The 144,179-nt window shown below is 36.0% G+C and overlaps 2 protein-coding genes across 3 annotated transcripts in view; both read right to left on the reverse strand.

Moving 5' to 3' along the window:
• Positions 1 to 30,273: 30,273 nt before the first annotated feature.
• On the reverse strand, positions 30,274 to 118,643 carry SLC9A4 (solute carrier family 9 member A4). Of its 2 annotated transcripts, none has more exons than XM_074192209.1 (12): positions 117,762 to 118,643; positions 100,534 to 100,997; positions 77,239 to 77,498; positions 74,319 to 74,536; positions 64,065 to 64,267; positions 62,059 to 62,145; positions 58,558 to 58,628; positions 53,365 to 53,526; positions 45,864 to 45,960; positions 41,807 to 41,938; positions 40,083 to 40,170; positions 30,274 to 37,644 (listed from the first exon to the last, which is right to left on the reverse strand). In XM_074192209.1, exons 1-12 carry the CDS (start codon positions 118,054 to 118,056, stop codon positions 37,292 to 37,294), a joined length of 2,430 nt encoding a protein of 809 aa, XP_074048310.1. In that variant the 5' UTR covers positions 118,057 to 118,643; the 3' UTR covers positions 30,274 to 37,291. The 2 variants fall into 2 exon arrangements, with proteins under 2 accessions (XP_074048310.1, XP_074048311.1); XM_074192210.1 differs by lacking the exon at positions 117,762 to 118,643 and adding an exon at positions 107,268 to 107,434.
• A 15,842-nt stretch (positions 118,644 to 134,485) lies between these two features.
• Positions 134,486 to 144,179, reverse strand: part of IL18RAP (interleukin 18 receptor accessory protein) — a 19,140-nt gene continuing 9,446 nt past the window's right edge. The window contains exons 6-7 of the mRNA XM_074192211.1: positions 135,998 to 136,171; positions 134,486 to 135,842 (exon numbers count right to left, since the gene is read on the reverse strand). Coding sequence (XP_074048312.1) covers positions 135,484 to 135,842; positions 135,998 to 136,171 — 533 coding nt within the window. The 3' untranslated portion in view covers positions 134,486 to 135,483. The remainder of the gene's footprint in view (positions 135,843 to 135,997; positions 136,172 to 144,179) is intronic.

Raw genomic sequence — 144,179 nt, forward strand, 5'->3', positions numbered from 1 at the left:
TTAGCTGCAAAATTCTGGAGGATGGGACCTTGAAGAGCAGGATTTTTTTTTAAAGGAAGATTTAAGAAATAATTCTCCAAGGAAGTAATAAAAGAATTGAATAGAAGTTTTGTGGGAAGAAAAGTGCACAGATTATGTGGGCACACACAAATTACATATGCGCCCACAAGTTTTTAACACCTACACTGTGTGCTCACTGCTGTGCTATGTGGGCCCTGAAAGGAAGACAGGAACTATTAAGATTCAGTCCCTATTCTAAAGAAGCTTATATCAAGTAATGCTTGAAATAGTTCAAAGACTGCATAATATGAAAGGTACGTGATTGAGTGCCCACACTAGTATTAGAGAAGTTCAGAAAAATGAGAAAATCAGTAGAGGCTGGAGTGGTCTAGGAAGGCTTCATGGAGGAGAGAGGTGGGGTTTACTATCTGGATCTCAAAATGAAATGCAGCCTGGCACAGTAAAAGAAAATAGCTGACTTCAGACTAAAGAAGAGTTGTCTCACTTTAGACTTGTCTCACCTCAGACTCAAACAGGGTGTGTAATGATGCTGGTCAAATCATTTAACCTCTCAGTCCTACAAACAACTCTAAGCCATAGGTGTCATTCTGCATTAAAAGGGAATTTCTTCATATGAAAGTGTCTCTCTCTCTCAATCTCTCTCTCTCTCTCTCTCTCTCTCTCTCTCTCTCTCTCTCTCTCTCTCTCTCTCCCTCCCTCCCTCCCTCCCTCCCTCCTAGATTGCCTCTTCCCTTTGGGACCTCTCTGTTGCTTTAGCTGAGAGTTCATCTCACTTTCAATTGAACAACTTATTTGCACTGGATTTATCATGTAACCCCTAAATTCAAATTCTACTTCAGATATTTAGTGCAGGACTGTCCAACTTTACTTTTAAAAGTTTTTATTGAAACAATCGACAATATATTTTGAGTTTCCATTCTAGTGAGAGCTCTGTGGCAGCTCAGTTTCATTTACTAAAACATTTAGTAAATCCACAGGGGGTCATCATAAAATCAGCATTTTGTACTGCCCTGATTTAATGTATTGTCCTAGGAAAGTCACTTCGCCTTCTAGAGCTTCAGTTTCCAAATCTATAGCATAATAGCATCTATCATACAAAATTGTGAGGATGAAATAAGATAATTTATATAAAGTATTTTGCAAATCTTAAATTATGATGTAAATTTAAATCATTCTCACCTGGATCATATACTCATATGGATTCTCATCTGGATCATATATTATTTACTTATTCAAGGGACATTCTAATAAGGTGTCTCAAGCAATATAACAAGGTGACCTGTGTTGGATTTAACTGCAGTGCCAGCACTCTCTTATTTCAGATTTGATATTGGGATAAAAAAGAATACTTATGTCATGGAATACTATTGTTCTATTAGAAACCAGGAGGGATGGGAATTCAGGGAAGCCTGAAGGGATTTACATGAACTGATGCTGAGTGAGATGAGCAAAACCAATAAAACCAGTACACCCTAACAGCAACGTGGGGGCAATGATTAACCTTGATGGACTCACTCATTCCAACAGTGCAACAATCAGGGACGATTTAGGGCTCTCTGCAATTGAAAATACAATCTGTATCTAGAGAAAGAATTATGGAGTTTGAATAAAGACCAAGGACTATTACCTTTAATTTAGAAAAAAACTGATATCTTATTGTCTGGCCTTACTATTTCTTATACTTTATGTTTCTTCCTTAAGGATATGCTTTCTCTCTCATCACATTCAATTTGGATCAATGTATACCATGTAAACAATGTAAAGACTGGCAAATTGCCTTCTGTGGGGTGGGGGTGAGGGAAGGGAAGTAAGATTAGGGGGGAAATTGTAAAACTCAAATAAATAAAATCTTTAAGAAATAATAAAAAAAAGGAATACTCATGTCATTGAACAGTTAACAAAAGGTGGTTTCCTTTGTCCTAACTCGATTAAGGATACAATAGGGCTTAGCTTCTGTAGACAAAGTACCTTTCTACATTGAAATGTGTTTGCTCATGTCTGGTCACCAGGACCAGGATTTGGTAACTCTTGACTCACAAATCCACCACATCAGAAAAATTCTGACTCCACATGGCTGGGATTTTTATATCCTTCAGTGTTGAGACCAATCAGGTCCCAAAGACAGTTTTGTATCCTTATCCTTCCACTAAAAGCTAAACTTAAACTCAGAAAGGAAGAGGTAGACCTAATCTATGTTGTAGGAAATAGTAGATATTACTCCTATCACAACTTGGTATGACAATATCAAATGTGCTTTGGGAGAAATAAAATCTTCTAAAGTGATAATTTTATCATCTGGGCATATTCAATAATGCCAAATGTCCTCAGAAGAAAATACAGAAGGGAACATTTTAGGAAATAGATGAAACTAATCTGGCTGATATGGCTCTCCTATTTTATCCCTGGAATATTGCCCTTAGGAAATTCCAGGCGAGACCTATTCCAGTCCAAGCCTGTCAAAATCAACCCTCCACTTATATATAAGCAAAGTATGTAAATATTTTTTAAGTCTTCTAGATTACGTATTTTCTAATAGTATTCTCACCTAGTACTCTCATTCTCATTGATCTCTCCTTTAACCAAACCTTCCCAGACAGGCAATCAGTTAAAACTGCTTTAGTTTAGGACTGCATTCTATGATAAGATTTATTACTGTCTTTTCTGAATAAATGCTCAGGTTTCTTTATCCCTACTGCCAAGTTTCAAAAATTCTTCTGATCCCTGTCCAACTTTTTTGCCAAATAAAAGTCTTCTCCCTTGGTACATTCTGGTTTAGGGCCCAATTTGATGGCATGACAATTCTCTATACCATTTCCTAATCACACATTAGAGCTAAGGCACAAGTTGGAGCTATAAATAATGTAGTCCAATACCAGTTAAGCCTTCAGCTGTTTGTGGAACCTCTTGCACTATGGTTTCAAAATATCAGTATAGTTTAGTGGAAAGAGTTAGAGGCTGAGTCAGATCTATTTCTAATCCAGGCTGTATGACTAGCTATGTGCCCTTACTTAGGTAAAGCAAAAACTACTTTGTGCCTCAGTTTCCTCAACTATACAATAGGTATAAAATGCCCTATCTTTTTCACAGGTAGATTTAGGAATAATATGAAGAAATAAGTGTGAAAAAGTTAAATGTGCTATGATTGTTTTCAACATTATTATGATAATATCGATATTAAGTGATAATTCACATAAATAATCACTAGTATTTATATAGTGCTTTAAGATTTGCAAAGAGCTTTTCACTTATCATCTCACTGTATTGTCAGAACAACCCTAGGAAGTAGGTGTTAGTATTATCCAGCTTTATTGAAGAGCAAACTGAGGCAGATAGAGATTAAATGACTTGTCTAGGGTTCACAGTTGTTTTCTTAAGGTCAGATTTGAACTTAGGTTATCCTAATTCCAGGGTCAACATTCTATCAATCTTCATAGGCAAAAATCTTTGTTAGTCATCTAAAGAGAAGTAATAGGGTATAGGTAGATACAGTATCGGTCCTGGAGTCAAGAATACCCAAATTCAAATCCCACTAACTATGTAATCCTGGTTAAATTGCTGGGCCTCAGTTCACCAAAAAAATGAAGGGCTTGGACTCAATGGTTTTTAAGGTGACTCCTAGTTCTGCTATATTCTATAATAATTCGATAATTCGATAATAAGACATCATTAATAATGTGATTTAGGGTTTTTGACTCACAAATCCACCACATCAGAAAAATTTCAACTCCACATCGCTGGGATTTTTATGTCCTTCGGTGTTGGAACCAATGAGGTCCCAAAGACAAATTTGTATCCTTATCCTTCTATTGAAAGCTAAACTTAAACTCAGAAGGGAAGAGGTGGACCTAATCTATGTTGTAGGAAATGATAGCAGATATTACTCCTATCACAACTTGGCATGACAATATCAAATAACCAGTGTTTTTAATGAATCTCACTTGAGCCTCATTACAACACTAGGAAGAAGATGCTTTAGGCATCATTCATCATCACCATTCTATAAATGAGTAAATTTAATACCTGAGGAGGTGAAATTACTTTTTTTCAAGGTGGCAAGACAAGTTCAAAAACTTTTTGTGATGATAGGAGGGATTGTCTTGTCTGTGATTTTCAATATAGATGCAGGTCAATAGCTGGAATTAACTTATAGAGCCTCAGTGAGTTGATTGGGGATATTGAGAGGTATAAAGTGATTTACCTATGCTCCCTCAGATAGTATCTGACTGAGACAAGATTTGAGTCTTGTTCTTCTTAAAACTAAGACTGGCTTCCATTCCCTACTCAGTGCTGCTGTTCTTAATAGGGGTGCAGTGTATAGAATGTCACACCTGGAGTCAAGAAAATTTGGGTTCAAATCTGACCTTAAAGAGTTAATGGCTATCCGACCCTTGGAAAAGTCACTTAGCCTCTGTCTCTCTCAGTTTCCTAAAATATAGAATGAAGAAAATAATAGCACCTCCCTCTCAGGGTTGTTGTGAAGTGCTTAGTGCAGTGCTTTATACTAGTGAGTACTATATAAATGTCATTTTCCATTATGAAGTCATGAGAACTGCAATGGTTTAAAGAAATCTCAGTATCATAGGATACCTTGAGAACTCAGGTCCTTCAATACTCCAACTCAGATATCATCCTCCACTTCTTATTCTCACCCTCAGGTCCTGTGGATTTTATGTCTTTTGAATAAGCCCCTTTCTCTCCTCTGATACTTCCACAGCAGTGGCACAGGTTCTTATCCTCTAATATCTGGACTATTGTGATAACCTGTTTGTTGATCTACTTCCATTAAGTCTCTCCCCACACCAATTCATTTAATTGCCAAAGTGATATTATAGAGGTGCAGTTCTAACTGTGTTAACCTCATCCCTCCACTTAATGAACTCCTTTTCTCTCTATTGCCTCCAGGATCAAAGATAAAGTTCTGTTGGCTTTTAAACCCCCCATAACCTATTCCAGGTCAGCTTGGTGACACAGTGTTTAGAGCACTGGACTTAGAATCAGGAAAATTCATCTTCATTATTTCAAATCCAGCTTCAGACACTTCCTAGATGTGTGAGCCTCATTTAACTCTGTCTCGATTTTCTCATCTGAAAAAGAACTGGAAAAGAAAATGGAAAACCACTCCAGTATCTCTGCTAAGAAAATCCAAAAAATGAGACCATGAAGAGTTGAGCATGACTGAAACAACCTAACAACATAACTTGCTCCCTCTACTTTTTCAGTTCTCTTACATCTTATTCTTCACCTAAGTCTTTCCATCTCTAATCACATGGCATTTCACTGCCAATCCCCATTCAAAGAATGCTATCTTCCTTCTACCCCTGTCTTCCTTCATGTCTAAGCTAAAACTCCACTTTCTATAGCAGTGGCAGGGAACCTCTAGCCCACAGTATTAGTCTGACATTACCTCCACAACTGCAGGCAGACTCAAAATTTAATGAATTTAGGAGCTTTTTAGGAGTGAATTAATTAGATGTTCCACCCAAAATAGCCCTTGAATGATGTTAGCAATATTTAAATGTCCTTTGACAGGAAAAAAAAGGTTCCCCAGCCCTTTTATATAGGAAATCTTTCTCTGTCCCCTTCAATGCTAATGTTTTCCCTTTGATGGCTTATATCAAATTTGACCTGAAGCTATCTTGTTTGAACATTGTTGCTTATATGTCTTCTCTATCATTAGAATGTGAACTCCTTGAGAGGAAGCACTGGGCATTATCTTCTTTTAAATCTTCACTGCTTAGCACAGTGTCCAGGACATAGTAGGTTCCTGATAAATATTCGTTGAGTGACTGACTTTCAAGGTCGCACATGGGATAGGTAACAGAAACTTTATTCAAAACCAAGACCTCAAATTCCTCATATATATCCTTTTTTTCTCCCTGCATTTCACAGTGAGTTTACCTAAAGTTAAGATTTTGAATAACAAATAAAATATAGTCTACAGCCTTGATATGACACTTCCTTAGGCTCTAACCACTCACCACTGTCAAATGTGTCACCCTGGGAAGTGGTAAATAAAATTCCAGAGGTAGAAATACTTTTGCCTTCTGTTTTAAGTCATTATCTTGATTTTAACCTCTGTACTTTGTGTGAAAAAAAAGAGAAATAGGGAGACAGAGACACAGAGACAGAGATAGAGACAGTGACAGAGGAAGAGAAAGACAGAAACAGAGAAAGAGAGTGAGGAGAGAGGCAGAGCAAGCCAGAAAAGAGCTTTTTTCCTCTCCAACACAAGAAGAGTAATTAATTGGTGCTACATGTGAATATTTTTAGAAACCAAAAAAAACATAGAAACTGAGTATTAAGTGAGCAGAAATTTTTTTGTCCAATTAGCTAGATATTTTGGGTGATCATGGGTCATTTTTTCAGTTGTTTGGAATTATAATTTTAGTCTTTAAATTTGCAAAATCTAAAAATTATCATTTGTAACCTGCTGTGGGATCCAAAACCCTAGGGCACTGGTACTATTCCCTTTCCACCAACACAAATCTCTGCTCTGGACCCAAGCATGCAATGTATAGGTTTAGTCATGAGAAAACTTGGCTCCCAAGGAGAAATATTGGACCCCTTTTCTTAAACTTAATACATACCAACAAAGTACTCCAAGGGGCTGTTTATTTAAAATTTAAGTTTTACTCATTCTATCTTTTTCCCAAAGTGGGTGGATGTGTGAGTGTATGGGAAGAGAAAGCAGATAGAAGGGTACTTGATTTATAATATAAATCAATTATAGGACAGATATTTATTTCCTCCACACAAAAGGAAAGGTAAATCCAAAAAGTTCACAGAAGCATGTTATTGTAGGCCAAGTCTAAAGGAGGCTTAGTCCATCACTCAGGTTTGAAGTAACACTTGTGAGTCATAATTTGCAATTAAAATTAGAAGTTAAAAGAATACACTTTTAAAAGATTCTGCTAAGAATACTGTTCAGTTCTTCCTGAAGAATCAGCCTGGAAAGCAATTCTCCTTAGTTAGGAAGGGAGCAAAATGACCTTACTGCCCCCTCAAAGGACCAACCTATTCTACATATAATGGACATTGTTTTTATCACAGTCCATTCTTTCAAGGGGAAGTTTCTAAAATTTTCCAGGCTATTTTCTATAATTAAAATTATCTTAAAAACAATCCCAAAACAAGCAACACTGAAGGAGTTTAATAGAAACATAAAAAAATATATAGCAATAAAACAAGAAATAGCCTTTTTAAAATAATAGGAAAATGATGTCAGGGGTGTTTTATAAAAGTCCTTGGGGATGAAACTGCTTTGACACTTCACCATTAGATAACTATTGCTGACACCATCACTGGTTCCTTTTACATCTGGATCATTTTATTTAAAATAGCTAAGTGATTATACTTTTCTTCATTCTTTTGGTTTTGTTTTATTGTTTCTTAATTTCTCACAAAGTCATCAGCATCCCTTAACTTCATTCTACATTTGAAGGAATTATTTTCTTCAGAGAGCTTTTTTATTATCTCCTTTTCCATCTGTCAAAATCCCAGCTTTTAAAATATTCTTCTCCTCATTGACCTTTTGTACTACTTTTTCCATTTAATCTAAACTAATTTTTAAGAAGTTATTCTTTTCAGTATTTTTTTTTTTGGATCTCCTTCATCAAGTTGCTGATTTGTTTTTTCATGATTTTCCTGCATTACTTGCATTTCTCTTCCCAATTTTTCCTCTACCTTCCTTACTTGATTTTTCAAAATCCTTTTTGAATTCTTCCAAAGCCTGAGACCAATTCATATTTTTCTTGGAGGCTTTGGATACAGAACTTTTGACTTTGTCATCTTCTGAATGTGCATTTTCACCCTCCATGGGACAAAAGTAATTATCTATGGTCAGATTCTTTTTCTCCTTGCTTGCTCATTTCCCCTGCCCATGAATAGATTTTAACTCTTTGTAAAGGTGGAGTTCTGTTTCCAGGGTGGAGAACACACTTTCCCAAGCTTTTGAGGGTTTGGGGGGCATCCCTCCTCCCCAAGGACCTCAATTCCTTCAAGGTCTTTTTTTGTTTTGTTTTTTTGCAAGGCAGTGGGGTTGAGTGACTTGCCAAGGTCACACAGCTAGGTAATTATTAAGTATCTGAGTCAGGATTTGAACTCAGGTCCTCTTGACTCTATGGCCAATGCTCTATCCACTGCACCACCTAGCTGCCCCCCCCCTTCAAGGTCTTATGAGAGACTCTGACTGCTCTCCAGACCTGTGATCTGGCTTGTGAATGACCACAAGCACTCCCCTCTGCCCTGGAACTGTGAGCAGGTTCCCTATTCTGCTAAAGCAGTATAGCTCCTTTTCCTGAGTCTGGAGCCCAGACTGTGACCTAGATCTGAGCATGGACAAAGTCACAGAATCCTACCTCAGACATAGCAAAGAGATCTCTGCAGTCTTTTCTGAACTCCTTCTGTCCATGGGCTAAGCACAAGTGACTCCCTGCTAGATGGCTCTCCAGACCTTCTCCTGGTTCCTGGAGCCAGATTTTCACTGAGGTTTACACCAGACTGGGTTCTGTGCTCACTCTGGTATGACAAAGTTTTCCTGCTGACCCTCCAAGTTGTCCTTGACAATCCCTGGGTTGAGAGGTCTGGAAACTGCCCCCACTGCCATGGACCAAGGCACCCTAGGGACCCAGGCACCCTGTGGGCTGTACCTGGGTGGCTGAAACTAGCTTTCGTTGGAGTTACCTGCATGGCCTAGGCTGCATTGTGGCTCTTTCTAACTTGGTATAACAGACCCTTCCTGCAGATCTTTCAAGTTGTCTTGGGTTGGCAAATTGCTTCACTCAGTCTTTCTGTGGGTTCCACCACTCTAGAATTTGGTTAGAGTCATTATTTAAAAGGTATTTTGAGAGGTTTATGGGAGAGCCTCTTGGGAATGCAAATTAAAAAACTCTGAGGTATTGCCTCATATCCATCAGATTAGTGAAGTTGTCAAAAAGGGAAAATGAAAATGTTGGAGGAGCTGAAGAAAAACAGGTATATTAGTGCAATAATGATGGAAGTATGAATTGGTCCAGCCATTCTTGTGAGCAATCTGGAACTAGGCTCAAAAAACAATTAAATTACATAAACTTTTTGATTCAGTAATAAACTACTAGGTGTATGCCAAAAAATAAATAGGAAAGCATTTATAGCAGCTCTTTTCATAGTAACAAAGAATTAGAAGCAGAAGGGGTATACATCAATTAGAGAAGGACCCTACACATTATGATCAGAGTATATGATGGAATGATATTGTTGCTGTAAGAAATTACGAAGGGGGGTTATTTTAGCTCTAAGTCCATCTCCCTGCTTCAAATGTGTTGTAGACAAGATTCTAGTTTTTCTTCTACTCTACTATCTACCTCTATTTTCTGGTCTCATTTATATTTACAGTTACAGTTACTAACTGAATTATCCTTCATCCTATCTTCCCTCTGTTTGTTCTTTTCTCTCTCCTTTCACTCTATCCTCCTAACTAGTGTTTTGCTTCTAGCCACCACCTCCCTCAATCTACCCTCCTTTCTACAGTTCCCTCCCTTTTCTTTCCCCCTTTTCTCCTTCTACTTTTACCCTCTCTTCTGCCTTCTCTCCCTTCTATCATTTCCTCTTTACTTGCCCTCCTCCCTTCTTTTCCTAATTCCCTGTAGGGTAAGATAAATTTTAAAAATTTATTTATTAAGGGTGGCTAGGTGGCACAGTGGATAGAGCACCGGCCCTGGAGTCAGGAGTACCTGAGTTCAAATCTGGCCTCAGACACATAATAATTACCTAGCTGTGTGGCCTTGGGCAAGCCACTTAACCCCATTGCCTTGCAAAAACCAAAAAGAAAAAAAATATTTATTTATTTTCATATATATGCACATGTATGTTTTTAAGTTACAAAATTTCCTTCCACCTTCCCTTCCCACCCCCCTCCCCTCAGTGGCAAACAGTCAGGTTAGCATTGTACATACATATTTTGGATGAACATGTTTACATATTAGTCATTTTTGGTATGAGGAATTAGGATTAAGGGAAAGAGATAAGTTTTATAAAATGTTCACCACATCCTGAAGGGTTGGTTTTTCTTTTTTGTTTTGTTTTGTTTGCTTCCTCTGGATAGAGACAGAGTGTCCATAGCCAGTCAAATATGGTTGTCCTGGTAATAAGATAAATTTCTAAACTCAACTGAGCTTTTATGTTATTCCCTCTTTGAATCATTTGTGTTAAGATTTGTGTTAATCATTTGTTGTTAATTTGTGTTAAGATCCAAGCATTTCTTACCCTCCTCCCTTCTTTCCCTCTACTATAATAAGTCTGTTGTTCCCCTACCTCCTCCTTCCTCCTGGTGGCTAATAAGTTCCTTTTTTAATGTCTTAAGTTTTTTGTATCATCCCATCAAAATCAACTTATACTGATACTGTTTTTCATTTAAAATTTTTTATTTTAATTAGGTTTTAACAATCATTTTCTTTATCTTCTTTTTTAACTTTATTTATTTATTTATTTGGTTGGTTGGTTGTTTGTTTCTTTATTTCTTTATTTTGAATTTTACAATCCCCCCCTCCAATCTCGCTTTCCTCCCCACCACACACACACAGAAGGCAGTCTGTTAGTCTTTACATTGCTTCCATGGTATACATTGATCTAAATTGGATGGGATGAGAGAGAAATCATATCCTTAATGAAGAAAAATAAAGTAAAGAGATAGCAAAATTATATAAGATAGCTTTTTTTTTAAATAAAAGGTCTTTGGTCTTTTTTCAAACTCCACAATTCTTTCTCTGGATACAGATCGTATTCTCCATCGCAGATACCCCAAAATTGTGTCTGATTGATGCAATGATGGAATGAGCAAGTACATTAAGGTTGATTATTACCCCCATGTTGCTGTTAGGGTTATACTGATACCTTTTTAAAAAAAATTATTTATTAGGGACAGCTAGGTCGCACAGTAGATAGAGCACCAGCCCTGGAGTCAGGAGTACCTGAGTTCAAATCAGGCCTCAGAAACTTAATAATTACCTAACTGTGTGGCCTTGGACAAACCACTTAACCCCATTTGCCTTGCAAAAACTTAAAAAAAATTATTTATTTAAGGCAATGGGGTTTGAGTGACTTACCCAAGGTCACACAGCTAGACAATTATTAAGTGTCTGAGGCCAGGTGCTCTATCCACTGCACCACTTAGCTTCCCTTTATACAGATACTTTAAGTCTAAGTATACTCCCTCTAATAGAGATACAATTCTCAGGAATTAGAAGTATCATCCTCACATGTAGGGATATAACTGGTTTAATCTTATTAAATAACATTCTTTTGCTTTTCCATGTTTATCTTTTTATGTATCTCTTGAGTCTTATGTTTGAAGATTGAATTTTATGTTCATCTCTGGTCTTTTTATCAGGAAAATTTGAAAGTCACTAATTTCATTAAATATTTACCTTTTCCCCCCTGAAAGAACCTGCTCAATTGAGCTAGGTAATTGATTCTTGGTTGTAATCCCAAGCTCCTTTGCTCTCCAGAATATCATATTCCAGATCCTTCAATCCTTTAATGTTGATGCTGCCAAGTCCTGCATATTCCTCATTTATTTGAATTGTAGCTTTCTGGCTACCTGCAGTATTTTCTCCTTGATCTGATAATTCTGGAATTTGGTTCCAATATTCTTTGGCATTTTCATTTTGGAATCCCTTTCAAGGAGGTGATAAGTGGATTTTTTCAATGACTACTTTACTCTCTAGTTCTAGGATATAGAGCAGTTTTTCTTTGAAAATTTCTTGAAAGATGTTATCTAGGCACTTATTTTGGCTTTCAGATAGTCCAATAATTCTTAAATTATTTCTCCTGGATCAATTTTCTAGATCAATTGTTTTTCCAATGAGGTATTTCATGTTGTCTTGTATTTTTTCCTTTTCTTTTTTTAATGTGTTTGACTGATTCTTGATGTCTCATAGAGTCAATAACTTCCAATTGCTCAGTTCTATTTTTCAAGGAATTATTGTCTTCAATTAGCTTTTGCATATCCATTTACATTTGGCTGCCCCGACCCGCGGGGCAGAAAAGTGGGGTGTCGAGGAGGACCCAGCCTGAAATGGAATGGGTGAGAATAAGGAGAGTGAGACCCAAGGATGGTGGATAAGGTCTGAGTTTATTTGAGAAAAATACCTGCTTATATTTTGTAGAGAAGGAACAAGGGGATTAGCTTAGGGGTGGAGTTGGTATGCCTTGGCCTGAGAGAAGGGATAGTCTGTGGTCAGTTTGTTCTTGATAATGGAGGGTGACCTTCCTTTATCTTGGCCCTTAGTATGCCTGGAATTTTGTTTGCTCCTTTTATCTTATCTGACAGGGGGCTTCTTGGCTCCTGGTATGTCTGGAATTTATTTGCTCTTTTTATGGGGGCTTCTTGGCCCCTGGCATGTCCCCCTTTTTTATTTTAAATTTATGGGCAGGATCCCTGTCTTAGGCTGTGCAACTTGGTTTTCATGCTTGGTATCCGTGACCAGGAGGGGACCTTAGCAAGGTCCTTGTTATCTCCTGTAGGATCTGATGTTCCCAAGTCATGGAGTTGCACTAAATCCCGTCATTGGGTATCACTGCAGCCCTTAGGGGGTGCCTTTCCTTGAGCAGATGCGTGCATACCAAGGTGGGCGAGGTGTAAGAGCAGCGAACCTCAAGGGTTCCATTTGGGGGTCCTCACAGGACCCTTGGCTTTTCAATTGGTGATATAAGACCGAAACTGGTTTTCCAAGGGCTGAGTCAATTTGGGATTTGATAAAGTTGGTCAGTCTCCTGAAGGCCCATGGTCCAAAAGAAATTAGAATTAGGAAGCCAATTAATGGGCCTAGAAGGCTTGGGAGCAGAGTAGAGAGCCAGGGGGATGTGGAAAACCAATTTTTATACCATCCCTCACCTTTCTCTCTCTCCCTTTTTCTTTTTTCCAGGCTATCCTTAACCCTTTGCAGACTGTCTTCTACCAGGCCAAGTTTATCCTTAAAAAAACAGCATTCTTCCTTTAGTGCCGCGCAGAGTCCCCCCCTGTTGTAAAAATAACAAATCAAGACCGCGTCTATTTTGTAATGCTACTTCAGCTAGAGAGGCAACAGAATCTTTTAGGTGTTCTAACCCTGCTTTCAGTTCTGAGAGATCCTTATCAATAGCAGAGCTAAGCTGGGTGTACTGTGCATTGGAGGAAACTAAGGAGGCAATACCTGTACCAGAGCCAACAAACCCAAGTCCAATCAGGACTGCGAGTGTAACTGCTGTCAGGGGTTCTCTTTTGTCTCTGATAAGGGTACCCCTTCCATGTTCCCAAAATTGGAGGAATTCCTCCGGGTAGTGGACAGTTAGGTGAGGAAAAAGGGAGACAAGGACACAATAGTCCTTTTTATCAAGGAATTGTTTGGTGTCCACAAAGGTGGTTAGTCCTGATGATCAGGCAAGATAGGTATTAGGAGGGGCTACAGCATATCTATAGGAAGTATTAATAAGGGTACTTTGGTTACATACCGTGTCTAGCTGAAGAGGGGGGAGCATTTGCGGGCCAAGGAGACAATTTCCCTGAGATTTTTGCAAGAGTGAGGCCTTGGGATTCCCCAGTGCCCCATCTGAGGTCATCTGTTCTGTTGGAGTCTGTGATGTTCCAGAATTGAGCAATACCTTCATAGAAGGGAGGGGAAGAGGAATAGCAGATCCAGCATTCTTCCAATGAAGAATTCTGTATCTGGGTCAAAGCTTGTACAGAGGCATTAATGAGGTGATCCAGTACCCAGTTCCTGTCGTCTCACAATCCCATCTTTACAATAGAAGTCCCCCATTCTACCACATTGTGGGGCTGATGAGCGATGGTATCCCGGGCAAACATAAAAGGAGAGGGTCCCAAGCCTCTCTTTTCTATCTTGAGAGCCACAGCCTGTCATGCGATCATCGGACCCCCATACTGCGTCCCATCCACTGTTCCATTCGGATAATCGACAAAGATCTGGGTACAGGGGAAGCCAGGGTGTCATGGAGTCAACTTTCGAGGTACTCCAGATGCAGAATCCTTGAGAGTCTTTGACTGACCAAGTGTAGTTAAGTAGTTGGTATGAGCAGGACAGCGGAAGGAGCAGGCACAGGAGGAGTGCCTTCATGCTGGATCTTTTATCTACAAGAGAGCACAGAGGGGGATTCCTCAGGGGGTTCCCTGGGTGGATTATGTGATTTTACTAGACGCTCAGGTAGCCATCTAGCATTTTGAGCTGATGAATCATAAATACAGGCATGTCCTTTACCCCAGGAAAGGACTGGGTCAGGTCCTTGCCATTTGTTGGAGATGGGATCTCTCCACATAGCCTGTGCATAGTTGTGTTCAGTAGTGGAATGCCAAAGTGTTCAGTAGTGGAATGCCAAAGGCGATCTGCTGCAGATTTGGCATTAGCATCAAGGGAGAGGAAATTGAGGACAAAGAGGGCATGGTTAAGAATAGTTTTAGCATTGTTAATCTTGGGGTAGAGTGTCTCTGACCCTTTCTGTAATTTAGTAATCATGTTTTTGAGCATTTGGTGGGCTCTTTCTACAATGCCCTGTCCTTGAGGGTTTTTCATAAGCTCCCTTAGAAGTTTTATAGGTAGTTGAAGCAATGGTTTGACAACGATCAAAAAAATCAGCCTTCCAGGTGAGGAACTGTCCTCGTGTAAGTACTGCCTGGACGACCCTGAGCCATTCGGAGGGGAGAAGATATCCTCCACGGGAGATGGCTTCTAGTGAGAGAGTAAAGGGGGCATTAGGCCCCAGGGGCAGGAAGGCAGGGGCGGTTAGGTATGGAGGGGGAGCGGAGGCTAGGGGCCAGTCTGGGTTATTATATCTAGCAGCTTCTTCCTCAAGTTCTGCCTCATCGCCTGGGTCTGGAGGCTCTGAATCTGGGTCCATTTCTGGACTGGACCGGAGATTCTTATTTCTTGTAAACACTGGGCAGGTTATGGGCTCCTCTGCTGGTGTTATCTCAGAAGGGAGAGGAGGATAGAGGGATTTGCTTGGGGGGATTTCAATAGCTGCTGAGGGAGATCTAGCTGGAGTTTTAGGGGGTTTCGCTTCCTCTTCTTTCAAAGACTTTATAGAGGCTGTATGCGAAAGAGGGCAAAGGCAGGACTCTGCAACTGAAAGAAGCTGTTTTTTTGTGGGGTCCCTGGTTGCGCTTTCCACTATGTCTCTTATAAGACCCCAGTAAGAAAGGGCTGAAACAGGGACGGCATCGGGTCCTTCTATTTTCAATTTCTGATTAAGATCTCTTCCTACTTTCTGCCATTTGCCTGGGTGGATCTCAGGTCCTGTTACCAGAAACCACGGGCACAATTCATCTATAAAAAGGAAGAATCTAACAAGATCCTTTTTCTTTACTTTAACTCTCCTGTCTTTAAGTGCCAGTTTAAGGTCCCGTATAAAGACCTGTTATTTAGACAGCTTGGAACCCATGAGAAAAGAATGAGGCAGACGTCACTTACCTGTTCGTGGGGCTCTCCGGAGCGATCAGAGGGGGTCGCGACGATTCTTCTTTACGGGGTCTGCCTGGCAAGAGTCCGTGCCTCGAGCCACACGATGGGCGCCACGTGCCCCGACCCGCGGGGCAGAAAAGTGGGGTGTCGAGGAGGACCCAGCCTGAAATGGAATGGGTGAGAATAAGGAGAGTGAGACCCAAGGATGGTGGATAAGGTCTGAGTTTATTTGAGAAAAATACCTGCTTATATTTTGTAGAGAAGGAACAAGGGGATTAGCTTAGGGGTGGAGTTGGTATGCCTTGGCCTGAGAGAAGGGACAGTCTGTGGTCAGTTTGTTCTTGATAATGGAGGGTGACCTTCCTTTATCTTGGCCCTTAGTATGCCTGGAATTTTGTTTGCTCCTTTTATCTTATCTGACAGGGGGCTTCTTGGCTCCTGGTATGTCTGGAATTTATTTGCTCTTTTTATGGGGGCTTCTTGGCCCCTGGCATTTGGCCAATTCTATTTTTAATGGCACTGTTTTATTTTTCCATTTTTCCAATTGTATATTTAATTAAATAGTTTTCTTTTTCCATTTACTCAATTCTATTTTTTAAAGAGTTGCTTTCTTTTTCTAATTGCCCAGTTGCATTTTTGAAGTAGTTGTTTTCTTTTTCCATTTGACCAATTGTATTTTTAAACAGATAGTTTTCTTAAGTAAATTTTTTGTTGAATTTTTGTTGAATTTCTCTTGCATTTCTTTTCCCAATTTTTCTACTTGATTTTAAAAATTCTTTTTGAGCTCTTCCAAGAGGTCTTTTTAGGCTAGAAAGCAATTTATAGTCTCCTAACATGTAGTACTTTTTCTGCTGATCTTTTCTGACATGATATTGTGATCTTCCTTATCTCTAAAGCAACTTTCCTTCACCAAGCCTTTACCCTGACTTTTCTTATGGAGCTGAGACCATCCAGCCCAGACATACTGTTTGCCCAGATGTTGTCGGGAACTTATGTTGGAGTCCTCCTAGCTGCTTTACTGTGTTATTAGCCTGGTTAGCTAGCACCCAGCAACCTCAGCTGCAGATCTCTGCTATGGTTGAGAGCTTCTGACTGTTCTTTTCTGTACCCTGTCCACACTGGTCTCTGCTCCCTTCCCCTCTACTCTAGTGGTAGACCTAGTGAGACAGATCTTTTCAGAAATCCTTCTGAGATACCTTAAACTGAAAAATGCTCCACTCTCTTGTTTTTGGGTTCTGTCATTCTAGAATCTGTTTAGAGGCTTGATTAAGGTTGTTTCTGAGGAAAGTCTATAAAGAGCTTAGGAAATTCCTGGCTTCTCTCCACCATCTTGATTCTGTGAGTCCTCCCCCCTCCCCCACACATATATTATTTCAATTGATGCTCATAACAATCTTTTATGTTAGGTGTTACTATTTCCCCCATTTAAATGTACCAAAGACCATCTAAGTATTTTTTTAAAAAGCTAACAGAAAAAAATAGGCAACAAAATTACAACAGAACTCACTTATATTCCAATAAATTAAGAGTTGTGATTTCTAAGAGATTAGGGACTAAAAAAGGATAAACTAGTAATTTTATACTAGATTGGTTCTTGTCCTTTGTTATTAAAAAAGACCAAAATGATATCACTATATTTGAACAAATTACAGTGTGGCCAACTATGGCTGATCAGATCATATGAACTCAGAATGTTCTACTACAGGTTGGGCACAAATAGTTCATGTGAACACCTGAGATGGGTACTCTAAACATATTTCACATTTCCTTTGAACTGCTTCAATTCTACCTTCCTCATAGAATGTAGCACCCTCACTGATGAGGGCATACCATACTGGAAGGTCCTGTGCCAATGTCTCCCATGCTGTACAATCAATTCTAAAGTTCTTCAATGAGACCTTCAGGGTCTCTCAGTATGGCTTCTTCTCACTCCCTTATGAATACTTGCCCTATGAGAGTTCTCCATAAAATAGGGTTTTTGGCAAGCATACATCTGGCATTCTTTTTTTTTTTAGGTTTTTGTAAGGCAAATGGGGTTAAGTGGCTTGCCCAAGGCCACACAGCTAGGTGTCTGAGACTGGATTTGAACCCAGGTACTCCTGACTCCAGGGCCGGTGCTTTATCAACTGTGCCACCTAGCCACCCCAACATCTGGCATTCTAACAACATGTCCAGCATATCATAGTTGCACTCTCTATAGTAATGTTGCAATACTAGGCAGTTTAATTTGAGAAAGCACCTCAGCATCTTGATATCTTCACCTATCAGGTGATTTTCAGAATCTTTCTAAGACAATTTAAATGGAAGAGATTCAGTTTCTTGACATGGTGCTGATAGATCGTCCAGCTTTCACAGGCATATAGCAAATGTGGTCAGCACAATGGCTCTGTTGACCTTCAGTTTGGAAGTTGGTCTAATACCTCTTCTCTACCACACTTTCTTTCAGAGCTTCCCAAATTCTGAGCTAGCTCTGGCAATGCATGTGTCAAGCTTAGTGTCAATGTGTGTCTCCTTGGAAAGGACACTGCCAAGGTAAGTGAACTTGTACACAGTATTCAAAACTTCTCCATTTGCTGTAATTGATGGTTCCACATATAGGACTGGCTGATGGAGTACTTGTATTTTCTTGTTGTTGTTAGACCAAAATTAGTACAAGCAGCAGAGAATTGATCCATAATTTGTTGCATCTCAGCTTCAGATTCTGCATTGAGTACAATCATCTGCAAACAGAAGATTATGCACCAAAATTCTCTCCATTATGGTCTAAGCTTGTAGCCTTTTCAAGTTGAAGAATTTGTTATCAGTGCAGTAGCTGACCTTGATGCCGTGTTCATCATCAGTGAAGGCGTTTGATAACGTGACTGAGAACATCATCTAAAAAGTATGGGAACAAGGACACATCCTTGTTTCACTCCATTGGTGATTGGGAAATCTTGAGGGTGTCATCCACTATCCAAAACCCAGGCAAGCACATTGTCATAAAATTGGCATCCAATACTAATAAGCTTCTCCACGCCACTGAATTTTGACACAATTTTCCATAAGCCCTTTTGACTGAAGGTATCAAAGACCTTGGTAAGACTACAGATATTGTATACAGACCTCTGTTCTGTTCCTGGCATTTTTTCTGGAGTTGTTGGGCAGTAAACAGCATATTAACTGTTCTCCAACCCTTTTTGAAGCCACATTGCCTCTCAGACAGGTGAAAATTTAAAAAGTAGTAAATAGCAATGTTTAGTTATTATTTTAAATCAGGATATCAAGTTTTTACTGGGGGATCCAGTCTTTGGAGTATTTTCATATTCCCTTAATGAAAATGCATATAATTTCTTTTTAATTTTAATTTTAAAATTTTTCAAATTTAATTTTTTAAATTTTTATTCTTTTTTTGTGATTTCTTTCTCCCTATCTTTACCAGGGGAAATCCTTTGTCAAAATCTAAAAAAATGGAAAAATTCAATCCCTATTCTGTTATACATTCTATTAGATGATTTGGGGGGGGGGGATATTGGTCAATTGTAAGTATTCTTATCATATTAGGTTTTGACTAATTTCAGACCTAGAGAAATTTATCAATAAGGTAAACCAGAATGAAATTAAGGATCTACATAGAGTTTTAGAAAAGATAAATATATTGGATCTCCAAAAAGCCACAGTGGGGAAATGAAAATACATATACCTTAGCTTTTCTTGGTTCTTTTACAAAAAATGATCATGTACTTGGGCTTTTAAAAAATCAACATAAATTCAATAAAGCAAATCCCTTATTAATCATAATGCAATATAATCAATGCAAGGAATCTGAAGATAGAATTCAAATTTAAATGGAGTCTAAACAGTCTAACTTTAAGAATGTGTAACTTAAAGAACAAATCTTAGAAACAAAAAAATGATTTTATCAGTTAAAATGACAATAAGACAGTATATCAAAACTTTTGATACATAGTCAGATCAGTCATTTGGTAAAAAATTAAATCTCTAGAAACTTTCAGCAACAAAAGAAAGAAGAAATTAATGAATTGAACATACTACTTTTTAAAACCCTAGAAATACAAGTCAGATATGATAAAAAATATTTTCAATTCCATTGACCAATATCCCCCTAAAAAGGTTTTTTTTTAGGTTTTTTTGAAAGGCAAATGGGGTTAAGTGGCTTGCCCAAGTCCACACAGCTAGGTAATTATTAAATGTCTGAGACCGGATTTGAACCCAAGTACTCCTGATTCCAGGGCCGGTGCTTTATCCACTGCACCACCTAGCTGCCCCCCTAAAAAGGTATTTAATAGAATGCATATCAGAATAGAGATTGAATTCCTCCATCTTTTAGAATTTGACATAGGATTGTCCCCTGGTAGCTTTGCTATTATGGGGAGAATGAGATCACATGCACTTTTATTAAGGGAGGGTAAAAGCACTCCAAAGACTGACTGGATCCCCTAGTCAAAATCTGATGGACTGACTTAAAATAATAACTAGTCATTGCTATTTACCACTTTATAAGTTTTAAGTATAAAGTTAGTAGATTTCACTTTTAGTCCCTACTCCCTTAGAAATCATAACTCTTGAGGGCAGCTAGGTGGCACAGTGAATAGAATATTGGCCCTGAAGTCAGGAGGACCTGAGTTCAAATTCGACTTCAGACCTAGCTGTGTGACCTTGGGCAAGTCATTTAACCCCATTGCCTTGTCAAAAAAACAAAACAAAACAAAAAACGAGATCATAACTCTTGACTTATTTGGCAGAGTTTACAAATTTTTTTTTTCTCACAATTCTGTGACTATAGCTCTTTCAAAGATTGTTACTTGAGAAAAATATAAGCTTCTTTAGAGCAGGAAAAAATTTATCATTTTTGTCTTTGAATTTTTAGCAAATAGAACTATGCCTGGCAATAGTACCTGCTTAAATGTTTGAATGAACTAACGAATGAATCACCATTTTCATGTGAAGAAAATGAGATTCACAGGGGTGACTTGCCCATGGTTACTCAAGTAGTGAATACATTCATCTGGTGATCAAATTCAGGTCTTCTGATTCCAAATCCTGTGTTATTCCTATTGTATTGCCCTCCCCTCTTCAAAATATTCAATTATGCTACAGCCATTGATTTTAATGAATTTTGAGGATGAAAGCACTTTATGGGATTTAGAGTTATGTCTACCTAATGATCTTTTGAAAGTTGAATGAACCCTAAATGACAAGCAAACCTTAAAACTCTCCCTAGCTCAAGTAAGAAGCATGGTGCTGTTCCAAAAAAAAGCAAGCAAGGTCTGAAATTAGAAGAAATCTGAGTTTAAATCTCTGACTCTAGGCAAGTCGCTTAATCTCACTGAACCTCAGTTTCTTCAGATGTTATATGGAGATAATAGTTCCCTCATGGAGCTACTGCAAGGTAAATATAATAAAGGTAAACAAATAAAATAAAGTTGAAAGTTTAATAAAGCTGTTATTTCTTCTCCTACATGAATTCATTACAAAGACAATCCCTAGAAGAACAGGGACAACACCCAGACACAGAATCAGACATAGATGCAGACCAACACACAAACACACACACACACACACACACACACACACACACACACACACACACACACACACACACACACACACACACACACACACACACACAAACCCCTCTATTCTGAATTCTGCTAGACTGCCCATCCATGTCACTACCAAAAGCTTTTCTTTCAGTCCTGTATTTGATCATCCTCAAATCTCCACCTTTTGATGAACGCGTTCTTGCAATGCCTCCTTAAAGACATGAAGTCTGAAGTCTGTGTTGCTATTTTCATCACTGGGTCACAAGAAACTCCTTGTGGTTGTAGAGTGAAACTTCAGAAATTCCATCTGTATTGTCTGATTTCAAAAGTTGAAAGTCATCTCTAGGGAAGTAAGCTGGAATAGCATACCATTGCTAAATGCCTGGCACATTGAAACAGCTAGGCTTTGTACTGCCTCACTTTGCATGTTGCACCCTGTGGGAGTATCCTGGATCCTAGATCTCTCTTTTCATTCCTTCCTTTTGTGACTAACCTCCTTTTCACAGTACTATATATCGCCCCCCCTCCCCCTTTCCTGTAAAAACTTAGCCTGAGAGGTAGTCTCTTTGACTTTAGATTTTTTAAAGGACTTTTTCAGTTCCCTTTTTGAAGATAGTGCTGTTAGATAACACAGGAGCAACCTGAAACATTTCCAGTAGAAGAAATAAACTAAACACAAGGGCAAGTATGACTCTGGAAACAGTATACCAGTGAAACCACAAGTCAGAGTTTCACTTGCTATTAATTACTCAGGAAAGATTCTTATAAAGAAACAAAATAAATGAAGCACTGTGGTGCTTCCTTCCTTTTAACTAGTCCTGGAACATGCTGTTGAGGGACACCTGCCATTTTTCTGCACTTATAAAGCAATGCCAAGCATTTTTTATATCTCCATTAGTTTAAGCAAAAAACTCAAAGCAAAAATGAGATTCATTATACAGACAAAATGACCAGAACCATACATGATTTTATCCATTTTAACAGATAAAAGTTTACTATGAGACTGACTTGGTACCAGACATGACAATCATTTAGATATTAGAAGCTTCCCTACTACTGCACCCATCATTTTTATTATCTTTTAATTCCTAGTTGGCATCCCAGGTATTTAAGGGAAGTGGGAGAGAAGCTGCAATGGAGTCAATCCAATGAACTTGTTAGGAACATTTATTGTGTGTATGTCACTCAGCTAGGCACTATGGATACAAAAATAATAGTGGGTGTAATGGAAAGAGTCTGCGTCTTGAAGGCAGCATAATCTGAGTTTGAATTTTGAGACACTTACTAGCTTTATGATCTCAAGTGAGTCACTAAATTTTTGAACCTACATTTCTTCATTTATGAAATTTGAAAAAGAATATTTGTTTTTGTGAGGATTAACTATACATACATGTTTGTGGGTATCTATAGATATATACACATATTGATGAGTATCTTGGTGGCACAGTGGATAATGTACCAGACCTGGAGTCAGGAAGACCTGAATTCAAATCCAGACTCAAAAAATTTACTAGTTTTGTGATGCTGGGAAAGTCACTAGTTAATCTCTGTTTTCTCATCTGTAAAATGAATTGGAGAAGAAAATGGCAAACTATTCCAATAGCTTTGCCAAGAAAGCTCCAAATAGAATCACAGATTTGGACACAACTGAAATGATTGAACAAAAAAAAATTGTATATAATATATGTGTGTATGTTTAATATTTAGATGAACACACATGTATATATATATACATAAATGTGTTGACTATATATAGAAACATATTTACATCGGTAATAAGCATATATAATATACACATTTATACATATATATCAATCTTTATATCCATGCTTGTAGTTTATTTCTATCTATCTACATATATAGACAATATTCTCATTAGGTCATGACAAAGACATTGTGATTTGATGCTACAAGTATTATTTCCCCAATTTATTATTTACAGTGTGTCAGTGACTATACAAAGGAGTGGAGATACAAGTGTAAGAGGGAAAAAAAAAAGATATTGCCAGCCTATAAAAAGCTTCTATTCTAAAAAGGAAAGACAACATATAAAGGGGAACTAAAGGGAGTGGGGAGGTGGAGAATGGATGAAAGGCATTGTGTTGAAATCTAGAAAATCAGAATCATACCTAGGAGAATGAAGGGTGGTTGTCTTGGTTCTCTCTCTACAAACTGACCCTAAGAAAAACTCACCAACTGGAAAATGGAACTGGCATGGTAGATGAATGTTTCAGGAGCCCTAAGTGCAGAGGGAGATTCCAGGTGTCAGATAAGACTATAATGGAAGTACATATGTAGTATGTGAACATATGCTTATGCATATATAATATGTATGAATGTATATATAAAATATGTATACACATGTATATACATATAAATATGTTTGCACATAAGATAAATATATACAGCTATATATGTAGATATAAAATATGTACACATGATCTAATTATATATATGTTCATACAAATACATGAGGGTGTATAAAGGCATACATGTATATGTGTAATTGCAAATGCATGCACATACATACAGATATACTTTGGAAACCTTCTAGCCAAAAATAAATGTCAGATTTTTAAAAAAGAGTTGCAACAATCCTTGCTCTCAAAGAACATGCACTATACCTCTGAGAAATAGCCTGATCCAGAGCAAAAGGTCAAATAAAAGGAGAATAGTGTGATTTGGATGTCTTTCCACATGGTGAAGAGTGAGCTTTCTCTAATCTCAGCTAATCCTAGTCTTTGAGGAATAGTAATAGTCTTCTGAACTAGAATGTTAATGTGCATATTGGCATGAAATACAGAGAAGTGTGTTCTAACCCTGTGCTCCTCCCCAACCCCCACCCTCATACATACCAACAAGTTTTAAGCAGGAGCTGAAAAACAAGTACAGGTGTACAGATCTTAAAGGAGTGGAAAAATACCTTTGGCTTTGTGTTTGTGACCTTGGACACAGTATGGCTTTTGAAAAATAAGAAAGATTAAAGGCTAAAGCCAGATACACCTTTTGCTTTTTCCATTTTTCTTCACTTCTCTGGTCTGAGATGAAGGCCCTTTTCAGCTGAAGGTGGGCAGAGCCCTATTAGATTGATTTCAGAGAGTCTATAATCTGAACATTAGGACTGGGGGGAGAGATAACTATAATTTGCTTCCATCCTGCCTGTGTATGTGAATATGTAGAAAATGGATTTTTCACATTAAGAGGAGAAAAATCTACCCCCTTTTTAAAGAGTAAACAGGTATTTTATTAATGTGGTTAATCAGATAACCCCACTTTTTAAAGCTAGCTCTATATTTATGTATGTGATTTATATTGGGGAAGGGAGGGGAGGAGGGAAAGGACAGAAAGTGACAGTCAATGAAAATTCTCTATTATCATAGCCCAGATTCCAGGATTTAGAAGGTTAGTTCTATAGGAATATTTAAGAAGAAAATCAGAGCCACTACTTAAAGTCAGTTCAGTCTTCAGAGAGCAACAATGAGAGGAAAAACTTACCTGAGGTGACTGTTACTTTTTCACCTAGACTCCTCCCAATCAGCGTGCTGATTTATTAATTTTATCCTTAAGATAAGAGGGGGAACAATCTCCCAGATCTAGTTTTTCTCTATTTTGCAGATTTTATCAAATTTTAGTAAATCAAATTATTTATATCATTTAGTTCAACCCCCCAGCCAGAATAAAGTATGGACAGAGCTTCAAACCTCAGTGCTCTCTTTGACTTCTATACAGTACAAGATATTCACTAATTCTCTTTTGAAGCCTTCATTTGCAAACAAGGAAACACGGATTAAAAGAACTTATGATTTTATAGCTATAGTGAGTAGGCTTTAAAGAAATAAGATAATCAGAAGTTATAAATAAAGAAGAGAGAAACTCTGAAATAAATTTCTGCAACCTTGGCAGAAGAGGAAATAGGAAGAGAAAACACATCACTATCTTTTTTAGATCTCCTGAAGAAAAACACTTGAGGAAACTTTTTCTTCAGGGTTCTCAAAGGTCAGAGTATGATTAGTAGATCTAACTTGCCTTCAACACTCAGACTCTTTTCTCTTGATTCAATTTCCATCTCCCTTCCTTAACCCTGACTCATTTGATTCCATTTTTAAATCAGGTAACCCAGCTTTTTTTTTTCTCTCTTCCCTAAACTTCATTAGTCCTAACTCCTGTTTCTTTTTCTACTACAGGCTTGCCTGATTCAGAGGTCAAAATAGTCTCCGTTTCAAATTTGATGAGAATAAAGAACACTGTTCATCTGGTTTATATTTTCCAATAGCCTACACAGCTATTCTCTGAAAATCTCTCTATCTATAGAGATTTGTCATCAAAAAACTTGCTACCATAAATAACAAGAAAGAATATTCTAAAACAAGTAAGAGAATTTGACCTTATAGCTACTACTGAAACAGTGAATTAAAAAACAATAATTTGTTTGTGATATGATTCTGCAAAGGTATACATTAATTAAAAGAAATAGGAAAATTGAAAGGGAAGGGAGAATAGTAGCATTGTATATTAAGAAGATATATATTCATGCAATGCCCCACTGGGATTCACTCCCTCAACCCATATTACTTGGGTCTTCAGAGGAGGAGCTGTTATTAAAAGTTTCTAGGAGTAATCCTATGGATAGCTATCCTCATAAATGTAAGCTCATGAACCATTACTTTGTCAGCCTATAGATTTAATCAAGGTATACCTCTAGCAAAGATGATTACTAGGTGGTACAGTGAATAGAATGTTGGGTCCAGTCAGGAAGGTTTGACACTTACCAGCTATGTGACCCTGAGCAGGTCACTTAACCTTGTTTGTTTTGATTTTTTCATCTTTAAAATGACCTAGAGAAGGAAATGGCAAACCACTCTAGTATCTTTGCCAAGAAAACCCTAAAAGGGATTACAAAGAGTCAGACATGACTGAAAAATGAATAAACAACAACAAAGTCTTTAATCAAATGGCATTGTAAGAACAGTAGTTACAGAACAATTTCCTTACACAACACAAGCAAGAGGGGGAACAAGTGGGCAGGAACATGAAGTAGAATGGTAGTGGGTCATATAAGTAGGAATTTTTATGTGACTAAGACAATTTACAAATCTAGAAAAACAGATCCAAGAAAACCTTTTCTTTCTCCAGAAGGTGCTTGCAAAATTCACTATAAATCATCGGACTGACATTTTGTAAGATTTGTAAGATTCGCAGGGTCATTGCCTCTATTGAACCACTTGGTAAGCTTCTGGCAAGCTTGGGGATTCCTTCCAGAGTATCTCAAGTGAAATATCCAAAAAACTGTGGGAGTAATTTGGTACTTGCTTCTCACAAGGTTCAGAGATGCTGATGGGTAGGGTTGGGCAGATAGAATGTTACTATACTTTTTTTCTGTAGGAGTGCTACAAAGTTATATTTTTTCCACAATGCCAGTGGCCCTTAGATTAGGATCAGCTCAAGCTTTTTCCCTTTGAGGGCCTAGACATTAATAAACATTAATTCCAAGGAGGACCTGAGATTTGTTTCTCCTTTGACGTGATGAAATTCTTCATCTTTCCTTTTCCTCTTGCCTTAGGATGGTTAGTGCAAGTTCAGTCATTCTCATCTCCCATATTCCTTTGGGAATCTTATGTAATTGAGTAGCTAAGAACAAAGTGTGAATGTAGTCTATGCCCTGTGGCATGTTCATTTTCTTACTGTCTTCTTCATATGCAAATCCCAGAAAGGTTATCTATTTTCATTCTGACTGCATTTCCCTTTACCTTTCAAGCTTAAGTGCTTGACAAAACATCCTAAATTCTTGGAGAGACAATTTCAAAGGTTTCAAAGAGAGGACAAAATGGAGAAAGTAGGCACAAGAGGATAGGGGACTCTGAAGAAATTAAATTCTGAAGATCTAAAACAATTTTTGTGAGCAGAGAAAATGAATATTCTCTAAAAAAATGGATATGGATGGACACAAAACTGATATATGTTATACATATATGCATACACATTATTTATTTATTTATTTGTTTGTTTATTTAATTATTTTTAGGTTTTTGCAAGGCAAATGGAGTTAAGTGGTTTGCCCAAGGCCACATGGCTAGATAATTATTGTCTGAGAGGGGATTTGAACCCAGGTACTCCTGACTCCAGGGCCTGCGCTCAGTCCACTGTGCTAACCTAGCCACCCCACCCACATAATTTATTAAAATAAATATATACTATACTAAATGTGTGTGTAAATTTTATTAAATATCTAATATTTTCATATAATGTTTAATAAATAATGGGTGATATTTCTGTATAGACACCCATGTAAACGTAGATATAAATATACACAGGAAAATGAAAGCAAGGACAAACAATGGAAAATGGATAGAAAGTGAAGCATAATACCATAACTATAGTTTCAGAAATGATGAAACTCAGGATAGGCTGAGGCTGGTCTTGGAATGCTAAAGATTCAAAAAATAGTTTTTAAAGCTATATTGAGAGAGAAAGAGAAAGGTAGATCAATAAAGGTATATGACTGTTTGATGGGAGAATAGGACAATGATAATAAGTAATAGAAAGAATGAATGTTGAGCTACTACTGCACCCTTCACTTTTTTTCTGCCAAGAATGATCTTTGAATAGAAAAAGGACAAAACAAAACAAAATGACTAATAGTGACTATTAAAATGAGTAAAGAGAAAGAGAACACCTAACTGCCATTGTTGAGTCTAAGACACTTGCCCCATGTAAACAACATCCTACAGTGCTAAAAGAGATAGCAGATTTGATCCCTAAATCACTGTCAGGGATCTTTGAAGGGAGACTGACAATGAGATGGATAATGAAGGAATGGAAAAAGACAAAATATATCAAAAATGATGTCAAAGCAATATGATAAATATAAGCCATTAAGTTTTACTTCAATTCCTGGCAAAATTCTAAAACATGTTATCAAAAGATAGTAAACATCTAGACAAGGAAGTGGTGAACACCAAGAGCCAGCATTATTTCATCAAGAACAAGTCATGCTAGACTAACCTCATTTTCTTTTTTGGCAAGTTTTAAAGGCTGGTAAACAGAGGAATGTTACAAATGTAATTTACTTAGATTTTAATGACATCTGTTAAAGTATTTCATGCTTTCCTTTTGGAAAAGATGGTAAAATGTAGGCTAAATAATAGTTGATTGCTGTGTTGATTTAGAACTGGTAGAGTGACCAAATCCAACAAGTAAGTGTTAATATTTTGCTGTCACCTTGGAAGAAGGCCTTCAAGAGAATTATTCAGGGATGTATGCTTGTCCCTATATTATATGGATTTTTTATTAATGATTTGGGTGAAAGAATGGACAGTCTATTGGCCCTAAGTAGTATGGAATAATGAATTGAGAATTGCAATCAGAGCCAGGAAGATGGAATTTCCAATCCTATCTCAGATCCTTATGAGCTGTGTGACCTGATAAAGATATTTTACTTCTATGGACCTCAAATTCCTTCTATAAAGTGAGGGGATTTGACTCAGGCCTTCACAATCCTTTCAAATGAGATATTTGTAAAGTGCTTAACACAGTGAGTGCCTGTAATATAGTAGGTGTTTAATAAATGTTTATTTCCTTTATTTCCTTTTCAGTTTTCAAGTATTCTTCTTTGAACTTTGTCAAAGACATTTAATCAGGATCAATTTAAAATCTTACATATCAGTTGAATGACTCCATGACACAATAAGATAGTAGTTTGTCTGGAAAATATTTGGGTTTTTATTATACAACAAACATTACTTTGTTATTCATTAATGCATTTAAAGTATGCATTTAAAAGAAATAATCAAATCTCCTCTAAAGTGGAGAGGCACAACTTCCACATCAGGAGTGTTATTTCCAGTTCTAGATGGATAAGTTTAGGAAAAGCATTGATAAGTTGAATAATGTCCAGACATGGGTAACTAGAATGGTAAAGAGCTTTGAGTCCAATCCATATGAGGACTAGTAAAAAGAGCTCTAGCCTGATAGAAAGAAAACTCATGGTGAAAAGGATAATTGTATTGAAATATTTGAAAGGTTTCTTTTTTACAAGAGGAAAGCCCACCAGTCACATTAGGAGTAAAGGGTGATAACTGAAAAAGGAAAAGATAGATTTGATGTTTGTTAAACTCTTTCTAACAATTATTATCAAAAAATGGAAAAAGTTCCCTTATGGAGTAATATGTATTGGAGTTGTCAAAGAGTCTGGGATGCCACTTGCAGTAAACTGTGGGGGTGAATATTGGTGGGACATGGTTGAATTAAGTGACATTTGGGGCTTTTTCCCCCTTTCTGAGGTTCCATGCCTCTTCCATAAGATGATGCGCTAATAATTTGAAATGCTGCTCTCAGTGAACAAGTTTACTCATTTCCGAGCAACCATATAATTTTCATTCAATTTATTTTCCTAATACTTTAATTTAAAGGTAGGGTCATACCCCCTGCCTCTTCTTCATCTGTTCACTGAAGATTAGCTAATTAAAAAGAACAAGACCCACAGAGCAATTACCATTCAAAGAAAATCCAATTTAAAAAAAACATACAGTGCCTTCCTTGCCTAAATGAGTCATTAGAGAAATAATTTTAGTAATTCCTATGAATGGACTAGTGCTCTCATCCACTTTCTGTATCCCACATATTTTGTGAAAACAGAAATTCCAAATCTCCACTGCTCCCAAGGGAAATCATTTAGTCATTTTTAAAAAGGGGTTCTATACGGAAGTATGAGTATATTGTGATAGGATAGAGTCTCTCTGTTGTCTGCTATTAGGTCTTCCACATTAGAGAAAGGGACTTTGATGTAAAGCACTTGGATCTTAAGTTCTTTATTCTTTAAGACTGATTTCTGAGAATGTGGATTAGATGTCAATATTTCATAGTTTAATTTGTATTTGCATTATCTTGTACTAGAATTGGAGATCATAGTCCTCTTATTTTGCAATTAATTCACATTTACATTGTGTTTTAAACTTTGCAAGGTATGTTCTTCCCAATCCTTCTGCATGGTAGGCAATGCCAGTATTATTAAGCATATTACAAAATAACAAAACCAAGGCTATGAGCGTTTGTGATTTGCCCATGATTGTACAGGTAGTGTTTGAAGTTCCTAAGTGCAGTCCTTTATCCACTTTGTCACATCATCTCCCATTCCACCTGCCTAGCAGAGCTTTGATGACTTTGCTAACTGCCTGTCATTGTGAATATAAGCCTTCGCAATGGAAAATTTGATTTCTCCTCCATCATACCTTCTGAGGTACCCACAGAACCAGAGCTCATTAAGGTCTCAGTGTGAAAGATGTAAATTTATTAAATCAATTGCAAGGTACAGATAAAAAAACAATATACTTTATAATTGCAAGATTGGCTGGCATTGAAACAAGTATCTTTGAGTTTCTCTTGTATTTTTATCCAATTAGCTATTAACAGTGACTGATGGTCCTAGAGAAAACTTTCTATTCACACTGTTGTCTTTTCTCAGAGGAAATTAGAAATGACAATTGACAGAGTAGAGTTGGGGGAAAAACCTTCAACTCTTTTATTTGAGTATGAAATACAATTGCAAAATCCTTGAAGAATGTGTATCTTATCATCTTTTAAAAAGAAAGAATTATTTTACCATTTCTAATTTTCAGTAGGTAGGAAGGCAATATTTTTAGAAAGCAAGATTTTTCCCCATATTCAAAATCTTATACTTTCTCATAGGTTTCTTCTCTAATATTAAAGGAATATTAAATTGAATTAAAGGAATTCCCTTCAAGGCCTTTCTGAATGGTCCCAAATCAATCTAGATCTAGGTCACTTGCCTCTGATCTCTTTGTTCCTGAGCTCTCTGCAGTTCTCCACAGGTTGGTCTCAAACTACTCAGACATCGTCCCCAACTATTTTCTCCATCACTTTTGACTCACATGAAGAATTAAACCTTCTTGAGAGATGAATATATAGATGTTTTCTAACACATTGCTCTCACTATCCTTATTCTCTTTTATCTTTAATTTCTCTCTATTCATTAACTCCTTTCCTTCTTTTGGCTTTTCTTCTCTTCCTGACTAAACTTCCTCAGAAAATGACCTATACTCATTGCCTCTCTTTGCTTTCCTCTATATTGTAAATCTCCTGCAACCTGGCTTCAAGAAACATCATTCAACTGAAACTACTTTCCAAAGTTATTGGTGACATCATAATTGCTAAATTGAATGAGTTTTTCTGTCCTCATCCTTTTTGACCTCTCATAATTGAACACCTATGGATTATACTCTTCTGGATACTCTCTCCTCTCTAGGTTTTTATGATAGTTTTTTTCCCTTGTTCTTCTCATACTCTCATTTATTGGTTTTTCATCCATGTCATACTCACTAATCATGGCTTTACCCCACGAATCTGCCCAGGGTCCTCTTTTGCTCTACATTCTCTTGCTTGGTAATTTCATCAACCCTCATGGGTTCACTTTATGTAAATGATACTCAGCAATCTAGCCCTAACCTCTCTCCCAAATTCTGTCTTGTATCACCAACCTCCTTTTGTATATTTTGAGCTACATTTCCTATAACGTTTAAAATTCAACATGTCCAAAACAGATATGATTTTCTCTCCTGCCAGCACTCCAAGGTTCCCATCTTCTGAACTCTTTTATTATCATTTAGGTACCACCATTCTGAATCATCTAGACTCACAATCTTACTGTCCTCTCTTGAACTCACTTCATATAGGCCAATTTGTGTTTGTCTTGTCATTTCTACTTTAACAACATTTTTTTGGTTTGTTTTTTTTGCAAGGCAATGTAGTTAAGTGACTTGCCCCTCAACATTTCTTATTTACATGCCCTTCTCTCCACTCAGTCTGCAGCTAACCTGGTCCGAGTTCTCATCCCACTTCAGGCCTGGACTAGTGCAATATTTTTTCATTGGCCTCACTGATGCAGGTCTCTCTTCACTTCAATCTGTTCAGTTGTCTTGGGTTTTCTTTTCACTTGTATGTCAAAGAATCACTTCCCTAATGTAACAGGAGCAGCCTCACTCAAATTAGGCTACACAGTATCTTCTTCCTCCTTCCTTCCTTCCTCCCTTCCTTCCTTCCTCCTTCCTTCCCCTTTCTGTACTTTTGGGTGCTTTGCCCAAAAGCTTGGTAAGATTTTTTGGAGTTTACAAGCCCTAAATCTCTTCTTGCTTGATCAACAGTGGGTCCCATGCTAAGCCCATTTGGTCATTGTTTGGGCCCAGATTGACTCAGAGTGAATGCAAATTTTTTTCTATTTTAGCCAGAAACCCTGAGGGTCTTCCCTTCCCAAAATAAAATTTTTTTCACTCTGCAAAAGAGACTCCTTTTGCTTCTTTTCTTTATTACCTGCCTTAATCACTGAGAAACCCTAAGGTTCTTGTCCTCCTAGGTTAATTTTTTTTGGAAGTGGTCATTCTTGGCCTCTCTGCCTTATCACTCTCTTCCCTAATCCTTAGTCACTGAATGACCATTGCCTTAATCAAATTGTGACATGAGAAAGCTTTAAAAGCTTTCTAGCTTTAAAAGACCAAAGTCTCCCACTACATTTGGAGTCATGTCACTTTGTATTGATTCATATCTGATCAAATGAGGCTGGTAATTTTGCACAGCACCCCCTCACTTAAATCCAATTCACTTGAAGGTCATTGTATCATCTCCCTGATGTCATGGTCTTCTTTGAAAAAGGACAAATAGCAACAACAACAGAGGATGTTAACCCTGGTTGATAAACTACAGTGGCTCCCTTCAGAATCAAATACAAAATTCTCTGTTCTACTTTTAAAGTTCTACACAATCTGATCTCTTCCTAAGACATTTCTAGTCTTCTTAAACTTTGCTTGCTTATTGTACTCTATGGTGTAAGGATATTGGACTTCTTATTCTTCCTGATACATAACATTCCAACTAGTGACTCCATGCCTTTTCATATCCTTCATATGTCTAAAATGCTCTTCTTCCTCATCACTGCCTCCTAGCTTCTCTGGATTCTTTTAAGATTCATCTCATATCCCTTTTTCTGCAGAAAACCTTTACCAACCCTTTGAGATATTTCCATTTATACAGTACAAATAGCAATTTGAGATTTTTGTTTCATTTTAACCTTTCTTTGTGCCCTTAAGGATTGTCACAGTGATTGAGGAATAGCCCATTACAAATACTTATTGACTGACAATAGGATTATTAGAAGCATTGGGTTTAAAGCCCTCTGGATTTCTTTGAAAATATGGAGATTTCCACACTGAAGTTATTTATATCTTTCTCCCATTCTAGGTCCCAGAGAATGAAGTCAAATAGAAGTTTCTTTATGCAAAAATGTCTGTGTTGAAATGAAAATATAGTTGAAGTTGTTCACTAGATTATCATAGGTGGAGAAAATGTATCCACATTTCTGCTTAGTAGTGATAAAGTCCTTGACATCAGATGGATTAACATTAACTCACATTTGTATTCCATCCACAAACCTTGCAGATGGCAAGACCTGAGATTCAGGGATATTTGTCTTCAGTGTTCTTAGCCTCACTTTCTGTGCCCCTCCTCCTCCTCTCCCATAGCAACTTGACTCTTAGTCCTAAAAGGGTTGGAGACCATTCAGCCCCATCTTCATCATTTTACATTTGAAGGAAATGAACACTCATTAGAAGACCTATGTCTGGGAGGCATCAGGCTTCCTAATATGTTTACAGGATTCTTCCTCATTGTTCTTCCTCATTGACTAATCCTAAATTAGGAACGTTCTTGGTGCTGTTTAGCTTCTCAATTTCAAAACACTCCCCCACCTCATTTTTGGGTTCCCTGGGCTTCACTCCCACCCTCTTTTCTATTTCATATATATATATATATATATATAGATAGATAGATAGATAGATAGATAGATAGATATAGATATAGATAGATAGATAGATATAGATAGATATACTCATAAAAAATCCATTATCCATCACTTATCCCTTAAATGTCATTTTAGATTTTATATACTGCCATATGTTTTATTTTATGTTTTAACCTTTATTTCTATCATATTGGGAAAGATTTTGAAATGAAATGAAATGAAAGTCAGGCACAGGAAGGATGGTTAACTGTGAAATCATGCCACTCTCCACAATGGGTAGAAGCCTCTCAAGGTGGATATGAATTACATTAGTGAAATCATTAGTGAAATCAGTTTTTTCAGCTATCTGCCATGACCTTTGGCTTTTCCCCAGAAGTCTAGTATGAAAAAAGTTTCCTTTCTACTCTCTGAAAAAGAAAATCCTAAAGAAAGGGCAATAAAAAGGTCATTTATCCAATTCCTTATTTTATTGCTTCAAGATGCTTAAGGTGTGGCTACATGGCATAGTAGAAAATAGAAGTTTAGAAGACTTGAGTTCAAGTACTGGTTCTGACATATCTAGATTGTGTGTCCCATGGCAAATTACTCTTACCATTCTAGACAATTCTTTAAGATTCTAAAATGCAAGGGTACAACCCACATTAATGGAGGGATTTCTGGAATTCCTTGTATCAATGAAAGCATAGTCCATTCCCTATTCCTATACATTTTTTTTCCAGGAAAGGAAGGAGGAAGGAAGGAAGGAAGGAAGGAAGATTTCAAAAATGTAAATACACTTGAAAAACCTTCAGATAAATTTATATATGGCAAATTTGTAAGCTACTAAGTGAAATGATGAGTCTTGCTAGCCTTTTGAGTTTGACAGCAGAAAGTCAACCCTCTTTCCTACATTAGGCCCCTTGGTGTCAGTGGCAAAGACAAACTACTGACTGACATAACAATACTTTTGCTTTTTTTATTTCCTTCCCTGAGAGAAAAAAAGGCAAGTCCTTTATTATCTAGACAAGAGGGAAACCATGTTATTGACACTCCAGATTCAAAATTGAGAGCTGGACTCTTGATGCTTTTTAGAAAGCACATTATATAAAACTGATACTGAAGGGAATTATAGGAGTGCCCATTACAAACCCGACCAATCCCCAGCCTACACTGCCAACAACGGAAGCATGAAATGGTGATTGCACTGTAGAATGAGACAATATTGGATGATTAAACAAAGAGGCTTTTATCATTTTTTAATTTTGATTTGAATGGGGGCCAATTTTTTCTCTGTCATCTCTTCAAGTCAACTGCAGCAATCAGGATCTCTAAAGTCACCCCCTTTATTTCTTGTACTTTCTTCAATCAGCAACTAATGGTAAAAACTACTCTGTTAAAAGGTACCTTTATCACTTATTCATCAGATTTCTTAAGAATTTATTAAGTCCGACATAACTTTTCTAAATGACAAAATGCTACTGCAGCAAATGTCTAAAAATGACAACTATCTCAGTTCCAGTATATCCTATACCTGATAAGATATAATTTCCAGTTGTTTCTTGAAACTACCTGAGAAATGATACTAATATTTAAAGGTATCATAAAATCAGGTGGCACAATGGCTATGGCACTGAACCAGGAGTCATAAAGACTAACATTCAAATCCAGCCTCAAATATTTAGTAGCTGTGTGAACCTTGACAAGTCACTTGACCCCTACCTGTTTCAGATTCCACAGTTGCAAAATGAGGAAAACAACAGCACCTCCCATTTAGGGATGTTGTGAGAATCACAAGAGATAATATTTGTAAAGCTCTTTGAGGACTTAAAGCACTATATAAATGCTAACTATTATTATTATTATTATATAATAAGATTGATTCCTTTTGAGCTAATCCCTACTTGGTATTTTGTGCCAATTAATACATATACACATTTGAAGACTGGTTTTCTGAATTTTCATAGAGTATAATAAATTTATAAATGAGACAAATCAGGCTGTCATCAATTTCTATGTGATATCGAGCAGTTCATTTTTGATAACTTCTCTCTGCATTAGGTTATTAGGCTATAATCTGATATTTTTCTACTTCCCTATTATGGTATTGAAACTTCATCTTCTTAAAAACAATTTGAGGGGCAGCTAGATGGTTCAATAGATAGAGTACCAGCCCTGGAATCAGAAGGACCTGAATTCAAATCCAGCCTCAGACACTTAATAATTACCTATCTCTGTGACCTTGGGCAAGCAAGGTAACCCCATTGCCTTGAAAAAAAAAAACCAAACCAAAAAATCCCCAGAAAATAAAAACAACTTGAGAACTCTGGAGTCTGTGCCACTCAATGTAGAAGGAGATTATTATTATTTAGCATTTATAAAAATCAAGTAAAATATATAGATATTTCAATAAAGCATTATTTTTCACAAGCAATATTAAAGACATGACTAAAGGACTTTTGAATTTTTTTAATGAAGAGTTGTACTGTTGCTGCCTGCAACATAACCCTGAGTTGGATGCTTTCTATAAGGCTAAAGAAGCTAAATGAGAACTCTTAGTGGGGGAAAAAATCATATTTTGTTATCCACTGATTGAAAGATAAGTAGTATCTATGTCAAATGATCAACTACTTGGATACAGGGAGTTTTGTGTAAGAGTATTGGATAGAAATTCCAGACATCTGTACTTTAGTTTTGGTCTGTTAACTAGTCATTTGACTTTAGGCATATATCTTCACTTTTCCAGGCCTCAGTTTCTTCATCTGTAAAATTTAGTGGTCAGACTAAATGATCTTTTGTTTTCCCAATGCCTAGCTGAGTAAACTACACAAAATAATATTGAAGAATATCTTCAATGAAGATATTTAAACATTCAGCTGGAATGGTAATTATGGAAACTTCTGTTGGTTTTCCAGATAAGTTTTGGTCACACCATATATTACAAATTTCCTTCAGAGGCTAATCCTATGGGCTATGTATTATCAGTTATTAGTACTGATTAAATATTACAAAGTAATTACAGCTTTTATAATTTTTGATTTTGTGGCTTTATCTACCCCCAAAATAGGGACCTTTTTATGAATGTCCAAGTGGGAAATACACCAGAGCACACAGTTAAAAGCTACACATTCATATGGTACAACACACACTACAGATTATCCTTGTACCTGAATTATCTAGCATGGATTGAAACCTCATGCTATACCCATTCATGGTAATTCTTAGTAGATAATTGCCTTCAGAATAATTATCTTCTATCATCCATTAGAACTTCTCCCACAAAACTGTGTTAGCTAAGAATGTGGTTCAACTTGCTTAGTTAATAGTCAGAGTTCCAAAACATGACTCTGCTGACTTTTCCACAGATGTTTTTTTTCCTGCCTTCACAGATATCTATCAAGCAAACACAATCTAATTGTCCTCCTCAAAACTGAAAACTCTTCTTTCAAAGTAACAAGTAAAATACAAATGATTAATTTGCTGGAGATGAAGGCAAAGTCTTTTAAAGAATAATGTTATTTTCTTGGGAGCAGAGGACTATGGGATTTGTGGTATTCTTTTCCATTTCTGGGTTCTGCTGTCCATCTAGATCCCACTACGCTTGTCTCTTCCTCTTCTTCCTCTCCTGACTCATACTCTTCATCCACTGCATGAAATTGTGGCTTTGGTATCAAAGGCGGCCTTCCTCTGCTCATATGCTCTCCTCGGGCAGCACTTCTTTGACCACCCAAGTTTAAAGATCTTCCCCCTCTACGCCACCTTTCCATTGGAATCATCTCTGGCTGCTGTCTTCTTTCTTGAAGTGACCCTGTTCGAGCATGTGGTTTAAATGTAACAGGAGGGAAGACTGAATCACTGCTATCATCATCTAAAGGACAAAAAGAAACAAACAAGCAAAATTTGAAAGGAGTAAGGAACAAAGAGCAAGGTATTCATCCCAGAAGGTCAACATGTCCTTTTGACATCTACATTAGTCAAGTTACTTGTAGTTTTCATCTCCCACAACTTTCTCTTCAGTATAATTATCTTCATTTCCAGTTCTCAAAGAGTAGAAACCAACACATTTGCAATATTTTTAATAAATACGTCAAATTTTCCAGTCTATTTTTTACAAGCCCATTTTCCCCTATGTTGATACATTTCTCCTACAGAAATTCTCCTTTCCTTGATAGATGAGTGACCAGATTAATACTTATAAAGTACTTTGTTTCAAAAGAAAACAGTATAAACACTAGTGATGTCATAATGTCAGGAAATTATTTACAATTGACAGAAAAGCATAGCTGGAACCTGGAAAATTAAATGTGACTATGGAGAGAAAAGTAGTATTATTCTGGTAACATTTGTTTTTAAAGGTTTCAGTTATTTTTCAGTAATGCCCATCAAACCCCATTTTGGGTTTTTTTCTTGGTAAAATTACTAGAGTGGTTTGCCAATTCCTTCTCCAACTAATTTGACAAATGAGGAAACTGAGGCAAACAGGATTGAGTGAGTTTCCCAGGTCACCCAGCTAGTCAGTGTCTGAGGTCAGATGTGAAGTCAGGAAGAGGAGACTCCAGGTCTAATGCTCGATCCATCATACCAGATATCTATAAATAATTTTAAGTTCAATTCTATGAATTTCATCACTCTTGACTTAAAAAAAACAGATTGATGGTGCAATGACTAGAACAATGGACTTTGAGACAGGAAGACTGCCTCAGTGACTTGTTAACTATGTTACTCCAGGAAAGTCACTTAAACTCTTTCCCCTTCACAGTTAAGAATGAAAACAGCTAACTGTCAGGATTTTTTATAAGGCTAAAATGAGATAATAATGTTTTAAAGTGCTTTGCAAACCTTGTTCTTGTGCTGAAGCAATAGTCAGACAGTTTGTAAGCAAAACAGGAAATAGTAACCAAGAAGCTATTGAGGGATTTAAAATAAATCTTTCTTTTGAAAAATATCATACACATGTTTTCAGCAGACAGATTTCAGGGTGATAAGTAGAAACAGAGTACTTTATCATGAAATGAAGTAAGTGACATCACCCATATCACATTCTATTTTCCAAATATCTAGACATACATTTGAAACCTGTTTTTCTATTTGTCAGTTCATGTATATTTAAAGGAAGTGGCATTTAAATATCTTTTTTTGTTTGTTTGTTTTATTTTATTTTTGGCAAGGCAAGTGAGGTTAAGTGACTTGCCCAAAATCACAAAGCTAGGTACTCTGGATTTGAACTTAGGTCCTCCTGACTCCAGGGTCGGTACTCCTGACTCCAGGGTCAGTACTCTATCTACTGTACTACCTGGCTGCCCCTAAATATTTTTTTTAATATCCATCTTCTACTGGTGTTGTTTGTTTCTAAGACATGGAATACATTAGTTACTAATAGAAGGAGAATAAGTATATGGAGAGGTGCATGGTAGGGAAAAGCAAGCTGCCACTTGTGACAAGGAAGGAATTTAGAAGAGAAGGTTTAAAAGATATCAACAGGAAGATATGATAGAAAAAGATGAATGATTGCTATGTGTCCACTGTGAGGGATAACAAGTGAGATAGTTTGAGAGTTTCTAGTATTCTTCAAATGATAGAGGAAAGGAATGGAAGGTTTTTCATTATGATGAGTGGACTTCCTATGTTGAACTTATGGGACGATATGGAACAGAGATCAGCATGGATACGATATTGTCCATATCACTGGAGGGAGTATTCAAATCAGTGACTTCATAGGTCCACTTGAGCATCAGTGTTCATATATCCTAAAGATGCTGAAGAGATAATTTCTAATCCAAAAATTCTGCTGAGGAGGTTGGATCACTTGAACTATTCATATTTGAGTGATATTTTACCAGATAGAAATAAGAACACACTTTCTAAAGTTTTAGTACTAAATTAAGTTGAAAAGTTTTTAATTTCATTTCCTATATTCTTTGAAATCTTAAAAACTAGACAAATAGAAAAAAAAATCCAAGTCACAAAGAACATATCTATGAAGATTCCAAAACAATTTTATATTCAAAAGTCTCTAAGAATTTGAAAAAATAATTTTCTATCAACTTTGGATTTGTGGGGGAGGCTGTGATAGTGGTGGTATTTTTTTTATTAGAAGAGTATCTACTGGAATTTAGACTTTAAAATTTTAAAAAGAAAAAGAGAAAAATTAAATTGCTAAAATGTTGTGGTCAGAAAGCTATGAATTATTTTCATAAAAGTGAAACTATAAAAAAAGTCAGTAATTTGGAAATGGGAAAAATTCCAGAGACCCTTGAGATGCCCTTTATCATTCTTTGAGGAAGAAGAGCAAAGCAGAAAAATTACCTGTAAGAACACCAGTCCCTGTTTCTCTGCTTGCTGAATGAGGGTTACTATAAGGGAAGGAGAGGTAGCGGATATTTTTGATGCCACTCTACATGCAACAAGAGAAAATTAAACAGTAGGTTAGTTGGTAAAGATGGAACTTCAGAAGGCAAATGAAATTAGCATACACACACAGACACACCTTATAATGACTCTAATTTAATCCACTGACTTTTAGTCATTTTAAGTAGACCAGCTTATTATATTTATTGAGCACCTATTTCATTCAAGGCACCATGGTAGGTACTGAAGGAGATTCAAACATGAATGAAAGAAATAAGCATTATTTATATGTTAGGCATTGAGCTAAGGACTTAAAAAATACTGTATCCTTTGATCTATATAATTCTGAGATGTAGATGCTTTTATTATTCCCAGTTTAGCATTGAGTAAACTGAGGCAAAGAAGTTAAGTGACTTGTCTAGTTTGTTTCTAAGGTCCTATTTGAACTCAGGTCTTCTTTATTCCAGGATCAGAGCCCTAGATTAGAATAAAGAATTTAGGTTTAAATCCTATTCCCTCCAATTTGCTACCTGTTTGACAAATGACTAATCTCTCAAGACTCAAATTTCCTATCTTTAAAATGAGGGGTTGGCCTCATAGCATCTATGGATCCTTTCAGATATAAATTTATGATCAGATGGGTACTCAGAAGAGGGGAAGATCACATATTATTGGGAGGCATCAAAGAAGGTTTCATGAAATCAGTAAAATTTTAAATGGACCTTGAAAGATGGGTAGATTTTGATATTATTCCTTATAAAAGGGGAAGAATGACAAAAGCATGGATCAGACCATTGAGTTGGATGGAATTGAGTCTGGATCATACCTGGAATCATGGAAATGACTGATCAAAGTTGTGCTTTGTTTAAGAAAGGTAAAGCACATCCCTAATTTACCTGGCCAATCTAGTTTATGATAAATATTCAAATACTCTTTATTTAAATGCCAGTAGTTCTGGAACCAAACTCAAAATTCCCTGGAGATCCTCTAGATATATAGTGATAGAATAGGGCCTACTCCAGTCATAATTCCATTCAACGGTACAAGAATAAGATCTATATTAGATTAGGTTTGGCAGAGACTCTAAGGAAATTGATATGGTGTAATTTTGTATGAAGAATTCAGATTCATTATGAGAGAATTAATAAGAAAAACCCAGCAATCCATGTATAAGACCACTTCTAATCCATTTTAACTTGGGGTAAATCTAAGCCTTTAAGACTCATGGCTTCATGTTGTATCTACCATGTAGAGGGAGCCAAGGGTAGCCCTCCTAATTCCAAGACATGAGAGATACTACACTTGATCTGAGCCAAAAGGCTGAGAAGCAATTAGGACATGAGAGAAATAGCAAAACAAAATTTTTATCTAGTTAGTTAATGGTGTCATAATCTGCTTTAGAGATAACTCTCATCCAGTTTCATGCTAAAGGCTTAAATCATTTTAATGGGTATTAAATGCAGTAAATGAAAAACTAAGTACCTCACTTTTTGAAAGTTCCAGACAAAAAAAATTCATGATTTATATGAAAATAAAAATTAGTTTCAAGGGGAATAAATTCTATAATTTACAGAAACAGGTAATATATGATAGGTGTTCAATAATTATTGATATGATTAATTTATATGCATGAATATATGAATTAATTTTTCTACCCCAAATAAGGAAATGATAACTTGTACCTGCTTTCCCCAAGGCAGGCTATTGCCTTTCTTTAGACTTTCCCTGAAAGTATGTTGGCGACGAATTAGAATTTCCTTTGCTTGTTTCTCACTTGTTTCTGTTTTTAGGTTATATTTATTGTAGGACAGGGTCTGGAAAGAGAATGGGATTATAGACACATGCTGCTCATTTTCTAAGCATTTTCAGTATAGCTTTCAACTCTAGACAAAATCATGAATTTGACTAAATTCATTTTTCTTGGACTTCTTTTTCCCTTTTTCAAAAAATTCAACCAGTTGTCTGGTGCATATGTTGCCTCTTGTCTATCTAAGATCTCATCTAGATATGTTTTCCTTAAGTAGTGAACCATATACTTGAGATTTTTCTTTCCCCCATCAAGCCTAATCTAGCCTATGTTCCAATTCCTCAGACATTTTCTGGTGACCATAAAACTAATCTGATAAGTAGCTTGGTATTACTATGATCTTAGGTGATAGCAGTTTAATGCACTGTCATTCCCACTTCAACATCATTGATTTGCATTTTAACAGATGCTTTAAAAGTCTTAAACTAAAGGAAAATTTTGCTATTGTTTATTTTTTTAATTTAAGGCAATGGGGTTAAGTGACTTGCCTAAGGTCACACAGCTAGGTAATTATTAAGTGTCTGAGGTCATCGCGTTTGAACTCAGGTCCTCCTGACTCCAGGGCTGGTGCTCTATCCACTGCACCACCTAGCTGCCCCAAATTTTGCTATTGTTTAGTCATTTTCAGTCATGCCTGACTCATTTGTGACCCCATTTGGGCAGAGATACTAGAATAGTTTGCCATTTTCAGCTCATTTTATAGCAAATTGAGGCAAATAGTGTTAAGTAATGTGCCCAGGGTCACACAGCTAGTAAGTGTCTTAGACCATATTTGAACTATGAAAGATGTTTTCCTGATTGCAGTTTCAGTGCTCTATCTACTGAATCATCAAATTGCCCTAAAAGAAAATGTTAGGAATTTATGGTCCTAGGATCTTCTGGGAGGGATGACTGAGGGTGAGGAGAAGGGTAGAAATGCCTTTCAATGTTTCTCTGATCTTTATCATACAATCATACATTTCCTACTATAATTCTTGTTTTCTGGCCTTATAAAGTTATAATGCACATTCAGAGTTCTGGAATTAACATGATATGATGTAACAGAGACATCAGGCATTTTGGATAAAGAAAATATCTACATTTCAATCACATACTATGAATTGTTTTTAATCACTGTCTTTAAAGTATAATATAATGACAATGAGGTTATATTGTACCATAAGAGAAACATTTGGGACATGTATCGACTACCCAGCATATGAGACCATAAGGACAAGACTTTTTTTTTTTAACTGAGGCTTTTCTCTTTCTCCTTTGAAGCTGAAAAATTCATATGAAGACATTATTAAGAAAATGCTGGGAGTGACCTGACTATTCCAGATTATACCAGTGACTGAACAAGTAAACCACTGATTCATATCCAAAGGTTCAACCAATGTCTGAGGTCAGTGGCTCCACCTGGAGGAAAAGACACCTCATGTAAATATAAATAGTATTCAGATTTACCATGTTACTTTCAATAACAGGGTATCCTTCTGATCTGATCTCTCTTAAGTCTCAGAAGGACTCTTTTCCACACACAAACAAAAACAAAAAAGAGAGATTATGTCTTCTTTATCTCCAGAGTTTAGTTGTTTTCCAGTTCATCTCTTCCAATTCCCCCTTATATTGCTAACACAGAATTGAATAGGATAAGAGACAATCTACCCCAAATCCCAAGATAGATCAGGTCTGATTGTAGTTTCTCCCTGATTCAGCAGACTTTGGGAGAAGAGTTTAATTATAGGAATTACCCATAGTAGAATTGCCCTCATTGATTTAAAGAGCACCCTGAGATTACCCCAGACTTGCATGATGTGACTCCAAACCCCTAAACTAAACCAACTACTCCTAAACTAAGAACTCCCTGGATGCTGAGAATTCCCTTTTCTTTGAAGATAATATGGGGCTAAACTAGATCTCCAGGTCCTGGAGCTATACAAGAATAGACCATTCTCTGACCATCTTAGCACTACCCTTTCCTCTATAGATCTCACTTTCTTAACCTAAAAAAGAATGAAATGGTTCATCTCAGGTTAGATGAAGAGGAAATAAGCCAGCCACATTTAAAACTTAATCAAAACTTAATCCTCTTCCACATATGAAAAGAAGTCAAGAGTTATGACTAGGCTACTACAACTACTGTTATCATTTATAAAGTGCTTCAAAGTTTAAAAAGAACTTTGCAAATATTTATTCATTTCATTCTCCACAAAATTAACAGATTGTTGTTTAAACAGCAAATACATATCTACTCATTTGAGATTAACTATGAGGTTACTTTTCTTACTATTTTGCTTGGCTCAGTCTGTAAATATTGCAAATCAGAGTGGTGGGGAGGGGCCACATGGAGCCTGGTACATTGGACTAGAGCTATGATTTCTAGCACTTAATGCAATATTTAGCAGATAGTAGACATTTAATTCATTAATTAATGATAGATTTTATGAGTACAGGGAGCTTTTAATGAGGATTTTTTTTCTGTTAATGTAGACCAACATTTTCCCTTCAGCTTAAAGCCTTAAAGGGTCCCTTGAGTAAAGTTAATATGAAGATCACATAAGGAGAATGTAACCAAAGTAAAATTTGAACCTATGTCTTCCTGATCCCAAGGTCAGCATTCTAGTCACCAACTGACTCTCACATGGTAGTTGCTGATTTGTATTTACTGACTGATGTATTATTTATAGATAGAGGGTAAAGAGTGGATTTCATTGGTATAAGGAATTCACTGTGAAAGAAGCTCCTTCTGCCAGTTCTGGTTGGTCCCTTCTCTAATTTTTTTTTTGCAAGGCAATGGGGTTAAGTGACTTGTTCAAGGTCACACAGCTAAGAATTATTAAGTGACTTGAGGTCAGATTTGAGGCCAGTGCTCTATCTACTGTGTCACCTAGCTACACCTTTTTTGTTTTTGTTTTTGCTGCAAGGCAATGGGGTTAAGTGACTTGCTCAAGGTCACATAGCTGGGTAATTATTAAGTGTCTGAGGTCACATTTGAACTCAGGTCCTCCTGACTCCAGAACCTACACTCTATCCACTTCTCCACCTAGCTGTGGCTCCCTCCTTCTCTGAAATTTACAGACTTAGAGTCATGTAAAAATTTAAGTGACTTGTCCACTGTCACACAACCAAGATATATTAAAGGGGTGCCTGCAACCAAGATCTTCAGAATGGTCAGAGCATAATAAAAAAAAATATATATATATATATATATATATATATATATATATATTTATTTATTTATTCTTTCAGTAAGTATATATTCCTTAATCAGCTATTTTTGTGAAAGAGGAGGCAGCAAGCATTATTATTCTTCATTTGAGCATTTATTCTGATATAAGTGGGACTAGAAAACTAAAGAACAGAGTTCTAGATTGAGCTCTTCTTCATCTGTAAAATGAGAAGGGTAGACCAGAACACCTCTCAAATTCTGTCCAGAAATGAGGATTTAGGCACAAAATAGCCAGGTGGCAAACACTGAGTCAGCCTAAAGTAAATTCCAAGAAAGATAAGGAAAATCAGGAATGAGAAAAATCAGAAATTTTCTAAATTACATTTTGGCCAATCAAAAGAATAATTTCTTAATTTTGAGATTTTTTGTTGTTGTTATTGAGCATGAGGAGGGCTCCAATACAGTGGGAATAGGGCTCTCAGGCTAGGGTAGCCTGACCCCTACAGTAAGATAGTGGATCTACCTTTCCTTTTATGTTATAGAGTTCATCTTCCTGGCACAACAAAAGAAAAAACAAAACAAACAAACAAAAATGAAGCCACCATAAATTTCTAGATATGGCCACTGCCCTTTCCTTTGTAGATCTCACTTTCTTAACCTAAGAAGAATGAAATGGTTCAGCTGAGATTAAATGAAGAGGAAATAAGCCAACCATATGCAATGTTCAATTGACAAGCCTGAAGTCATCACAAGAGCCCAGAAGGACCTGTAGTACACACACCCTTTGTCGAACTTGGTACATATTGTGCGTCAGAATGTCCCGCATGGATTCCACATCCTCAGGGGAAAGCCTTTTGGTTCCTTGAATTCTCTGTGCTCTATATGGATCAGGGGAGAAAAGGCATACATTATTCTCCTAAGCATAAGCAAAAACAATTGGAAAAATGGTTCACTATTTTACTGAGATTGACATCTCCAAAAAAATCATGTAGAAAAATGACTGAAATATCCTAGTTAAATGATAAAGTATTAGAACAATGCTGGCATTCTTCCAAGCTTAAAACTGACCACTTCAGGAGTCAGATTTAATTCAATTTCATTATCTTGATGGTTTGAGGAAATATTACAGTAACTCCTGAGTTACCTGCTTTCATGCCTATTAAGATGTGTCTGATGCTTCACATTGGTAAAAAGATATGGAACAAAATTTAAATGAACTGAAATGAAAATTAGTAATGGAAAAGCTAACATGTCTAGTGCAACCTAACTGAATGAAAGCTTTTGTTAGTAAAAATAGTGCTTTGCTTATCCATGAAGTAGATTAGAATATTATCTGATATTCAGAACTTCCATTGGGATAATCTGACTCAAGATGCATCATTGAAAAAGGTTATAGTTGCTTTCTTTGCTTCTTTTCACTTTTATCCCAAACTTATGATGGAAAGTTATTTTATATTTCTAATCACATCTATATATAAATATCCTTTCCAAATTAATTTTTGGTTTGACCTGCAGTTTCACTGGTGTAGGGAATTATTAGAGTGACAATTCCTCACTAATACACATCAGCAACTATTTAGTATTCAAAACCACCTAGGATCCTAATCTATCTCTCCATAAGGGACTTTCCCATAACTAGTAGGTAAAAGAGTCAGTACACAAATCCAAAACTTCCTGACTCCTTTTCCCTACATCACTTTAACCACTTACCACTAATTTTACTATTTGAAATATTAATTTCTCATATGGGTATTCTATAAAATAGAATATGTGGTATTTTATTTTTAAGTAGGATTTATTTCTGTGTGATCAGGGAGAAGAATTTTGATCCCTGATTCACATGGGAGAGTTCCTGATCCACTCTCAGACATAAACTCAGTGGGAAATAAAGAGAAAGAATGACTGCTGAACACCACATAATAGAGAGAATACTAGAACCTAACAGTATAGTTTGGGATGGGATAGTTTATTTTTCTTAGTATCCATTGGAAGAGGTCACACTAATAAGCACCTAAGTAAAATAAATAAAAAACTGGAGGTATATTTGGTACTGTCCCTATATTTTCCCATTTCCTACTATCTCAGTTCTAATGGGAAAATTATACTGGTATCATATGATATGTTTCTAATTTTTAGAACTTTGTGAGAAAGGTATTGGGAGGAAGGGAATCAATGATAGTGGTTAGAGGTACAAATATGTAATTAAGTTCCCCCTAAAATTGCTTATGGATTTCAATTATATACAATGGTTCAATTCCTGGGGGGGAGGGGTTAAAAGATATAATGTTTAGCATTTCAGACAGTTAAAACATATTTTTCATATCTTTTTTAGTATTAATAATAATATGCAAATAAAAAAAGGAACAAAAATTTATCTATATAATCCTTACTACTTTTGAGATCCATTCAGGGTCCTCAGTAAATGTTTTTAAGTCCCAACACTAATATACACACACCAAATCCTTGCCCAAGGAAAGACTCATGTAGCAAAAATCAAACTAAGTAACTTACTCATTTTCAACTCCAATATAGTATAATTTTAAAACTGTGGTCAAAAGTCCTGCAAATGTTGTAATAGAAATACAGAAAAAGTCACATCTGCCCAGTACTAATAAGAACACCTACCTTGTTTATCTCATAGAGTCATCAGAATTGAATGAAATAGTAGTTTACATTTATATCAAACTCAGAGAGTTTTGTTTTGGTTTTTTTTAGGATTTTGCAAGGCAAATGGGGTTAAGTGGCTTGCCCAAGGCCACACAGCTAGGTAATTATTAAGTGTCTGAGACTGGATTTGAAGCCAGGTACTACTGACTCCAAGGCCTGTGCTTTATCCACTATGCCACCTAGCCGCCCCTCTCAGAGAGATTTGTAAAGTGCTTGATATACATCTCATTTGATGCATGTAGAAAGTGCACTGAAAAGTATGCCACACTAGGATACACTAGGAATTTATTGTTATTATGTTGTTATTATTATTATTTATTATTAATTATGTTCTAGAATCTCTAGGTACCAAAGTCTTCCTAAGCATTTTGGAAACTAGAATACCTAATAAATTCTTGGGGGGGAGAAAACCACTGAACAAAACTTAGGGGAGGAGCAGTATATGCAAGCCAGTATTTGGCATTATAATCCATAGAGTGTTACCATTTAAGTAATGGCTTTAGTCCACATGCTTCTTTCCTAACATTGTATAAAGGTTTGTTTGTTCAGAGGTCAGCTGCCTTGATCTCAACAGAGGAATTCCTTTTCGCTAGGTTTCTTAGGAGTTTCCAATAAGATCAAACAGTTGCCATCTAAATACAGAAACTGTCATCATAGAGTAATTTCTGCTTGTTCTCTTTTTCTATTATATCTAAATTTTGTTTTTTTAAGTCCCACAAGTTGATTTGTTCAGAAAAGAAAGTGGAAAACAGTAAAGAAAAAGAAAATCTTTACCTAAGAGATTCTTGCTCACCTTGAATCATTGCCTAGGGCCCTATATTAGAAATAACCCACTCTACCAGATTGGTCTTTTGAACACAAAGGAAGTTTATATTTTGCTTCCAGGAAAGAAAGTCAGGCAATTGAGAGCTATGCCTTTAAATTGTCAAGCTCAAAATACTTTTAACCATGTGACAGCTGATTTTCATTGAGATAAGTGCGACTCACACACCCAAAACAAGTTCTGAGGAGCAATAAGGGAAAGCTAAGGAAATTCCTCATTTTCTAACTCAGATACACTTGCATTAAGCATCTCCAAAACTATGATTAACCATATAACTGTTGGCAGTAATAATTCAGACTAATCTGCACACATGTTTGAACATAAAGCCATGATGCTGTTAAAGACTATGTATGAAAGATGAATTTTCACTAAAATCTTATTCCTCTTTTTCCTGGTGCTTGTTCATGGTGAGTGGGGTTGACCAGATTTCCTTAAATTTCACAATAAAATCCAACCTTTAGTGGGTTCTAGCAAGATGGAAAGACTTTGACAATAGGTTTAGTGACAAACTATATCTGTCATCCAAGGACTGGCTAAAGTTTGGAGTGGTTTATCACCAATAGTTTAGCCTTCAGTTTATCATTAGGTAATATGCTGAGGTAGGTAGAAGCTGAATTAGGAAATTTTCTCTGAATTTTTCTCTTAATAACAGTTGCTGTGGGACTCTGGGTATCACTTAATGTCTCAGTGCTATGGATAATTCTTTAATGAGACTATAAATTGCAGAGCAGGGATTGATCTATATTATTAGAAGGAATTTCCTTCCTGTAATTCCTTATATCAGTGAAAATTAAGTAGAGAAAATATTGGACAGAAAAATATGTTTTATAATTAATCCCTTCCCTTTGCACTATGTATCTTATTATTAGCACTCCCCTTCCCCCCCCCCCCATCCCATTATCCAAGCTAAGAGACAAAGTCAGTGAACTTTTAGTAAACTACCTTGCCATTCCAGGCCAGGACAAAGCAAATCTCTATCAGCAAAACAGTGGATCCCTGCTTTAGCCTGAAAGGATTAAATCTTTGAGCTAACATACTTCAAATACAAATCCCTAATTACCTCAACTCTATTCTCTGAGTTACTGCCCCTATCAATATATACTAAATTACCTTATCTTCCTCACTCCTGAGTTGAGTTGCTAGTCTTCCTTTGGAAAGGCAGTCCACTCTGGTGGACTGTGATCCCCAAATAATCTCTCATACCTCTATACCTCTATGCCCTTCTTTATTATTTAAACCCTGATTGCTTGTCTTAATTGAAGTTAGCTCACTCTTGGGGTGTTTGATTCTTTCTTATTCCCATGTCTTTCCTTACTGCTCATCCTTTCATGGCAGCTTATATTGTTTATGTTGCTTAGGGATCTGTGGCTTCCAATACTATATACTGCATGCACGCACACACACACACACACACACACACAGGGATATATATTAGAACAATAGGTTTTGGTTTTTTAGGGGTTTTTTTTTGCAAGGCAAACTGGATTAAGTGGCTTGCCCAAGGCCAAACAGCTAGGTAATTATTACATGTCTGAGACAGGATTTGAACCCAGGTACTCCTGACTCCAGGGCCAGTGCTTCATCCACTACGCCACCTAGCCGCCCCTTAGAGCAATACTTAAATTTCTTTGTCCCTAACATTTCTTCTGGGTCATAGTCAGTCTTTTAAGAGAATTCTTTCACATTTGCTCAAACTCCTGAAACCTTTAGTTGGACTCATTTTTCAGCAAAAAAAAAATCACAGATCCAATCCAAAGATGAAATATCCCCAAACTTTTAAAGCTACAAAGGTATGAAAAGATGAAACTATTCACAGTACTAAAATGATAGCTATTTCATAATCATAATAAAAAAACCTCATAGGATCATCAACTAGATCTTAAAACTGGAAAGAACTTTATTAGTTTTACCTAATTTAATCCCTTCATTTTACAAATGAGTAAGGAGGCTTCTAAGAGGTAAAGGCATTTCCTTAAAGTCCCCCAAGAAATAAGTGGTAGATAGTATATTCAAATTCAGATCTTCTGAATCCAAATTCAGTCCTATCCATGCAGAGGAAATACTAGGTAGAGAGAAAACAGTACATTAGCAAACAGTTACATTGTAGGCCTTCTTATACTGACTTGAGAAATATGTTATAGAAAAAACTATCTTTTTCTGTCCCTGGGAAAGTTCAGCTCCCTATACCAAACCTTGAAATGATTAAAAAACCCCAACTATCTTGGGTACCCAAATCTGGCCCCTAGATGATTCATATATGACCTTGCCTGACCCTGCCATTGGGCAGATCCTACTAGGACAGGGAGGTAGAGGGTAGAGGCTAATATTGAATACTGAGATTGCAGATCATTACCCAAATTGAGCTAATTATTCTTAAACATCCAGACATAATCCCTCGAACTACATGCCTACACCAACTCCATCCCTTTCAGCATGTACACTAGACCCTGTTTCCTTATATGTCTCAAGAAAAAAAAAAGATGAACTCTGACCTAGAAGAAATTTTAGGGATATAAAGGTTTATTTAAGTAGAACCTGGGGGGGGGGGGGGGGTGGCAGAGGGAGAGAGAGAGAGAATGTAAGTATATATCATAGAAAAAATTAAGGGAAAGAAAAAGTAAAGGCAGTTGGAAGTCAGCAGCAGTTGCATGGATGACATAAGTCATCATGACAGAATGAGCAATAAAGGAAAGGTATAGAAGTATGAGAGATTATCTGGGGGATCATGCTCCTCCAAAGCAGGTTGCCTTCTCAAAGGAAGACAAACAACCCAACTAAGAAGTGAGCTGGCTTTTAAAGGGGGCAGGAAGATGAGGTATGAGGGGTAGTAGCTAAAAGACTTAATCCTTTCAGGCTAAGTCAGGAATCCATTGTTTTGTTGATTGTTTATCCCTAAGAATCAACCTGCTTGCCATAACCTTGCTACTGAGTAATAAAACTTATATGTCCTTCATATTTCAAAGTGTTGAGTGTCTTTAGTGAATTCATTCATTGCTCAAACTCTCAAACTTCAACACTTTCTCTATTATACAATACATAACAAGAATGGCATTGGTGTATCATTATCTAAATGGAAGGGAGCTATCCTGGAGTTAGGAAACATAGACTTCAATGTCATTTCTTTTGATTTTCATTGCTTATGTTTCTCTCAAGTGGCTTTCTGAATTTAAAGAAGCCATGATGGGGAGGGATGCTTTTAACTCTATCCTTCAAGCTTCAACTGTCACTATTTTTCACCACTCCATGCACCTGTCTAATTGGACTACTTTTCATCATCTGCCAGGGTCTATGCTTTCTCATCTCTGCACATTGGTTCATATAATTCCCCATTTCTGGAGTGTCTTCATTTTCTATCTCCTCCATCTTTAATCATTGAAATTCAGTTCATCTTTAAAGATACCCTTCAAAAGTGACATCTCCTAAAAATTCTTCCTTGATCTCTTTCTTTTGGACTTCCAGATCAAAAATAATCTTTCTTACTTGGAATTGCCATAGCACTTTATTCCCATTTCCTTTATGTATTTTTCATGCTCTGTTCTCCATATTATGCATGTCATACCTTCACTACTAAATTATCAACCCTAAATGGGGGCAAAGATACATGCTTTATATCTCCTCCCAGGGAGGAGCTAGAAAAGCACTCTGTACAAAGCAGGTACTTAATCAAATTGAATTAAATGGATCCATAAATTACTGTCATTTCAACCTAAGTAATCTCTGAGTCCATAAGCTAGTAAGTAAATCAAACACCTTTGGGAGTTTCATTAACTCTAAGAGGAAATGATATTAATTGGTAGGACTATAGCCCCAAATGAAAGTTATTGTCATTTTCAAATGTTTCTAGCTTTCTTTTTGTGAGTCACATACTTTGATAAAAATAACATCTAAGAAGTCTATAATAGGAAATTCATGAAATTCTTTCAGGAAGAATTGGGGTGGATGGGTCAAGCTTATATTGATTTGCTTCACATTTCCATAATATTTTTTATGCACATTCTGGTCTTCACTTATGATACAGTGGATTTAGAATCAGAGAGTCTGGGTCCAAACCTACCCTTGACATTGTAATATGCCTTGTAAAGCCTTGGACAAATCAATTAAAGTCAATGAGGGAAAGGGAGAACTCTATTTCCTCATCTGCAAAATGAGATCTCTTCCAGTTCATTACTTTAACTTCCCCATACCATATTTCCTCAATAATTTATACTTACTATAATAGCGCATGACCAGATCTCTCCATACACTCATACAGACTTTGTCTTTACACAATTCTAAATGGACTTGACTTTCCATCTATGACCCAGCAAACAATCATATCCCATTGCACCTCCTCCTTGTTGTGCTCCTCCAACCCCACAATGATACATTCCTTGATCAACATAGGTGAAAGTGGGTTAGGGAGGATATAATAGAAATAAAGTAGCAAAGAGCAGAAACTACAAGAGCAGCAGCTGACAAGAGTGCTGAGTCTAAGACAGGTTGATAGGTGGGAAAGAATGTGTAGTCTAGTTTGTAACTCTACAGGGTGTCAGAGATCTTTATATAGTTTAACTTCTGCTTGACAGGTATTTGCAGACACAAGGTAAAAGAAGATATGCCCAGGGGAAACTTTCAAATGGAAAGGCTTATATTAGCACCTAGAAGGTTCATTCTTCAAGAGCTATCTCTTTGACTTTGGCTATGAAATTATTATTATTTATAAATTATTATCTTTATTTGAAATTCAATGATTAAGTCACTTTTGAATTTTAGCATACACAGTTCCTTGACTGAAAAAATGGAATTGACTTACTGGAAGGGAATCATAAAAGCTGTTGTACTAAGAATCCCGGTCTCTACCATCTCAATAGCCTGTTTCATTTCCAGCTTCTTATACAATGAAACAATGCTTGATTTAGGTTGGTTCTCTCGGATCAAAATTTTCCGTAAGTATTTATGGTCAAACTTCTTAAACCTGAAAATGAAAAAGAACTTTTCAGAAACCAGTGATATGTATCTATCTGTGTCAGAATGAGAGGGAGAGAGTCAGAGAGAGAGAGAGAGAGAGAGAGAGAGAGAGAGAGAGAGAAGACATCATCAACATTATTATGTCTACTTTTTAAAACATTGAAAAAAGACCTGGAATCATAGCTGTCTTAGCCTTTTAACAACAATCCCGCTCCATCTCCCCAAATGGTGCATTTTTTAAATGAAGAAAAGAAAGAAGGAAATGATGGCCCACTGGCCTGCATATATTGGAAATCAAGTAGACAAAGGGAAGGGACAAGCTGCAATCAGGGCAAAAAGTGGGAGTAAAGTGGGGAATGGGGGAGGCACAGCATAGCTTAACTCCAATTGTAAGAAAAGAAATGAGGGTGGGTTGAAGCTTTTGAACAAATGTTCTATTCTAATAGTACATAACAGCAGCAGCTGCACTTACAGTAATACTGGCCTATTCAGCCAGACACCAATAAGTTTAAATGGCCCAGTAGTTACAGTAGTTTTGCCCCATTATGTTGCAGATAATTTTGAATCCTGCCAATTAAGGGAAAAAAATTCCAAAAACATATGCCCTGACAGTCTGAATAACAGAAAGACTGAATAGGCTGCACACTAATTTGGTGCTGATTATTATGCTTGCACCCCTTGCCCATTATTGACTGAGCCTCACATCAAGCATGTGGTCCAGTTTGTTCTCTGGTGTGTTTTAAGTAGTAGTTATCAATTCTTTTGATAATTTTCTATTCAAAGGGCAGCTTATATGCCTCCATTCTCTTCTAAAGGAGGGTCCAACTTTATGTGATCATAGGGTTACATAATTAAAACCAGAAAGAACCACATATGTCATCTGGTATCTCTACCACCACCACCATTTTACCAAAGAGGAGCCTGAGATCTAGGAAGATTAAATGATTAGTCAAGGTCTTATAGACATTCAAAGACAGAATTTCAACCCAAATTATCTGACTACAGAACCAGTCTTCTTGAGGACTTCTATTGTAGTTGGACCCATTGTCTCCTGAGGCAGTTTATTCTCTCTCTGAATAGAGTTATTAAGAAGTTTTTTTCTGACAGCAAGCTTAAAATTTCCTTTTTTTTTTTGTAATTCCTACTCATTGCTCCTAGGTCTATTCTCTGGGTCTAGATAAAGCCAGCTTAATCACCCTAAATCAGTGACTTACAAAAAATTTTCATCCAGAAATCCCTATGAGGCCAACCACAAACAACCCCAAAACATTACCCACCCAAAAGCCTACAGTTTGCATACATGTGCCACCACCACACCAATGTTATTCATAGCTAAAGTTGTGGTCTCCCTCTTGGCATCCCGTGAGGGAAAGAGGTCACAGGAAAGGTCTGAAAAGTTGACAGAGTGATTCATTCTATTCATTTGAACCTACATTTTGCTACAACCACCACTAAATAACTATTTTTTTAAACTCCATAATTCTAAATTTCATCCTTTTCTCTAGGAAATGGAGTTCTGAAATGAGACCTGAAAATGGGAAAATATGGAGAAGAGGAATTTGAAATTATGAATCTCAGAGTTTATCTAATCCAGCATTCCAGTCAATACACAAATCACTTCTACTATCCCAGGCAGAGAGCCCATTTGCCTTTGGTGCTCCACTGGCCTATTAAACAAAACTTCTTTGTTTTCCTTTTCCCTATGATTTTTTTGGGGGGTGGTAGAAGAGGAGTTTGGATCAGTTATTTTGCTCAGAGAACCTGAAAAGCAAAAACTCCTTCCATCATGAAGATGAACAGCTTTATAACTTTTATTCTTAGACAGTGACCAGGGATATTGAAAATTAAGTGATTGGCCCATGATCACTGAAGTACTTCTTGAAAACTGGTCTACCAAACTCCAAATATTGCCATTGCCATCTACTACACTTTGCTTCTTTTTGTCTCCTTGTTAAGTAAAAATCTGTTGGAATTTAAGGAGAAAGATGCTTCCATCTTCTCCCGACCTAGTTCATCCTACTAAGCCCCAAGGAACGTTTGCAGTTGACCAATAAAACATGATTAATGGACCCAGTCATTTGAATTTCCTTGGGAGTACAAATGTCCTAGAACTATTTCAAAAAAGTTTCTACTGCTTTATACATGCATTGGCTTTATCAAAGACTTTAAGTCTTTAAGTCAAGCATGTACCCTTTAACATAGTCCCAATGATATATACAAACATTCCTGAAAGGAAGATTAAATAAAATTTTAAAGCAGGAAGGACCACTCCCACACCCTATTCAATTGATGGGCATGCAGTCTAACAACTCTAAGCCTCAAAGCACAATCATAAGGAAAATGGAAGCAACCAGGGAGTGTTGAGGATGGAAATCATAAAGGTGTGTGGTGAGATCCTTTACACCCATCCTGTAAAATGACCACTACAGAGCACATTCAAAACTAATAATAGTGAAGAAATTCTGCTCTCTTGATTAAAGTCAATGTAGAAGAGGTTGAGGAAGAAAGAGAAAATAGAGAAAAGAGAAATAAACCCACTATTTTTAAAAAGAAAAAGTAGAATGATGAAATTGTCTTGGATCCACAGAGAGAAAAAGATATCAAAGAAGGGTGTGTTCTACTTTAGACTTCTTCCTAAAAGAAAGGAGGAAAATCTGCATGAATGTGACCTATATTCTTACCACTATTTTCTGGTCTAGTCAGAAGCATATGTCAAAGGAAGACCCTTGTCCTCTTGTCCCAGGACTGCCAAGAATATAAAATATCATCCAGTTGTTTTTCTTAGTTTTCTCCTCAGTACCTCTTTCAGTGAGTGCTGAGAAACTATACCTTTCAATTTCAGATCAGGACAAAATTGATTAAATTATCAATAAATCAATCTACAAGAATTTATTAAGCACCTTCTATGCAAACTATTATGCTAATGACTAATGCAAAGACAAAAGTGAAAATAACCCATACCTTTAACAAGCTTACATTTGAACAAGAGAGCTATGTACATGTATGTAGGTATATACATGTTTATATACTTGCATTATCTATACAACACACATACATGTTAAGAGAGGAAACATGGTATAGTGAGTAGAGGGCTGGCATCAAAGCCCAAAAGACTTGGGTTTTTTGTTGCATTATATATTTAAATTACACTGATATATGCAAATTGTACATGAGAAGTTGATGGATAAATTGTACCTAGCAAATAATACAATATAAAGGGGGAAAAAGTCCCAGTCTTTCTATATAAGCATGATAACAAGTGTAAGAAGTATCTGGAGTCAATGTAAAAGAATGTGGGTTCAAAATCCATCAAAATGCACTCTGTTGATTAATAGCTGTGTGACTTTGGGCAAATCACTTCATCTCTCTCTGTGCTTTAGTTTTCTACCAATAATATGATAGTATTGAATAAAATGATCTTTAAGTTTCTTTCTCGCTCTAAATCTATCAACTAGAAATAAAAATATATATTAAAGTGTGGGTTTTGATGTCTCCCTTTTAATGTGGCTCAATCAAAAACATCTGATTCTGTTCCATTCCAACAGGAAAAAGTCCCAGAAATATAAAGAAGCATTATGGTATAGTGTATGGAAAGCTGATCTCAGAGTCAGAGTCAAAATCCTGATGTCATGTAGCCTGTCTGTAAGACCCTAGTCTAGGCAATGTTCTAAGGTCTTCTTCTAAGTTGCAGAGAAGGTGCTGACCTTCATAGGTGAAGGGAGTTTCCTTACTTGGAGTCCCCTATGCTAATGAATTAATAGGTTCCATCCCTAGCTCTATGCAAATTGAATACAAGCTAACCTTGGAAGAGAAAGTACTAGTGGCTAATGGAATCAGGAAAATTTTCATTTACAAAATATCACTCAAGCTAAATCTTTAAAGACAGCAGAGATTTCAGGAGGTAAGGTATAGAAGAGCATTCCAGGCATGTGGGACAGTGTACAAAGGTCTGAAAATGTGACTTGTGTGAGTCATAGAAAGAAGGCCAATGTAACTGTACTAGAGAGACTGCAAAAGAATACAGAGATTTGGATTAGTGTGTGAATAATAAATTCAGCAAAAAATGGTTGTATTATTCAAATTTTTACTGCATATTTCCACTAGGATAGAACAATTTGCTACATTTTATATACTTTGAATAGTATGAACTGGAAAACTAGGAAAGGTTCATTTTTGGGAAGAGCCTTAATAGTCAAACAGAAAAGTTTATTTCTGACCCCAAACATAATAGAGAGCCACTGGGATTTATTGAGTTGGTTAGGGGGTCATATGATCAACCCAGAATTTTAGAAAAATCCCTTTGAAAATTATGGAGAGGAAGGACTGGAGTTGAAATAAGAAGATCAAATTGGAAACTATTACTTAAGATCCAGCAAAAGGTAACAAGGATCTGAACTGGAGATTTTACTACTGATTGAATAAGTGAATGAATGAGGAGGTGATACAAGGAGGACATCAAGGCATTGAACTTGGGTTATTAGAAGAATAGCAATCTCCTTCACAATACTAGGGAAGATCAGGAGAGGGATATGTGCTATAAGAATTGGTGTCATTCAGTCTCCCAAATGTACTTGATTTCCTTACTAGTTTATGTGCTGGGAGATTAGATATACTGACATAATACACTCTTAGGAATGTTATAAATTCACTTTGGACATATTGAGCTTGAGATGTCTATAGAATATGCAGTTTGAAGTGTCTGAATGATGAACTAGGACTTTGAAGTTCAAAGAGAATAACTAGGGTTGGAGCAACATAGAACAAGTTGATTCTCTCTTCCACCCATCAACTTTTTTGAGCATTTGAAAACTGGCCATCATATAATCACCACAGTCTTTTCCTGGTGAAAACTTCATAGTCTTATTGACTGTTTTCCCCTCCAAGATGACTTTTTAAAAAAATTTTTTTTATTGTATTCCTACAAGATGATTTTCAGATTTTTCTCATTACTTCCCCCAGATACTCTTCATTTTTATCTATTTCTTTCTAACTTAATCTCTTCAATAGGATCTGCTCACAAAATGTCCAAGTTCCTTACTTGTCTCTCACTTGGTAATGACTCCATTGTCCACACACATCTTCAATTCCAGCCTTCAAATGGTCCATCAGCTACCAAAATTGAACACAAGGACACGATAGTCTGTGAAATGTTTATTCTGACAAATACAGAAACAAAGGTCATGCATAGGGAAAATAGGCACCTGGCAGACTGGACCTTTAATATTTTGAAACTCTGAGCATGCCCATCACTCTTTCTAAATACTTTACCTCCATAGTACCCCAAATTGTCTTTTCACTTAGTTTCATGGATTTAGAGACTATGCATTAAATTTTTTGACTATGATGAGAACTTCTAACAACAAGTGAATGGTATCTGTAAAATACTTTGTATAATAACCTAGTTGAATCTCACTGGAAATAACCAAGAAGTACCATTTAGTGAAACCTAACTATACACATCTTAATAATTAATAACAAACTCTGATCTCCCTGAAAACAAAACAAAACAAAATCCACCATGGTTATATTTAGTTTGTTTCCTCCTATAATAAGCAGGGTTAACTATGTGACATAGTGTTTAGAGTTCTGGAAAAGGAGTCAAGAAGATTGATTTCAAATCTTGCCTCTGTTACTTATTGTCTGTATGACTGGAAAAGTTGCTTAAATTCTCTCAGCTTTAATTTTCTTATCTGAAAAATGAAGATGATAATAACCTATACCTCATAAGGATTATTATGAGGATCAAATGAGAAAATATATAGGAGGTGACTGGCAAACAGTATTCTATAGAAACATAGGCTATTAATATAACTACCACAATAGAGCAAATACTACTGTAGGCAATATTAAAATTCTGTCCATAACTACTTTCATTCTATCATTAGACCTCTAATATATTGCATGTGTTTATACAAAGCTGTTTAGGGAAAACAAAATGGAAATTTTGAACATGTAATTGTGATAGCAAGGAAGGAAATACTCACTAATAAAAAAAATGACCTTTCTGAAATTTAGAGGCTTTAAGTATGCTTGAGTCACTAAAGAAGGAAATGAATTGCTCAGGGTCACCCAGATAATGAAACAGAAAGAAATTTAAAACCCAGGTATTCTTGACTTCAAAGTCAGTTGTCTATTCAACATAATACAAGACCTCTCTTTTGGGAATTTAGCAACAAATTAGTTCAAAGGAAATACAGATCAGACTCCAAATGAATTTAAGGTAGGAAACTTCAGTGAGTGTGAGTTTCTAATATTTTCATGAAACAATATTACAGAATGAATTTAGACCTAAATACTACATCAATTCACTGACTTCTCCATGAAATAATAATGAGGAAAAAAGAAGAAAGAAATTAATATCCCAATTCCTTAACTGAATACTGAAACTCTGGTTTCTTGAACAAATAATGCTTCTCAATTCCTACACTTCTCAATTCTTCCTTCTTCACTAGCTATTCCCACATTTTCATCAGTTTCTAAATATTTGGGCTTGGATTTTTTTTTCTACTGCTCTAATGACTATATTTGTGGGTGTTAGGTATATGTACATGTAAATACATTTGTGTTTATATATATATATATATATATATATATTTAGCTCTAAAAACCTATATATTTCCTCATCAAAATATTTTCAGTCTTCCACTAAAATTCTGTTCCTTTCCCTTGGGTTCTCAAAGGCCATGCTGTTGAAGCAAAAGCTATGGTTACAGTGATTTTGTCTATGTGAAAGCTTTTTAATTTAATGTAATCAAAATTATCTAGTTTGTTTTTAAAGCTGTTTTCCATCTCTTCCTTAGTCATAAAGTGTGTCCCTTTCCATAGATCTGACAGCTAAACTACTCCTTGATCTTCTAGTTTGCTTATAATATTGTTTTTTATGTCTAAATCCTGAATCCATTTTGATCTTATCTTAGTATAGGTTATGAGGTGTTGGTCTAATCCAAGTTTCTTCCATACTAACTTCTAATTTTCCCAACAGTTTTTATCAGAGAGAGTTTTTATCCCAATATTTGGATTCTTCGGGTTTATCAAACAGCAGATTACTATAATTGTTTCCTGCTATTGCACCTAGTCTATTCCACTGATCCACCACTCTATTTCTTAGTTGACACCAGACAGCTTTGATGACTGATGCTTTATAATATAATTTTAGATCTGGTAAGGCTAAGCTGGAGCAAAACATATGACTGGTTTTACCAAGCTCAAAAGGTTTTTAAAAATGGGACTGATGACAGAGTGTATTGTTGTTTGAGGATTAACCCTGGATGGTGGCCAAGGAAGCTTAAGTTCATCTAAGTACAGTAATATTTATCACAAGATGGCAGATACTAGGTCATTGAAAAAATTTGTCTATAGCAACTATGAAACACTCAAGGCAACAATCTGCTTGGATGGAGAATGTGCCCACATCATTGAAATCATTGACTTTTCAAAGCAAAACCAGAGAAGAACCTCCAAAAAAAGGACTTTTGATTTTCACTTTTCAGCAGAGCAGTATGACTTTTTTTTTGTTTTTTGTTTAACAAAGCAATGGGGTTAAGTGACTTGCCCAAGGTCACACAGCTAGGCAATTATCGAGGGTTTGTGTTAAGATTTGAACTCAAGTCCTCCTGGCTCCAGGGTCAGTGCTCTATCCACTGCACCCCCTAGCTGCCCCTCAGTATGACTTTCAAATCTCTACCACCATTTGTTTTCAGATTCTAGTGGAGGCTGCTTCAAATCCTGTGCTCAAAATTCAAGGAAATAGCAACTCCCTTAAGGTCATTGGCTCTACTGCCAGATGCACTTTCCACAGCCATCATCCAGGAGCAAAACCCCCATGGAGAAAGGACCTATCATTCCTACCTTCAAGGGTACCACCATTACCAGCCAGCTATCAATTACTAAGAATAGGGGCAGACCATAAAGTCCAAGAGCAAGAAAGCAACAATTATAGGAAAACGACCTGGTAATTACCAATAGAAGTGATATAGTCCCCAACTGCTCAACATCTGTAACTCCTGAAGATCTTTAAAAGGAAGTCTTCAGCTTGGTAATGTCTAAGGGTTCACCATCAGAAACTGATATGGTCTTATTAATGGAAATGAGATTGTACAAGCTATATTATTGTCTGCTTTGCTACTCCTAAGGACTACTGTTCATTACCTTCTGACATGTTATGAGAAGAGGGACCGTTTTATTTCTTGATCTGTATCCCTGGCTCTTAGTGCTTTGCATAGAATAATTTCTTAGTAAAAATTGCTGAAAAAATTCCTTTAAAGAAGGTCACTGGACAGTAACTGACTAGCATCACCCTACCAAAAATTGGAAAAAAGCAGTTACTCTGATTAAGAAATGACAAGGTCAATGACTGATTTATTTGAAGCAGGAAGTCCAACTTAATCATTCTGGCCCAGTACTCTAATGACAATTTCATGTTGTATGATAGCTTCCCATTCCAACCAAAGGTAGATGCAATTACTCTATTTGAGAAGGTTATGTGGTTTCTTCTGAATCATTTCTCTATTTCTCTTTGTTAGTTATATAGATAACTTACACGGGTATGAAGCTCTTCATTGATGGATTCTTTTTTGTTGGTCTTTTTCACATCTAGGTATCTGACCAAAGGGCCAATGGTGATTCCCTGGAATGGAAAGAAGAACAATTTTTTTTTTCATTTTATTTGTTATTCCTATCTAATACTCAGAGATGAAAATTAGAAGGTAAATGAGATCACACAATTTAGAGTAGAAAAGGAAATTAGAGATCATCTAATCTCCTTTACAGACAAGAAATTGTGGCACAGAGAGATGAAGTGAATTTTTCAAGGTCACATTTCCAATAAATGACAAGTCATGTTTAATAACTTCACTAACGTCCCATTGAAGAAGACCAGGAAGCTCAAACCACCTGAATAACTCTATCAAATTAAGGTTAACAATAATGGACCAAAAAAACCTTCTTTCCCTTTTCTTTTTTAGCAACGAGCAGCCAATCCCCAATTCCCTAGTCTTCTATCTTCCTTCCCCACCCTCCTAGCATGAATTGGCACCAGTTCTCAGTTCCATGCTTCCTGTTTTGGTCACCCAACACTTGGTTCTGTTCTCACTAAGAACCCTATATAAAACCCCACCAGAGTTACAGTTCTGAGATGCCCCATTCTCTCTGAAACCTCAGAAGGATATTTAATTCTATCTGAGTCCTAGTGGACCTGACTTGTATCCTCCATTCTTCCTATTTGTTTTTTCATGTTGCAAGTTGTGCCCCCTCCCCCATAAAGCTGACTTTTTTTCTTACTCTAATGTTTTATGTTTCCTTGAACTAAACTGCTGTTATTAAAAATCTTCCTAAACCTATGATGCCTCCTGAAATCAATGTTATTTCTATTTCAAAAATCTATGGATTTCCTTAATACCTTAGTTTTCTTGGACTAAACTCTCATCTAGAAAACTGTTCCCATATTATAAAATACAAGAAGGACAGGGAAGGAATGAAGAGGTCATTTCAGTCTAATCCCTCTGTTTCTAGTGAGGAAACTAAGACCTAGGAGAAGAAAAGTCCCAGGGTTTGAAAACAATTTAATAGCAAAACTAGAGTTAGAATGTAGAATTCCAGTGTCTTAATTTTGGTTATTATTATTATTATTATTATTAATTATAACTTATAATCAACACATCCTTGCTATTATTTAATATAATAATTAAACATTCTTTTGTCATAATTAACATATAATTTTATACATTATTAGAATTAATCATAACTAAAAAATAATTAGTGCACTCAGTGGAGATTAAAAATCCTAGTCTTGGTTCTATCATTAATTACTTTTAATAATAATTAATAATTTAAGCAAGGTAAGCAATTTTTATCCTTTTTTGTTAAGAAGGAATAAAATTTTCATCCTAAGTAACTGAATTTATTCTGTAAGAATTAATTCTAAATGAAACATGAACTAACAAGGTATTGGCTACAAGATAAAAAGTCCTTTCTAGTATCAACTGTGATCTTAATATTAGAGGGATCAGGAGAAAATCACTGGTCCCCTAGTTGTTAGTACTTTCTCCTTTCTCAAGTTTATATATTCCAAACAGTTCTCTGTAGTTGCAGAGAAGATGCTGACCTGGATTGGTGAAGGGAATTTCCTTACCTGGGAATTCCCTGGGAATACCAGTGAAATCACAGAACCAGTTACTATTTTAACTATGGTTGTGTACATTTTGAGTGTCCTCTCTCAGGAGTAAGTTCCTTATGGAAAAGTGCTCTTTGTAGTCACCATGCCTTAGATACAGTACAAGCTTGATAAATTTATTGAATTTGATTCTATAAACTATATAGTTTGCTTAATATAAATTAAAGCTGCAATACAGTTAAGAGTTGTCCTAAACCAAAACTTTTCAGGAGAATTTGAAGCCTCTGTTCTGATCTAAATTTCCCTTGAGTTATTAGTCATATGCTGAAAATTAAGTAGTGCTTTTTAAAACTATATTCTATTTGTTAAAGGGAGGAGGGGGGGATGTTGGAAATACGATAAAAATTATTTTTATTCAAATGAAAGTCACCAACCTGAATGAATACAGTAAAATATATAATAACAAGAGTGGCTGTCACAAACATTTTCTTCCTAGGGAACAGAGACAGGGGCAGCAAAAATGCAAGTGAAAAACTCCCAGCTCCTCTAAGTCCACTGTAGAAGATAATACACTGGTCCTTGATGGTGAAAGGAAAAGTCCGAAACTGGTTACTGACATAGAATAGAGCAAAGACACCTACCAAAGGAAAATAAAATATTAGCGAATCCAATCTAGTCCAATTCAATAAACATATATTAAGCCCTATAATGTGGCATTCATCCACTTGCATATTTATAAGTTGCACATTTTTTCTACCACCTTTCCTCCCCTCCACCCCTGCCCTCAGTGGCAAGTAAACTAGTGAAGTTGTACATATATATTTGTGTTAACATGTTTCCATATTAGTCATTTTGTAGAGGAATTAGGACAACTCTGTGCTGGGTGTTGAAGACACAATTGATAAAAAGAAAGACAACCCCTATACTCAAAAAAAAGCTTAAAATCCCAAAGGAGAGACAAGACGTAAAAGGAGAAAAAGAAAAAAATCCAAAGCAATATAGGAATCAAGGTCCAATTAATGTGCCTCTGCCACTGGGACCTTTTTTTTACCCTTTTCCCTTTTCTTTTCTTTTTCCATTTACAAGTTTTGAAAGTTTTTTAACATTCATGCACTTGCATATTTATAAGTTGCACATTTTTCTATCACCCTCCCTCCCTTCCCCCCACCCCTCCCCTCAGTGGCAAACAGTCTAGTAAAAGTTGTACATATATATTTGTGTATGACATGTTTCCATATTACTCATTTTTGTACAGGAGGAATTAGGATTAAGGAAAAAGAAAGAAAACCATGGGATAGGAAGGAAAAGGATAAGAGAAGTTTTTTAAAGAAGTGAACATAGGGGGCAGCTAGGTGGCAGCTAGGCGGTGCAGTGGATAGAGCACTGGCCCTGGAGTCAGGAGTATTTGAGTTCAAAGACACTTAATAATTATCTAGCTGTGTGGCCTTGGGCAAGCCACTTAACCCCATTGCCTTGCAAAAAAAAAAACTAAAAAAAGTGAACATAGTTTCAATTCAGATTCTCTGGGTTTTTTTGATTTGTTTGTTTTCCTCTGAATGAGGATAGTGTTGTCCATAATAGATCTCCCAGGGTTGTCCTAGATCTCTGAACAGTGGAAAGGAGGTGCATCCATCATAGCTGGTCAACTCACAATATTGTTGCTAGTGTGTACAAGGTTCTCTTGGTTCTTCTCCCTTCACTTGGCATCAGTTCATGTAATTCTTTCCATGCTTCTCTAAAGTCTGACCTTTCGTTTCTTATAGAACAGGACTCCAAAGCATACATACACCACAACTTGTTCAGACATTCTGCAACTGATGGACATCCCCTTAATGTCCAATTATTTGCCACCACAAATAGAGCTACTATAAATACTTTTGAACATGTGAGACTTTTCTCATTTTTAAAAATTTCCTTTGGATATAGGCCTAGTAATGGTATTGTTAGGATATGATAGGATATGATCAGTTTTATTGCTCTTTGGGAAAATTTCCATATTGCTCTCCAGAATGATTGGATCAGTCCTATCAACTCTATCAACAATGCATTAATGTCCCAATCTTCTCACAAATCTCTCCAACATAGATAATTTTCCCTTTTAGTCATCTTAGCCTATCTGATCCACTGGGATTTTTCTATTCACACTAATCAAATTCAGTATTTAAATAAGGGAGTGTCCTTTATTTAGTCAAATAGATAAGTTCAGGGTTTTATTTATTTATTTTTTTTAGTCTACAGCCAGAAAAGAAAGCCAATATCATATTGGTTCACTTTTCATTCAACTGCTCCGGAATCAAAGAATCATATTTATATTTGAACTAACCACTGTTCAGTATTAATGCTTCCTTTTGGAAGAATCAAAATATTTTATTCAAGAGGGTGTTCCTTGATCTAAATATATTCATTCATTTACAAAAACTTTTCAAGCACCTTCTAGAGGTAAGAAATTGTGATGGACACAGCAAGAAGCAATGTGGTCTAAGTAGATACAAGATAGCCACTGGAGTTAGACTCCATGAAGTCTTGTTTGTCACATACTAATTGGGTAACCATATCACTAAACCTCTCTGGGTCTCAGACAGCTACTTAATACTATGAGATTCAGTTGAGTTTTTCTACAGAAATAAAAATAAAGATACATTAAAAATGTACCTTTGTTATTATAGAAAAAGCTATTTAATTTCTAATTCATAATTCATGAATATTGCTTTTTAAAAATTGTCTATCCTGACCACTGAGACAAAAATGTCACTAGTCAGAAGTTGTCACCAAGCATCAAAATGATAGACTATGTGGAAATCTTTCTTTCAGAGACAACTGGGATAGTCCTAATCAACAAAAGGTGGCAGCCCTCTAGAAGAATCTATCAAAAAAACACTGGATATATATATAAATATTCCAAAAAATGAAGAGTATGCCATAATAGAGAAGACTAGGGCATAGATTTCCTGTTTATGAAAGGGCAATAGAAAAACCCTGAAAAAGAGTGATATAGTATAGAATGCCAAAGGGACATCCAAGAAATGTGGGAATCAAGTAAGGTCAGTCAATAGATCCTAAGAATCCCCAGGAACACAGGTTAAGCTGATAATTTCAGAAGCGAGAGTTAGCCATTGTTTCTCCAGGTGACTGGGTGGAAAATTGATGTTATGAAAATGTCTGGATCTATCTGAAGATGTCAGTCTTTCTTTGATTTTACCAGCACTACAATAGCCTGTGGAGTAGTTAGATGGTGCAGTAGATAGAGTGCTGGACCTAAAGTTAAGAAGAATCATCTTAATTCAAATTAGGCCTCAGACACTTGCTTTGTTTGACCCTGGGCAAGTTACTTAATCCTGTTTGCCTCAGTGTTCTTATCTATAAAATGAGCTAGAGAAGGAAATAGCAAACCACTTTAGTATCTTTGCCAGGACAACCTCAGATGGGGTCATGAAGAATTAGAAATGATTGAGTGACAACAATGGTCTGTACCTATAAAAGCACAGGGCTGTCTAAGAAGACTTTTTTTTACTCCCCACTGAATTAAGTTACAATCCACCAGTCTCCAAGGTCCATAGGGATTGAAGCCTAGAGGATCCAGTTATTTTTATTCAAAGAGTCAATTGACCAACCTGATAGTGGGACATGAAGCTCTTCACTGATGGCAGAAGTAGCCTTCCTACAATGGAAATGCTTTTTTAATCTCCTTTTCTTGCTTGAAATCAGATTCTGGGACTAGCCACAATACAGAACAAGGTTAGTGGTAAAAAAATCAGGAACAATCTTTTAACAGGTCAATTGTGGCTGTCCTATTCCTTTCCTATATGGAGTTCTTGATAGTCAGAACTACTCAATGTAATCTAAGTAGAATAGTTGCTTATGCCTGATCTAGAAAGGTGAGGCAAACAACTGCATCTTGAAGAAATCAAACAACCCTCCAAAAAATGACAATAGCTACTGTTCCATTCCAGGGAGATCATAGGATCATAAATTTAAATCTGGAAGGGATATTATAATACCATTGAGTATTAATTACCTAGCTAACAGATAAAGAAACTGATGATCAGAGATGGTGTTACTAGATCAGCATCCCATAGTTGGTAGATATCTAAGGTAGGATTTGAACTCAGGACTTCTTGACTCATCCTATGCCCTATCAATTATGCCTTGCTTCCACTTCAAGGCCTTAGATGAACATGCAGAAGATGCTTCAATTGATGATAAATTTCTGTTCCTATTGAAAGTCTCCTGTTTTGCTATTTCACAGTTTTAACTGGAGTAGATCATCAAAGTTCTCAAAATAAGTCAGTAGCAAGCTATTTTCATTAACATATGTTGGAAAATTCCTACTCCCCTGCTTTGCCATGTAAAGCATGTAGATAAGTTCTCAAAGTCTATTCTAGAAGAGCATAAGTTCTGGCAATTAATATCAATCTGGCAAAGTTTCTCTCTTTCTCTCTCTCTCTCTCACTTCCTCCCCATCAATGCATGGTATATATATATATATATATATATATATATATATATATATATATATGTATGTATATATATTTATTTATTTATATTTATATATAGATAAAATCAATGACATATACACACATCCATATATTTAAGTAAGTGACCCAGGCTAATACTTTATATCCATTAACTTCTAGTATCTTTGGTCACTAGAAGCCCCAACTAACTTCCTTATTAGATCATTAAGTAATGGAATTTAGGGTCTCCAAACCAGAAGACCCTGGTTTAGAAGTTAGCTAGGGGAATGTGAAATTTGTTGTCCTCTAAGACTGTAATCTTTGCTTTGGAGAAAATTGCTAAAGGTCATAAAGAAAGTACAAAGGTAGAGAGAGGCAAGATGGGAGGAAGGAGTCTGAATCCTGAAGACAGCTCTCTGGATCTGGAAGTATTCCCAGGGATCTGAAAGAATTGTTTCTTCATTTTCTTCAGCTTTGGGTATGGGGCCTTTGGATACTGGTGGGGTTCTTTTCATCTTCTTTTCTTTCCTTCATGGGGCTTTCAGGTAAGATTTCTTTACATATTTTTTTTTAGGTTTTTTTCAAGGCAAATGGGGTTAAGTGGCTTGCCCAAGGCCACACAGCTAGGTAATTATTAAGTGTCTGAGACCAGATTTGAACCCAGGTCCTCCTGACTCCAGGGCCAGTGCTTTATCCACTATGCCACCTAGCCGCCCCTTTTACATATTTTTAGATTCCTACTGGAACTCTTCTTCTAGCCCTGGAGTCAGGAGGACCTGAGTTCAAATGCGACCTTAGACACTTAATAATTACCTAGCTGTGGGACATTGGTCAAGTCACATAACCCTAATACTTTGCAAAAGAAGCAACAAAAAATTTAGTTGCCCTTCAAAGATTTTTATCATTTTTAAGTTCTAGTCCAGAGGTGAAAAGACCTTCTTGAGCTTTGAGAGTAAAGAATTTCAAACTATATCTCCCAATCTAAAGGGGAAAAATGCATCAGGATGTACAAAACAACATTAATCTCTGAATCAGAGCTCTGCAACATTAGTCAAAGCAGTTGTTCTCTACAACTGTAAAAATAGTGAGGATGATACATTGAACTGGATGATTTCTTAGTTTTCTTCTTGTTCTCAAATTACATGTATATCTTACTTGGAAAAATAGAACCCCTTCCTCTTCCTTTCCATAGCCATGAATGTGGGCAGCTAGGTGACAAAGTGGATTCATCATTGGTCTTAAAATAAGGAAGACTCATTTTCATGAGTTCAAATTCAGTCTTAGACACATATACTAGCCTTGTGACCTTGAACAAGTCATTTTTGTTTTTCCTCAGTTCCTCTTCTATAAAATGTGACCTGGAGAAGGAAATGTTCAACCACTAGTATCTTTGCACAGAGTTTCACACAATTGAAACAACCCAATAACAACAAACAAGAACAAAATACATGAATATTTCTCATTTTAATTATAGGGATTGTGGCTTAGTGGATAAAATACCCAGAATTGGCATCAGGAAAAGCTAAATTTAATTTCTGGATCAGATACGTATTAGAAGTTAGCAGACAAGACATTTTATCTCAGTTTCATCTTAGTTTTCTCATCTCTAAGTCAGGGATGATAATGGCACCAACTTCATAGTCAAATTGAATCTCTCTGCCATGAAAAGTCTTTCCAGGGTGGCAACTTTCCTTCTGTCTTTTCTAGTGCCTGGGTTTTAGGGATGGACCAATTTCTCATGCTCCCTTTTCTCTATTGGGGCTTCACTTCCTAGATAAATTTTTAGGATTTTTTTTAATCCCTGCAATGCTTTGCGGAGGTAGCTGGTAGCACACACTGAACTTGGGGTCAGGAACACTTGACTTCAAATATGACCTCAGACTGCTATGTGACCCTGGAAAAGTCACTTAGCCTCTGTTTGACTCAGTTCCCTCAACGGTAGAATGGCATCATAATAATAGCACTCATTCCCAGGGTTATTGTGAGGACCAAATGAAATAGTATTTGTGAAAAGCACTTAATTGACACATTGCTGTTCAGTTTTTGAACTTGGGTTTTTCTTGGGCTTTTCTTGGCAAAGATACTGCATTAGTTTACCTGAGGCCAGAGGTGAATTTCAGGTCTTTTTAGGCATAATCCAAGTGCTTATTCCTTTTCTCTTCCCTTTCAGCTGCCTCTACAATATCTTCCATACCAAGGTCTTATAACAAAATCCTGTAACTGTAATGGTTTTTGTTTTTCTGATTCCCTTCTGAACATCAGCCCGGGAATAAAACTCTTTCCCCCGATGATCTAGCCATCACTAGAGTGAGTCTTGAAGTAGATTGAAGCTGGCCTAACTAGGTAAATACTTCAGACATGTATGTCTCCATGCTGTAAAATTAGCCTGGCAAATTCCCTAATTGACAAATGGTCAAAGGATATGCAAAGGCAATTTACAGATCAGGAAATTAAAGCGATCTGTAATAATATTAAAAATTGCTCTAAATCACTAATTATTAGAGAAATGCAAATTAAAGTATCTCTAAGGTACCACCTCACACCTCTAAGATCAGCCAATATGACCAGAAAAGACAATGATCAACTTTGGAAGGGATGTGGGAAATCCATTGTTTTTAAATTTTATTTATTTATTTTATTTTTTTATTTAGGCAATAGGGTTTCGTGACTTGCCCAAGGTCACACAATGCATACCAAGGAAACAATGTAAAGACTGACAGAGTGCCTTCTGTGGGGGTGGGGTGGGGGAAGGGAAGCAAGATTAGGGGGGAAAATTGTAAAATTCAAAATAAAATCTTTCTTAAACTTAAAAAAAAATTAGCCAGGCAAGCCAGGATTCCATGATCCCTACCTTGACTGTCAGATAGAACCAGAGACGATTGTTCTACTGCTGCATCTACTTTTTCTTACCCAAGGACTGATAATCACATTAATATAATCTTTTCCACTGTGAAGGTTGGACAGCCTCATTCCCTGTGGCAGGTAACTTTAGAGTAAAATTCATTCTCCTCAGAATCTCTGTGATTCTGAGTAATTGTCTGGCGAAGCTGAATTTCCCTTCCCTGAAAACATTCTCCTTCAAACCTTTTCAGGTTTCATTACTTTGGCATCCCTATCCCAATCTTCTCTACTCTTTCCATTATGAACCTTCAGAACCTAAACTTTTGTTACAAATCATGCTTCACATTTGACTTTGTGAATTTCCCCTAACAGTCATTTTATACATATTTTGTACATTTTGTAATTTTTTAAAAATATTCCCATCCTCTGATAGAATCTAAGTTTCTTGAGGGAAATAACGATTCCCCTTTTAACTTTTTTTTTTTGGTGAGGCAATGGGGTTAAGTGACTTGCCCTAGGTCACACAGTTAGGTAATTATTAAGTGTCTGAGGTCAGAATTGAACTCAGGTCCTCCTGACTCCAGGGCCAGTACTGTATCCACTGTGCCATCTAACTGCCTCCCCTTTTGACTCTTTATTGCTATAATCCACACAGTGCCAATCACATACTAGACCCTACTAAATGCACATTGAATTGAATTGAATCAAATTGAACAATTGAACTGACTAGAGCCTTAAACCATCAACCAAATCATTTAAAGTTATTTTGAATTCAGATCAAGTGTCACAAATACAATGTAATGTAAACTCATTATTTAGTTCCTAAAACTTTATTTTAGAAGACAGATAAAAAGCCACTGCTCAAACACATTTCATCTGTTTGAATGATTTAATATAGTATCATAGAGCAGGCTTCACAATCAAGCATGATAAGCTGCTTAGCCTTATGTGAAGTATATTTTCTCAAGATTCTTAACACTTATTCTAAACTAGAAGCTCCTGTCCTATTTTAGGGGAAATCTTCTAACAGTGCTAAGATTTGTTTGACCCAGGATATAATTTGTGAGATCTCATTCTCATCACTCAAAAAAAGTGCAAATTATGGCTGTTTATAATCTATAGCTAATTTAAAATGCAACAATGTAGAAATTGGCAGAAAGGTGAGAGGAAAAGGTGTAAATTTATCAGGCTAAATATAAATGTGTTAATGTAAAAATTCTCTTAACTTTTTTTTTAAAGCCCATTTACTCTAGATCAGTGATCTGCACATTATTTGGTCACATGAGAAACTCTTTTAGACTCTTTAGAAAAGACCCTGATGATGGGGAAGATTGAAGGCAAATGAAAAAGGACACAGCAGAGAATGAGATGGATGGGTAGTGTCATGGATGTAATGAACACAAACTTGGGTAGACTTTGAAAGACAATGGAGGATAGAAGGTCATAGTATACAACAGTACATGGGATCATGAAAAGTCAAGCACTTAATGACTCAGCAATGGCAACAACAATAACTGATCTGCAAAGTGCCCCTCAAGTGACATTCTTACCTGACAGTATAAAAAGATATAGCCTGACCCCAAGAGATATATAATCCACTAATCAGAAGGTGAATCTCACCTTCAATGAATTAATTTCCAAAAAACTATAGCTATCCTTATCTCCTAATATTCTTTTCCTCCTCTCCTTTCCCATATGCAAATTCCCAATGTTCCTTCTTCAGAACTTGGTTTTCCCTTTCTCTCAATCCCCCCCCCCCCAGATGTTACAACTGCTACCAGAGTATAGATTACCCAGGGGAAAACTCCCTTTGCTCTACCTTATTCCCCATCTCCCTCTACTTTATCCCTCACTACATTCCCAATGCATCTGTGAGTTTTGTAAGGCATCCCTTCAGTCTCTAGGTGTCAAGGAAGCAATGTGGGGGGGAGTAAAAAATTAATTCTATCTGCTCTCTTTCTCATTTAGAGTAGAATAGAGCTAACATGAGCTGTCATGGGAAAACTGGATAGTACAAATCTCACTTTATTATCTTTATTCCCAAACTCAACATGGTTCAAGATTTCTCTCTTACTATCAAGAACATCACCCATTTTCCAAGATAGCAGCTTTGGTGTCATCTTCATCCCTTCACTCTTCCTTAGCACCAGTTTAATAGTTTCCAAATGTGATTACCTCTATCCTAGTATCTGTCCCATTATCTGTTCTCACATATCTGCCATCTTAGATCAGCCCCTTATCATCTCTTTTCTGGTCAGTTCTTCAAATCCCTCCCCAATCTAATCCATCCTCCACTCAGTTGTCAAATTGATTTTTCTAAAACTCAGATCTTACCATGTTACCCTCCTCAATAATATTCAGTTTTTCCTATTTAATCTAGAATAATATTATTTCACTTTCATCTCATCATTTACAAATTTCACACCCATATAAATATACTTCAATGGCTTACTATTACCCCAAGGATTTAATGTAAAAATGTTCTGACTTTTAAACTCCTTCACAACTGACCCCTTCCTATCAACTCTGGTCTTTCTGATTTTTTTTTTTAGATTTTTCAAGGCAATGGGGTTAAGTGGCTTGCCCAAGGCCACACGGCTAGGTAATTATTAAGTGTCTGAGACAGGATTTGAACCCAGGTACTCCTGACTCCAAGGCCAGTGCTCTATCCACTGCACCACCTAGCCACCCCCTTTCTGATGTTTCTTGATGACACTCTGCTTGTTTCAGGGATTCTATGTGTTTCCATTGACTGTCCCAAATATCTTGAATGTTCTTCCTTCTACTTCCTGAATTCCTTGGTTTCCTTCAAATATCAGCCTAAACTCTTTCTGCAAAAGGTCATTTGCACTGTATATATATATTTTCTCTACTTAATTTTTATGTTTTTCCTTCCATTAGAATTGATCTCTTTGAAAACAAGAATAATTTTTTTTGCTTTTTTTGTATGTCAGTACTTCCCATGATCCCATTTTTATTAATGTTTGTCCTTGATTGATTGAATTCTGTTTTTAAGTTTTATAATATACATTATCAATATAGTAATACATGTATGTAGCATGAATAAATATGCACATATTGGAGACCATGTTCAGTTATTTTTTGCCAATTGGACATATGACAAAAATAGTTTAGAAACCAATGCTTTAGGCAATTGCATATTATCTTATTGTCTTATCATGTGAAAAAATATTCTGATCTGTAGATGTAGGTGAAAAATGTTTCCTGGCTGTATAACATGCCTATTCTTTTCTGACTGGTTAAACCAGTTAGTATCAAGTTTCTACTTTATGTTTCTATCCAAGCTATTTTTTTCCTTAGAAATAAACACAGAGAGAGCAAGAGAGCATTGCAACTCCCCAAGGTTGCTACATTGAGATGCTGCCTTCTTACTTATTGCTCTCCAGATCTGGCAGAAGATCAGGGTGAAGCAGACAAAGGCCCAGTTCCACTCATGGTCTTTTCCCACTGTTGACACTCCCATAAAGATGAAGATCAAGGTCTCACTGACACTGCTTAGCATCTTCATGAAGTACTTGATAGTGGTGTAGGAAGTTTGCGACACATTTTCTTCCACATATTTTTTCATTGTCACGGCACAGGCTGTGATCCTGGAACAACAGATTCTCAGTCAAAGCTACCAATTCTTTGACGACAATTTCAAATATCATTTGCTGACAGGGATAGCTATATACTTACCCTATCTTTTATTCCAAATTACCGTCCTTTGCTGCTATACTGTAGATTTTTTTTTTTAAATTTACTTTTTATTGAAACAACTTTTCTGGTGGACTTATGATAAAGAAAGCAACTCACCCCAGAGACAGAGCCATTGGAATCTGAACACAGACTGAAGCACTTTTTTTCTTTCTCTCTCACTATTCTTGAGGTTTCTCATCTTCTTGGTGGGGGGGGTTATGCTTACTCTTATAACAAAATTATTGTAATAATATAAAATAAATCTAGATTCTTAAAGAATAAAAAATAAAATAAAATAAATAAACAATTATTTTTTATATTGACCATCTCTCTAAGGTAAGGATTCAACCTGTGATCCAGTTTCAGATAATCAGATGTCTAAAAGGTTTTTTTTATTTTAACAAGGCAATGGGGTTAAGTGACTTGCCCAATGTCACACAGCTAAGTATTAAGTATTTGTGGTCATTTTTGAAAGCAGGTCCTCCTGACTCCAGGGCCAGGACTCTGTCCACTGCACCACCTAGCTACCCCTATATAAAGGTTGTAACCAGATATATAAAGAATATAATCTTTCTGATTCAGGGAATTATGAACATAGGAGATGTGATTAGAAACAAATTTTGTAATCTTTTACACTTTTAAATTTTGTTTAGTAAAGGAATGTTATCTGTGCCTATGATGTAAATTGACTCCTAAAGTTCCATTGTTAAATGTAAATTTGTTACCTCTCCTCATTTCCACCCTTCCAGCTTCCAGCCTTTATCTGACTTCAGTCATGTAGAAGGGGAGGGATTTCCCCCTTTGCCCAAACTCTGCCCAGGAAGTAAGAAAGATTATAAAAGCTTGAGTCTCAACCCATATAACAAATGCTGAGTGGTTTTAAAATTCCAGGTGTGTATCTAGGTGTGTGACCTTGGCCAAGCCACTTAACCCTGTTGCCTTGCAAACCCCCCCACCAAGTGAATTCTTTAAGTTTCAAGATCTCTCAGAATGAAACTGGCTGAAACTGGCCTCACCAATTCCCATCAATAATTTCATTCAAAGGCAAGGTTTTATATTAAGCCTCTCATATATAAATATATATATATATAAAATATCAAAATATAAGTGAGATATGTAATAGTTAATATGTGTGTGTTTATATATGTATATATAAAACTATTTTGATATTTTATATAAAAACTTTTTGAGTTACTTGGTTTCCATTGCAATCTTACACATTTTAATTTATTCATTTAAAAATATTATTTTGAGAAGGGGTCCATAGGCTCATAAGACTGCTGAAGAGGTTAGTGATACACTCAAAAAAAGTTAAGGCTTTCTCAAAAGTTAAGAGATGGAAGTAACTTAGATGTTCAATATAAAGCAGTTAATGCAATGCCAAATAGCCAGTATTTGCTTCTGACAATTACAATATGATAATTTGGGAAGAATAGACACACTAAAATAGCAATGTCTATCTGTAAACAGAGGGAAGGATAGTTGGCATCTTTCTCTTTAAGTCACCAGTTAAGCTTCTACTAACTTCACATTCCCATTCTTTTCTCTCCATTTCAAAAAGCACTTTCAATGGTCCCTATTCAGCATCACTTGCCTGGGAGGCATAACTCAGTCAAGTTTGCTTCCAGTCCTGTTCTTACTACTTGTACAGCATATCTTATGATTGTTTTTATTTAAACAATTCAATTAAAATGTGTGAGTTCCTGGGCACTGGTACAGAAAGACCCACAGAGAGAACTTAGAGGTCAGATCAGACTAAAAACAAAAATAAAACCACTCTTAGGAACAAAAGTCTGAGACCTACATTGAAGGAGGCAAATTTTAAAAAATTCTTTTCTTCAGAAAATACCCAAACCTTTTATTTTCCCTCTCAGTACTGTTCTCTCACCACATTGGAAGAGCTGAACAATAATCCTTGTCCTGCCATAAGAGACTGAAAATGTAGGGGTTGGTAGGAACTGAAAGCGAGTTATTTCAGGACTTACCTTTCCTTACTCATATATATATTACACACACATACATATATGTATGTATTTATGGATTATATATGCACATATGTATATAACATATGTAATTGTGTATAATTTTGATTCAAAGTAATTGAATTACTTTGAAGGCTTCACACCTCCTTTAATTAGTTGAAAGTTATTGGTAATTCATTAATTTCTCATTCCTGGAAATTAGTAATAGAAAATTAACACAGAAATATTCTTCTAGCTTTTCCCCTTATCATTCCTTAAGATTCTAAACTGATGTTTTAAAATCACAACTCTTCTCTAGGCAAATAATAGAGGGAATACAAATGCAAATGCTGGAGTAACATTTGTGCAATGCAAAGGACCTGAATTAGATTTTGTGAACATTCAAAAACCGTAAATCCTTTAAGACCTTTGAGGGTTAGTTTCAAAAGCTATGCTTTTTTCTGATGTATTCCCTGATAGAATGTAAGCTACTTATGGGCAGGGACTATTTAATTTTTGTCTTTGTAGTTCCAGAACTTGGCTCAGATTAGATGTTCAGTAAGTACTTGTGTATTGGTTGATTAATTAAAAATGGTCCCCATAAAACTGTTCTTATTTTCTTTTGGTTACTGTAAGAGATGATTTGTACTCACGCCAGGATGCCAGAGAGGTAGAGTGTTTCAGCAGCTAAATAAGACAAATAGCTGAACATGAAGACGATCAGTGGTTCAATTGCAGAAATGTTCTGTGTGAAACGTGTGATAAAGGCAGAAATGAAGCCGAAGATGATGCCAAAAAACACCCCCCCAACCCCTACCACAATAAATCGAGCAAATCCAGCCAAAATGTCAATGGGTTCTATGTCTTCAAATTTATGCATCTTCGTGAAGGCGATTAATATATTGTATAACACCTGGACAAAGAAACAATGAACACTAATTAGGAACATTTCAGAGTTGAATTTCTAATTTTATTTTGGACTATTAGTAATAGTAATTAATAATAGTAATTAATAATAATAATAATAATAATAATAATAAAAACTAAGAATTATATAACATTTACTATGTTCCAGGGGCTAAGCACTTTACAATCATTATCTTATTTGATCCTCACAACAACCTTAGGAGGTAGCTCTTATTATTACCCCATTTTCCCCATGAGAAAATTGAGACAAGTCAAGGTTAAGTGACTTGCTCAGGATAACACAACTGGTTAGTTAGTGTCTGAGACTGGATCTGGATTCAGATCATCCTAACTTCAAGCCTGGTGCTCTCTACATTGAACCACCTTCCATGTTGTTGGTGAGTCATTTCATTATCGTTCGACTCTTTATGATCTTATTTGAGATTTTCTTGACAAAGTATTCAAGTAGTTTGCCATTTCCTTCTCCAACTCATTTTATAGACAAGGAATTGATGCAAACAGACAAACAAACTGGGTCACTGAGCTACCTATATAATAATAAAAACAATAAGACAAAGCCACTAGTAATAAAGACCAACTTTTAATGCTCCCTGATTTAATCCTTTATAATATTTCAGTGAATGAGAATTTAGTTCAATGTTGTTGTTCACTTATTTCATTCATGTCTTACTCTTCATAACCCATTTGGGGCTTTCTTAGCAAAGATACTGAAATGATTTGCCATTTCCTCTCCAACTCATTTTACAGAAGAAGAAACTGAGGCAACAAGGTTAATTGACTTGTTCAGGGTCATACAGTTAGTAAGTCGTCTGATGCCAGATTTGAAGTTAAGGCCTTCTGACTCTAGACCAGACACTCGCTCCACTGTACCACCTAGCTTCCCTCTAGTTCAACATTTAGTTTTTAAAAATTGGTTACATAATATACTTTGCTTATTGGAATTGTCAAGGGACCATAACACAATATAGAAAGAGCAGAATTAGAAAACTAATTATACTATTAATACAATTAATAGCATACTATATAACCATACAAGAAGTTTCCCACAATGAGGAAAGTCACTGATCGTTCAAATCTTCCTATTTTACCAGCCTGCCTAGGTTTTCTAGGTAGAATTTCTGCAAGGAGGCATAAGGGACATGGATGAAGGTTGTCCCTCATGCCTTACCACCTTCATCTGTTGGAATTCTAGTTTACTTTCAGAATCAGCTAAAGAGTCACCTCCTTTAGGAGATTTTCCTGATTTATTCCAGTGGAAGAATTTTCCTCCCCTGCCCATGACCAAATTATTTTGAATTTTATTTGCATATATTTTGTATTTATTTACCTTATTTGTATTCCCCAGTTTGCTTTATCAGTACCAAACTTTGACTTTGGCTTCACCCTCAGTATTCATGGGGGAATTTACATATTTCCTTTCCACAATAAGTGGTCCTTCAACTGTAGTCCCCAACCTGCTTCTACTTTGGCCCTGGGTCCCTGAAATGACTGATCAGCCCATGTAAGTTGACTCCAATGTGTGTGTGTGTGTGGGGCGGGGCGGTGTAGGGTGAGACTTCATCAATTTGCAAGCCTTTTGGCAAATCTGGATTTAGTTAGAAGTAGATTGAGTTGGTAGTACTCTCTTTTATTTAAATAAACTAAGGCCTCATTTCTAACAAACCTTGGCTGAGTTTTGAAAGGGAAAACAGTGATTTATGGTTACAAAAGAAATCCAAGAGAAATCCAGTGGTTTTACTGTTCCACCCCCTGCATGACTCTACTCCTGGAGCAATATAGATGAGGCCCTTGGAAATCACTGGGTGTTGCATATTCAAAGTTCAACTCAGATCAAGCAAATGAGGAGATGAGAAGCTAGCATCTCTATCCCACAGCAACCAGAAAGAGCAACTTTGTATGAGCTTAATGGGGTCTGTGGGGTGGGGGCATGGAGAAAGGAATGGGGTGCCTGAAGGCAAACTCAAAGAAATCTCCAAGAACATCTTCTAATTTGAAGATTTGCATGTGGCTGCCACAAACCAAAACTGATTTGCATCTGCTTCCCATACTGTTGGGCTGGAAATTATCCTGAGAGATCACCAATCTCATGCTATCTGGTTCACTCTGGAAGGAAGATGCCACAAATCAGTCTGAGTAATTAAAATTCATCTATAATTGAGGAGGCTAACTTTATAGAGGGGCATGGTATATGATAATGATAGCAGAATCAAGACTGGAGTTCAAGTCCTGGTCTTATACATAATATCTGGGGTAAGTCACCTTAATTTCTCAATGCTCCCTAGGCAACCCTCTAAGACTGGAAGTTAGGAAGTTCCTTACATCAATGAAATCACAAGTCTCCCCATACCTACCTCAGATCCCTAAAAAAGCAAATGAAAATAAAAACCTTAAAAGTATTTGTATAACCATGGAACGGTATGGTAGTAGATGTTTAACAACTGGCTCTTGAAGGGGAAAATAAACAAACACACACACACATACATACACACATATCTATATGCAGACATATAACATGCTTTATTAAAACATCTGCATTATAGTTTTTTCTCCATTACTTTCTTTACTTAGATAATCAAGAAAACAAGCCTCAATTTCTGTTGTTGCTGTTATTATTGTTTGGTCATTTCAGCTGAGTCCAACTTTTTCTGACCCCAGTTGGATTTTCTTGACAGAGATACTAAAGTGGTTTGCCATTTCCTTCTCCAGCTCTTAATACAGATGAAAAAAAACTGAGGCAAACTGAGTGAAGTGGCTTGTCTGAGATCACACAGGTAGTATGTATCTGAGGCTCAATTCAAACTCAGGAAGATGAGTCTTTTTCTGACTACAGGCCCAGTACATCCATTATTTACATCCATTGTACTCCCTAGCCCCATAATTCTCCCCTCCCCCACCCCCAATTTGTAGCATTTGACAATTTCATGGGTATAAATGTTCATATTTAAAATTTGTCAATCAGACCTTGCCTTGGTTTGGTTTCAGTACCATCATATAATGATGTTTTGCAAGTTCCTGTATTATGTTAAAGTATTTTTCTGCTCTCTGATGTCCAAATGATCCAGTGTTGAGGCATTTTGAATGGTCACAAGTAGTATGAGTGTATTGTGGCAACAAGTAGTATGAGTGTATTGTGACAGTCAGAATCTTTGCTACCTATTTTATACAGGACAAGCCCTATCTTCAAGAACTATCTTCATTTGTCTTACAAAAGCATTAGATAGTATAATGAAATCAGAAAAATTGTTCTGCAGTAAAGATATTGTTATTTTAAACTATATCTTGGACAGTTTTGAGAGAAGATAGTTGCTAAAGCTGATTGTCCAAAAATAATTGAATTTACATTTGAGAGAAATATTATCTCCAATTATAGATAGGAAGAAATAACATAAGGCTTTTCTAATTGATTAGAGAGACAGGTTTTGATAGTTGGAAGTAGAGAGATGCTAGGTCTTTTTTCCTTTCAATAGAGACTGGAATGATGAGTTAATCAAATGCTAAAGAATATAGCCAAGAAATTTTTTTTTAAATTTTAATTTTGGTAATGGGTTTATTGACTTGCCCAAGGTCACACAGCTAGGCAATTATTAAGTATCTGAGGCAGGATTTAAGCTCATGTCCTCCTGATTCCAGGACTGGTGCTCTATCCACTATGCCACCTAGCTGCCCCCTCAGGAAATCTTAAGAGACAAGATTTTGACAGATTTAAGAAACAGACAAGGAGAAAGATTCTTAAAGCATCCCAGAGCATTATTTCAATAAATCAATAAGCATTTATTAAATATCTACGATGTGCCAGACACTGAGGGAAACAAAAGAAACAAAAGATAATCCCTATGCTCAAGAAGTTTATAGTCCAACAAAGGAGGCAAAATGCAAACAAATATATATATAAAACAAGCTAGAAACAGGATGGATGTTCTTGAGTTGTTTTTCAGTCACATTAAATTTTTTTGTGACCCTATTTGGAGTTTTCTTGGCAGAGATACTGGAGTGGTTTGACATTTTCTTCTCCAACTCATTTTACAGTTGAAGAACTCAGGCAAACAGGGTTAAATGACTTATCCAGGGTGACACAGCAAGCATGTGTCTTACTAACTCCAGGCCTGGTACTCTAACTTTGTCACCTAGTTTTAAAAGGAGATGTAGAAAAATAATTAAAAGAGGAGAGGCACTGGAATCAAAAGGAGTTAGGAATGACTTCTTGTAGAAAGTGAACTTTCATATAAGTTAGAAGAAGTTTTGGAGATTATACAGTCTGACTCTAAGAGGAAACAGGCCAAGAAAGTTAAAATGACTTTTCTTTTTTAATTAAAATTACACACAATTAGTAAGCAGTAAATCTGGGGTGAGAATCCAGGTTTCCTGACCTCCTGTGTCAACTAATAAATAAGTAACAAAGGACTTTGATGTTTCAAATCAGGAAATATGTTTCAACTGCCCAATGCTATTTATGATCAAATGAATATGAAGAGGCATGAAGCTGATGAATTCAGAAAGTCTGTCTAGAGTCAGATAAAAATAATAATAATAATGAGTCAGATAATAATATTGTAGTAGTTATATTTGTTTATTATATTTTTACATAGAATATCTATTTATAATATATATATTTAAATGTTTGCAGGATGCTTGCCTTATAGCAGCACTGAGATATAGATAAGAAAGATATAAATATAAATATTCAGAAATTTACTTGTTTTTTAAAATGATTTAGCCCAACCATTTTGAAAAACAATGGAACCATTCTAAGAAAGTATGTATATTTATTTATATATTGTATATTTAAGTCCATACCTATACTTTTGACCCAGAGATCCCATGGCTACAGATCTCAACTGCAAAAAAGTCAAAAGATTAAAAGAAGGACCATTTAGATACCAAAATCCTTATGGCAATATAGTAGCAAATAACCAGAAACAAGGTATGCCCATGAACTGAAGAAGGGTTAAGTAAGTTGCAGTAAACTACTGTGCCAAAAGAAACAATGAATATATAGAACACAAAGAAACATGAGAAACTTCTATGTTTTTATTGTTCTAAAACAGAACCAGCATAAACAACATATATAACAACAGAGTGAATGGAAAGAAGCATGACAATAAATCAGAGCTGAAGCTTGTATAATTAGTATGATCAGATTTGATCTTTTTCTTGCAGAGAGGTAGAGTGAAAAATAAGTGAAAAATATTGCAAATATGATTGACTAGTCTTGCTAAAACATTTCCACCCCCCCTTTTTTATTCTTTCTTATAGGAAATGGGTCTTCAGGTGTCAGAAGAAGGGATGAATATGGGAAGGAAGATGATATTAAAACAGAAAATATTTAATAAGATTTTAAAGATTTTTTTAAAATAGTGGTTCTTAAACTAGAATCCATGAACTTAAAAATATATATTGATTATTTCTTTGAATGTGACTGATTTCCTTGGTAATGCTATGCATTTTATTTTATGCCTTTAAAAGCATCATTATGGGGGTCCGCTAGGTGGTGCAGTGGATAAAGCACCCGCCCTGGAGTCAGGAGTACCTGGGTTCAAATCCAGTCTCAAACACTTAATGATTACCTAGCTGTATGGCCTTGGGCAAGCCATTTAACCCCATTTGCCTTGCAAAAATAAAAAAAATAAACATCCTTACCAGACTACCTATTAGTCAAAGTTTATCTAACCCAGGTTCAAATCCCAGCTCTCCCAATTATTACCCACAAAACTTTGAGCAGGTTATTTGACTTTTAATTGTAAAATGAGAGGGACTGAATTAGACTAATGTTCCTTTGACCTGAAAATCTGTGATTTTGGGAGGGCCCCTTTGAGATTGGAAGCTGTCTTAAATTCAGGAAAAGTATGATTCTAAAATGAGTCTAAGAGCAATTGATTTTGTGTCACTCCTTGGTGGCAATATGTCTAAATTCTGAAGAAAGTAAAAAGCACCACAACAAAAGTCATTTATCTTCCTCAGTGCTGAAATGAAGGGAACAAATTTTATAAAGAGTTATGATAAATGATAAATGATACAAGACAGCTAGGTTGTTGGGGCAGCTGGGTGGCACAGTGAATAAAGCACCAGCCCTGGAGTCAGGAGGACCTGAGTTCAAATCCGACCTCAGACATTTAATGATTACCTAGCTGTGTGGCCTTGGGCAAGTCATTTAACCCCATCGCCTTGCAAAATCCTAAAAAAAAAATACCAAGACAGCTAGGTTGTAAAGGGAATAGAGTGTGGGGCTGAAGTCAGGAAATTATCATTATTGTTCATCCTTGATTCTCAAAGTGGACCAATGGCACCACAAGGGTGATGACTTCACTTGTAAGTTAATTGAACTTAAGTGAGGCAGACTTGCATGAAGTCAGCAACCTTGGTCTCTCTTCCAGAGTCCTTAAAGTCCAGAGGCAAGACATATCAAAACAAATGATGATGAAGTAGGTGACTTTGACCTTTCTAAATTAAGGTCATTCTCAGGTCTCAATTTGAAGACTTGAATCCAATTCTGGCCTCAGGCACTTACTATGTGACCTTGTACAAGTCACTTAATCTGATTTGTCTTTGTTTCCTCATCTGTAAAATGAACTGGAGAAGAAATGCCAAACCACTCTAGTATCTTTCTCAAGATAATCTAAAATTGGGGGGGCAGCTAGGTGGCATAGTGGATAAAGCACCGGCCCTGGAATCAGGAGTACCTGGGTTCAAATCCAGTCTCAGACACTTAATAATTACCTAGCTGAGTGGCCTTGGGCAAGCCACCTAACCCTATTTGCCTTGCAAAAACCTAAAAAAAAAAGATAATCTAAAATGGGGTCACAAAGAGTGAAACATGATTTCAACAACTGAACAACAATAAATAAGTCTTGGGCTTGGACAGTCTGCTTAATGAGCTTGTCTGACTGAATAGCTAAACACTGGAGAAAAAGAGGGAATAGATTTCAAGCTGTCACCAAAAGGAGAGTCTTTGGAAAGTGCCTTAGATTTAGAGTCTAAGGTTTGCTGCTCCCTTCCACTTATATTATCTTGGGCACCTCCCTTTCCCTCTATAAGTTTCAAGTTGTTTTTTCACTAAAGAATAGCCGGTTATAAGCTCTAAGTTCTCTCTCTTTTGACTCTAATTCAATGATGTTATGATTCTAACATTGCTAACTTGAGAATGTTATTTTACCTCTCAGACCTCAGTATATTAATTTGTAAAAATATGATGGGACTAGATAAGTTCCTCTTAGCTCTGAAATTCTAAGTGACTTTGTATTAACATTATTAATAGTTAATAGAATTTGAACCCCCTATATGTAAAGCATTTTACGAATTTATTTTATATACTAATGCTTGGGAAAATTACATGGAATCTACCAACTCTATAGAGGGTCACATAATCCAAGGGAAAAAACACTGGCTCTTAAATCAAAAAATCTGGGTTCAGATTCTGTCTCTTTGTCTAAAAGCATCTCTATTTCTTATCACCTGAAAGAACCAGGACAGGTCTTTGTGTCTTCTTGGATCTCAGTTTCCTTATCTAAAGAATCTGGGAAACTCTCATGCAGTAGCCTTCCAGTACTGTGGAGGCTAAAAAGTCTTGGAGATAATTGCTCAGTTCATAATCTTGGGCATGTTTTGGATAGTCAGTGACAGTAATTTTAAGACTTAGAAGGCATCTGGGAGATCATTTAGCCCAGCCAGTTTATTTTATAGATAAGAAAACTACTGTCATGAATGTATTTCCAAGAGGGCTATTTTTTGCCAGAAACTGAATGAATGCAAAACAGATTGGTCAGATTGGATGTGTGGGGATGAAAGCAGGGTAATGAAGTGGGTGCTATGCAATGAGCTGAGCTGAAGAGAGGGTGACTGAAGGCAACAGGCTAAAAAGAGAAAGAATTATTAATCACAAGTCTGGTACTGCTTGGATTTAAAAAGGAACTGAAGACATTCTGTAGCAGTCTACTGAAAGTCACAGCAACTTCTCAGACAACATGAAGAAAATCTTTCTCCATTTGTTATAATTGTTCCAAGAAGTAGCGTATTTATATATTCAATATTTCCTTTTATTTATTATATGGATACCAGAAAAATTACAGTAACTCAAGAGATAGGCATTAGATAATTTAATGCAGTGAGAGTGGCTTCACTGTATTCAAGGACATGGCAAATAATATGGCACAGTATAGGGCCTGGGTTCAAATCCTGACCTCAGTTCCCTCATCTGTAAAATGAGGATGTAGGACTAGATGGCCTCTGAGAAGGGCTCTAAGAAAGAAGTTCAGAATCTTGAGTCTGTGTGTGTGTGTGTGTGTGTGTGTGTGTGTGTGTGTGTGTGTGTGAATGTGATATGGCCCATTGTCAATCCAGTGAAGCCTATGGATCCCTTTTCAGAATAGTATTTTTAAATGTATAAAATATAATACATAGGATTACAAAAGAAATAAATTATAATGACATATAGTTATCTATCTGTCTGTCTGTCTTTCTATTTATATTTAGGCAGAATTTTACCTATCCCAGGCACAGCTATCCTAGATGAATTATAACTACATATTAATTTATGTTTCCAAAGTTAACAAAAAGTGTTTTTGACAAATTTAAAATGTCATATAGCATATATGCATATATGTTTGTGTATATGCTTATGTGGATTTGAGATAGATCCTGGAAAATACCCTGACCATTTGGAAAAGAGGCAGATTTTCTTCTCTAGAGGATGCCTTGTTTCTTCTAGGAGCTCCTATTATATCTACCCTACCTCTTGGCCCAACCTTCATTCAGGCATTCCTTTCCACCTTGGAACTCTGCCTGTTCTTGAATTAGACTGAAATTCCTATCTAGTTTTAATAGGTGATCCCCAAAGCCTGTAGATGAATATGACTAGAAACAATTCACAACATGGGCTATCCCAAAATCAATTTAACCTCTTTGTTGTCCTAGGCAAGATGACCCTACTCCCTATGCCCTAGAGATCCTCCTTTGCTTCCTTAGGGACAGTCCTATTTATTGGTTTCTCTAGATTCTCACTTTGCAGGGTTAATGTGAGGAATAAATCAAACTGAATTAAAGTTTTGTTTAAAAATTTCTCTCCTTTCTCTGCTCTCTGTCTCAAGCAAAACAATTCTATAAGGGAGGAAGAAGAGAAGGAGGAACAGGAGAATGAAGCAGAAGAGAAAGAAGAAAGGAAAAAAGTCATGGACCCAACAGTCTTTAGAGGAGGGTCCTCTCCCTACTACCTTGAAGATCCTAGACAGTTACTCAAAGGTAAAAATAGGCAGAGAGCCTTTTGTTTAGAAACTACCTGGGCCTTTTCTTACAAAGGACAACTGGAATTCAGAGAAAGGAGAATTTAGAGTAGGCTGTAATAATCTGAGAATAATTTACTGAATAAGTGAGTTACATTTTGCAGGGGGGAAAATAGGATTTTGAAGGAGGGGAGGGAGTAAAATCATTTCAGAGTTAGGAAAGTCACAAACAGGGTATTTAGCCAGAAACAAGTTTGATGTGTAAAAGAAACAGTAAAGAGACCAGCCTGAATGGAATGAAAATTACTAGGAAACATATTAAGAAACAGCTTAAAGTTTTATATATGTGCATGTACATACACACATGTATATATAGCTATGCCTATAGTATATATAGTTATGCCTAGCTTCATTTAGTTATATATGAAGTATATATATATATATATATATATAACATATATAAACATATGATAGCATAATAAAAAGTAATATATAATAAATCTCATACTGTATTATTGGATATTATATGGATTATATATTTTTGATATGTATATGTACAGATATAGTCTATAAACATAAAGAAGTCATATGTCAGTAATTATTACTGTCATTTCATACTCACCTTTTTGTTTAACGGAGACAGATGATGATGATGATGATGGTGATGATGTTAGTGAAAATGGTGGTGATGATGAAATGGAGTTTTACATAGTAAATAGATAATATGTCTTAGAGTCAGGAAAATGGGTTCAGATCCTGTCTCTGACACATACTAGTTGTATGTATCTAGTCAAGTCATTTAACCTTTTGCTTTAGACTACTCACATTATACATTGAAAAAACAGTAGCAATCAATATTGATAGAGTAATTTTCTCATCTATACATTCTATAACAAAGAAATCAGAGATTCAATCCTTATTCTTATTATTCAGTATTAGAGGACCTTAAAAACTAATGAGGGAAATATGACATATAGGGCAAGGTGATGAGAGCACTGAGTCAGAGTAAGTGAGTAAAAATTTTATTAATTCCCTTGGTAGCCATGGGACAAGTCATCTCAATTCTCTGGCTATATTTCCTTATTTGCAGAATGAAGAGATTGGACGAAATGGTTTATAAGTATCACTGTGGTAGATTGATAGGATGAAGTCAATATTTTATTTATTTGGGGGTTTTTATTCTGAACTTAAACAATGATAAAGGGCATTTCATATTCATTAGACTATAAGAAAGGATTCTCTATGAAAACATGAATAGAGATTTCACACATCATGCTTTTTAAAAATGAAAAAGTATATAATATATTCTACATGTTACTTTCAAAGCTGTTTGTGCCTCATTCTGAAATTCCTTCAGGGGTGATTTGTATATATTTTTTTTAGGTTTTTGCAAGGCAAATGGGGTTAAGTGGCTTGCCGAAGGCCACACAGCTAGGTAATTATTAAGTGTCTGAGACTGGATTTGAACCCAGGTACTCCTGACTCCAGGGCAGGTGCTTTATCCACTGCGCCACCTAGCTGCCCCAATTTGTATATTTTTAAAAAATATTACAATGGGAGACTACTGAAGCCAAAATGATGATGTGAAGCTAGGGACCTTCTAGATCTTTTCTCTAACCAACTTTAAACAAAGCCTTTAAAACAGACCCTATAGAACCCCCACCACCACCAAAAAAAATGAAACAAGTTCTCAACTCAAGATATTGTGGAAGAACTTAGTAAAGATCTCTCTCATGGAATAAAAAAGGAATATAGCCCAGTGTAGATGAGAGAGTTGGTAAGCCAGTGGGAGGTTCTTGGCCATAGTATAGCTCTGGTCCCAGTTCCATAAGCCAGCAGAACAGGAGGTCAGCAGTGAGGGGCTCAAATCCAGCTTGGAAGACAAAGACCGAATCCCCAGAATGCTTTTGCAAAAGGCAGAACTAGATGGGGCTACCCTAACACAAAGAGCAAAGTACTAGCAAGTAAAGCATAGGCATCACCATGGGTGAGCAATAAGCCAGGGACTGACCTCCAAACCCCAGCACAAAAAGCCTGGAACTATATTCCCTGTGCCTCAGGAGAAGAACTCAACTATTAAAATGAACAAATCCCCCAGAAGTGATAACCACAGACAGCTACTATTCCAAGATGGTCAGTAAAAATGCCATCTCACAAGAGGAAGTCAGTGACAAGATGCCTAACCTGAAGCCTCAAAGGATTTATGAATTGGCCTCAAATCCAAAAAGACCTCTTGGAACAGTTCAAAAATGATTTTATAAAGAGAAGAAGAAGAAAAATGTAGAAAAGAAAGTTAACTGAAGAAAATAAAACTCTAAAAATTAGAATTGGTCAAATGGAAACTAATGATTCTATGAGACACTAAGATATTGTGTGAATCATTAAAGAAAACTAAAGGGATTAAAAAAAGAAGAAAATATAAAGTATCTCTTAGGAAAAACAACTGACCTGGAAAATAGATCCAGAAGAGATAACTTATGAATTCTTGCTCTACTTGAAAGCCATAATGAGAAAAATGAACCTGGACAGTATCATGCAGAAAATTATCCTGGAAAATTGCTCTAATATCCTAGAATAAGAGACCAAAATAATCCTTGAAAGGCTCCATCAATCATCCCTGAAAGAGATTACAAAATAAAAACTCCAAGGAATTGTAGCCAAATATCAGAATTCTCAGTTAAAGGAGAAAATATTACAATCTACCACCCAAAAAGCAACTTAAATACCAGGGAGTCATAGTCAGGATTACACAGCACTTATCAGATGTAACATTAAAGGATCAGAGGACCTGGAATATGATATTCAAGAGCACAAAGGAGATTGGAATCTAATCAAGAATCAACTACTCTGAAAAATTCAGCATATTCTTTCAGGGGAAAAGATGGATTATCAGTAAAACTAGAGTATTTTTCAAATGTAAAAGGTCAGAACTGAACAGAAAAATTGATCTTCATATATAAGACTCAAGAAGTATGTAAAATTAAATAGGAAGAAAAAATTTAAGTCAATAAGACTAAGGGAAAAATGTTTCAATAAGACAAAATGAGAAGATAATACCCGTAATTCTTGAGAAATGTATTTCTCTTAGGCCAATTGAAAGGAACAAAATTAAACAGAGGGTGTGGGAATTTCATTTGGTACAACTAGAGGGAGGGTGCAAAGGGTATGTATATAAATTGATTATGATGTATGATGGCTCTTGAGAATTGTACTTCTATTGGGATAGTTGAAAGGAATATACTTTGACAGAAGATGTGGGCACAAGGTATAAAACAATTAAGACTTGAAAAAGGATTATACAGGGAAAAGTAGGTAGAGGCAGTAGAGGATAATCAGCACCACATGAAAAGGTACAATGGACCTTTTATAATAGAGAGAAAGAAGGGAGAGTATAAACACTGAGGAAATCTTGCTCTCAAAATATTTAGCTCAAAGATGGAATGATGTATGTTCCCAGTTGGGTTTAAAATTTTATCCTATCTTATAGGAAAGTAGGAAGACAAAGAGGAAGGGACAGTGAGAGACAGGCAGAAATCAAAAGCAAAACATTGGTGCTGTAGCTATAGCCCATGTGGTCTATATTACTGATAATCAATATGTCTGTTAATTGTTAGACCTCTAAAAATGAACCAAAGTTTATGCTATCAGAAAGTTCATTATAAAGAAATGAACTGGAATTCTGTTCTTCTATTCCTTGTCTGATCACCCTTTGGAGAGATGTCTTGAGGATAAGCATCTGGGGCCAGTGAGGTCTGTGAGATAACTATCTTACAAACTTCTCTGTCTGTTTTTTTCTCATGTTTTTTTTTTTTGCTTTCCCCCCATAATGCCTGCTCTTAAACCTTTACTTTATAATAAAGTTGATTTATCTAAAAAAATTTCAATGGCTTTATTTTGGGAGGAAGGGACACAGGGTATCACTAATTCCTAATCTGTTCACTCCACTCTCAAGCCTCAAGTTTAAAGAAAGGGGGGGGGGAGCATAGTTACAAATTAACATAGTCAAGCAAAATCAATCTACATAATGAGCATATAAAAAATTATACGACTCTTTCTATATCACGTGTCTGTCACCTCTATCTAAAGACATAGTACAACTTCATCACAGGTATTCTAAAGTCACGATTGGTGTATAGAAAGCAAGTGTTTTAGAGAAAATAAACTATCATTAGATTTTTATTATGTATTGGAGAAGGTAAAGAATTGTGGAAGAAAGAGGGCCTGGAAGCTTGTTGAAGTATTACAGATAATGGAACCTAGATTACAATTGGTGGATAGCAATGAGGAAGGGGTGATTACAAGAAATATTTTTAAAGTGAACTGACTTGCAACAAGGTCACATAGGTAAATTGAAAGGTTGGGATTTGAATCCATTTTTGAATTTTTGAATCCTAAATTCAGCACTTTTTCTAATATACAATGATTTCTTTCTTTCTTTCTTTCTTTCCTTCGTTTGGTTTGCAAGGCAGTGAGATTAAGAGGCTTGCCCAATGTCACATATCTAGGAAATTACTGAGGATCTGAATCCAGATTTGAACTCAGGTCCTCCTGACTCCAGGGCCAGTGCTCTATCCACTGCACCACCTAGCTGCCCCTAATACAATGCATTCTAAATCAATGGTTACAAATTTTCCAGCCCAGGATAAAATAAGTTGGGGAAGGATAACTTTCCAGAAGGGACACAGGTGAATATAGCTTTGTTCAGTTTTATGAAATATAAAATATATATGGATATATATGTGCATGTATATATATACACATACATATACATACATATATATCTACTTTTGTAAGAAAGTTATAAGGATAGTGAAATGGAAGTTGTTGTTTTTGTTATTCAATAATTTTTATTTCTAACTGTTTAAAACTGCCTTTGGAATTTTCCTGACAAAGATATTGGAGTGGTTTGGCATTTCCTTCTCCAGCTCATTTTATAGATAAGGAAACTGAGGCAAATAGAATTAAGTGATTTGCCCACAGTCACACAGCTGGTAAGCATCTGAGAGCAGACTGTAAACCTAGGTCTTCCTGACTCTAGATCCAATGATTTGTCCACTGTACCATCCAGATGACAGGTCAAGGATAGAGACATGGTCAAGGATAGAGACATGGATTTAAGACTCTCTAGCATAAAAGTAACAATTGAAACAATGAACAAGGCTGATTCTCTTCATCCTGCACCAAAAAAGGCAAAACAGAAGGGACAGAAGAAAATTCAGTGAAAAATGAAAGTGAAGATCTCATTGTGACATCCACACCATCAAAACTGTTCTTGTCATCAACTGCTACAGCTCCCTTTGATTGTACAGGCTTCTTTGAATCCTCCTTCTATGTGCTATTTCCTCTAATTAAAGTATGAGCTCTTTGATTAGCAGAGACTGTCTTCTTTTTCTATTTTTCTTTAGTATTTTACACATGGTAATTGCTTGATAAATGCTTTTATTCACTCCTATTTACTGAAAATTGACATATTAAATGGGGTCATGCACAGGGCAAAAGTAATATATTCTTGTGAGTGACCTGAAAATTAATACTTGCTCTGACACTTCTACAGGCATTGCTTCCCAAATTCCTGGAATCATATTGAAAAATTTGGGTATATAATGAAAGTGACTTTGGGACAAAGGATGCAGGTTATCAATTGTATCTTCTCTTCCAAGACTGATATCTCTTTTAGACAAGATATATTCTTCACTTCAAATGACAATACTCCAAAAAATCCTCTGCCTGTGAGATCTTCTGTAGCCAAATTAATTTCCAGGTATAATTTACACATTGACAAATTTGGATATACCAGAGACTAACTTATATGGGACAATTGACCTCTCCTATCTAGGACTTAGTACCCTCAGTTGCAAAATAAGAGTATTGGATCAGATTTTCTCCATGACTTACTCTTCTGGGATAGATATTTCAGTCAGGTCTGACTTGGAGGGAAAAATTCTGATGCATATTAGCACATCATCATCATCATAATAGTACTACTACTACTAATAACAATGGCTACCATTTATATGATGCTTTAATCTTTACAAGCACTTAAGCCTTATCTCAATTGATCTTCACAACAATTCTTATTTTACAGATGAGAAAACTGAGGCAGACAGAGGCCAATTTGAATTCCTTACTCCAAGTCTAATCTATGTATTGAGACTTATTACTATCCATGATATGGAGACTTATCTAGCATATACATAATTTTAAAGTGTTAAGACTATAAACTGTGACGAAGTTGTGAAAGTTCTCTCATAACTTGCTTAGAAAAATGATCCAAGGGACGGTTAGGTGGCGTAGTGGATAAAGCATCGGCCTTGGAGTCAGGAGTACCTGGGTTCAAATCCAGTCACAGACACTAGCTGTGTGGCCTTGGGAAAGCCACTTAACCCCATTTGCCTTGCAAAAACCTAAAAAAAAAAAGAAAAGAAAAAGGAAAATGATCCAAAGACCATTATTAAGATATTATATTTGATTTTTGTAAGGCAGTGGGGTTAAGTGGCTTGCTCAAGGTCACACAGCTAGGAAATTATTATGTGTCTAAGACTGGATTTGAACTCAGGTCCTCCTGACTCCAGGGCCAGTGCTCTATCCACTGTGCCACCTAGCTGCCCCAAGATTAAGATATTATAAAACCTGGCTAGATATAAGCAAGGCTATACTATACTGAATGAATGAAGTAAGTATTTACTAAATTCCAAGTACTCTGTTAAGGGCTAGTGCTACAAATACAAAAGCAAGCCTTTCCTTAAAGAAACTTGTATTCTATTGGAATAGAAAAAAAAACAGAGGAAATTGGGCAGTATATTTTGGCTTAGGATGTCACAGTGATGGTGACTAGAACTATCAGATATTTAATTCATATACCTTTTCAAGAAGCAATGCAAGGGTCAATTGACAAACTGTTGACAGAGTCAAGTGACATAAGCATATAAAAATTGGTTGGATGCCAGTAAAATTGTCCTGTATTTTAAAATTCTTACTTGCAGACAATGCATGGGTGGACACTATAGAAGGAAGTAGATATCTATTCCTGGCAGTTAAGGAAGCAGCATAGTGAATGTGCTGTAGGTAGAAAATTAAGAATCATGAGCTTTACATTTTAAACCTGATTCTGTCATTTACTAGCTATATTATTGTATACCAATCACTTCACTTCTCTAGGCTCCAATTTCTTCATCTTTGAAATGAGAACTGGGATAGATAATCTCTAAATCTCCTTCTATTTCTAGCATTCCATGGGCAATAGAAAGCATTTCTCTTTCTATTCCTGATGCCTATCATAGTTCCTAGCACATAGTAAGATTTCATTGTTGATTGGTCAATTGATTGGCAGTGAATGTGACTGAGGAAGCTCCTGTCTCAAGTACCACAGTGAAATCAGTGGTAAAGAATCAAAGTCAGAGAGAATAATCATCAGATTCTTATTGATTTAACTTTAAAAATGACATCAATGATTTATTATATTTTTATTTATTTTATAAATCATTATTCCCACTTACATTCTAATTTAGTGCCAGTGGCCAGTGGGTTACATATGCATGTTTAACATATCTAATATCATGAATAGTATGCTGAATATGGAATCAGTAAGTCTGAGTTTCTATTCTGCCTTAGATATGTAATAACTATATGATTCTGTAAAGAAGGAAGAAAATTATCATTTATTAAGCACCTACTATGGAACAAGCTTTACAATGATAAGTACTTTACAAATATTAAATTACTTTATCCCTTCAACAGTCCTGGATAAGTGCCTTTATTGTTCCTAGTTGAGGAAACTGAGACAGCTAGAATTTAAGTGACTAGCTCAAGTTACATAGTGTTAGATTTGAACTCAAATCTTCCTGACTCCAGGTCCACTGTGCCTCAGTCTTCTCATCTGTCAAATGAGGGGGTGGGTTGACTCTCCATGATTTCTAGATCATTCTAGCTCTAAATCTATGATCCTATGAGTTTTCAATTACAGTTAGGAATGGAGGGAAATTTAACAAGGGATAACAGAAATTTTCAGATAATCCACAAAGTCATTTTTCACACACATTTCCCCCACATTCATATATACCCAGTCTTTAAACAGACCTATCAATTAATAACAATTTTCCATGATTTAAGCTTCACCTCTGATCCTTTTCTTGCAATGGAAGGTCAAACAACTTGTATAATGATAAAGAAGTAGGCCACTGGAGGGTGAAAGGGAAGAAATGAGAACCTTCGTAATCAGTCCCAGTTTTCACCATGTCAATATGTTAGGATGGTTTTGCTTTTCTCATTTTTTTATATTATATAAAAAAATCTGAGTCTTGAGTATCCTTAAAATGAGAAGAAACCACGAAGTAAAGGCAGAGCTAAAAAGGTAGGAAAGAGAGACCTAAAGCAAAGGGATAGTGAGAAGGGTATAGAAGTGAAGAAAAAGGTACAAAGGGGCAGCTAGGTGGTGCAGTGGATACAGCACTGGTCCTGGAGTCAGGAGTACCTGAGTTCAAATCTAGCTTCAGACACTTAATAATTACCTAGCCGTGCAGCCTTGGACAAGCCACTTAACCCCATTTGCACAAGGACCACATTAACATATATGTTTCTTATATTTAACAATTATACATGCATAATCTATATTATATGTACATAACCTATATTATTCTCTGTCAGGGTGAGGGGAGAGGGAAAGTAGAGAGGAAAAAAATGTGAAACTCAAAACCTTACAAAAATGAATGTTGAAAACCATCTTTGCATGTAGCTGGAAAAAATAATGAAGTTTAAAAACATATTGTTTCTAAACGTACATAATTTTAATATTATAGTGTATTCAAGTGACACATTAGATAGAGAGTAGGACAGAATCAAGAAGACTCATCTTCCTGAGTTCAAGTCTGACCTCAGATAACTTATTCAGCTGTGTGACTCTGGGTGATTCAATGAATCCTGTTAGCCTCAGTTCTCATCTGCAAAATGAGCTGAAGAAGGAAATGACAAGCTGCTCCAGAATCTTACCAAGAAAACCTCAAACGGGGTCACAAAGAGTTAGACGAAACTGGAAAATGACTGATCAACACATTTTAATGCCAGGAATTGTTCTGCATGACATTTAAGTATTTATTTGGGGATAAATCAAGTTACATAGTCAAATGAAATCATGGACTTAGAATGAATCAAGCAACACATCTTTCATGTAAGGTAGTTCTCAGCTCTAGTGGGTAGTCAAAGAGAGAGGAAAACATTTCAAATGTATGGTATGTTAGAAAGATCATTGGATTTGGAGAGAGAGGAATGAGATTCAAATCCCAGTTCTAATATCTATTAATTATGTGCTCACAGGCAAGTCATTCTCTAGGCATCAAGTTCTTTATCTATAAAAAACAAATAAAATTAGAAAAAGTAAGTTTGTGGGGGGCAGAACTAGAAGACCACAATATCTCTGACATTCCTTTCAAATCTTAAATCCTTAATTCTAAGAAAGCCTCAGTCAGGAGATCTGGACTGGATTTATTTATAATGCAGCTTTAGCTGTACATGCCCAAATCACTTGAGATGAAGACATCTATGAAGAAGATGACAAGAATCTAATTTTGAGAGAAGACATATTACTACATTCCCTACCACATGGGTGAGAGTAGCCTTTTTTTCATGGTTTGTGTAGCCAGAACACACGTCAGCTTTAAACTATCAGACTCAGATAGACTCGTTTTTTTTTTTCTGTCAGTATCTAAGTGATGAAAGTCTTTTTCAGCTGAAATTTATGTGCCATTTATTGAGCTAGATGAAGGAGTGGAGGGTATAGGAGGGTATGGCCCTGAGAATCAGGCTTGGGGTTTTGGGCTATATTCAGTTATATTACCTTTTCAGGTAAAGGAGTCCCTGAACTTGAATGCTCAGGCTATGACAGTTTGGGAAGCAGAATTCTAGACTGTATTTTACTTTCAACTCAGAAAAGAAGACTGGAGAAACCAGAATGCTAGCTTGGAACTTTGGTAGTACCATGCTGTATAGTCCCTCCAACTAATGTTCCATCTCTCCTCTATCTAGACTGAGATGATGTAAAGCGTTATGAGATGTGTCTAGGTTTGTTCTTGCTATACCTTGAAGTAACTTTTCCTTTGTAAAATTAATCTGATTATAACCAAAGAGAACTGGAAGACCCATAAAATTGGAGGAAAACAAAATGGTGGGATTTTGAGTCAATAGCATAGAGTTTAGACACTCCAAATTTGATTAAGAGTACTGGAGAACGCTGGGGGGGAAAGCGTGAAATATAACTTCAAAAGGACAAGTCACTGTTATATCTCTAAAGTACTTTTTAGTTTTTAAGCCATGAATTTTAGGACCTTGCCTAGAGCCAACAAATGCCCTTCTCATATTGGTTAAGGTTTTTCTTTGTTCTGCTTCAGTAGCTTTTGAGCATGAGTCTACATAGTTTCTGCATTTATCATCCCCAAATGACAATGCACTACCTCTTCAAAGGCTTTTGCTTTCTCTATTCCAGTCAAACGAGCAAAACAGTCCCTGTGATACTCAAAAAAGCCTTTTGCCTTAATAGATATCCCTCCTTAGCATGTTGACTTTTAAAGTACAAATTGAGGGTTTGATTTAGCCCTGACCACAAGCTGTATTCTAAGCCTGATTCTGGAAGTCTGTTTGGTTTTGGTTAGTCAGAGTAATAGGAGTGGCCCAGTTCACAATTAATGGTTTCTGTTCTGTAAATTTACCACAGAGATAATGTATCAGTGACTTCATAAAAGGCACTATAAAACAGTGATTGGATACCATAGATACAAATCAGTTCTATGAATTACTATAACTTTATAATTATTACCTTATTTTAAATACATATTTAATATGCATGCATGTATGCACACATATAAATACAAGCATAAACACATATAAATGTAAAAATGCATGTGTGTGTGTGTGTGTGTGTGTGTGTGTGTATAAATACATAAAAATATGGATATAAAATCTCTACCCAAACTCTAGAACCTTATTGGGTCATGGAAGTGTTCTTGAGGTTTCAAACATTTTGCTAGTAGACCACAAATTCTGTCAGATTTACAAGTGAAAAAAGTTTTATAAGTGGATCTGTAGCTGTAGAGTAATTGTATAGTTATTGTCTGGAGACCAGCTTAGCTAAAATTGGAGAGAGTAGCCATCAAATTGGCCTCAGAGTGATAAATTTTCAGTTTCAGAAACTTGAATTTGATCAATTAAGTCATTAAGAAGTTTTAATCTGTATTGGCAGGAGTGGAGTAACTGTAGAATCTTGAAGTACTGAAATGCAACTCTCCAAAGATAAAGCACTTATTAAATGCTTGCTATGGACCAGGCAGATAAGATAATGACTAGTCCATTTTGGCAGAAGTGGAGCACTATGGGTGTGGAACATTGTCTCTATTATTAGAATCAGTTGATAAGATACTTAAAGACAGAGTTCAGTTTCTTATTCAAATGACTTTATGAAAGTGCTAATATATTTACTGATTTTTAGAACTATATTAGAGAATCCTTGGAGGTTGTCCAATTCCTCTGCATAATTTTGGTTTTTTCCTCTCTTCATTTTTTTCCTTTTTTTCTCTCTTTTTCTTTTTGTTCCTTCTTTCCTCTCTCTCATGCTTTCTCTCCTCATTTCTTCCTTTCTTCTCTTCCTTTCCCCTCTCCCTCTTTTTTTCCTTTATTTCTTCTTTCCTCCCTCTTTCACTTCTTTCCTCTGCCTTTTTCTTTCTTGACTAGGTCCTTATATCTCACCCAATTAGAAGGGCATGGTCATTCAGGTACCTGATTCTAGTGCCAATCTGCAAAGAAGCTTTGATCTACTATATTTCTAACCTGAACCAGAGTGCCACTGCTTTAAAAGCCTCTGTTGCTAGAGACTGACAATAGTGATCTCAAATGGTTACAAGTTTGGATATTTAATGATCAGTTTGAGTCCTGTTATAGTTGAGGACTCCTGAACTATACTAGCTGCAGTCCACTAGCCTCAATCTCTTCAATAGCAGGGATTACAAGCATCTACCATCATCCCCTGATCTCATTTTACATATAATGGAAACAAAGTCTACTAAACTTTCATCAAGGTTGCACAAATCCTTAGTGGCAAGAGCCAGCAGCAGTCCCCAAGATTATGACTTTCAAATCTTGTTCTCTTTCCACTGAACTACATTATATCCCCAGGTACTGCCAAAGCTAATAAAGAATAAACCTTTGGTCAGTGAAATAGCTGAGATCAATCAAAAGAAAGCTAGATGTATTGGAGAATGGGAAAGCAGAGCTTTGGAAAGAATTTAAGAACAAAAAAGTATTTGTAAGGTAGTTCCCAAATAGCCTTGGTCACCCACTAAGAACAGATGAAATGCATAATAACAGAATGTGTGGAGAAAGAGCTCATGTCAAATGGTTGCGTATGAATGCTAAAAATTGCATGTGTTACAGGAACATAAGTATGCCATGGATATTTTGGTGAGTCTGTGAGTTCATCAGTGACTCCTGCTACCAATACAGAACACCATGTCTTCATACTATCTAATCCTGTACAATTCTTACCCAAAGAATACTAGAGATTACAAAAACAAAAGCAAAAAAGAGCAAATAAACTCATCAAAATACTTGCTTGTATCATTTCTATTTATTTTTTTCTCAGATAAGAAGAAAAGTATCTATAGTCACTCTAATACAATTTTTTTTTCAGTTTTTGCAAGGTAATGGAATTAAATGACTTGCCTAAGGTCACACAGCTAGGTAATTATTAAATGTCTGAGTCTGAACTCAGAGCCTCCTGACTCCAGGGCTAGTGCTCTATCTACTGTTCCATCTAGCTGCCCCCCAACACAATTATTGAAGGATTTTACATTATGGCCAAATTAGGACTAGTTATTTGACTCCAAGCTTCCAAATGGAATTTGAGTCATAAATTAATTGCAATATATTTGAACTTTGAGTTAATGCCCCCCCTTCTTAACCTTTGAGTTAATGTAGCCAAAATAAGATTATATAAAGCTAGAAAGGACCTGAGAGTTCATCTAATCTAACCTTACAGATAGAATTAACTGAAACCCAAGAGATTAGGTAACTTGAACAAGGGCCTGCTGGTAGAGCATACAGATTCAGACTTTTAACCTCCTACTCCAGTATTCTTTTCTCAATATTAGTTTGTCTCTTATAAAAAAGTTATATTTGTACCTATCCCATGTTAGTCACTCAGTTGGGAGTGATTTAAAAACTATTATTAAAAAAAAAACCTACTCCCCAGTCTTCTCCCATCAAAGTAATATTCATTTAACTCAATTCTTTCAGAAACAAGGGAGATAAAACAGGAGGGAAAAAGCCTTTTAAATATTGCTTCTTCCACAGTGTGAAAGCCCAAAAGAGCCCTTAACAACAATTTCTGCATGCTAAATGGAAAATTGATTTAACTATACAGCTACTTGTTATGTCCTCTTGTTATTTTTTTATTTTTTAGGTTTTTGCAAGGCAAATGGGGTTAAGTGGCTTGCCCAAGGCCACACAGCTAGGTAATTATTACGTGTCTGAGACCAGATTTGTACCCAGGTACCCCTGACTCCAAGGCTGGTGCTTTATCTACTACACCACCTAGCTGCCCCCTCTTGTTATTTTTTTAAAGAAGTGATTAATCTGCCAAATGACAAGTCGAATTAGTAAGCTATTAAACAAGTAATGCAGAAACTAAAGTCACCATAATCTACCATACATATCTTTGAATCTGAAACCTGTCATGCTTCCCATAATCAGAAACACTACTTCAATTAGCCTTACGAATATCCGATTATTACTAACCCTTACTCAAGTTTCCCATCCCCTGAAACTTACCACACTTATCCCATCATTGAGTAGAGCCTCCCCAAAGATCATCATGTAGAGCTGCTCATTCACATGAGCCTCCTCAAATACTGCCAGCACTGCCACAGGGTCTACTGCAGAGATCATACTCCCAAAGAGGAGATTCTGAAGCAAGTTGACATCACTAAGGCCAAAAGCCTTGACCTGGCATATCAGGTAGAGGGAGAGGCCAATGCCAAAAGCGTTCAAGAGGGCACCCATTCCTGACCACCATAGGATGGAGCCGATGTTCTCGAAAAAGGGGCGGGTAGGCATGAAGTAGCCTCCTTCAAGGACAATGGGTGGAAGAAGGTACAGGAAATAGATGCTTGAATCCATTACAGGTGGAGATTTGTGATCAGTGCCAAAGATGATACCCCCTACAAGAGCACCAACAATGATTAGGAGGCAGCTCTCTGGCATAAGACCTGGAAGCTTGTGATAGAGATGGAAACCTAGGAGAAAGCAGAGAGAGGAATGGTTTCCATTCATTTATTCAATAAATATTTAAATATCTAATTCTATACATGACAATAAATATGCTGGGTGCCAAAGTTTACAAGAACAAAAATAAAACAATCTTTTCCCTCAAGTAGTTTACATTTGATTAGGGGGAAGCAATATGTACAGAAAAATAAATGTGAAATATATAAAGTAATTTTAAGAGGTATATTGAGGTAAGGGAGAAGTTTAGCAGCCCAGAATGAAGTTCGCTTTTTAAAAATTTATTTTATTTTCAATTTATGGAACAAAATAAGCTTTTCTATAACAAAGTACAATAAAAATGATGATTGCACATGAAACTGTAAACCTATTACATACAACTTGCTATTTCTTTTAAATATATAATAAAATTATCATGGGAATTTCTTTTATCTTTTTTTCCCTCTTCCCTCCCTTCTGACCTAAAGATGATTACTATTAAACACAAATGTATGTTTGTACCTGTGTGTGTGTGTATATATATATATATATGTATATATATATGTATATATATATATGTATATATATATGTAAAATCAATTATAATATTTTTGCTCATCAGTTCTTTCTCTGAATGTGGATAGCATCTTCCTTCATAGTTTCTTTGTACTTAATTTGGTTATTTATAGTGTTCTTCAAACAATATTGTAGTTATTGTATATGACATTCTCTTGGTTCTGCTTATTTCATTCTTCATTATTTCATGCAAGTCTATGTTTTTCTAAGATCATCAAGTTTATCATTTCTAATAGCATAGTATTATTCCAATAAAACCATATACCACAAATTATTCAACCATTTCCCAGATGATGGACATTCCCGTAATTTCCAATTCTTTGCTGCCACAAAGAGAGTTGTTATAAATATTTAAGACTATATAGGTTCTTTTTCTTTTTCCCTGATTACCTTGTGAAACAGTCCTAATAATGGAATTACTTGTTCCAAGGATAGTTTAATAACTCTTATACCATAATTCCAGATTGCTTTCCAAAATGGGAGTATCAGGTCATAAATCCACCAACAATGAATTAGTGTCCCAATTTTTCCACATCTCCTTCAAGATTTATCACATTCTTATTCAATCATTTTAACTAATGTGATAGTAATAAAATTATATCTTAAGGTTGTTTTCATTGATATTTCTCTAATCAATAACAGCTTAGAGTATTTTTCATAATTCTATAAATTATTTTGATTTTATCATTAAGAACCTGCCTATTCATATCCTTTGACCACTTATTAATTGAGGAATGACTCATATTGTAAAGTATTCTCACTTGAGCAGACCACAGTTGGAATACAGAATTAAGTTTCAGATATCACATTTTAGCAAAGACATAGTGTTCATACAAGTATTACCAAAAGGGTCTAGAAGAGAGGATGCTATTCAAGAATGTGAGATAATGAGGATGCTTTTTCTTGAAGAAGAGAAAAATCAGGACACAAGAGGCATTATAACTGCCTTCAACTGTATGAAGGAAGATGACTTCTGAGGGAAAAAACTGAGAACAATGTGGAAAAATTACAGAGAGTCACATCTAGTCTCCATTATAAAGTGAAAATTTTAATAATTAGAGCCACAGAAAAGTGAAATGAATAGACTTAGGAAATATTGGGTTTCTCCTCATCAGAAGTCTTTAAGGTAATGTTGTGATATCCACATCACACCACTACAGATCATATCATGTCACATCACTTCATCACATCACATCATCATATTACATCACATCACATTATCACATCAATCATCACATCACATTATCATATCAATCATCACAGCAAGGTGATAGTCACATACAAATGGAATTGTATGACTTCTGAAGTTTCTCTTAACTCATACGAATGCTCAGTACAACTAATGCTAGGAAAAGAATGCACAAAGGGTCTATCCAGTATTCTTTCTTGTATCTTCCCACCTTAAGTTCAGCAAGAATTGCAGTATAGTCTCCAAAAAGATTTCTGAATCTGGAATCAAGTTGATTCAATTCAATAATCAATGGTTAAGTATCACTATGTATCAGGCACTGAGCTAACATAAGCTTTGGGGATATAGAAACAAAAACCAAAAAACCTCTGACCCCAAAGAGTTAGCATTCTGAGTCAGAGGAACAATGTTCAAATTCTAACTTTTCCATTTTTTAAAAAAAACTGTATGATCAGGGTAGCTAGGTGATACAATGGATATAGCACTGGCCCTGGAGTCAGAAGGACCTGAGTTCAAATCCAGCCTCAGACACTTAATAATGAGCTAGCTGTATGACCTTGGGGAAGTTACTTAACTCCATTGCCTTGTAAAAATAAAGACAAAAAGGTGTGTGATCTTAAGCAAAACAAAACCTTTGAGGGCCTTAGTTTCTATATCTGCAAAATGAAGAGGTTGGAATATTTATTTTTAAGATCTCTTCCTGATCTGAAAGCAATGAAAATGCTTGTAGTCAAGGAAAAGGGAAAAAAGAGAGTAAGAAACAAAGTTTCAATTGAACTTAAAATTAAGCCTGAGCTTGAATCCAGATGTTAGGGATAATAAAGTTTACTCAGAAGTCTGACAGTTAACTTTAATTCAGTTCAATGATTTAATGTTTATTAGGCATCTAATGTGTGCATGATCCTGTGATGGGTGATTAGGAAAGATTTTAATATTAGATAAAAACCTAGACAGTATCCTCATGGACCTTGCATTTCCTTAGGAGGATATGACATATAGACACAAATAACTGTCATGGTCTACCCTAACAACATGGAGTGTTGATCAAACTTGATGGACTTGCTCACTCCATCAGTGTAATAATCAGGGACAATTTTAGGGGATTTGTGATGGAGAATGCCATCTGTAGCCAGAGAAAGACATTCTATTTTTCAAATTTATAAATCCTCTTCTTTATATTAAGCACTAATATTTCAACCATTTACCTCTATTAGTCTCAAATTTCTCTTATGGAAATCCATAAGACAGTCCTTTAAATATCTGAAGATGCAAAAATTGTTGGGAAAACTGGAAAATAATATGGCAAAAATTAGGCAAAGACCCATATCTCATACCCCCATACCAAAATAAGGTCAAAATGGGTGCAGGATTTAGATATAAAGGGAGACTCCCATAGATAAATTACTAGACCAAGAAATAATCTGTATATCTGATCTATGGAAAGGGTACAAATTTATGACCAAACAAGAAACAGAATAAACTGAAAAATGGATGATTTTGCTTATAATGCTGTAAAATTAGAAGGAAAATTGAAGATTGGGTAGCATTCCTCACAATTAGCAGTTCTGATAAAGGTCTCATTTCTAAAATATATAGAAAACTGTATCATATTTATAAGGTTGCAAGTCATTCCCCAATTGATAAATGGTAAAGTTTTCAAATGAAGAAATTAAATCTATCTATCTAGTCATATGAAAAATTGCTCCAAATCATTATTGATTAGAGAAATGCAAATTAAAACAACTCTGAGGTATCACTTCACACATATCAGATATTCTAAGATGACAAAAAGGGAAAATGATAAATGTTGGAGAGGTTTTTGGAGGATTGGGACATTAATGCTTTGCTGGTGGATTTGAGAACTGATCCAACCTTTCTGGAGAACAATATGGAACAATGCCCCAAAAGTAACAACAATGTTCATTCCCTTTAACCCTGCAATTTCAATTCAAGGTTTATATCCAGAAAAAGTCATAAAAATGGGAAAAGTCCAAGATGTTCCAAAATATTCATAGTAGTTCTTTTTGTAGTGACAAAGAATTGGAAATTGAAGGGATGCCCATCAATTGGAGAATGGTTAAACAAGTTATAGTACGTAGATATTATGGAATACAAATTGTTCTATAAGAAACAAATGGTAGAACATTAGGTAAGCATGGAATGAATTACAGGATCTGATACTGAGTGAAGGGAGCAGAACCAAGAGAACAATGAACACAATAATAAAAACATTGTGAGAAGATCAACCCTGATGGATACCCTGCTCTCAGCAGTTCAGAGAGCTAGGACAACCCTAGGAGACCTGTTATGAACAATGCTATCCCCATTCAGAGGAAGAAAAACAAAACAAAACAAAACAAACTGATAAATCTGATGAACACTACATTCACTTCTTTTAAAAAAAGAAAACCCATGTATTTCTTTCCCTTAATCCTAATTCCTTATACTGAATATTACTAATCTGTAAACATGTTTAATAGAGATGTGTGTACAATATTAACCAGACTGTTCACTGCTGAGGGGAGGGGTTGAGAAGAGAGGGTGGAAGGAAATTTTGCAGCTTAAAAAAAATACATAGACATATAATTAAATGTTGAAAAATAAAAAAAATAAAGAATAAATAAAAATAAATAAATATCTGAAGATAGATATCAAATTTCCTTAAGTTTTCTCTTCTCTAGACTAACTATCCTCAAGTCCCTTAAATGTTCCTTATATCAAAAGTTTCCATTCCTCACCATTGTTAGTACTCTCCCTTAGAGATCAGAATCAAATATAATGCAATTCAATTCAATTCAATATTTATTTATCAGGTGCTTATAGAGTGCTAGATTCTGAAATACAAAGGAAAAAATAAGAGCAACCACATCCTGAAAGAATGCATGCTGTACTGGAGTGAACAGTGTAAAATATGTAAATATAAATTAGTATGAACTGATTTAAGGAAATAGAGAATGAAGCCATAGTAACTAAGGGGAGGGTCAGAAAATGAGTCCTTAGGAAATGATACCCGAGTCACTTTAAAAGAAATTAGATGACAAGGTGATGAGGAAGGGATATATTCCAGATAATTTGAGGAAGAGCAGTTAGATGCCACAATGGATCGAGCCCTGGGCTTGGAATCAGAAAGTCTCGTCATGAGTTTAAATCCAACCTGAGCAACTCACTTAACCCTGTTTGCCTTAGTTTCCTCTTATGTAAAATGATCTGGAGAAGGAAATGGCAAACCACTCCAGTACCTCTACCAAGAAAGCCCCAAATGGGATCATAAAGAAGTGAACTGGATTTGAGGAAAAGCACAGAGACAAAACAGGACACTGTGTATGGGGAGGAGATAATTTCTCCCTGTAATTGGATTAGAGCATTGATAAAGGGAAAGAATATGAAGTAAGACTTAAAATGTAATTAAATCAAAGTTTCAAAACAAGAGACACTAGGTGTGTGATCATACTGATAGAAATTTATCAGTCTCAAGGAAGAGTAGATTTAGAGAAAAAAGATAATAATAAAAATTTCAATTTTAGACTTGTTGAATTTGAAATATCAAGTAGACATTGATTTTGCTGCATGGTAGAAAGTTGGAGATGTGATCCAGAAATTATAAATTTGGAAGTCATAGATGCAGAAGTGTTATTTGTTTTTCTTCTTCTTCTTTTTTTTTATTTTGGCAAGGCAATGGGGTTAAGTAGCTTGCCCAAGGCCATACAGCTAAGCAATTATTAAGTTTCTGAGGCCACATTTGAACTCAGGTACTCCTGACTCCAGGGTCAGTGCTCTATCCACTGCGCCACCTAGCTGCTCCTCAGAAGTGTTATTTGAAGACATATAAGTAAAAAAATAAGAAGGAAGAAGAAGAAGAAGAAGAAGGAGGAGGAGGAGGAGAGGAGGGGGAGGAGGAGGAGCACAAACAGAACAATAGGAAACATCTGCCTGAAATAGGTAGAAAGATGCCAAAGGACAAGAAGACAGAGAAGAGGCTTTGAAGAGGTGAAAAGTGAACCAGGGAAGTGTTCTGTCTCATAAAATTAAGGGAAAAGAAATTAGAGAAGTAAGGGAATAGTCAACAGGATCAAATTCTGTGCAGGGAAGGTGAATACTGAAAAAGACAATTAATTTGATGATTATAAGGTCATTAGTGACTTTTCACAATGAAAGTTCAATAGAAGACATTTCATCAGGTTAAAGCAAGATGGTGATGTGGATGTAGAGGCATCAGTTGAAAACTTTTTCAAAAAACTTGGCAATAAAAAGGAAAAAATGAAGGGCGAAAGGGAGTTACTAATCGTTTTATCTCTTTCTCTTTCTTTCTAGAATTAGGAATACCAAGGAATGTTTGTAGATATATATAGAAAAGAAGCAGTGGAAAGTGAGTGGCTGAAAATAAATGAGGGACAAGAGATGTTTGATAGGGTAAGATTCTGAAAGAGGGATGATAGGTTGTGATCAAGGACATGGGAACACAAGGACACAGATAAAAATTATAAATGATGATGCTGAGAAGTTCTGAGTGGAAAAGGGAAGTTGAGGAATTTCTCACCATATAATATCCTTATCAGTGAAGCGATGTCATCTACTGAGAACAAAAATGGGGTTATAATTGGAGGCAGGAGACAAGATCAAAAAGATTTGGAACAGTTGCTATGGTGAATAGGAAAAAGAACTAATAGAAGCAGACAAATGAATTGCTAAGCAACAGTGAGGGCTTTACTAAGGTTATACACTCTAAATTTACAGACAGTGAAATCAGCTCAATTTTTTTTAACTTTCTCCAGATGCCTGGAATAAGAGGAGAAAACAGACAGTAGCTGTTCTTAAATCTGAGGATTAACAGATCAGTAATGGAAGAAGGTCCTAGCAGTGAGAAATTTCAGGGTGGCAGCTAATAAATCATTAAGTAGCAGATCATGGGGTCAGGAGTGGCTGGTGAAGAGTAAGTGGGATGGATGGGGAGAGAGGTCAGGGGACTAGAAGTAATGATGAGTTTGAAAGCACATTGAAGGATTGGAAATGGTAGGAGATAGAGGGGATGAGATCACAGAGTATAATTCTGAGCTTAGATATCTCCAAATTGGGGGGAGGGGAGAGGAAGAGAACAAGCAAATATTAAGCATAGCTACCTAATGTGCCAGGCCTTATGGTATATTGATACTTTCAGCAGCCCTGGAGGGTAGGTACTACTATTATTATCTCCTTTTATAGTTGAAGAAAGTGAGGCAGATAAAGGAGAAGTGACTTGCCCAGGGAGGGTGGATGGAAAGAGGTTAGAATGAGGAATTGGAGTAACTGAGTGACTATGGTACTAGAAGAATTGATTTGAATGCTGAAGTCCTGAGAATTATAATAAGAGAAGAACACCATGGGTAGGGGAAGGGGGAGGAAATTCTGGGGAAGATCAGTGTAAAAGATTGTGAGAATTTGAACTGAATGACCTAGAGGTCAATGGATAACTATAAGAAGGATAGAGAGAGGGTAGTATATGCATCTACCACAGATCACAAAGGAGGAAATGTAATTGTGGGAAAGTAATAGGGGTATGTCTAAAACCAACTCTAGTAATCAAAGAACAGGCCAATATCTCCTCCTGACTCTGTTCAGCCATTTTCAGTTGTTTCTGACTCTTCATGACCCTATTTGGAGATTTCTTGGCAAAGATAATGGAGTGGTTAGCCATTTTTTTTCTTCAGCTCATTAGAATGATAAGGACACTGAGACAAACAGGATTAAGTGACTTGCCCAGGGTTACATAGCTAGTAAGTATCTGAGGCCAAATTTGAACTCAGGTAGATGAATCTTCATGACTCCAGGTCAAGCACTCTGTCTTCCACTTTACCTACCGGCCCTTTCCCAATCCTTCTAAGAAGACTTGAATAAGTAATCACAGAAAGATTCTGGCATGTGTGATATTCTCAGGAAAAGCCACTTTTCATTTAAAGGAAAAGAGAAGTATGGGGAAAAATTGTTAAGAGAATTGGGATTCTTGAAGTCATGGCATCTTAGCTAAAAGGGACCTCAAAGATGACATCATTCTAACTGAACAGAAATTCCTTGACAATATCCTTGATGAGGATTCAGGGCTCCTTTAAGTGGCTCAGGATATTTACATGCATTTTTAGGATTAATTTCTAACCTACAACTTCTTTCCCTCCCCCACCTCCATCACCCCCTCATTAAAACAGAAAGAAAAACAAAAGCCCTATAACAAATATGCATAGTCAAATAAATTCTTTTATTGACACTGTCTAACATAAATGCCTATATAAATGAAAGTAGACCAATATAACTATGTATCTATGTATGTGTATATTACATAGCTTATGCATGAATTCACATATTTGACTCTAAATTTTCAGCCAGTGAAATCAATTGACATGCCTTGTACAAGAATGTTCATAGATAGACATATGTGGTATATATATATGTATGTATGTATATATATATATATACATATTTGTTCTAGGGGTTTGTTTTTCTGTTTAATGAAGGGGTGGTAGAAGTGGGAGGAAAAGAATGTGCATTTTTATTAACTGAAAAATTAAAAAATAAATTGTCAAACTTAAAAATAGAAAAAAAAGCAAAACAGAGGGGTGAGAGGGAAATATATATACATACATATAGACACATATATTCACACATACATAGTTGTATGCTCATATACATATATACATACCTAAATATGTGTACTTGGAGCCTGATTCTATCACCTTACTATCAGGAGGTGAGTATTATGTTTCATCATAAAACAGAATTGTAGTTGGTCATTGTGTTGATTGGACCAGAATTTTCATACTTCAAGATAGTTTGTCTTTATATTATTGTTATTATATACATAGTTCTCCCAGTTCTACACATTCTGCATCAAATTCAATAAGTCTTCTTAGATTTTTTAACTCTTTTTTCCTCTAATACTGTAGACAATATCTTTGCTAGTGAAGACACCTCAAGAATCTGAAAGATAGACTAGGCATATCATTAACCAAGTCTGGGGAGAGAGAGAGAGAGAGAGAGAGAGAGAGAGAGAGAGAGAGAGAGAGAGAGAGAGAGAGAGAGAGAGAAATTCTCTCAAATAAACCTTTCATTAGAGTGCAGTAGGATTATCATTCCCTCATTTTGGATACTTTATTTGAAGGCTATACAAGATTGAATTAGCTTTTCTGATTCCCTTGTCACACTTTTGACTCAGTGAGATTGCATTTCCAAACAGTTTGGCATGCAAACTTTCAATTTTGGTTTATTCTATTTGTAAAATAGGAACTATATACTACTCCTTATTTCTTTTCCTCTAGAATCTAAACAGATAGCAAATTCAAAAATCAGCATTTTTGTTGTTATTTTTATCTCTACATTCAGTATCTAAAGAGAAATTAATGACAAGAAAATAATCTGATGTCAGGGATTTATTCATGATTCATTTAACAAGTTTTTGTTGAGTTTTATTATTTGTATGACAGTGTGGTAAGTCTTTGGAAGATACAAAAACTTTTTACAAGTTTCTGATTTTGAAAAGCTTACAAACTAATTAGGGAACTGAGAATACATATAGCAAAAGTTAAATAATAATATGACAGTATAATTCTAGTTGAAAAGCATTCTAGTCCAGAAAGCAAAGAGTCTTGTCTCAAAAATTTAAAGAAAAGAGATTATTCAGGAGGAGAGAGAAAATAGAAATGACATATCAATTTACTTGATTTGAAGAAGGCCAGAGCTCTAAACATCTCAGGGTTTAGGAATGTCATTTAACTTTGCTGTGCCTCAATTTTAGAACAATTAATTAGCAGAGTCGATTTGAGAACAGAGAGACAAGAGTTGGGAGATTTGAGAGTAGATTAGTGCAAGTAAGAGGCAGTAAGAATTGTCATAGGATGGTGATAATGGAGTAGAAAGGAGGTATTGAACGTAAAAGATAAGCTAAATTCTTTTATTATTATTTCTTTTTTTTTGCAAGGCAATAGGGTTAAGAGACTTGCCTAAGGTCACACGGCTAAATATTAAGTGTCTGAGACCAGATTTTAACTCCAGCCCACCTGGCTCCAGGATGGCTCTATCTACTGTGCTATCTAGTTGCCCTGCTAAGCTAAATTCTTGATAATTATTCCTATTCCCTAAGCACTTCAACTGTTCTCAAATGGAAGTGTGACAATATCTATCCTGATTTATTTTATTTTAAATTAAAGATTTTATTTATTTTGAGTTTTACAATTTTTTTTCCCCGATCTTACTTCCCTCCCCCCACCCCCCACAGAAGGCAATTTGTCAGTCTTTACATTTTTTCCATGGTATACATTGATCCAAATTGAGGAAGAAACATAAAGTATAAGAGATAGCAAGATCAAACAATAAGATATCATTTTTCCCCTAATTTAAGGTAATAGTCCTTGGTCTTTGTTCAACCTCCACAGTTCTTTCTCTGGATACAGATGGTATTCTCCACTGCAGACAGCCCCAAATTGTCTGTGATTGTTGCACTGATGGAATGAGTGAGTCCATCAAGGTTGATCATCACCCCCATGTTGCTGTTAGGGTATACAAGGTTTTTCTGGTTCTGCTCATCTCACTCAGCATCAGTTCATGCAAATCCCTCCAGGTTTCCCTGAATTCCCATTCCTCCTAGAACACAATAGTGTTCCATGACATACATATACCACAGTTTGCTAAACCATTCCCCAGTTGAAGGGCATTTACTTGTCTATCCTGATTTATTGCCCCATGAAATAGTATAGGTCTATAGGATGTATAATGAATTGTTGCAGAGTTATCCTTATCTTCATTAACTATTTCATCCTTTATAATCAATAGCAGCTAGGTGGTACAGTAGATAGAGTCAGGAAGGCTCCTCTTCCTGAATTAAAATTTGGCTTCAAACTCCTACTACCTGTTTAACCCTGGGCAATTCACTTAACCCTGTTTGCCTCAATTTCCTCATCTATAAAAGGAACTGGAGAAGGAAATGGCAAAGTACTCTAGTATCTTTGCTAAGAAAACTCCAAAATGGGGTCATGAGTTGAACACAACAAAACGGCCAAGCAATAATCACAAAACTTGTGTTTATCTTAGTTTCTTCAACTACAAAATGGCAATAACAAGAGCAACTTCATCACAGGGTTGTGAGGACCAAATGAGATAAGATTTGTAAAGTGCTTAGCACTTGGTATATAGTAGGTTGCCTAACAAATACTTATTCTCTTCCTTTCCCCTTATCTTATAAACAAGAGCTGAACTAGGGCCTATTATCAGACAAGTAACAAATGACAGGTCAGTTTGGTGGGGATACTTGTGATTTGAGTGGAATAGAGGTGGAATGTTCAACCCAATTACAAGGTCAGTAATAAGATAGTATTTACAATTACAATGTCAGATCTATTTAGACACTTTCCCCAAATTTTTAACAAGATTGAGGAACATTAGAACTTTTCTCTAACCATGCCTAGAACTATGAAATCAATCTATTCTATTTATCTATTGGTCTATGGTGTAGGATATAGTTCTAGGTTTCAAATCAAGATGTCTAGTCAGAGTTGTCCTGAGCTATGGAATACAAACCCATGCATCAAAAGAAAGAGGGGAAGGAATCACAGAATTGTATAATTTGAGAATCAGAAAGAATCATAGTTGTCATGTAGCCCAACCCATGCCTTTCTTAACATGGGGCCTTTACTTTTTAAATAAATACAAAATATTTTTAATTTTTAATTTTAATTTAATAATTTTTAATTTAAATTAAATTTAATTTAATTTAAAGTTCTGAGTTCCAAATTCTATCCCTCCTTCCATTCCTTCTTCCCTGAGATGGTAAGCAATCAGATATAGATTGTACTTGTATAGTTATGTAAAACATTTCAATATTAGTTATTTTGTACTGGAAGACTTGAATAAGAAAAAAAAAGAAGAAAGAAAGTGAAAGAAAATCATGCTTCAATCTTTATTTAATCAGTATCATTTCTTTCTCTGGAGGCAAATACTTCATCATTAGTCCTTTGGATCATTATGTTACTGAGACTAGCTAAGTCATTCACAGTTCTTCATCAAACAATATTGCTGTTACTGTGTACTAGTTCTGTTTACTTCACTATGCATCAGTTCATTTAAGTCTTTCCAGGTCTAACTCTTTTTGCTTGGAATTTCTTACAGCATAATAATATTCTATTACTAGCATAAATCACAGGTTATTTAGCCTTTATCCTATTGATGAGCATCTCTTTGAAATGATTACAATATAATCGGTTTCCTTTGTTTTATTTTATGTGTTTAAAGACATTTTTCTGATAAGAGATCTATAGTTCCAAATAGTCAAAAGGGTATGCAATGCATGCTAATGGTATCCCCATTACGACATAAAAAATCAATACATTTAGCAAGAAATAATTGGATCAGATGGTCTCTAAAATATAATTCTAAAGCTTGCAACCACATGTATCCCTTCCTGACCCAACTACCACTACCATTGTCCTCTTTCCATTAGTCTGTAAATGCCTGCATAATGTAGAATATAAATTCTATGAAGATTGAGACTGTCATTTTTTCCTTTGAGCCCTAGTGTCCAACACAGTATATGGCACATAACAAATAAGTAACTGTTGACTAATTGATTGATTGATTGATTCTGCTACCTCCCTACTTCCTCCCTCTCTCTCTCTCTCTCTCTCTCTCTCTCTCTCTCTCTCTATATATATATATATATATATATATATATATATATTTTTAAACTACCTTCTTCCAGAACTCTCTTATCTCCATTTAATGTATACTTTCTGGTCCTAGTAATTATTTGTTTTACCTAGATTCATATGGTCCTACTTCCAATAACAAAGATTCCTGTATAAAGTATAAAGTTAATCCATTTTTATGGTAAATTCTGCTGTATGGAAGATAGGTCTGTAGTATGGCTACAAAAGCATTAATGAATCACTCTAAAAACACACACAAAGCTGATGATGTGCCATATAATGCCATCTGCTATATGTTACCACAGAGAAAAGATACTAAATTATTTCTCATTTTAAAATTATTACCATTTCAGTGCTATGTGTCCAATTCTGACTTAACATGTTTACAGGTCTATAGTTTCCATGAAAAGTTCAGCAGTCAAGCATCAGACCTATATTAATCTAAAAAGGTACCAGGCAACCATCAATGAGCTGAAACAACATGAAACGGATGATTAAATTAAACATCTGGCTTGTTCTCATTTGCTTTTCTTGGTAAAATTTAAATGTGGGATTTTACACTCCAGATTTTTCCTGCAATTAATTTGACTGTGACATTAAAAAAAGTGGGGGAGGAAGCTGCAGAGGGGGAAAAATAGAATTAAATCTAAAACAAAATGAACATATTGTGAGTTACTGCCCATAAAATCCTAGATCCGAGATGGATGAGGGAGGGACAGATTTTAACCAGGGCATATAGTCTAGTTAAAAAATCTCAGGAAGGTAAATATTTCAATAAGCACAAATAATATGGCCTAATAGCCTAAGAAAGGAGCTTTTCATATTTTCTCAATAGTACTATAGTACTCAAAGTGCTATAGAAAACTTTCTTCCCTGCATCTAATATAGTAAAAATGTTATTGTCATGCTTATTTTAGAAATGATGAACCAGAGCTTAAAAGAAGCTAAATCCCTTTAATTTTAGAGAAGTTAAATAAATTATCAACTATCACATAACTAAGAAGTGTTACAGCCAGGAATTGAAACTATGTCTGTCAACTCCAGACTTCACATTCTTTCTAGAATAAGATATTGCCTCTTTGTCATTTAGTTCAGTGATTTAATACATATGTTTATAATTTGGTAATATTAAGATGTAGGGAAGCAAGGTATCACAGTAGATGGAGTGAAGGGCTTGGAATTATGAAGATCAACTTCCTGATTTCAAATCTTGTCTCAAGTACTTGGTAGCTATGTGAGACCCTGGGCAAGTCACTTAACCCTGTTTGCCTCATTTTCCTCATCTGTCAAATGAACTGAAAAAGGAAATAACAAACCACCCCAGTGGGGTCCCAAAGAGTTGGACACATTTGAAAAATGACTGAATAGCAAATATTAAGATGTAATAGATAAACTATTTTGACTGAAATTTCAAAAAAGAGACTTGGCAATTTACTTTTTCTATAAAGTGTCATTCCTGGGGGGGGGGTAAACTTCATTTAATTCTTTTGGATGGAGATAATGACTAAGAAGAAATAATATGATTGCCATTTATATAGTGTTTTAAGGTTTGCAAAGTGATTTGCTTATATGCATCATATATATATACATATATATATATCTCATCACAATTCTAACAGCTAAATAGTACGAGTCTTATTTTACAGATAAACTGAGACTGATAAAGCAAGACTTGAATCCTAATGTCAAGTCTCACTCTGTGCAGAATGACACAGGAAGAGATAGTTATTATAATAAAAAATATTTTAGAAATAGTACATATGGACTTTGTGAATTTGCAATCTTTAAATTCATCATTTTCCTTCCTTTCAGATACAAAACTTGGTTAAATAAATTTAACACAATGAAAATGAATGTTCTTTATTTTTATTCATTCATTTCAATTGTGTTCCACTCTTTGTGAAAGTAAAATTTTAATTGCTATAAAAATTTCCCTAAAAGCACATTATCCCTTCACCTTACTGGGCCTCAGTTTCTATATCTGTAAAATATGAAAGTCTTCTTTATTTTAAAACCAATTTAGCTTTGAAATTCATTGATTCTATGCCACGGACACATCAAGGACTTAACAATAAGAACTGAAAATTTTAAGAAACTGTCATTAAGAAACTCTAATTTGCAATTCTGTTCCTATGTACCTATCATAATTAGTATTCACATAGCATGAATCAAGATAAGATTTGACCATGATGAAGTACAAACTTTCTGCCCTGACAAGGTTCATAATATTTTTCTGATATTTTCCCCAATAGAATATGTAAATTTACCCCAATAGCTACTGAGTAAAGTGGTAATTAGATAATGAATTATGAGATGATGATACACTAGGTTTTAATATTATCTGTCAGGCTTTCAAATGGAATAAAGTTTTCTAAAGTAAACATGAGCTTTGGAGATTAGTTCTAGACTATCTAGAACACTGTCATTTCAGAAATGAAGCAAGAGTTTCCTGGTGACTTTGTTCAACATCTAACAAAAGAGGTCTATAATCTCACAATTCTTGTTCATCCTCCATTCTTTAGTAATCCCAAAGCAACAGAAGAAATAAAATATCCCAATAATATATGATAAATTAGACACCTCTATAATCACCAAAGATGGCTAGATGGCGACAAGTCCCCTCCCCCCACAGCAACAAAGTCTGATTGAGTGGCAGGTTTTCATAACATTATTCCTTTCCCCATATTTCCAAAATTTAAATTCACTACTGAAGAAAAAACCTAGCTATGTCCATACCCAATGACCCAGAGAGTCCATTACTTAGCATATGCTGGAAGTTCTATGATGAAGAGAAATATCCCATTGACACCAAAATAGTTAGAGCAACATGTCTTATTGTAGCAAGGAACTGGAAACAATGTAAAGGACCACTGATCAAGGAATGACTGAACAAAAGGTAGTATATCAATGTAACAGACTATTGCTGTATGTTAAGAAATATGGTTCAGGCAGAGAAGCATGAAAAGATTTCTATAAACTGATACAAAAATATCTAGAACTAGGAAAACAATACATCAATCACCACAACAGTGTAAAATGAAAGAACAAGAAAACAGAAAAAAATGCTTTCAAATTATAAAGATACAATTTGTTCTCAAAGAAGAGATTATAGAATACCTCCTTCCCTTTGTATGTGAAACTATAATGAAATGATTACTGACTTGTTTGCTATGTTGTTTAATTTTGTAGAACTATTCTTTTCATCTTTTTAATTCTTTAAGGGGTGACTCTCTGGGATTGCAAGGGTCAAGAGTATATTGGAAAATATAAATTATTTTTTAAAAATCAATAAAAATTTTAAAAAGAATTCACCAAAGGGAAGAAAAAAGAAAAATCATTTCCAAAGTCATTTTGTCCACAAACTCAGAGCCAAAGTGGGAAATCATAAGTGAGGCAAATGGTGGTTTAAGATATCTAGGTTATACCTTCATTCCTCACTTCCTTCATATGTATTCATGAATTCCTTAGCGAGAGCATTATCTCTGATTTCAGAGGATATAGGTTCAAATTTTATCTATGACATTTAATCACCTCTGTAACTTGGGGCAAATGATTTATCCTTCCTCAGTGGATAAAATTGGGGAAGGGGAAGTCTATTTACCTTCTGAACTTTTCTCCATTGTAAATCTATACCCCTAAGAACCTTTTAGGATTAATTAAAACACTTGACACAACTGGGTATTTTCACAGTCTTCTTCCACTAGAATTTAGGCCTCAAGCCCAGATTGGCATTCTTTCATAAAAGGAAAGTGGAGACCAAATGTGCCTATGAATTCCCTTCTCTTTTGGCTTAACATTGAACTAGTAATTTCGAGATTAACATCCTATAGTCTTTAAAAACAAAACAAAACAAAAAACCCATTGATACTCAAGTGATATGTAAGTTGCATTTTTAAAGAAATCTTCCAATAGCAACTGATGCCACTATCTGAAATTATAGGTGCCTCATGAAAGAAGAGGGTTTTATACAACCTGTCTTATATTTCTGGCATAAAGCAACACATTGTGATCTCTGACTGGTGCTGCTCATGCTCATCACTAGAGAATATGAATTTTATTTTTCCTCATGGCAAATAATTAGTCACATGGAATCACCCCCAAACTAGGAAGGAAGCAGCCACCCCAGAGGCTAAAATAGCCATCTGTACAAAGTGGTCTCTCCAATACAGAACGTGATTCAGAAGTGTTAATGTTTCTCTTGAGACTCACAGAAGAGTTTATAGATTTCCTCTGATTTTAGTTGAACAGAACAAAATTTCAAAAAATACAAATACATGCACAAATAGGCATGCATATATGAGGATGTGTGAATGCACACACACACACACACACACACACACACACACCCCTACAATATGCTTTTTACCCACCTATTTTTGCAAGGGATGCAAGAAGTATCCAAAGGGTGACTTCATATGGAATTTGCACATAATCATAATCCAGAGAAAAAACAGGCAGCCTTTCATCATGCTCAGAGCTAGCAGTGGTAGCAACAGCAGCAGCAGCAGCAACAGCAAAGCGAGCCTTAGGTTCAGAGTGAGAAGTAGAATTGCTAGATACATTCAAGTCACAGGCAGCACCAGGAAGCTTGAAGACCACCACCAGCAGTAGTTGCAACAGTAACCAGGTCCAAGTATTAGGAGGCACAAAGAGATGAGAAGCCATGGCATGGATTTTAACTTCCCCCCTATGTCCCTAGATGTTTAAGTATATAAGCCTGCACAGGGCTTTTATGTTCTTCTAGGAAGCCTCTGCATGCACCTTCGCCACAGGTAGCTCCACTCCTGCGGCCAGTCTCTCAGGTCATTCCCAGCAATGAGCTGTCATGTCAGCAAAATTCCCAATTGTGGTATTCTCAGATCTTCTCTGACGCACAGGCATCCAGGCAGCTTAGCCTCTGTGTCAAATGCAGGTTTGGGGTGGGCTGAATAAAATCCAGGTAAGATTCTTCATTAGCTTCAGTTTGGCCATGATCTGAAATGGAATTGATGTTGGGGGGAAAATAACCAGTCACTTCTGATTGCAAGCTTCACAGTTCAAGGATTCTCCTTTATGTAGGGAATATTAAGGAGGATGTAAAGTCCATTCCAGATCCAACAGAAGTTCCTTTTAAAAAGAAGAAAATAAACCCTTCCCTCTTGACTCAGAGCCCAGAGAATGTCGTGTTTTGGTGTGTGTGTGTGTGTGTGTGTGTGTGTGTGTGTGTTTCAGGTGCTATCCTCCTCCTTCTTTTCTCCTCCCCCTGCTCCTTCATTTATTCTCTCTGGCCAGGAGAGCAGGTAGCTTCTGAACCATTCTTAATTAAGTACGCTCCTTTGACTTTTGTAATGAAATGCTTCCCCCTCGTGTGCCCTTCAGAGCTTACACTAGTGGCACCTAGTGGGCAGCCAGTACAACTACACCTTTGCATCACTACACCTGAGGCATTTTATTGATGTGACATGTGTCAAGTAGCCACTAGATACCAAGCCCTATTCTACTTTCTATGGGTAATGCACACAAAAAGAAAATACAATCCCTACTCTCAAGGAGCTTATACAGTCATAAGAGTGAGATTATAAGGCAGAATGAACACTATATAGAATGTCAGAAAAATTGCATTTTAATTCATCCTTTACTAGATGAATGACCCTAACAAGTTACTTACTCTTTTGGGATCTTATCTTCAAGTGAAAGGACTGGATTAGATTTCTAAAGTCATTTCAAATTCTACAATTCTATGATTCCATGAGTTTTTATGACTACAAAAGCAAATACAATTTAATTTAACAAAAATTTATTAAGCACCTAATAAGCACAGAGTACAGATTTCTCTTTGCTTGTTTGTTAGTTTGCATGTTTTACCTACAAGTGTTATAGGCCAGAGCTGGAATATCCTCATAAAAAGTAATTGCATCAACCTAGATCAGATAGCCCTGTTTCAGCTTTAGGCTCAGAGGATATAGAGCCAAAATAAGAGTTCTTACTCTCAAGGAATTTACATTCTACTAAATAAAAGCAAGGTATATTCAAATGTTTAGTAATCAGAGGTTAGGTAATGTAACCAGTACTGACAGAAAGGGCAGCTGGGAAATGTAGTTTTTTCTAACTAGAAGGCAAGACTAAAGGCTTAAGAAAAGGTAAAAGGGGGGTGGCTAGGTGGTGCAGTGGATAGAGCACCGGCCTTGGAGTCAGGAATACCTGAGTTCAAATCTGACCTCAGACATTTAATAATTACCTAGCTGTGTGGCCTTGGGCAAGCCACTTAACCCCATTGCCTTGAAAAATCTAAAAAAAAGGGTAACTCCAAAGTTTCCAAGTTATCTTGTGTCTCATGTCATAATCCTTCAGGTTTCATGTTCATCTAGTAAAAATTACTTCCCAACAATCCTTGCTTCCAGGACAGAATTAACATAACATGAGAGCAGAATCTAGTTAGTGAGAACCCTTGCTAGGTTAATGGGAGCTCAGTAGGATTCCTAAAGACAATCTGAAGGTAAAGTCTGATGGAAGAGAGGTATATGATGTGGTTTTAGAAGAGGGAGAGAATATCCATTCCATCAGTCTTCTTAACAGATATTTACTAGACCTTAGTAAGAATTATGCTAAAAGATATTAGAGTTATAGAGATAAGATATTTACTGTTCTCAAGAAGGGATTTTTATATGTGAAGAAATCTTGAATAGGGAAAAATATGACTCTTTTTTTTGAATAGAGTAGAAATTAGAGTATGTTGAGGAATAAGGGCTATTAGATAAGGTAGGTACTATATTGATAGAGATTTTTAAAATATAAGCAAATCTTAAAAATTCTCAGACTACAGTTGAATCTCTTGTTAAGGTTCTATCCTTAGAGGCAAGATGAGTGTTGCACTTGGAATCAGGAATACTTGTTCAAATCCTACCTGATATATTGACTAGTCATGTTATCCTAAATAAATCACTATAATAATACTACTACTAAAATAACACTTAATATAATGCCTTAAAATTTACAAAGAACTTTACAAATATCATCACATTCTATCCCCACATCATCCTTGGGAGATAGGTACTATTATTATAAATATTCTTACTGAGGCTGAGAAGTTCAAAATGACTTGCACAGAATCATACCACTAGTAAGTATCCAAGGTTGGATTAAATTTTCCAGGGAGAATTAAGATAAATATCCTGACACTTTTAGTCAACATTATCTTCAGATCTTTTCTGAGTTATCTAGATAATTGCCTCATATTGACAAAAGTCTCAGTTTGAGTTAGCAGTGAAGAACTGATCCAAAGGCCTTTGAAGTTTCTGTGTCTGTCCTGGTTCCATAACTAAAAAGTCTTCCTCTTTCTTCCTCATTTGGAAACCTTCCAAACCAAAAGGTGAGACATAAATCTGAAGAAATGGTATCTATCCAAATGAATCACTAGCTTTTTAAATGATAACATTGGATCAGCCCTCAGAGAAATAAAAAAAGAAGGATGATATGCAACACAACTGGCAACTGTACACATTTGGAAACACAGCCCTTTAGGGTTTTCTTACCCTACTAACTTCTAGATTCCTAGAAACTGGCTTTGCTTTAGACATTCCCACAATAGTTAATGGAAAGGGAACCCCAGGGAGAAAGTTAACCAACTATCAAATTCTTCAGCTTTATTGTGGTCAACCAGAAGTCCCAACTCTCCATGCTCACACATTAAAATGCTTTTTAAAAAAATTAAAAGTTACCCATGTTATGTTTCTTCCCATAGTGTGTGGAAGTTTGAATTTGGCTAGAGTTCCCTCCCTCTAGCTTGCTCAGCCCTTTGGGCAGTGAATATCTGCTACATGTCCTGCTATTCTGACAGGGCTCAAATTTTCTATTCTTTTTTTAGGAAAGAAACAGCGATACAGAATTGGTCCCAGGTTGTTCAGAAAGATGACTTGCTTTCCAAGTTTGTAGCTACTAATTAAGCTGGGATGGTCTTGAATCTCATCTTGGCACTTCCAAACCTTGAATTGAGGTCCCGCATCCTGAGCTGGAGGACACTCAAAAGTTTTGACCCGGCTTTGGGGACACAGACCTGGTCTTGTCCTTACCTCCCAAGCCAAACATTCCCACAATCTCTAACATATATGACTGACAAAAAGATTCTTGGAGTAGCTCAGAAATGGAATAGGAGAAAAAAATAATGCCTTGTAAGGGCAATCAAAACCTCTCTGAGCCTTTTTTCCTCTGCGATAAGAAAAACAAAGACATTTCTACTGTGATTTTACATATATTATCTCATTTGAACCCCACAATATGCTGTCAAGTAGTACTGTAGGCATTATTATTCTGATTTCATAGAAGAGGAAGCTGTGGCTGTGAGAGGTAAACTGGCTTATCTAATAGGTATAAGAGACAGAATTTGAGTAAAGATCTTCCCAACTCTAAAACTGAGTGGTCTAACAATTAAGACATTCTGCCTTTTTTCTTTTTTAGATTTTTCAAGGCAATGGGGTTAAGTGGCTTGCCCAAGGCCACGTGGATAGGTAATTATTAAGTGTCTGAGGTCGAATTTGAACCCAAGGTACTCCTAACTCCAAGGCCGGTGCTCTATTCACCTAGATGCCCCTCATCATTATGCCTTTCAAAATAGGCTTGATAATTTTTTAGGGTGTCTTCTAAGGATGACATTTTATGATTATGATGTGTAACTCATACTTGGTCCAAAGTTTTTCAATGCTTGTTCCTTTTCCTGAAAACAATTCATTTGCTGGTTATGAAGTTTGCTTCAACATTTATATGGAACTTTGTTTCTTTATACTTTGCTTAGATTAGCTCAAGGGTTCTATTCTCTCTGGAAGTCATGAGCTCTTCATTGCTCAGGACCTCATTTCTGTGCATTTCTCCACAATTTTGGCCTCAGCAAAGGCCTCCAAACCAACCAAACTCCTTTTTTTTTCTGTTCAAAAATTAATGACCTCTTAGGTCATTCCATTATATTCTTCTTTCTGACTAGAAATGGACAGAACTTAGATAAGAGTTATCTTGAAAACAGGGGAACATGTCACACCTTTCTAAACACAACTATCAGACACACTCACTCTCTGCTTTCAAATTAATGACTCTTAGGGGCAGCTAGGTAGTGAAGTGAGTAGAGCACTGGCCCTGGAGTCAGGAGGACCTGAGTTTAAAGATCATCTCAGACACTTAATAATTACTTAGTTGTGTGACCTTGGGCAAGTCACTTAACCCCATTGCCTTGCAAAAACTAAAAAAAATTACCAAATTAATGACTCTTCTCAAGTCTCCTGTCCTCTTCTTCTTTTCCTTAAGAAAGTAGACTCTCTAGAACTCAGTTTAACAAGAAAAATATTTTTTACCCAGCTGTTCAATCTTTGTTCCTACTATCAGGAAGTACCATACACTTCCTTTCAAAAGCATCTGCTTCATAGAATTTTAAGACCCAAATGACTTGCATTCCAGAATCCTATTCAACCTGAAAGCTTTGAAACAGATCCTCTCAAAAAAGCTGTTTTGCACAAGAACCTAGTGCAATGTTTAGAGCAAGGATTAAAGAATCAATTAATATACCCGAGCAGACTCTAGATACCAGAGAATTAATTACATGTTAAAAATCAAATCTTATTTCTGTTGGTGAACATTTATTTTATCTTCCCCTCCACATTGAAAAATAAAAGATAAGTAAATCCCTTCCAACAAATTGTATAGTCAAGGAAATAAATTCCCACATAGGCTATGTCAAAAAAATGTGTGTTTCATTCCATATTGAATCCATCACCTTTCTGTCAGGAAGTTGGTGGCATTCTTAATCATCTCTGGAATCCTATTTGATCACTATATTGATCAAATATGTCTTTCAAAACCACTCCTTTTTTTTCAATGTTGTTATTGTGTGAATTGTTCTCTGGGTTTTGCTCCCTCAATACTGTACCTTTCCACACAAATCTGTTTACCTGAAATCAGATCCTTTATCATTTCTTACAGTGCAATACTATCTATTATATTTATATAACATGATTGCCATATAACTATCCCCCAATTGAGAAGCAACCTCAGTTTCCAGTTCTTCGATATGAATATGCAGGGTTTTTGTCTTTCTTTGATAACCAGAGATTTACAACCGTAAAGGACCTTAGAAGTAACCATAAAGAACTTTAGAAGTAAGTCTAGTCACCTTCATATATCAGAAATGAAAATGTAGGCCCAGAAAGTTTAAGTGACTTGTCATATAGGTAGTTAGGAATAGTCAGGATTGTAACTCACTTCCACTAACTCCAAAGTCAGTTATCTTTTCATTATACCATGAAGTAAGAATGTCATTTTTCAAAAGCAGATTTTTAGGGTGTGTCCAACATATAAACAATATTGCTATAAAATATTGTTTTGAGATTAACAACAATCAGGGTTCATTTCATGCATGAGCAGAATGCAAAATTATCTATATTAAGGGACATATGAAGATCCATGTGCTCTCCAAAATCTCTCTTGCCCCATCTAAAATAGTGAACAAAATTTCATTGTTAAATAGTTATTTATTTGGATTAAGTATTGATATCATATTTTTTAAAGAAACAAGTTTCCTATGAATGGGAAACTATAATAAGCAATCACCAGTCCTTAAGTCTTTATAAATTTACATACCTATTGATTTCCTTCAGTACAGCTAGCTGAGAATATAGTACTGAAGAAAAAATATTGGTGTGGAAGGAAGAAGGGAAGATAGTTTGTACACACTGGATATGTCCAGGGAAAGCAGGAATACTTGGCCTTAGAGAATGAGAATGTATTTCATATGTGTATGTGTATGTGTGTGTGTGTGTAGATACTATATAGATGTAATTGTGGACATATGTGTTTATCTTTGTATGTATATATACACACATGTGTGTATATATTTATATACATGTATGTGTATATAAATATATACACATAAATAGTCAAGGAGTAGGGATAGGGATTCTGGGATTTCATTGGAACATAAAGTTGACTTTAGGATCTTTGCCATTGACCTCATGTAGCAAGTGGCATTTGAATTGAGACTGGACACCTGATGTAGATTTTCTTTGATATGAGTTCTACTCTGCTTTAAATAGTCATAGAAATGCTTTTGGCAGTTTATTTAATTTGAGAAGCTGTGTTCCCATATCACCACCACCCTTGCCATGAAGAAGAACTAAACCAATGAGAAATACTAAAAAGAAAGCCTGGTGATAATATTTTCAGCCATAAAAAAAAAAAATGAAGGTCACAGATTTGGGATTGGAAGATGCATTAAGTCATCTAATCTAATTCCCTCCTTTTACAGATGAGGAAAATGAAATCTACCAAGGTCAGAGAGGTAGAAGTAACAGAATCAAGGGTTAGACGCAGGCCCTCTGACTCCAAAACCCACACTCTTCCTATTCTTCCATATTCAATTAGAATTCAAAAAGAGGGTTCACCCTTATTAATGAAACCACAGGCTCTTGATGGATAAGGTGTCAATAAACTTTTAGATCATTGCCCATAGGAGCAATTGAGCATAAAATCATATCATTTTAGAACTGAAAGGAGCTTTTATTTTACAAATGAGAATACTGAACCAGAGAATATCACCCAGGTCACACAGTCAATTGGTGATAGAAATAGGCTTCTTCTCCAGGACTTATGGCTTCCAATTTGGGGCTCTTTTCATTATATCATGACTCATCTTTAACCTCTTCACTGTGTTTTCCAACTGGGATGTCAACTTGGTGCCAGTTCTTCAGTGGTTTTTATGATGTGGATGCCTTTGGGATGTGAAAGGAGACCTGAAATTTTCTTCACACAGGCCACCAGGCAGCAACTGAATGGTAACAATTTCTAGCCACTTCCAAATTGGATCACATTCAGACCTCAAAAGATGACATGTCCTAAAAGATCAATTCTCTAAGTTGGTATGCTTTTTTGTCTAAAATGACAGTTCATTTCATCCCAGCAGAGGCCTTAGAAGATAAAGTTCCTATAACAGTTAGCAGTACATGATAAGGATGTTGCTTCAGCACCACTACAGCTCAGATGATTAAACTTAGAGTATGAAATGACTTCGACTTCAGTGGAGCAATTTCATTTTCCCAAGGGATCTGTGATCTCAACAATATGTATATTTCCCTCAACGATAATCTATATCTATCTGTATCTATATGTATATACACATACATATAGGTATATTTGTTTTTGTATGTGTGCATGTATACACACATACTTTATCATTAGAAGAACAGTGAATTTTAGGCAGATCTTTGTTTTAGAGTCATTAAAGAATTTTTTTGAGTTATTAAAAGATCTATGTAGTTTCCTACAGCCAATACAGCTTGCTGTTCTCCTGTTCAGAGACTCAACTTATTATCCAATTGCAGTGTGCTTCCAAATGAGCTCTGTGGACAATCTAGTCAACTGTATAATAGTCTAAATAACCAACATTCTTCCTCTACTTTTTTTTTTTGTTAAGTGGATTAGCTAGTTAAATAGATCCAACTAGGCTGGATTCTATTCAGTGATTAGGGATCTCATTTAGGAAGTTCTGCAAATGTTTCAGAGTTTAATGAAATAAGCTATACATCCTGTATAAAAAAGATCATTTGAATGATGTCACCATTTATAGAGAATCCATCTTTTATTTGTACTGTATCCTAGATATGATCCAGAATAGTAGCAAACTCCTTGAAAACTCCCTGTTTTAAATTCAATGCCCATACTCAGAGGGTTGTCAAACAAAGACCAAACATTTTTAAATCTTTAAAAGACATTTTGTTCTCTTTTGGAGGAAGGTCTTTAAGCTGACATTTCATGTTACTAAATTAATTACTTTTTTATAATCAACCAAGAAAGTCTTATACTCATCAGCCTTTCAGTCAGGTGACTATAAAAATGCAGACTGCCATAAAATGGTAACTACAAAAATCTCTCTGCCCTCTTCTCATACCTTCTTTAAGAATGCCCTTGATGTATATTTTGTAGGCTATTCTCTTAACCGTTTTTATAGAAAGGTGAGAAAATAGAGATATGGGTCAGTGATTATTAGAGTCTCTCTATTATCTTTTTAACAACAAATTATAAGATTTGTTTTATGCTTGTGGTATACTCCTCTCTTTCAAAAATCTTTAAATTTGATTTCTCAACCTCTTCCAAATTTTAGTATATTAGTACAGACCTTATCAGTGTTTAGGACAGAATTGTTTTCTATTTTTGTCTACTTGAGGGCCATGACCATTTCTTCATGTAGTACATCTACATGTACTATGTACTATGCAGTAGGATTGTGAACTTCAAATATGGTGGTGTCAACAGATTTTGATGGTGTAAAGAATTTATTATAAAAATCAGGTTGTATTCTTTCCTCCAGTTTCATCTTTAAATGTCCTTGAGATAACTTACTTGTTTGGATTCTTGCTAAACTTCATTTAAATTTGTTTTTACCTCCACCAATTCTTGGAGTTTATGAGGTGAAACTGCGCATGATTTCTACCATATTTTCTCTAAGATTCAATAAATAAAATGACTAAAGATTAAATTAAAAATATTATTTTTTAGCAACCATGCTATCCACCTGGGAAAAAATCAGGAGGATTTTTTTTAAATGGGGAATTTCTAAGTCTTTTTGATCTCTTCCTTACAACAATTCATTTATATATCAGTTAAAAGTCTTTGGGAATTGGTGCTTACCAATTTTTCATTTTTCACAGCAATAGTTCATTTTAAACAGATCAGGTTAGAATTATTTTAATTGTATGCCATATTTTTCATCATTTTTATTAGAATCACTAGTATATAACTGGATAGGACCTTGGAGAAAATATTTTCTAGCACCTTCTTTCTACAGATGAGGAAACTGAGGCCCAGAGAGGTTAAATTACTCAAGGTTATATGGGTAGTAAATGACAGAGGCACAATTTGAATTCAGGTCTTTAACTGATTTTAATTTTTGTTCTAACAATTTGATAGCTGGGTTGTACAAAGCTGGCTTCTGAATCTCCTGTACTTTTCTAGCAAAATATTATCACATTCATTTTTGATTGTTATTTTCATTTCTGGAAGAAAGTACTGATGATATATTTAAGGGAAAACTTCATTGCAGAATTGGGTCCTCCTGATCATATTTACCAAAGCATTTTTCCCATTCTTCCCCATGTCCACCTTTACATTAAAATTGCAGGATATCAGCATACAGCTTGATAGTATCTTGGGGACATCTTTTGATTTCTCAACTTTTGAAATAGACTTGAGTTCAGAAGTAGAAATTATTTTCAGAGTTTTATTTACAGATTCTTTCCTTGAACTCTGAAATATTAGGTAATCACATGTTCTATGAAATGATGTTTCATATTGATTTCAATGTAAGGAAAAACCAATCTCTCCATTATTTAACCTTTTTAGGGAGTCATTGTAAAACCTGGTTGTATTTTCTTTTATTTTTTGTTTGGAACAAGAATGTCAAGATGATTTAATTCAGTTCCTCCAGTAGTGAGTCAGTTCATTGATAAAGATCTCACATTTATACTACCAATAATTAGTTTAATATTTTTATTTGTATTTATTTATTTTTATAAGGCAGTGAGGTTAAGTGACTTGCACAAGGTCACCCAGCTAGGCAATTATTAACTGTCTGTGGTCGGATTTGAACTCAGGTCCACCTGATTCCAGGACCAATATTCTATCCACTGCATCACCTAACTGCCCCAATTTAAGATTTTTATGTAGGAAAAAACTATGAGAGAATAGACTGTTTTTTTTTTACTAGGAGGAAGTATGACAAAAGTCATAAGTTGTTAAAACTTCCATAGTAGCATAGCTATTCCTATTTGTATAAAAGTAAGGAACATGATGAGAATGAAGAGTGAGAATGAAGAAACAGTATGGAAGAGGAAGTTAGATAAGATTCTTCAATATGGTATCACAGTCTTTTTTAATTTGGAGGTAATTTATTTTTTCATATATTTAAAGAAAGAATCTTTAGAACTAAACTGCTTATGATCATAAATTAGATTATCATTGAATTGAGAGATTTGGGAAAGATTGTGGTTTCTATATATCATGAGCCGGCATGAGAAATTAAATGAGAATTTTGAGGGAGTTTTATGAAAGCCACACATAATACAGAAAAAATTTAGAAACTTAGAAATGCATAAAATATATTTATAGTATTGCATAATACCAACACATTTTATCTTTTAATACCATACTGGTATGAAGGGAGGGCCAAAAATTTTTACTCAGATTTTCCAGATTTCACAGGTATTGCTTCCTCAAGTCCTACAATGTGGAAGGGATAACTACAGTTCAATTCACAAAAGAGTGTATACACCAAAGTTGAGTACAATCATATCATTAGAAGACATTGATAGCTTTGTAGCATCAAGTGTGAATTTCCCTTCCATGAATGCATTTTTTATATATGTACCTTGCCATATGGATGCTTTGGTTACATCTGTTCCTATGTGTAGATAATCTATGCATTATACATATGTAGGTCTACTCTTACCATACTAAGGGAATGCTTAATTGTGGGAGTGAACTCAAAATTTATAGGGAGAGTTATCTGCTATTATTCCTTTTTTTGCTTTGGTATTTCCTTAAATGACTTCATTTTGAATTGTATTTGTCTTCTGCCTGATTAATTCAAGTAAGTACTTTGATGGTTTGGCAAAATTTTGACACAGATTCTTACCTACAAAGTATATAGAACCCAAATCCATTAGAGAAGTGTTGGAGTGGGATGGGTAATGTAGAGGTAAAACAAATACTCTAAAAATGCTTAGCATCCCACCTATGCCTAGGTGGGATTAGGTCACTTTGACTAGAGAAGCAGAAAAAGGGTTTCATAAGATTAAGGGCCATTTTGTAAATTCTTTCTGCTTTAGGGTTTACTCTGGCCAAATATCTTATCATTAAGTGATAGCTGACTAGTGATGAGCTTTTTTCATATTTAGCAGTTATAGTCTATTGCAAGGACCATGTTAGAAATCTTTTCTACAAGGCAGAACTTGCCAGCACTTGTGGTCTAGTAGCATCACCTTGAAGACCCCACTAATACACCTTTATGAGTCACCAAAGAGGAACTTTGTGTAGAATGAAATTAATCTTAACTATATCAGGCTAGTTATCATCTCATCTATGATTCAATAAATATTTAATGAGCATCTACCACAAGGAAAATAATGAATGAAATCATCACGCCTGGACTCTATTTTTCTATATTTCTCCTCTTTCTCTTATATTACCATATTGCTACATTGGAGAATCTTCCACTTCTGTGATCCTTCCCACCTAATTTATGACTTATTCCTCACACAGCCATTTTGAAAAGGATCCCAGCCTTCTAAATTATAAGTTCCCTGAGGGCAGTAACTATCTTTTGCCTCTCTTTTTTGTAACCATTGTTTGTTATTGTTCTTGTTCCAGTTGTGTCCAATTCTTTGCAATTCCATTTGGAATTTTTTTGGCTTAGATACTGGAGTGATTTGCCATTCCCTTCTCCAGCTCATACATCTGAGATCAGATTTAAATTCAGGAAGAGGAGGGCTTCATAAATGTTTATTTATTGATTGATTGATCTCATATCTGAATTTTCCTGACTCCTGTTTTTCTTCTCCCGCTAGATTCCCCCTTTCAGCTCCCATTCCCTCTTTTTGGCTCTATTGTTGGGGAATTATCTCCACCCCCAACCTTAGAAAGCAAAGTCCTTTGATGGTAAAGCTTACCATGCTTGCTTGTCTTCATTTCCCTGGAGATTAACACAGTGCCTAGGACATTGTAAATACTTATCAAATGCTTTGTCTATTTTTTCTCTTTCTTTCTGTGTACTTATTCTTTTTTTTACTTTAAATTTATTTTTTTATTCTCATTTTGTACAAATGTTTTTTTACATTAATAAAATATTCTTGTTTACAAGTAAACAAAATACCCCTCCTCCCCCATGAATATAGATAGACTTGTTTGGGCGAAAAAAGTAAAAGGGAGAGAAAAAAATTAAAATTAAAAAAAAATAATAGTAATAATTGTAGGAATGGCCAGGTGGCGCAATGGACGAAGCACCAGCCCTGGAGCCATGAGCACCCGAGCTCACATCCAGCCTCTTAAAACCTAACAATCACCCATCTGTGTGACATGCAAGCCACCCGATCCCCACTGCCCTGCAAAAAAAAAAAAAAAAAGACCCAAAATAAAATAAAATAGTAATAATAGTAGGGGTGGCTGGGTGGCAGACAGAGCATTGGCCCTTGAGCCAGGAGCACCTGGGTCCAAATCTGGCCCCAGACACCCAAAGATCACCCCGCTATGTGGCCCCAGGCAGGCCATTCAGCCCCACTTGCCCTGCACCCTCCCCCAAATAATAATAACAAAAGATGTGCTTGCGTCTTTGTTCCAACACCAACAACTCTGTCATGGGTGGATCTCATTCTGTATGATAAGTCCATCACAAAAGTTACTTCCATATTTTTCCACCATTGCCATTGCTGATCCCAACTCGCTCCTTTCTTATTTCTCCACTACTATGTACTCTATTTTCTCTCTCCTTTCACTCTGACTCTGCTGTAGGGTCATTGACTGACTCAGCAGACAGATCACTGGTCCTGGGGCCAAGAAGCCCTGAGCTCCCATACCACCCCTTAGGCCCAGAATCCACCTGGCCCCATGGTCCTGGACAGACCTTCCAATCCCAGCCCCTTGCAAGAAGTAAGAAAGAAAATGTGTTATATGTGACCACTATCCCCCCATGGTCCATCCTCTCCTCCTTTATTCACATCCTCCCCCCTTCCCCCTGTTCCCCCCTCCTTACTCCAGATGTCTATATCCCATTGAGTATATATGCTGTTTCCTCTCCTAGCCATCTCTGATGAGAGCAAAGGTTCCCTCATTCCCCCTTGCCTCCCCCTTCCATATCATTGCAATAGCTCATTGTAATAAAAAAAAATCTTATTATGTGAAATATCTTGGACTATTCCCCCTCTCCTTTTTCTTTCTCCCATTCCATTTCCCTTTTTTTCTATTGACTCCGTTTTTACACCATATTTTATCTTCGAATTCAGCTTTCTCCTGTGCTTCAACTATAAAAGCTCTCTCTACCTGCTCTATTAACTGAGAAGGTTCATATGAGTATTATCAATGTCATTTTTCTATGCAGGAATGCATGCAGTTCATCCTCATTAAGTCCCTCATATTTCCCCCCTCTCCTCCAATCTCCATGCTTCACCTGAGTCCTGTATCTGAAGATCAAACCTTCTGTTCAGCTCTGGCCATTCCAAAAGGAACATTTGAAATTCCCCTGGTTCACTGAAAGTCCATCTTTTTCCCTGGAAGAGGACATTCAGCCTTGCTGGGTAGTTCATTCTTGACTGCATTCTAAGCTCTTTTGCCTTCCGGTATATTGTATTCCAAGCCCTATGAGCTTCCAATGTAGTTGCTGCTAAGTCCTGTGTGATCCTGACTGCAGCTCCATGATATTTGAACTGTGTCCTTCTGGCTGCTTGTAATATTTTCTCTTTGACTTGGGAGTTCTGGAACTTGGCTATAATATTCCTAGGGGTTAGTTTTTTGGGATCTCTTTCTCTGGGGTATCGGTGGATTCTCTCCATTTCTATTTTGCCCTCTGCTTCTAGAATATCAGGGCAATTTTCCTGTAGTAATTCTTTGAAAATGATGTCAAGGCTCTTTTCCTGATCATGACTTTCAGGTATTCCAATAATTTTTAAATTATCTTTCCTAAGTCTGTTTTCCATATCAGTTGTTTTTTCCATGAGATGTTTCACATTTTCTTCTAATTTTTCATTTTTTTTTGAAGTATTCATTCCTGATTTCTGGTAAATTCATCAATCTCCCTGAATTCTATTCTTTGTCTGAAGGATTTGTTCTCTTCAGAGAGTTTTCTTATCTCTCTTTCCATCTGGCCAATTTTGGTTTTTAAAGCATTCTCCTTAATAACTTTTTGAACTATTTTATCCATTTGACCTAAGCTGGTTTTTAGCATGCTATTTTCTTCAGCATTTTTTTGGATTTCCTTGACTAAGCTGCTGACTTCATTTTCATGTTTTTCCTGCATCTCTCTCTCCTTTCTTTTCTCAGTTTTTCTTCCAACTCCCTCATTTGATTTTCAAAGTCTTTTCTGAGCTCTGTCATAGCCTGAGCCCAATTTCTGTTTTTCTTGGAGTCTTTAGATGCAGGAGCTTGTGCTTCCTCATCTTCAGACTGAGTATTTTGATCCTTCTTGGGCTCATTTGCAAAATATTTCTCAATAGTATTCTTTTTGTTTCTCTGCTTGCTCATTTTCCCAGCCTGGGCCTGGTTTGGGGTGTTTCCTGAGCTTTTAGTACACTTCCACAAGAGTCTCAGTGTGTGAGGCTCTGTCCTCCCTCCTGGTCTGTGAATGACCATAAGCACCCCTCTCTGCCACGGGGCTGAGGTGGGGGGGCCCTGCTGTTCTATGAGGGGGGCCTAGACTGCTATCAGGATCTGAATGTGGTCAGAGCCCCAGAGTCCTGTTCCAGGGGCAGAGGACTGAGCTCCCAGTTTCTCTTCACTCCCCTCCCTCAGCTCAATGGGCTCATGCCCTGGGGTCTCCTGCTTACCGGCTCCACCTGCTTCTGTTTCCTGGTCTGGGCTGCAGAAAGACCAAGCTCCTCCCTGTGAGCCCCGAGGACTGGCTCCACGTGCTCTCCCTGACTGAGGCCCCCAGCTGTTCTATCACTTTGTGTGGGTGCTCCTCGGGGTGCAGCTCTGGAGACACCCCTGGCTGCTGTGAGCCGCGGCTCCCAGAGCCCTGGAGCTGCCTCTGGGAGGCTGAAGTTCTTTGGCTCTGGCCGGCCACCCCTCTGGCAGGCTGCCTCTCCAATCCCGGGGAGCAGAGCCTTTCTGCTCTTTTCCAGGTTACCTTGAGTAGGAGAACTGCCTCACTGGGTCCCTTTGCGGGTTCTGTCTCTCGAAAGTTTAGTTAGAGTCCTTAGTTTATGAATTTTTATCAGAGAGCTCCTAAGACTGGATCCCTTCTTGTCACCATCTTGGCTCCACCCCCAGGAGAATACCCTGTGTACTTATTCTAACCACACTCTAAAATTAGTTTTGGAACTATGTAAGAATGTAGATATCTCAATACAAAGCTTTGCTTGTTTACTAATAGTGTAGTTTACTAATAGATTATAGATCCAGGCCTTTTATTTATTAGCTGTGTGACTTTAGTCAAACCAGTACTTATAAACTTTCTGATCCCAATTTGTAAAATTGGAATCACACAAGCTCAGAATTCTAAAGGGTCTCAGGTACCAGAATATGATGGAACAAGGATGCCCTCTTTAACCATTGGTTATTCTCATCTTGCATTTGTTTGAAGAGCTCTAGTAAATAGGAATCAATCAAGTCCTCAGGAAGCCTATTCCACCCAGATTTTATTTTCTTCTTGTGTTAAATTAAAATTTTTTTCTTTAAACTTTATTTTTATTTCTGCTGGAAAGGAAAAGAAATTTTAAGTCTAATTCTTTTGCCACATTATACCCCTTTAAATATTTGAAGATAGACAGCTGAGTCTAGTATGGTTTTTTTCTTCTCCAGACTAAACACCTCTAGTTCCTCCAGCTTAATGTGGTGTGTCCCTATCCCTTGTACATATTCATTTGTGTATTCTCACTCTAGAATGAAAACTCCTTGATGGTAAATACTCTTTCATTGTTGAAACCCTAATCTGCCTACTTCACACTTTAATTCTGAGAATCTTGTGAAAGGATACACTAGTGTCACAAAAGTAATGAATTTTTATTGCTACTGGTACCCTGTGTCTGTTTGACAAACTCTTTGCCTAGCATCTTTCTGACCCACACATTATTTTTTAAAATTATATATATATATATATATATATATATATTTTTTTTTTTTTTTACATATTCTGGCCTGAATTTCAGACCCAATGGTATTTAGCAACCAACTTTTTTTTTTAAATACACCAAGGGGCGGCTAGGTGGCATAGTGGATAAAGCATTGGCCCTGGAGTCAGGATTACCTGGGTTCAAATCCTGTCTCAGACACTTGATAATTACCTAACTGTGTGGCCTTGGACAAGCCACTTAACCCTGTTTGCCTTGCAAAAACCTAAAAAGAAAATACACCACATTTTAAAGTTTAATTTGCATTATTAACATTTATTTATTACTTTCTTAAATTTAGAAAATCAATAAAATAAACAACCAAGTATTAATGTGATAACATTTGTCAATTTCCACACTCAAAATTTAACAATCAGCTCTCCCAAACTATTGCGAGTTAGCTCCAGTACATCCTTGCTGCCTTCCTCTGTTCTTCATTTCTGACTCCTGGTCTCCCCATTCATGAATTAATCAAATCTCAGAAGTGAAATTGCCTTTTGTGTTTACATAACACTCTTTCCATTTTACAGATGAAGAAATTGAGATGCAGAGATGAGTAGTGGCTTGCTTAACACAGCTAACTTTAAAAATAAAATTAATGGACAAATTGAAACTACCTCCATCTTTCTACCTATAGTCTAACATCCTTTCCATGTTGTTTAACACCATGCTGTCTCCCTATTACTCATACCTGCCCTCTTGGACACTCATCTTGTTATTCACTGGCTTGGGTATTTAAAGCCAACCCAGTCCTCATTCTGCCTTGTGATCATACCCATTTGCTTCCTGACCCACATACCTTCTTTCCCACACCCCAGAGCTTTCAATGGAACAATGAGCAGTAAATGCCAAGAAACCTTCAGTCAGGGTCATAATCATTTCAAATATAAAGCCTTCATGTGATTTTGTTAATAGACAAAAAGTCATGTATATATAATATATTCATTTATCATTTTAAATGGCAATATATGCCACAAAACACCATAGATGAGCTTCCGTGATTAATTTTTCTGCTATTGAATTCACTCCCTTGGATGATGGACAACATTGGTTTTAAAGAATGCTGTCCTTCTTTAGAGAAGGAAGTCTAAGGTTATACAGTGCTGTTCAAGTTTGTTGCTGTGCCCATAAGTCTAGCATTGACCTGTAGGAAAACTTCCCTGCAGGCTCTTGGGAAGGCAGAAGGCAGCATGGCTGACTTTACCATTCCTTGAGCCAGTAGCACCTCCCAGTGGTTTCTGTTATAGTTAATGTTTCTTTCTTTTTTTTAAGAGAGAATTCCTGAGAAAATCTTAAACCCTTTCCCTCGTAATCCCTGGTGAGTTTTCACAGGCATATGGTATCGGACACAGTTCCAGAATCGGGAATTTGAAGGTGCTGATTTTGAACTTTTCCAAGTGATAGTGGGAAGTACAGTAAGAGCTTTCTTCACTCGGTGAGGTAAAGAATCTGGCTCTTTGAAGGAAGAGAATTTAATTAAAATGAGTTTCAGTGTTTGATCTTCCAAGGCAAGATTGACTGCTGCTTGCAGCTCAAAGACAGAGGGGCTATTCACATAGTTGGGACTCAGAACACAAATGACTCTCCGACTCTGCTTGATGATTCTCACAATATCTTCTGTATAAGCTAAGGGAAAGAAACAAGGATTTCATTATGAGTACTCTATGACATTCCTCATTCCTGCAAGCATTATGAGTCTAAGGTGTCCTCCAAAAAACCCAGAGGGTGCTAACGGCACAGATGTTCAGGTAAGGAAGAAAACTCTATCTACACCCACTTACCTCCTCCTGGGATCACATCCCTTTCAAACAAACACAAGGTGTAACCATATTTTTTTTCCAACACTTTAGGAAGTAAATCCAATGCAAAGCTTTCCTCATTTGGAGATGAAGGGTCCAGGTTATCAAAGGAGTCGTGTTTAGCATAGGACACAAAGGCGTCAAATTCTTTCCTATCTGATGGGGAAAAAGAAAGTGGGAAAATAACTTGAATCCCTTTTTCTATTTTAATAGAACAGAAGTATAATCGACATGTTGCTTCAATTTTGTCTGATTCTTTGTGACCCCATTTGGAGTTTTCTTGGTCAAGATACTGGAGAGTTGTCATTACTTTCTCAGCTCATTTTACAGAAGAGGAAACTGAAGCAAACAGGGTTGTGACTTGTCCAGGATCACACAGATAGTCAGTGTCTGAGATCAGATTTGAACTCATGAAAAAGAGTCTTCCTAACTCTAGGTCCAATCCTCTATCCACTGGGCCACCTAGCTGCTCATCATATAAAATGGATACATTCATATGTTTATAGGGGTTACATGAAAAAGTGTGTGTTTGTATACTGATTTCATTTAGCAAATAAACTGAAAGATGAAATATTTTGCAAAATTTAAAATACTATATCAGTCATTAATTAATAATTAATTGCACTTATTATTAATAATTTGTTAGTAATTGTTGTTATTTAATTGATGGGGCAGCTAGATAACACAGTACTGGCCTGGAGTCAGGAAGGCTCATTTCCTTGAGTTCAAATCTGAACTCAGACATTTACTAACTGAGGCTACTACCTAGGCAAGTCTCTTAATCCTGTTTGTCTCAGTTTCCTCATCTATCAAATGATCTGGTGAAGGAAATATGTCCAATGTCTTTGCCAAGAAAACTCCAAATAGACCAGCTAGATGGTAAAGTGGATAGAGGACCAGTCCTGGAGTCAGAAGGACCTGAATTCAAATGTGACCTCAGAAGCTTAATAATTACCTAGTTAAGTGATCTTGGGAATTTCACTTAAACCCCATTGCCTTGCAAAAAACAAACAAATGAAAAAAGAAAACTACAAATGGGGTAAAAAGTATTGGACCTGACTGAAAAATGAACAGCAACTTGATATTTAAAGGGCTGAAATTCTCATTTAATGACCATTATTAGACCAGAGTTAGAAAGATCTGGGTTCAAGTTTTACCTTTAACATACACTTTCTGAGTGATCCTGAGTCAGTAATTTAATTCTTTAGTGTTCCCTATTGAACTATAAATGATGAAACAGTTGGTTTGCTTTTGATAAAAAACCTTGTCTGAAGTCACACATCTAGTCCCTCTCCCAGAAAGAACGAAGACAGACAGTAAGACATATGCCAAGGGCATAGCATAATTTTTAATTGTAAGTGAATACTAGGATTTGAGTTGGCTAAGTGAATGATGTTTCAGGATATTGTTGCAATATAAATCAATCATTGCAATTTGTTGAATTATTTGAGAAGAGTGATGATACTAAAAACTGATAATTTGTTTTCTGTTCAGCTATAACAATGGATTTTATTTTTGTGGATTTAAAGATTTCCATAGCTTTTTTTCCTCACACCAACTCTGAGAGATAAGTTAACTTTGATTTCCCCATTTTAGCAATTCTAAGAGGTAATGTGATTACTCCACAATCATGCAGCTAATAAAGTTTGTATTAGGGTTTGATGTAGATATTTCTATTTTCTAATTATATAGTCTATTGGATGCATATATTCATTATTTAATGATGCAAATTAGCAGTCCTCTATTGCCTCCATCACTTTCATGACAGATAGCAATTGAATATCACACATAAACAGCTCTTTTTTTTTTCAATTAAAAGAAAAAGAAGACTTGGTCTCCCAATCTCATCCACATTGGAAATGCAGAATCCATTTACAGGCCTGAGCCTACACCTGATCATCATTGGCGCTTTTGACCTGCTCCATTTCTGACCTGAATAGGATCTCTCCTATCTGATGCAGGGTGCCAGATACTCCCCACATTGATTCAGAATTTGGTGTGATTGGCTTAGTTCCCCCACTTCTCAGTATTGCTGAACTCAAGGAATCTAGCATCCTCAGCTAGGATTATAGGTATGCTCTACTACTATTTGTTCCATCTAACACTTTCCCTAATTTGTTGTTGTTTAGTCATTTTTCAATCATATCTAAGTCATTATAACCTCTTTTGGGGGGTTTTCTTGGCAAAGACACTGGAGTGGCTTACTATTCCTCACCATTTCCTTCTCCAGCTCATTTTACAGATAAGGAACTGATATTAAATGGTTAAATGACTTACTCAGGATTACAAAACTAGCAAGTGTCTGAGGTTGGGTGATCAATCGGTCTTCCTGATTCCTGGCCCCAGTTGTATAATTTTGTGGCCCAGCTTGGTCTAAAGTTATAAGGGACTAATTACAGACCATACCCCATTGCAAGGAATTCCACTGAAATGCCAAAAAATAAAATAAAATAAAATACCATTACCATCACCAACACCATCAAGTCTTTAAAATGAAATTTTCTATCAATGTCCCATTTATTTGAGTGAAGTTAAACTTAAGAAATTCCAGAAATGAAAGAACCTAATTTGAATTCCCCTTAAAGTTCACTGTAATAGCATTTTGCCTAGTTAGCAATAATAATTACCTATAATTATGTAGCTTTTACCCACTTATAAATTTCTTTTAGTAAGAATTTCTATCTTCAATGGGAAAAAGTACATTAACAAAACTAATATACAATTAAAATAATGGTGTCTGGATCTTAATCTTGACCTTTGACCCTAGATTGCTATGTGGCCTTGAAGGACATGTCATTTAACTTAAGGTCTACCTATGCCACATGACTATTGATATGTAAATAAGAAAATAAATGAAAAAGTACTTTGAAATGTATAAAAATGTACACAATTGAATTTATTATCAGAGAAGAAAGATCTATTTTCAAGTTCTTGCTCATGAGCTTTGTAACCATGCTGTCACCTTACAATAGTGATGATGAAAATTATGATGAAATTGATGATGTCAGATTAATGTGAGGTCAAAGCCTTAGATTCTTGTATGCAAAATGGGAACAAATTTGTATTGGCAACTCTCAGTTGTGAGGAATGTGAGGAAATGGCTAAATTATAGCAAATTATATAGACATGAAACTATAATTGTATTAAGTAGGCATCGATGATTGCTTTTATTACAGGATTCTAAATTATTTACAAGTTATATTATTTCTTTTAGGAAATTTAGTACATGTGTTAAATGATGCTCTGTAGTAGGTTGTGTGAGATAGAAAGGGTACTGTCTCTGGAGTCAGAGGACTTGGGTTCAAATTAAGTACTTCAAATTAAGACTTTGGTTAAGTCATTTAACTCTCCAGGTCTCAGTTTTCACATCTAAAAGATGAAGAGACTGGACTAGATGATTTCTAAGGACCCTTCCAGCTCTAGGTCTGATTCAATAATGGTGATTATGATGTTATAATTGTGATGATTATTAATTATCATAATTTCCTGAGTCTTTTCATGTCATTAAGTTAGTCCACAAACACTTTATTTAAAATCCTATGCTAAGCATCAGGGATATGAAGAAAGATTAAAAAAATCTTTACCCTCAAGGAGCTCACATTCTAATATTGTTGACAATATGCCAACAATTAAGTATGTATGAAATATAGAGAAAATAAACTGGAAAATATCTCAGAGGGAGATACTAGCACTGGTGAGGTAGGAGAAGGGACTAGGAAAAACTTCTTGCAGAAAGTAGCATTTAGGTTGAGTCTTAAAAGAAACCAGGAAATAGAGATGGAGAGAGAATGTTCTAGGCATGGGAGAAGAAAAAGTCCAGAGTTGAGAGAAGTGTTATATTTAAGGAACAGCAAAAAGGGCCATGTTACTGAATCATAGAAAGGAGGGAAGTACATACAAGGAGTGAAGTAAAGTGCAAGTAAATTGGAAGTGTATCAAAGACCCTGGTTGGGAAGGCCTTTAAATGATAAAGGATTTTATATTTGATCCTGAATATAATAGGGAGCCATGGAGTCCATTGAGTGAGCAGGAGGCATAGCATGATCAAACTTTTGCTATAGAAAGATTTCATTGGCAACTGAATAGAGGAGATTCTGAACTCGGGGGGGGGGCAACCAACAACTAGAAAATTATTACAATAGTCTAGGAATGAAGTGAAGGTTTTGTACCAGGACAATACAAGAGGAGAGAATGAGACATGTATGTAGTTAGAAGTGATAGAATCTAGCAACAAATTGAATAAATGGGGTAAGTGCAGAGTTAGGAATAGAGGATAGCTCTCTAGGAAGATGTTTATGCTCTTGAGAATAAAGGAAAAGTTGGGAAGTGAGAAGAGTTCAAAGAGAAATATAATTAATTCAATTTCTTGGACTAGTTGAGTTGAGATGTAGACATCTAATTTGAGGTGTTTAATAAGTAAGTTAGTGATGTGAAACTAGAGGTCAGGAGACAGAACTAGATAAGTAGATCTTAAAATTATCTGCAAGGAAGAAGAAAGCTGACAAAATCACCAAGCAAGACATTATAGAGAGAAAAGAAAAAAATAGACCTTTGGGAATCACAAAGGTCTGATTTGGATGAAAATACAGCAAAGGAAGATGGGGAAGACTCATCAAACAGGTAGGAAATAAGTCCAGGAGAAAACAATGTCATAAAACCCTAGAGAAGTGAGAATCCAAGAGAAGAGAGACTATCTTTTCCTTTTCCAACCATTAGGTCCATTTATAGTTTATTGGCACATGTACCATACTTTCTGATATGCTTTTCTGAGTTCTATTCTATTCATTTACAGATATTACTATAGTTCATCAGGGCCTCTGTGGTATAACCTCAAAACAATGGAATCCTAGTTTTACCAAGCTTTGCTTAGGTTTCAGTTGATCTTAACAATTCGATAACAATTTAAAGCCTTAATTTTTCTTCTTCTATTAGCATATGCACCTGGTGAAATCAGATAGATTAGTAAACCAGTTCAGTGAGAATAAAATTATAAGTTCAAAGATGCACCACCAGAAGGTTGGCCATGGAAGGATGGATTTTCTGGCCACAGCAAACCATGGAGACCACTAAGGTTTAGAAATGATATACTCTCTCATCTTGAGAGGTCATGGATTGGATAGTTCCTTTTCGGCTATGTTAAGGTAGTGATCCTTTCATATATGGGTTGGACTATGTTGCTTCAGAGGTTCCTTCAGATTCTCAAATTTTGAGATTCTGTGACTCATTGAGTACCCCAAAATAGTGGTAGCAGATAAAACATGAAGATCCACCAAAGAACAGAGAAGGGTCAGTAATGTAGATTGAAGGCAAAAAAAGAGCTTCTACTAAAATAACTTCAAAGTAAGCTAAATTTTTACTGAGAAAATTGAGGTCATTCTCTAATTCTCCATCTTAAACCCACTAACATTATCTCCAATTCTCTCATTTTTTATTTTAGTCACTGAAGGAGAGGCCTTTCTATTTGCCAAACTTACCCTTCAACTTGATCCTTTGATCTTATCAGTTCTAGTCTGGTTATGTAGCTTGCTTTTCCAGTCATCACCTAGTTTTCAATTCTAGTTTCTCCCTATCTCGTGGTTCCTTTCCTACTGTCCACAAAGACGGCTGAATAACCCCTATCCTTAAAAACTCACACTTGCCCTGCTACCCCTTCAAAACAACTCCATTCATTTTCAGAGTCAAACTTCTAAAAAATTCATATACCCTGAAACATCTACACTGAGTTCACTTCTCTAAGTCCCTTCTCACTTCCTTCTAATCTAGAATCTAACCTCATCCCTAAATTTAAAATGCTCTATCCTGGACCTTTAAGACAATCTTTTTACTGTTCTGCCTTCCTTAAGACTTTCTCCACTCCAATTCATCTTCAGCTTCCAAAATGAATTCCCTTACAGAGAAATATGACCATATTGTCTAGTAGTCAAAGTTCTTCAAATCCAGGTAGAATTTACATTTTGCAAAGATTAGTTAACCAACTCTTAACATTCAAACAGCTTGTTTATTTTTTTATTGTAAGACTCTTATAGTAGATTTCTACTTTTTTGATTGTACAGATATAACCCATGTCAGATTACTCACTGTCATGGGGAGGGGGGCAAGGAAGAGAGAGAAAAATATGGAACTCAAAGGCTAACAAATAAGATGAATGTTGTATGTAACTGGAAAAAAGAAAATAAAATAACATTCAAATATTCTCCTTTCCCCATACTCTATAATCCAGTAATACTGACCGCATTCTTATTTCTCAAACATGATGCTCCCATCTCTACTGATTTTGCCCTGGTTGTCTCTCAGGTCTAGAATACTCTTCTTCATATCTAAATCTCAGCCTAATTGGGACCTTCTGCAGGATGCTTTCCCTGGAACACCCAGCAGATAATTCCTTCCACTTTATGATTACCTTGTATCTACATCAGTGTTTTTAAATTAAATTTTATTTTTTTGTCTCTTGTATCTACTTTGCATCTAAATTGTTTGTGCCTAAATATATATTTCTCCCATTAGAATGTAAGCCATTAAAGAATATTTTGATTTTATCTTTGTACCCTTAGCTCTTATTGCTATAGTTGTTTAATAAATGTTTTTTGATTGATTGACTCATTAAACTATCAAATTACCAATGAAATTTAATTGCTTCTTGACCTTTCTTTTTGCACACACATTCTTTCCTTCCTGGAATTTTAAAAAACTGTTCCCTCTTTTTTTCCCTCAATCTCTATTACTGACCCTTCTCTATTCTTCTTTGATGGGTCCTCATGTTTTATCTGTTAATCATAGATCCAGGATTCTCTTTTCTTATTGTTCAATTGCTTCAATTGTGACCTCACTTGGTATTTTCTTGGTAAAGATACTGGAATGATTTGCTAATAAATTTCTGAGTCAATTTTGAACTCAAGAATATGAGTCTTTCTGATTCCAGACCTGTCACTATATCCACTGCAGCTCCTAGCTCTGAAATCTTAAGTATTTAATGAATATTTGAATAAATTAACTAGAAATACAGTTTCCGAATTTTGTCAGCAGAGGGCACTATATTACTGTTCTAAAAATATAACATTGCCATTCAGACCCACCTGGCCAAAAGAAAAAAAAATCCAAGAGTTTAAGAAACTGAACAAACCTTAATATCATTTGGCTTTTAATCCTCCTTCTTCATTTTACAGATGAGGAAATAAGAAGCAGAGAAGTAAATAATTTCCTTAAGTTTAAAAGTCAGTTACTTGGTCACTAAGTCACTGTCTTTTAAATTTTTTTTATTATTATTTTATTTAAGGCAATGGGGTTAAGTGACTTGCCCAAGATCACAGAGCTAGGCCATTATTACATGCCTAAGGCCAGTTTTGAATTCTGGTCCTCCTGACTCCAGCATCAGTGCTCTATCCACTGTAACACCTAGCTGACCCCCCCCCCCCACTATCAGTCTTACAATGAAGATATAAGCAAACTGTTTGAATGTTAACTTATCTTTGCAAAATGTAAAAGAATTTTTGGTGCTTTCTTTATGAGGAGCATCTTCAGTTATTCTTCAGTTTCTACTCAGATATATACTACAGTACCAGGTTAATTGAAAGTTTTAAAACCAAGTACTTAAAATGACATAGCCCAAAGTTTGACAAAATCAAATTTGTCTTGGTCCAATAAAATCAGGGGCAACTAGCTGGTGCAGTGAATAGAGTGCCTAACTTAGAGTCAGGAAGACCTGAGTTCAAATCCAGCTTCAGAAACTTACTAGCTGTGCAACCTTAGACATGTCACATAGTCCTGTTTGCTTTAGTTTCCTCATCTGTCAAATGAGTTGGGGGCGGGGGGAGGCAAATCATTCCAATATCCTTGACAAGAAAACTTCAAATGGGGTTACAAAGAAAAAGACATAACTGAACAATGAAAACAAATGTAATCTACTTGCCTCAGCACCATTCCTATACTGCAGTCCCATATTTCTGATGACAGTTTTTGAATAATAAATCTAATATAGTTAGATCATAATAGATCTAATCAAAGTAATAGGGGGGAAAAGGCTTAAATCTAAAAACAGGAGAAGTTATGGTTCAAATATTACCACTGACACTTAACTAATTCTATTACTCTTTGCTCAAGGTCACCTATCCTCCTGACTCCAAGGCTAATGCTGTAGCTATACTGCTCCATCTAGCTGCCCTAGGTG

This window comes from Macrotis lagotis, chromosome 6 (genome assembly GCF_037893015.1).
Source record: "Macrotis lagotis isolate mMagLag1 chromosome 6, bilby.v1.9.chrom.fasta, whole genome shotgun sequence".
Classification (NCBI taxonomy): Eukaryota; Metazoa; Chordata; class Mammalia; order Peramelemorphia; family Peramelidae; genus Macrotis; species Macrotis lagotis.

Excerpts from the sequence above, each read along its gene's own strand:
- SLC9A4 (XM_074192209.1), bottom strand. The coding sequence starts at position 118,056 with ATGGCTTCTCATCTCTTTGTGCCTCCTAATACTTGGACCTGGTTACTG. Across the intron at positions 64,268-74,318 it reads CCAGATCTGGAGAGCAATAA|GTGTCTTTGCTCTATTCTAT; the intron begins GTAAGAAGGCAG and ends TTCCTTTGGTAG. Across the intron at positions 40,171-41,806 it reads GCCTGCCTTGGGGAAAGCAG|AGTGGCATCAAAAATATCCG; the intron begins GTACAAGTTATC and ends TGTTGCATGTAG.